Source organism: Gymnoscopelus microlampas, assembly GCF_963454915.1.
Source record: "Gymnoscopelus microlampas genome assembly, chromosome: 17".
In the NCBI taxonomy this organism is placed as follows: Eukaryota; Metazoa; Chordata; class Actinopteri; order Myctophiformes; family Myctophidae; genus Gymnoscopelus; species Gymnoscopelus microlampas.
The window spans coordinates 34956079-35100257 of NC_139954.1; the positions used below are offsets into that span (position 1 = coordinate 34956079).

The 144179-nt window shown below is 40.7% G+C and overlaps 4 protein-coding genes across 6 annotated transcripts; 3 read left to right on the forward strand and 1 right to left on the reverse strand.

Annotated features, from left to right (window-relative positions):
* The first annotated feature begins 4893 nt into the window (after positions 1 to 4893).
* On the forward strand, positions 4894 to 41281 carry scn1laa (sodium channel, voltage-gated, type I-like, alpha). 2 transcript variants are annotated; one of them, XM_084084914.1, is made up of 26 exons: positions 4894 to 5054; positions 15434 to 15755; positions 17010 to 17127; positions 17925 to 18015; positions 18108 to 18236; positions 18651 to 18742; positions 19903 to 20169; positions 20423 to 20486; positions 20987 to 21128; positions 22117 to 22323; positions 23328 to 23594; positions 25450 to 25582; positions 25689 to 25927; positions 26023 to 26196; positions 26289 to 26645; positions 27183 to 27665; positions 31023 to 31167; positions 31459 to 31613; positions 32229 to 32402; positions 32595 to 32717; positions 35576 to 35851; positions 36028 to 36084; positions 37388 to 37522; positions 37858 to 37962; positions 38232 to 38502; positions 38879 to 41281. In XM_084084914.1, the coding sequence occupies exons 2-26, from the start codon at positions 15492 to 15494 to the stop codon at positions 40069 to 40071; spliced, it is 5661 nt and encodes a 1886-aa protein (XP_083941040.1). In that variant the 5' UTR covers positions 4894 to 5054; positions 15434 to 15491; the 3' UTR covers positions 40072 to 41281. The 2 variants fall into 2 exon arrangements, with proteins under 2 accessions (XP_083941040.1, XP_083941039.1); XM_084084913.1 differs by lacking the exon at positions 18651 to 18742 and adding an exon at positions 18925 to 19016.
* Positions 41282 to 49527: 8246 nt separating this feature from the next.
* ttc21b (tetratricopeptide repeat domain 21B) lies at positions 49528 to 74006 on the forward strand. Its single transcript, XM_084085488.1, has 29 exons — positions 49528 to 49734; positions 51285 to 51414; positions 51774 to 51884; positions 53103 to 53269; positions 53413 to 53535; positions 54317 to 54474; positions 55164 to 55248; positions 55650 to 55748; positions 56529 to 56721; positions 56959 to 57056; positions 57806 to 58006; positions 59063 to 59192; positions 60640 to 60797; positions 61205 to 61429; positions 62188 to 62426; positions 63973 to 64045; positions 64742 to 64852; positions 65566 to 65704; positions 66747 to 66853; positions 67975 to 68163; positions 69153 to 69263; positions 69787 to 69868; positions 71306 to 71456; positions 71565 to 71726; positions 71888 to 72083; positions 72791 to 73015; positions 73140 to 73260; positions 73704 to 73771; positions 73922 to 74006. Exons 1-29 carry the CDS (start codon positions 49711 to 49713, stop codon positions 73997 to 73999), a joined length of 3954 nt encoding a protein of 1317 aa, XP_083941614.1. The 5' UTR covers positions 49528 to 49710; the 3' UTR covers positions 74000 to 74006.
* Positions 74007 to 76433: 2427 nt separating this feature from the next.
* On the forward strand, positions 76434 to 95930 carry galnt3 (UDP-N-acetyl-alpha-D-galactosamine:polypeptide N-acetylgalactosaminyltransferase 3 (GalNAc-T3)). Of its 2 annotated transcripts, XR_014602789.1 has the most exons (13): positions 76434 to 76526; positions 79554 to 79728; positions 80478 to 81027; positions 82361 to 82533; positions 83731 to 83880; positions 84727 to 84961; positions 85422 to 85539; positions 85824 to 86024; positions 90361 to 90492; positions 91578 to 91679; positions 93314 to 93466; positions 94057 to 94689; positions 95035 to 95930. XR_014602789.1 is itself a non-coding variant. In XM_084085228.1 (12 exons), exons 3-12 carry the CDS (start codon positions 80495 to 80497, stop codon positions 94168 to 94170), a joined length of 1911 nt encoding a protein of 636 aa, XP_083941354.1. In that variant the 5' UTR covers positions 76434 to 76526; positions 79554 to 79728; positions 80478 to 80494; the 3' UTR covers positions 94171 to 94792. The 2 variants fall into 2 exon arrangements, 1 of the variants encoding a protein (XP_083941354.1); XM_084085228.1 differs by lacking the exon at positions 95035 to 95930 and having other exon boundaries at positions 94057 to 94792.
* Positions 95931 to 99296: 3366 nt separating this feature from the next.
* Positions 99297 to 113007, reverse strand: csrnp3 (cysteine-serine-rich nuclear protein 3). Its single transcript, XM_084084437.1, has 5 exons — positions 112940 to 113007; positions 108198 to 108369; positions 102974 to 103233; positions 101905 to 102201; positions 99297 to 100658 (listed from the first exon to the last, which is right to left on the reverse strand). Exons 2-5 carry the CDS (start codon positions 108361 to 108363, stop codon positions 99492 to 99494), a joined length of 1890 nt encoding a protein of 629 aa, XP_083940563.1. The 5' UTR covers positions 108364 to 108369; positions 112940 to 113007; the 3' UTR covers positions 99297 to 99491.
* Positions 113008 to 144179: the final 31172 nt, after the last annotated feature.

Consider the following 144179-nt stretch of genomic DNA (forward strand, 5'->3'; position numbering starts at 1 on the left):
CCGCCAAATCTTTGTGTGATAGGATTTAGTTTTTTTTTTACATTAACCACTTAAACCCTAGAATTCCTTTTCTGAGGGGAACATTAGCCGAAAATAGCTGATCTACAAGCTCTCAACGCCTCGCGCTGCGAGGCGCTGAGAGCTTGTAGATCAGCTATTTTCGGCAAAGAGGCTATAGGTGTCGAGGGAAAAAAGAGCAGACTTAAGTGAAAAGAAAAACTTTAATCTGAAACACAATTTCATACAATATAGAGTAAGGGGTCCCTGCTTCATCTCTATCTCAGCTTGGGGGTCCTTGGCCTGAAAACGTTGAAGACCCCTGCTCTACACAGTGAGCTGTTGAACTGACTGACTGACTGACTGACTGACTGACTGACTGCATGGGTTTGAAACATAACATTAATCTAAATCCATTGAACTAATGCAGTGTATTTTATTCAACTGTCTTTGTCGCCCTCGTGTGGACAAAATGAATAGAGCAAGTGGAAGTGGTCAATAAGTCCAGTGTTCACTCAGTTATCAACATAATTAAAAAAGAGATGTACTTTTAGTAAGTAAGTAAGTACATTTTTTTATACCGGAATTTTACTTGTAACAGAGTACTTCTACATTGCAGTATAGCTATACTTTTACTTAAGTAAAACATTTGAGTACTTTTGCCACCACTGGACTGCAGGTCAGCACGTATCAACGTCTAAGATGGAGGAGATTGAATCTGAACTGTAAAACGAGCCACGTAAGATATTTCACATTTGACAGAGTTTAATCACCAGCTCTGAGTGCAAAGACAATTCACAACACAGAAAAAAAAGACACTTAAGAGACAGAAAAGACAGATGTTCTCAAACATTTTCATGTCAAGGACCCCCAATAATTAATATGTATTTGTCCGTGTACCCCCTTGCCATCTGAAAATATGTTGTGCCAGGGACCCCCAAGTCTGCACAGGTTGTGTGGGCATCAAGTTGTTAGCTTTTATAGGTCGGCTATGGGGCCCCCGGACCACACTTTGAGAACCATGGTTCCATGTCTTCCATGAGAAGAATGTGGTCAGATGAGAGAAGACCTCACCAGACTGGACACAAGGTCACAGCGAAGCCCTCCACTAGGAATGTAAACTATAGCTAGGACATTGGTTCTCAAAGTGGGGTCTGTGGACCCCCGGGGGTCCTTGAGGGGGTTCCAGGGGGCCCCCTGCATAATGTGTTAACATAGCATCACAATAATTTTAACCTTTTATACTTTGGCTATTCAAAAATAGCAGATCTACAAGCTCATAGCGCTATGAGCTTGTAGATCTGCTATTTTTGAAAAATCGTGAAAATGTGTGCAAACCTTTGAATATATATGTATATATTTAAGCGAACATTTGTAACTCAAATCTTTGCGTCTGGGGCTCCCTGGAACGAAATATTTTGAGATGGGGGTCCGCGGCCAAATACATATCATTTTGGGGTCCTTCACATGGAAAAGTTTGAGCACACTGAGCAAGGACACTGTTTCTCAACCTAGGGTTCTGGAACCACCACTGTAACTCTGAGGGACTTTGAATTGATTCACAGTTTGATTAAAGCAACGAGTGCATGGACATGCTGTGTACATTTACTGTACTAAACTAAAGCTCTAAATGGAACTAGGTTCTATTAAAAAAATTAAATATGTTTTTTTTTAAACTATTACAAGCTATATGCATACATGTCTAGCCTTTTGGCAGGTGCAACATATACTGTATAACACAGTGTATATGTCTTCTTTTTTTTAAAACATTCTGAATACAACAATACAATCTACAATTAAAGGCAAGCATATAGTGATCAGCTGCAGTATTGCAAAGAAAAGAAAAGAGCATTTCAATCAATATATAACCTTTTTGGGTTCCATGTATACCGTTTTCTATATGCCCTGTCTGTCTGTGTACATCTTCATTATGTGCAATAATCAATATGTATTTATTTATAATATCTGTGTACCGGTCAATCTTCTTTCCTATACTCTTGCCTATGGTTATGAAGTGTGTGTGGGTCATGACCGAAAGAATAAGATGGCAGATAGGCCTACAATCGTCCCGAAATGATGTTTCTCAGACGGGCGGCTGGCCTCTAATTACATTTACAATTTTGAGGTATCTTTACTTTACAGGAGGCCCCGGACCACTGATTGAAAACCACTGGGCTATTGTTGTATCGCACTTTTATTGCAGATATGTTCGTGCCCGTGCACTTTGGTTGGTGGGAATGTGGATCCACCACCACAGTGTTAAACTTTTGCCTCCTCGACACTGGCGGGGCCATAATGAAAGAGTACCCTGGCGTCATCCAGACTCCATTCTTATCAGACTTCAAGCAACACACTCGACATTTCAGATTCCACTCCACACACAACATCATGGACAAGTCGCTGCGGTAACCGGAAAACTCGCCCCAAAACACGCTCGCCCCCATCTGTTTGGCGGACCAGCGGTTCTTGTATTTGTTTTTTACTGAGGATATAAGGTTATAAATAAGTTTAGGGGGTTAGGCATAGTTTTACTGAGGTTAAGAAGATTAGGAATAAGGTTAGGTTTTGGAACCGTTTTACTGAGGTTATACGTTCAGGAATAAGGGCATATTTTACTGAGGTTAAGGTTAGGATTAACTAGTTTAGGCATAGTTTAGTACTTTTAGTGAGGTTACGTTTTGAAATAAGGTTAGGTTTAGGCATAGTTTACTGAGGTTACGTTTGGGAATAATGTTAGGTCTAGGCAGGCATAGTTTACTGAGGTTGTAAATGACCACCAACAAAAGGGTTTTCGATATTTACTATACAGTTACAGTTGTTCATCTTCATTGATTGATGGTTGTTTATCTACCTTTATGATGCCATGGGTTGTGTTTTATTGCTACATTTTGATTGTTTTGTGTATGTGTGGTTTACAAAAGGTCCACTAGGTGGCAGAATTTCCCCATTTATTTTCTGTGCTTTCATTCACTACATAGTCACGTTGTGGAAATCTCGCGAGAGTTTCTATAAAACCAAGATGGCGACAGACAGTGCAAAACGAACCTTTGTCAGAATAACATAAATAATACGTTCTAATTCATATTTAACACCACTTGGAAGGCGGATTGAGGTTTGTGAGATGAACATGTCATAGTGTGCCAAGAGTGGATGTTTATTTCCTGTTAGAAAGATCGTTTTTTGTTGCTTTAATAACCACTTTAGTGCCAACCATGATAAATGCAACAGTCTTATGTCTTAAGTTTTAAGTCTTCCTAAGGCATAGGTTTGTTTACAAGGGGTAATTTCATGCCAATTGTTATCATAGATGGCTTATTTGCTCTGTTTAAGAAGTATATATTTTGTTTGCTGTCAAGTTAAGCATATTTCTGGTCAACTGTTTTATTTTATTGCTGACTTAATTGTATTTTGTGACTTGACATCCATATTTTTGTCATGTTTTCTATAGTTTTCACGGTGCTACGGAGAGAATAAAACAGCATCAGTATGAAACTCTACTGTCTCATCATTACCCATACTTACAAGGCCGAGGGGCAGTTACAGAGGTTATGTTTAGGAATACCTGGTGAATACGGCCGGGTTTGCCCCGGGGCGACTGTGTTTTGGGGCGAGCATTTTGGTATTCCTCGCGGCACACTAACAACTTGTATCACAAACTGTTCCAAACATTCCAAGAAAGAAAACATATATGGAGAAATCAGAGATGGCCTTGTAGTGGAACTTGTCATTTTCAGTTTCCGAGACAAATTTTACTGCCCTATTCCCGACATTTGCGCTTGTTGATGACCAGCACAGTAATTGTGTGAGCGCTCAGAGCCTCTCACTCAGTGTTGCCAGATTTTGTGAGAGAAATAAGCAGCCAGCTCTGTGAAAACAAGCCCAAAAGAAGCCACTATAGAGCACTTCATTGGCTATTTGAAAAGAATACAAGACAGGTGGGCACTAGGGACATCTGGGCACCATATTTTTGGGATGACTGGGCACCTGGACGAGTGGGCACCGGGACAACTGGGCACCAAAACCATCTGGGCACTAGGGACATGTGGGCACCTGGACACTTGGGGTGGAGATAGCACAACACAACAACGGGGTCAAAAGTTCAATGTAAGAGTTGACAAAATAGTACTCAAAGGTGTGTATTTGTATGTTGCCAAAATAGAAGTACTGTTAAAAAATAGAATAAATTGGGGAAATGGTAGAATCCCAAAAATGAGTAAGGATACCAAAAATTGTCAAATGATGTTAGGATAGAGAAAACATAGCTAAACAGTACACTATAAAATGATAGAAAAAAATATAGTAGCCTACTGTTAAACAATAGAATAGTACACAGATGGTGGTTTTGGTGCCCAGTTGTCCCTAGTGCCCAGTTGTCGCTAGTGCCCAGATGGTTTTGGTGCCCATCTGTCCTTTACCTTTACCTTTGAACCTCCGTTACCTTTGAAAATCTACAAGCTCACAACGGGTTGCATTCAACGGGTTCAACGCGTTGTGAGCTTGTAGATCTGCTTTCAAAAAGATTTTGAAAATAAAAATGAAATATTTGGAATATATTTGAATGTTAATTTTGTTTTCAGATGGGGGTCAGCAGAACAATACATACATTTGGGCGTCCTTGACATGATGCAAATGTTTGAGAACTGGTTTAAACAATGATAATTAAAAAAAAGCCCAAATAATTACACTTTAAAAACAAGCCCATCTACCAATATTTACAAGCAACTTTGCAGAAAAACAAGCCCACAGTCGCTTATAATAAGCGGACATGGCAACCCAGCCTCTCACTGGATCCCTGCTGTCATTTGGTACCCAGGAACATCCGGAAGCGCAACAGTCGACGTGCTGCACCGACAGACGGATGAGACACAAACCGCAATAGAGCTCAGTTTTTACTTTCTTTTCACTGTGGAAAAATATTCATTCTAAAGGTGGGGAACAACCAAGACTGAACGTGGAATGACATATTTGATTTTTCTTTCTTTTTTTAACACCAAAAAACCTGCCTTGTAATTATTTTTGATTAGCTTCACCTGGCTGCTGGGGATAAAAGCCTGTCGGTGAGTTGAGTCATGTTATATTGCTGTTAATGAAGTTCTGTGTCCCCTGGCAGTTTCTGTTGTTGAGATAAAGTTGTGTGGTATTACTGACCAGCAGTGGTGGAAAGTAACGAAGTACATTTACTTAAGTACTGTACTTAAGTACAATTTTGAGGTATTTGTACTTTACTCCAATTTCCAATACTTTTACTTCTACTCCACTACATCTCAGAGGCAAATATTGTACTTTTACTCCACTACATTTATTTGAAAACTTTAGTTACTAGTTACTTTCAGATATAAATTATGATATAATGAAACATACATTAACCACTTCAGCCCTATTTTATACCTAGGCTATTTGAAAATAGCCGATCTACAAGCTCACTGTGAGCTTGAGAATAAGTTTGACCGAGACAGCCTAGGCTGAGGCTACATGATATAATAATTAACGTTTTCTGATATATTTCGTCTTTCCACCTGTAAACGACCTTGGTTTGGGCCTGGGCTGGAGAGAGCTGTGCCCCAAGCGTTGTTAGAATTAGAAAGTGAAGAAAAACATGTATGTCTTGTCTGTGTTAGTTCTTTGCCCTGACGTCGGTCCCTACCCATGTTATCAAGTCCTCTGGAGCTTTCAAATAACTTCGTGTACTTCCTATAGATACCAGAAGAGCTTTGCAGTGTAGTTCTGTAACCTAGGGGCATGGCAGCCGACGCAATGGTGCGCAGTAGACAGTCCATAACGAACTTCGGAACCACTTAGCCCACTAGACCAGTGGTTTTCAACCTTTTTCATGCCAAAGACCCCTAAATTGATACACATTTGGCCGCGGACCCCCAATTGAAAATATTTTGTGCCAGGGAACCCCAGAAGCAAAGATATCCGTTAATTTACGCTTTAAAAATATATAAATATTGAAAGATATGTACACTTTTTCAAGGTTTTTCAGAGTGCCGCGCTATGAGCTTGTAGATCTGCTATTTTTGAATAGACAAAGCTAAGTGGTTAAAAATGATTGTGACGCTATTAACTCATTTAGCTGGGGACCCCCTGGTACTCCCCCAAGGACCACTGGTGGTCCCCGGACCACCGGTTGAAAACCACTGCTACTAGACAAATAGCCTAGAGTTTAGAGTCTGCTGCTCAATTTCTTGTAAACACATTATTAAACCAACAGCTTCCACTTCCCTGGTAGTAATATGTCTGATTCAAAAATAATCCCATCCCATCCCACGACTTGTGTATTTCGCCAACGCCCTTAATACGAGTCTCGGAAAGATGCAGTCCTTGTAGCGGGCCTGAAAGAGGCTCCGTGCAAGTGGTGGTTGGGGAGCTTTCATCAGTGGATTATTGAGGTGTCCCGGGAGGCGCTCTAATCAGTGGATGGAGGTGCCCCCGGTGGCAGGTGCTCTCATCAGTGGATGCCTCTAGAGAGGAGGTCTTATCATCAGTGGATGGAGCCAGACTGTGCCCCTGTTGGGCGTGAGTGTGTGTTAGACCAGTGGTTTTCAACCTTTCTTTGCGTCAAGGACCCCCAAATTGATACTTATTAGCCTGCGGACCACCCAGTTGAAAAGATATACCAGGGACCCCCATATGAGAAGATTTTTACGGCTCTAGCAGTGATTCTCAACCATTTTCATTTCCAGGACCCCCAGTTTTACATGCATTTGGCTACGGATCCCCATTTAATGGCATTTCTATGTCTGGGACCCCAATTTATATTGTAAAATCTATGTTAATTTAACTCAGAGAGTGTACAAATGGAACCAAATTTTTGTACACTCTCTGAGTTACAGGCACACAAGACCCTTATGATAAGGGTCCATTTGGTTCCTAAATATATATCATTTAGCTGGGCCCCCCCTTGAACTCCCCCAAGGACCACTGGTGGTCCCCGGACCACTGGTTGAGAACCACTGTGTTAAACCACAAGATCCCACACAGACTATGTGACGTCCTGTGTAGCAAGTCAATGGTCAATGGTGGGGTTACAGTTGGGGTTACACCTTTACTACAGTTGCTTGAAAATTGTTCTTATCAATATTAATAATTGGGCTACTTTACTGCGGCTCCCTTGTGTGTGTGTTCTAGCGCGCAAGTTCACTACAGCCAGAATATACTGTCGGCTATAGGTGTATCAAAGCTTTGCTACAGGGAAAGGCCCAGCCCCACTTATCGCCCATGCACTGTAGACTAGTGTAGGCATCATATATCTTCATATTCCCAGATGACAACCCACATTGCCCATTCTCTCAGATAATATTGACAGACTACTCAAATGGCAGATGAATTCTCCCTAGTGTGAGACGTATCCCATTGTTGCATTTTGGTAAACCCAGTGGAGGAAACTTACTGTACCATTGACAAACTATTGATAAACTAAAACATACTACTGTAACTCTCTCTCTCTCTCTCTCTCTCTCTCTCTCTCTCTCTCTCTCTCTGTGTAAAGATCTATGTTTGCCTGTATCCCATAGGCTAATGATCGTGGCTAGCAGACTATGTCTGTTTTGTAGTCTATAGATAGACTTTCCATAGATGTCACAATGTTGACAGTGGATTATGGTGTTGGGGCAATGTGTTGTTGGGAATAGGAAAAAAAGAACAATGATGTATTAACCTCTTAAACTAATTTATTTTCAGATATGTGAAACATTACATTATATCGCTATGATTTTAATGGTGTCTTGGTTTGGGGGAAAATAGATCTTTGTCTTTGACGCAGAATTGTCATTAAAGCTGTACTTTGAATTATACGAAAACAGTTAACAGTTCAAACTGCTCCTAGGTATTTTGAGCGATCTGCACGAAACTTTCTACACATCAACTTTGGACCAATATAAAAATGAATTGGGGGGGAAAAGTTTTTAAGTGAGAAAATTAAGCCATTGAATATTTTGGTTTTGAGCTAAAAAGTTTGAGAACCACTGATCTAGAGTAGTGTTAGTGAAACAGGGGCTTGGTACTGTACATGACAGAAGGCAAGACTTTATGCTCATCAACAGACACAATCAGGGTGGCCATAGCTGATTGCGTGGAGTGGAAGCCTGTGAGTGTCAGGGTCACTGGTTCGATTCCTGTCCCCAGCCATGAGTTGAGGTGTCCATGAGCAGGATTCTTATCCTCTAATTGCTGAATACGAACACCTCAGCTGGGTAAAGCTGAAACCTAGTTTCCCCTGTTGGAATCATAGGGTCTTTAATATTTGTATTATTATAAACAGCAGCCTAACCTCCAATATTGACCTACTGTAGGCTGTGACAACTAAAGAGCAGCTCTACAAAGCTTATTTCATGCCTATGGGCAATACCACACAGTATAACACTGGAGTTGATATTTCCATTATGGGGGATTGAGTTAACATTCATACTGGGTAAATGGGTAAATGGGTCACGACCTTTAATCACTTTTATGTTGAGCAGCAGCCAGCAGGCCAGTTCTAATAATGTTGAATAAATGAACAGAGCAAATGTGTTGATGTTAGAACTATAGCCTGACATGACCAGACTGAAACACAAATATGCGAGAGCGATGATTCGTCTTGGTTCCAGGCTGCTAATGTTCTGGCTCTCTCAGAGAAACAGAGGAAACAATTGTCAATCGTGAGCATTTAGGTTCGCCTGTGCAAGGTCACAAAGTTGACAGGTTCCAGATAAATTGAAGTGGGCCTATTTGAAGCTTCAAAGTGGCAGTTCATATCTCAAGTGTTTTTTAATGAGTGGCGAGTGGATGAATGATACCTGCAGTGTTAGAAGTTGGTCACCAAAGGTTGACCTTTTACATTGGACAGTATGGTCAATGTTTGAAACCTGATTTATAGCAGATCTACTAGCTCACAGATACCACATGTTGTGAACTTGTAGATCTGCTGCTTTGTACAATGGAGCATACAGTATATTTGGCATTATAGTTTTTCTTTATCGGGTGTCTTTCATAGTTTCAGAAAACTTCTTCAAACACTTGTTTTCTGTTGCGCAAAAAAATTATGTCAAAGAATAATCAATAACAATAGTCTTGTATTGGGTACAACAATCCAAGCCAAACCAATGTTTAAGCTAAGCATACTTCACCACACCACTCAGAAACCCACTGAAAGGCACAAAGTAATTCATCCATTATATTGTTTTATGGTTGATCAATAATGGCCATCAATATGATATAACAGCTAAGTTGAGGTACTTGATTCCTGTGAGACAATGCATACCTAATTAGATTGTAGCCTAAACAGCAGATCTTTTCAAAGCAAAATAAGACAGGAGAACTTTCACCCCGCCTTCTAATAACCTACTAGGTCCCTGGTGGACCATTGATTTGAGCACTAGTGAGGAGGTTGGGTTTGGTGACTTATTTGAGCTTTATTTACCCTGATTAGTCTCTGAAGATTTGAATGTCTCATTTTCAAAAGAGACCTGCAGATAATACCATTTCTAACAAAGTATCTTGATAAATCTGCTCTCATGCAGAGATCAACAGAATGTTGTTATACAGTATGTATAAAACATACACCTGCCGGTGTATTATTATTATTATTATCTTCCTATATCATTTTAGGAATGTCAGTCAGTCAGTCAGTCACACACTCTGTCTGTCTCCTCAGTGACAGGAGCAATTGATCTGAGTTTGCACACGGGCATTGACCATTAGCGTATGCACAAAATAACAACGCCGTTTTTCACTTTCCCAAAAGGAGAAAAAAAGAAATCTAATTTTTCTAATTTTAATGATGACTATACTATAGTCAATGAAGCAAACTACAAATCAAATCAAATTCATTGCATGTGTCTATGAAACATCAGTATTAACCACTTAAAGGAGCACTTCACCCATTTTCAACCTTATCTTCATATAATTAGTCCTTACTAAAGCTAAGATGATAATGATAATGATAAGATGGCACAAATTGTGTACTCACACTGGCCCTCATTTATCAAAGTTGCATAGACCAAAAAACGAGCGTACGCCAAGATCACCGCAATTGTCGGGATTTATCAATCTATCGTGACTTTGACTTGAGCGTATGGCCCTCTCAGAACTCATGTCTGGTCGTAGGACGTGTAGGATTTGTCTACACCTGTCTTTTACATTGTAGACTTGCTGCGGTGCAGCATTGTCTAACAATTTGACAAGCATCTGGACACATGTATCGACTCCAAAATGTATATCTAACACACTAATAGATAATCCCTGTGAAAATATAACATTTCATAAAGGCACACATGGACATGCATGCCGATTTTATTTCCAATTGATAATGACAAGAAATTAAAATCAAGCGATGGAAACAATCTAACATAGCCTATTTGCAATGTTACAAGTAGGTGCTTAATCATTCACCCATTTAAACGAGTGCTTTTATCATTCAGATAATATTGCAGATCTGGTTCAGAGTCAGACCTAGGCCATACGAGGGCTTAAGCAAGAGCATTTTTGGGAGTCTTTTTATGGACAGTGAGGTCTCCAAACGTATTTACAGATGCTACGTGCCCTGCAGTGCGCAACCTACATTAAAGGGATATTTCACTTTCAAAAAAACTTTTGGTCATTTTATCGTCTACTCAGGCTTTTGTGAACCCCCCAGACCATTTTTAAGTTGCTTGATTCAGTATTTAGATATTTGATATTCATTTTATCAGACACGCCCCCTTCCTATACAAACCCATTATAACTTCAAACTCCATTTTTAACCTGTTAGATTCATCAAAAACACCCGTTCTTGGTTCTGGATCTCCTTTGATCCCTCCTAATACGTGAGGTGGCCGTGTTTTTTCGATAACTCTTTTCATTTATTTTTAATATTTTTTGGGGAAAATGAAAAACATTAAATACATTCAAAAAATAAAATAAAATAAATGAAAAAAGTAATCGAAAAAACACGGCCCCCTCACGTATTAGGAGGGCAGGGTGAGTCAGCAGAAACAAGGACGGATGTTTTTGATGAATCTAACATGTTAAAAATGGAGTTTGAAGTTATAATGGGTTTGTATAGGAAGGGGGCGTGTCTGATAAAATGATTATCAAATGTCTAAATACTGAATCAAGCAACTTAAAAACGGTCTGGGGGTTCACAAAAGCCTGAGTAGACGATAAAATGACCAAAAGTTTTTTTGAAAGTGAAATATCCCTTTAAGGATAGAAACCCGACGCTCCAAACTTCACGCTATGGATTTGGGCCACGGGATATCGGAGATATAATTCAATTCAACTGAATTAAAGTGTCAAATCACAACAAGTTGTCTCAAGACACTTTACATGTAGAGCAGAGACCTGACAGTCCCACCCTGAGCAAGCAATGTTGCGACAGTGGCAACGAAAAACTCCCGCTTAACTGGAAGAAACGTCAGGCAAACCCAGGCTCTATAGGGTGGGAGGCCATCTGCCTCGACCGTGTTGGGGGGGAAAGAAGAGAGAGAGAGAGAGGAGAGACTGTGTGTGTGTGTGTGTGTGTGTGCGTGTGCGTGTGCGTGTAGCAGAGATATTTGATATAGTTGAGAGATTACTAAAGGCAGAAGATTTATGCTGTACCACTGCAGCCTTTCTCTTACCCACACCTTTACTTTGTTAAACTTATACTGCTACAGCTGCTATGACACCTGCATTTATCTCTGGAGATTAATAAAGGTTTGTCTGATTCTTATCGTACACGATGTGAGACATGTCACACCCAAACCAGTGCTGTTGGCAATTCATTGACCTGTGTGTGTTTGTTGTGATTGATTTCTTGTATCAAAGGGCAAATTGTGGAAGTGTTCTAACAGTGCTGCCTTCACCACAGGCAGAGGCTCTGCAGTGATGTGGCACATTCAGAGAGGCAGGCTCTCTCTGTAGTGCATTCATATTTAATATATCCCATCACTATCCTAATATAGAGCTATCGGTCTCTGTCTCCCTCTGTTCTGTGTCTCAAGTAAAACATTGTTCCAGTCGCTGTGTGTGTGCTCGTAGCTGACCGGATAGTGCATTGGCATTAAGCAGGAACGATGCAAATCAGGAACGATGCATGTTGGTAATGCATGCCCCGCTTGGTTATGCAATACCCATTGTACCTGTCAGAGTATCCGTTGTCCCCGTCTGTCTGTCTGTCTGTGACTGTGTCCCTTTTATGTAGATTTATCGGACATATTGGGAAATCCGCCCTTTTGGGTCGTTGCCGAAACGAACGTTGTGTTTGAAGTCGCTCAGTCCCATATATACGTATGACCATATATGGGCATAGCGGTCGGTGGATCTGGACAACCGGGTCTTCATATATGCCTATATATGGGCATATTGGTTGGATCGGTGGTTCTGGTCCTATCTGACGACTCTACACCGGGCATGGCACTCCCTTGGGTCGGTGGCGGCGATGCACGTGCCTAGCTAGAAGTCGGTGGTCAGACGGTTCCTGAGATAGGTGAACTACAGTCGGACAGAGATTTCGTGCATTTATTGTAGGATAATCACAACGTTCATGGTTCGATTCTATCTGGAGATCTATGTTTCAAGTCCTTCCCCCTCTCTGTGTGTGTGTGTGTGTGTGTGTGTGTGTGTGTGTGTGTGTGTGTATATATATATATATATATATATATTGCCTAAAAAGATCATTTTATTCATTTAAGAATGCTTGGGAAGTTGTTAAGGGATGGAGTCAGGGATGGACATGCTAATAATTCACATCTCAAACCCCATTAGATCTTCATTTCCTATAGCTGGCAGGTAGTATGACAGGTCTTTTAGTCTCATTCTTTATTTAATTTAATCTTCTCTGGCATCAATCCACACCACCTCCCTCCTCTTCTATTTTAAGCAGATGTACTATAATGTCAAGTGTAGGTTTGTTGGCCAGGCCAAAATAGAAAAGTACAGACTGCAGACTCTGCACACTGACTGGATCATGATCATGCTCCCATAGTAAAAGTTATTGAATTATGACCAAGGGGACGTTTCAATCATCTTGGCTCTTTCTCAGACAAAGGAAACTGTACAGACACTAGTGGGCCAGGTCACCTGACAGGTCAACCGAACCTAGTTGGCTCCTAATGAATTGATATCACAAATATATCCATCACATAAAAGATTACACCATAATGCAAACAACCTGATAATGAAATAAACTTAAGTAACCCATGAGAGCTTATTGAAACATCATACTGTGTAATGCATAGTCAAATGCATACATACAGTATACTGCAGGGGTCTTCAACCTTTTCAGGCCAAGGACCCCCTAGCTGAGAGAGAGATGAAGCAAGGACCCCCTCTACATTGTATAAAATTGTGTTTCAGATGCAACTTTTTTTGTTTACTCGGTCTGCTCTTTTTTCCCTCTACACCGATAGCTCTTTGCCAAAAATAGCCGATCTACAAGCTCTCAACGCCTCGCAGCGCGAGGCGTTGTGAGCTTGTAGATCTGCTATTTTTGGTTAAAGTTCTCCTCAGAAAAGGGATGCTAGGGTTCAAGTGGTTAATGTAAAAAAATAAATCATATCACACAGTTGGCGGACCCCCTGTAGTAACTCTGAGGACCCCTTAGGGGTCCCGGACCCCCTGTTGAAGACCCCTGGTATACTGTATATACATCTACTGTACGCACACACAACACAATAGATCTACAAAGCTCTATCGTATCCTCTAGACTAGATGGATATACTGTAATTGTCTATCAGATCACAGACCTTTTAGAGTACCTGAGCTGAACAAAAACAACGAACTAGAAAGGGGCGCAATTCACATTTGTGCCAGCCCCTATGGGCAGCAGTGAAAGTGCTTTTGGAGGTGTGCTTCATAGAGCAGTGGTTCTCAAACCATTTCATGTCAAGGACCCCCAAATTGACACTTATTAGCCCGCGGACGCCCATTTGAAAAGATATGCCAGGGACCCCCATAAGAGAAGATGTTTTTACGGCTCTAGCAGTGATTCTCAACCATTTTAATTTCAAGGACCCCCAGTTTGACATGCATTAGGGCTACGGACCCCCATTTAATGGCACTTATATCTCTTGGACCCCAATTTACATTGTAAAATCGATATTAATTTAACTCTGAGAGTGTACAAATGGAACCAAATGGACCCGTTGGTTCCATTTGTACACTCTCAGAGTTACAGACCCATAAGGGTCCATTTGGTGCCTAATCTATCATTTAGCTGGGGACCCCCTGAAACTCCCTCAAGGACCCCTGGGGGTCCCCGGACCCCACTTTGAGAACCAATGTCATAGAGGTCCATCAACATGCATGACTGCGTTGTTTAGAAGCCCCTCAACTGTGTTGGGCAGTAGCGTAATAATAAAGGCGATGAACAATACCACAGCAATGGAAGGGAATACGTTTGGTCAGGCCAACCAGTTAGAAGACCAATGAGAGATTTTTTTTCAGGAATCCATAGCATGAGGGTTAAGTGATCCATTACTTCTTCCTGCTTCTACCACGATCTGCGCTGAACCAAGAAATCATGTCCAATATCTTGGTGTCTGTCAAATGAGAAATCCACCAAAGAAAATTGCAAGACGACTATTCAGTTGACCATTTATTTTATTCCTCCAGCTGTGCTAACGCGCTTCGGCGTGTCATCAGAGCAAGTTATTATTATTCAAATATTTGTATTGAATTTTTCAAAAAGGTACACACACATACAAACACATAACAGACAAATACAAAACACCACAGACACTAGTACTCAATACACAATGAAACGGATACACATACCATCCAATTACTATTTGACCGAAAATGAAAGGACATTTTAGTACAATACATTGTAATACATTGGCGTAAAAAGCGGTATTAATATCACTCATCAGTGCAAGTTGATGAAGGCTACACACAAAGACCTCGACTTGCTCTGATGAAGGCTACATGCCGATGAAGCTACACGCTGAAACACCTTAGCATAGCTGTAAGAATAAAAAAATGTTCAACTGAGCTACTTGTCTTGCAATTATATTTTGGAGTGCCGCTTTTTCCACCTTGGTGAAGCAGAGGACACACACACACACACACACACACACACACACACACACACACACACACACACACACACACACACACACACACACACCTTTGTGTCTGTCTAGTTCCCTCACACACACACACCTTTGTGTCTGTCTAGTTCCTATGTTAGGATGTAGAGCAGTGGTTCTCAAACTTTTTCATGTCAAGGACCCCCAAATTGACACTTATTAGCCCACGGACCCCCATTTGAAAAGATATGCCAGTGATTCTCAACCATTTTAATTTCAAGGACCCCCAGTTTGACATGCATTAGGGCTACGGAGTACGGACCCCCATTTAATGGCACTTATATCTCTTGGACCCCAATTTATATTGTAAAATCAATGTTAATTTAACTCTGAGAGTGTACAAATGGCTTCCAGCTTCTCAGTCAGCCTCTAACCAGGGCTCCTTGTGTTACTGGTCCCCTCAGCCCTTTTTTTTCTCATGTCAGAGGCTAGCTGTACACTCTGAGGGTGCAGGATGACAAGATGGCCCAGCTGCTTGCACCGCCAGGACCAGAGAGCTTCCACCCCTTTTCCCGCGAGTCCCTCAAGGCCATCGAGAAGCGGATCGCAGAGGAGAACGACAGGAAGCCCAAGGGAGAGAAGAGAAAGCACAGTGACGAGAATGGGCCGAAGCCCAGCAGTGACTTGGAGGCGGGGAAATCGCTGCCCTTCATGTACGGGGACATTCCTTCAGGAATGGTGTCAACGCCCTTGGAGGACCTGGACCCCTTCTACAGTAATCAGAAAGTAGGTGTGCTTGTTATGAACTGAGGCAGCCAGATACAAATCGCAAAGATATATTATGATCTAGTCTCGGTTTCACGCCATTAAAGCTGTATTATAGGATAGCAAAGGCTGTCCTTTGGCTGCCCCTTGTGTATAGCCTGTACTTCTGGTAACACTTTCTATGAAGCACATGTATGTCATGCATTATAAACACTAGTCCATACCCGTGGGGGGATATGCGCACGTGATCTGGCAACCCGGGAGGCAGTTCGTCCCATAGCTCGCGGGGCCATCCCACAGCTGGGCAGCCGTAACCATGGAGACATTCTTTTACACAAAAACGCTAATAAACAGCTGAGATATATAAGTCACTATTTTGTTATTGGGTGCTTCAGATAAAGTGACAAAAACATTAAATCTATGCAAGAATATTTACAGGTGACATTTCTGCCTACACTTCCAGGAATGCCATTACTTTACTTGAAGCAATGACCACTTATAGTGACTTATAATCACACCATACCACATTACAACAGTGGTTATAATGCATTGTACAATTGTTATCATGTATTAGAACTATGAGAATTATAATATACTATGATCCTTGCACAAAATCTAATTATGTGGATCTCAGGATCCACATGGGAACAGCGTGGCTCCAATGTTGATCGCAGACTTCATGTGGCTAACCTGTGATGTCAGTTATTTATGTCTATGACATATGACATATGACTTGGTGTCAACACTTTATATGGGTTGCATAGAAAGTGTTTAATTTATTGTTTTCGTCTTTGCCATAGCTGTGTGGAGTATGTGTTGCATTGTTTAATTCAACTCAAAAGGGTGGGAGGTTCCCACCCTCGAGTGTGAACTAATAGCAAAATAGCCACCATATCAATATGGTCCATGAAGATTGTGTTTTCTGGCCCTGCAGTAATTCAGGTGTTGTCTTTTGTGAGAGCTAAAGCCTTTGTACCCCACTGACAGAGAGACAAGCCCAGTGACAGTAATTTACAAGTGCTTTGTCATGAAACCACAAGCTATGACTCATGATTTACGTATATGCTGAAAGGTGTGACGCATCTTCTGGCCTAACATCTGGATTGGATGTTGCCCTTTCAAAAGAGGAATGTTGCTATTCTTTTCCACTGAGGACAACAATTGGAGCTTTCTACAGTTCACCCTCACTATTTTGTATAGTAATGATGAATCTCTCTCTCTCTCTCTCTCTCTTAATATCTCTCTCTCTGTCTCTCTCTTTTCTCTTTCCTCTAGACTTTTATAGTATTGAACAGAGGAAAGGTCATTTTTCGCTTCAACGCCACTTCCGGCTTCTATCTTCTAAGTCCCTTCAACCCTCTTAGAAGAATAGCAATTAAGATTTTGGTACACTCATATCCTTTCATTAAAGCATAAATCAGATAAGCATTGTTATTTAGAGTGGTTCTCAAAGTTTCACTATCATTATTTCACAAGCTAGAAGTTAGCCCAATGAGCGAATGTATAATAATGAATATAATCAGAATATAGTTTTCTCTCTCTCCACTATTGTCTCCCCACTTACAGTATTGTACAAATCTATGCTCAATCTAATCTAACAATAAATAAAACATCCTAGGGTACGGACACACCAGAGTTTGCCTATGCCAATGTTTTCAATGGGAACGGAACGGAAAGCCGCACAACGGCAACAAAATGCTCCGTTCCCATTGAAAAGCATTGGCAGAATCCGCCGCATAGGCAGAATCAAACTCCGTTGTGACCGTACCCTTATGGTGGTCTCTGGCACAAAATCTTTTCATACAGGATCCACGCCCAAATACATATACGATATCATTTTGGGGGTCCTGATTTAGAAGACAGGCCAAATCTGTGCATCTGGTATCCAATATCTGCATGTTGACACATGTATGTTAACCCAATTTAGACCTGGAACGCATCTGTGTCATTTTTAGATTTATTTGGCTATTTTTTTGTTTTAATCTTGAAAATGTGTGCAAATCTTAAAATATATATATAAAAAAAAAATATATATATATATATATATATTATAAAATGGGTTAAGGATGGTGAGTAGTTTATTTACAAAGCCACCTCAACACATGTGATCAATGGATGTGTTTTATGATTGAGTGGTGGTGTGTCGTCAGTCATGTGTTTGATAATGCTGATCCTTGACAACAGCTTTCACAGCGTTCAGCATATTAATCATGTGCACCATCCTTACCAACTGTGCGATTATGACCTACGCCCAACCGCCAGCCTGGGCAAAGAATGTAGAGTAAGTTTGTCCTTGAAATAAAGCATACATACGTATAATTAGCAAAGCCAGGGAATTCCGCCATGCAAATTAACACATTTTATTTCTGACAGGTACACGTTTACTGCCATCTATACTTTAGAAGCACTTGTCAAAATGTTGTCTCGAGGATTCTGTGTGGGAAAGTTCACTTTTCTGAGAGACCCATGGAACTGGCTGGATTTCTGTGTCATTGTAATGGCGTAAGTATCTACTGTGGTTTTTGTCAATTAACCGCTTAAGAACTATTTTATATGTTGTTGTGCGATGGTGTAGTGGGTCAAAAATAGCTGATCTACAAGTCCACAAAGTGCCGCAATGCTTGTAGATCGTATATTTTCACTATTTTTGAAAAAAGAACTATAATAATAATAAGTTCATTGTAAATGTAGTTGAAGGGAGCTGAAGAGTTATCCCCATTATGGTTTTATTTGTGATTGTATATTCTTTCACCTTAGTTGAGGCGACCTCATTATGAATACAGCTGTAGCAATTTAGATACATCCCCATAGTAACAAGGTCATTAACACAAGTCCTTATTATTATAATGTTGTTTCCTATGTGAATGTGTTTCCTATTATGTGTTTCGTATGAATACAAATCCTGTTTCCCTACAGGTTTGTAACTGAGTTTGTAAACCTAGGCAGTGTTTCAGCTCTTCGCACTTTCAGAGTGCTGAGAGCTTTGAAAACTATTTCAGTTATCCCAGGTAAGCTACCCTAGCATTTGACAGCTATCTGCGTGTGGGATGATCCCCCCTGCAGCCACCCCCACCCCACTCTTCTTGCCCCACCCCCCTCTTCTTGCCCCACCCTCTGCACTTGCTATATTGTTTTGTCATGGCGTCTGTATGTGTGATCCAAAACCCCACCCCCTGCCCCCTTATTACAGATATATCACAGAGTTTGTGGACCTGGGCAATGTCTCAGCCCTCAGAACATTCAGGGTTCTCCGAGCACTTAAAACTATCTCAGTCGTCCCAGGTGAGAGCCAGGTTAAATGGGCTGGGCTAACAGTCCATCATCACATTCCATTCGTCTCTACTTTTAACAGGCTCTGATCGATGTCATCGCTTGCTCGTCGTGTCACAATGTGAAACAGTAAAATCCAGAATGTTAATTTAACTATGAAAGTGCAAAAAATGTACAGGCCATTTGTATACGAAATTAACACTCCAGATTTTGCTGTGTAGCCATTAAAAGCAGGAATATAAAACAGCAAGAATCTTTGCGGTTCCATGCTTTTAGAAGTACTACTTATTTTTTCTTGTGTGCGTGTGTGTGCGCGTGTGCACGTACGCGTGCACATACGCTCGTGCATTTGTGTGTTCGTGTTTCCCCCTTAGAATACCCATTCAGTGTATGGTAGTCTTGGTAGATTTAGATTTTATTTTCACTGTGTATCTATGGCATGTTTGTTGAATGGCCAGCTTTCACTTTTCCTTGCTTTTATTCCTTCCTTGGATGGATGTTTCTGTGTGGCCCCTGCTTCTGTTTTGTTCTGCTAGAGTTCATGCCAAAGCTAAACTGTTGCATGTATACCTTGCATGCGCATACATACTAATTATAAACCATACCAAAACTCAAATTGAGTTGATTTGTTGCATGTATTCATGTATCAGTGAAATCTTAACAAATTAGTTTTCTTGCCATCTTGAATTTAATGATTGGTCGACATTATGTGTTATTTAGGAAGCACTACAAATGTGTGTCTTGTAGTAAGGATAGTGATAACAAAGTTTTACTTCATAGTTCATAGTCTTCATGCTGGAGATTGTACTTTGCATACTTTGTGTTTGATGTTTTTTTCTTTTTGTTTGTTTGTTTTTTATACTATTCTGATCGTAACAAATGGTACCATCTTTGGCAGGCCTGAAGACCATTGTTGGTGCCCTGATCCAGTCAGTGAAGAAGCTATCTGATGTGATGATCCTCACCGTCTTCTGCCTAAGTGTCTTTGCCCTCATAGGGTTGCAATTGTTTATGGGCCATTTAAGACATAAGTGTGTGTTGAACTTTACTGAGGCTATGAATCTCCGCTTCAATGGCTCACCGTTTGCGGAATGGGCGTACACAAATGGGACCTTGGACCAACCAATGCTAGACGATTTATGGACAGAGCACATCAGTAATAACAGTAAGCAAATGATTTTCCTTCAGTTAAAAAGACTCAACATCCAAGGATGTGTGGGTAGCACTCACCAGGATGCCAGAGAAGTAAAGCATGTGTTATCTGTTGTGTAGGGTGGACAGTGAGACAAACTTGATTCCACAGTATCTTTCAGTACATTCATCTTTTTTAGGTACCTCCACCATCTAACATTTGAAGTTGTATTGTGTGGACCCACCATGGCCATTTAGTCAAACACTGACTCTACCTCTGTCCTCAGGGAATTACTACAGCCTGCCGGACAAACGGGACCCGTTGCTTTGTGGAAACGGCACCGCAGCTGGGTATGATTTACTCCAAATCTCAGAATATCCCCATATCAGATTAGACAATAATAACGGATTGAAAAATAACTGTTATCTGTTTATCTGTGCGCTACTTTCAGATTTTTTATTTTATTTGACTTAAAGGATAGCGGCTGTGTTTTTCTTTTTCACCTTTTTTTTTGTTACATTGGTCCCATCTACATAATCCATCATTGTCAATCATGGAAAAAACAAGACTTGATCACAGTTATATAATTGCACTGCATTAAAGTAGACATAGTACGTCCTTGTCAGAATGATATCACTTAGCATACATTTGCTACGTGATAAATTTGATTTCCATTGACATTATTCACACGGCAGCCATTTTGCCCTTATGTAGAGTATAGCATAAGCGCTAAATGGCCAAGTGAATATGGACAATAGTGTGAAGTGACAGGGGGAGCAGATACATCGATGGAACCAAAATATGACAAAACACCGGCGGCACCCTTTGACAGGCTTTCAAACCATTGCAGGCAATGCCCGGAGGGTTTCTTCTGTGTCAAAGCGGGAAAGAACCCAGACTACGGTTACACCAGCTTTGATTCCTTTGGGTGGGCCTTCCTCTCTCTCTTCAGGCTAATGACCCAGGATTACTGGGAAAATCTTTACCAGCAGGTATGCAAGGGAAGCAGAGGGGAGTTAATCAAATAGAATGAAAAGCATTCTGTGACAGATGCAACTACATATTAAGAATGTAATCTCAGTGAAATGATCTAGTCTACCGGTATATATTTAATGCACAGTTTATATCAGGTCATGCCAGTTGAATAGATCATTCAGGCTGACTGGAACCAAGGGTCAGAGATATGTACTTGTCAAGTAGCACCAGCCCCTGGCATCAGATGATATAAGAATGGATGTTATTTGGATAGATCTGGAGGGAAGATTGTTTTGCAATTAGCTAGTTCAGTGGTGTAACTTCATCGCTCATTGACTCAGTCAGAGACATTCACATTCATAGGGCTGGAACCGCTGTTGTGGTCCAGCAATAAATAGTTTGTTGTTAGGGACTGGGGGGGGAGCGTTCTTACATTACAATATTATCATGAAAGAAAATATTGTCCTGTTCAAACTAATTTGTTAACAATGTGCAGGTGTGTTTTTGCTCAAAGAGTCAAAGATGAGTCCTGTTGTGCCTTGGGCAAACACAAGTTGAATGGCCCTTTAAGAGATGAATGGCTCACTTGAATAGGCTCGGCTTAAAATTCTACTCTCAGCAAGTAAAACAAACAATAACCCAACAAAGGTCTCGTGAGAGGTTTTCTATTGCACAAGGGACAATTAGGTATTCATCATCAAGCTGTCCTTGAGGTGAATTTCTCTCTGTGCAGGAAAAAAAACATGCAAAACACTGCACTGCTAAAAGCACTACGCTGCACCTGTCAAAAGGCTAGAAAAGTTGTGCAGATATTTTGTGAACTTTTCATGGTCACGATGCAGTATAAAGTACTGTAGCCAGCCAAACAGTTAATTGCCACAATAACTAAATGTCTAACCTTATAGCCTAGTCCTACGACAAAGTATAAATAAAGCGTTAGACATTTGCAGAATGAAAAAAAAAAAGTAAACAAATAACAAATGAGCAACTGTGTCTTCCCTTCAGACACTGCGAGCGTCTGGAAAGCCCTACATGATCTTCTTTGTGCTGGTAATATTCCTGGGTTCCTTCTACCTGGTCAATCTGATCTTGGCAGTGGTGGCCATGGCCTATGAAGAGCAGAATCAAGCCACCATTGAGGAAGGTCAGCAGAAAGACATGGAGTTCCAGGCCATGATGGAGCAACTAAAGAAGCAGCAAGAAGACGCTCAGGTACAGCATTAGGCCACGGTGCCCCCATAATTCTGACAGTTACAGACTGGTAAGGGTCCATTTGGTTCTCAAACGTTGACATTTCAAAGACCCCTAATTTGGTATGCATTAGGCCACAGACCCCCAGAACTCAGACTGAGTTACAGACTGGTTTGAGATCATTTAGCTGGAGGCCGCCTGAAACCCCCTCAAGGACCCCTGGGGGTCCTTGGACCCCTCTTTGACAACCACTGCACTAAACTACCTTTAAGAGGATTCCCAGTAGTGGCAGGTTCAAAAGATAATTGACCACTTAAGCTCTATTACATTTTTCTACACATTCAAAATGTGATTTTTTTCCCCCCAACAAAAACAGCTGATCTACAAGCTCATGTTGTGAGCTTGTAGTGCATCATGTACAGTCGACGGCGCACTGGTTTGACGCTTCGGCAGGTGCTGGCCACTCCCCTGTCAGCGTGCATGTGTGATAGCCTATTAGCTTTGCAGAAATGTTGTTCCAACAGCAAATTTCACTGCTAAACTAAAGCATACGTTTACTCTTTTTAATGCTTCATATTACCCACAGTCTGCACCTCTTTGGGTGAGCACCATTGACAGATGTCTTAATTGTTCATCCAGGGTGCCCCCCTTTACTCGCCTATACTAATTTGTACAACGTCGCTCTACAGAATTGACTAATCTTACACTGAAAAGGTGTTTTTTGTCAAGTGACGCTTGTCGAAAGGGATTAAGGCACAGTATAAATAGTCTTAAGCTCTTTGCAGAAACTCATACTACTATAAATCGACTTCAAACTTGGCACATGCATCGCAGAGGACCTGTGGGAGTGCGGTGCCCGGCCTTGAGTTGGTTGGATTGACCGTTGTCCAGAACAGCCGATCCGACTGATATTCCCATACCCGATATGGCCCGACCAACTTCTAGTATGTTTAAGCGTGTGTGTGTGTGTGTGTGTGTGTGTGTGTGTGTGTGTGTGTGTGTGTGTGTTTCTCTTTCTCTGCCAGGCAGTGGCAGCTGCAGCCGCTGAAAACGGGGAGGTCACTGATGGAGGCGGCGTCACAGGAAGTTCCTCCGACGGCTCCAAGCTCAGCTCCAAGAGCGCCAAAGAGAGACGCAACAGACGCAAGAAAAGGAAGGGAGAGGAGGGAAAACTGGGCGACGAAAAGTTCCCTAAATCCGAATCGTCCGACAGTATAAAGAAGACCCGCTTTCGATTCTCCGTGGATGCTAACCTGCTCTCGTATGACATGAAATGCTCCTCTGCACATCAGGTTTAGTACGATCTGTTTGATAAAAAGATCTGTTTTTGTTCTTTGTTACTAGTATTGTTCAGTGTTTTGTGTTATGTCAATCCACACATTTTCAGTCAACTATCCATCCAACTCTGTGTAACGTGCTCTCTGCATGAAGCCCGAGTCATACTTTGTCGACGCGTTGTGATGAGCTTGTAGGTCGGCTATTCTCTGCCATTTTCGGTGTGACAGCGTCGTGCAGGAGAGCAAAAGTTAGGCCTAACTGTAGTCTGTTCAGCAGCATACATTGTTTGGCCCTATCTTTTGCTATACTGGGTGGTTAACACAACACCATCATCATGTTGTATCGTGCCACTAACATGATCAGATGACTAGTGCTCAGTGTTGCCAGATTCTGTGAGAGAAACAAGCAACCAGGTCTAGGAAAACCAGCCCAAAAGAAGCGACTATGGGCCACACGAGCACTTTTAACATATACATCAGCTATTTGAAAATAGCAGATCTACAAGCTCACAACGCGTCGCATCGCGACGCGTTGTGAGCTATTTTTGTGAGCTATTTTTGTGAGCTATTTTTGTGAGCTATTTTCTAATCAAATCTTGCGGGGAAATTATAATAAGCAGATCTGGCAACCCTGCTTATGCTGCCAAAGGAACAATGTTTGTCATCATCATCATCATCATCATCATCACCAAGATGCCTTTTTTCATTTTGCTCAGATTGTTCTTCTCTTTTCATTGCTTTGTATCATCACCATCATCACCTTCATCTCTTCATTATGCTTCATCTTAATTATTATCATCATCATCATCATTACCACCATTATCAATATCCTTTTTAGTAGAATCATCAACAATCGTCGCCGCCATGTACTGTAACCACTGCATTTTCCTTGAGTTATTTCTTTACCATCTTCATGGAATACAAACGTTTGCAATATCGCATACAAACAGCATCATCATCATCATCATCATCTACAAAGGGCTGCATCTGTCCTCATCGCCATCGCAGCTTTTTTTCCTTTTTTTATTTGCTTCGCTCACAACGTGTATCAGTGAAAGCCAGTGAAGAATGTCTCTCTCTCTCAGTCCTTCTTGAGCATCCATGGGTCCACGCTGTTCTCGCCCAGACGGAGCAGTCACGCCAACCTTTTCAGTTTCCGCGGCGGCGGCGGCCGCGCTCTCGACACGGGCTCCGAGAACAACTTTGCCGACGACGAGAACAGCACCGTCGGGGACTGCAACAGTCGGAGGGGCTCGCTGCTGCTGCTGCCGCGGGGACGCGACCGCCGCAGCAGCAGCAGCGCGAGCCAAAAGAGCTTCTTGTCACAAGTCCTGCGTCCGCCCAACGGGATGATGATGCACAGCGCCGTGGACTGCAATGGGGTGGTGTCCCTGGTGGGCGGGGCATCGCTCCCCGCGTCCCCTGTGGGACGTCTCCTGCCTGAGGTGACCGTAGACACAGCATCCAGCGACGACGACGTAAGGAAGTGGCATTTTCGGCCGTTGTCCTCAATGTGCTTACAGTGTGATTTGTTTTTATTTTTTATCCCCTCCGCTACCTTCACTATTTTGATATATTTTTTATATGTTTTGCAAATGTACCCATTTTAATGAGTGACATCATTTATTTTACATTTTACCGTTGAACGGATCTGGTTTTCTTTTTAAATTGAACGTACAGCACCCTCTATGCCTTCATCTCTGTGCTGTTGTTTTATGTTTTGTCTCTGTTTTTGGGTGGCGCAGCTTTGCTCTCTGCTACTGACACAAATAACTGAAGCATTGCTTTATTTTCATTCATTCGTCCATGAAGGTGAATGTAATTGTAAAACTTGTAACGTCTGGGTGCATGCCATGTATCTAATCCCTAGGATGACACCGCCGATGCAGAGGACGGAGAAGGCAAATGCAGAACCTGCTCAGAAACTATGGACTTCATGGACAGCCCACAGGCCAGACAGAGAGCTTATAGTGTAGCTAGTGTTATAACGGATACTATGGAGGGTGGGTAACAGGCATATTACCATCCTGACACCAGCAACATGATGACTTTCATCATATTAAAAAACACAACTGATAATACATGAACACTCTCTCCTTTGTGCACCAGAACTTGCAGAATCAAGGCAGAAGTGTCCTCCTTGGTTTGAAAAGTTTGCCCGCACATTTCTAATATGGGAATGTTGTCCGAGATGGACGAGGATAAAGAAGAAGGTTAAAGTGGTTGTGATGGACCCATTTGTTGACCTCGCCATCACCATATGTATTGTCCTAAACACGATGTTCATGGCCATGGAGCATCAACCAATGGAGACCAATTTCTCCATTATGCTCAAAGTGGGGAATTATGTGAGTGGAATTATTATGTTGTTCTTTAAAAATGTGCGTTGCAAACACATGTGAATTTGCCCATTAAAAGCTAGTATTTGTCTTTTTTTATTTAGGTGTTTACCGCCATCTTCACTGCTGAAATGGTCTTCAAGCTCATTGCTTTGGATCCATACTACTATTTCCAACAGGGATGGAATGTTTTCGATGGTATAATCGTCAGCTTGAGCTTGCTGGAGCTTTGCATGTCCAACGTGTCTGGAATGTCCGTCTTGAGGTCATTCCGATTGGTAAGAGCAACCTTCTTGCCGATGCCAATATGTTCAGGTAGATTAGTTTTGAGCTCATACATCAAAACTGATCTTTTTTTCCTCCCACACAGCTGAGAGTATTCAAGCTAGCTAAATCATGGCCGACCCTCAACATGCTGATCAAAATCATTGGGAACTCAGTTGGGGCTTTGGGGAACCTGACTCTAGTGCTGGCCATCATCGTGTTCATCTTCGCTGTGGTGGGCATGCAGTTGTTTGGCAAGAACTACCAAGACTGTGTGTGCAAGATCTCCGCAGACTGCAACCTGCCCCGCTGGCACATGAACGACTTCTTCCACTCGTTCCTCATCGTGTTCCGGGTGCTGTGTGGCGAGTGGATCGAGACCATGTGGGACTGTATGGAGGTGTCCGGGCAGACCATGTGCCTCATCGTCTTCATGATGGTCATGGTCATCGGCAACCTGGTGGTACGTTGTTTCTAAGCATTGCTTTTGTATTCATGGTTGTATGATTGCAACTTTTTTTCTTACTTATTTTGCTTTTTTACCTCCTTGTTTTTGATACATAGCAAAAAAAAATACTTTGAGGACCCTACTGTATTTTGCCTGACCACACATCATTTTAAGACCGATACGGTGGCCATGGGCGCCCAGACTAAATAACAAATGTATTTGGTATTTAGTCAAATGACAAAATGACAATTGCATCGGTTGTAATCTAGCAATGACACTGTGCTGAAATTTGCACCATTTTGTGCTGGGCGTAAGATAAAGCCCTGAAAGAATCTAAGAATAAACCCTTAGGGGTTGCAATGGATTCATGATAGTTCTGCTGTTTTCACTATTTTTGTTATGTTTTTGAAATGTTGAAATGCCTAAGGCAAAACCTTTTCCAAAATAAGGATTGATTACTAATCCATTATTTGATTAAATATCAATTAACTTGATTAGATCGATTAACCACTAGGTGAAGTCATGTGAAGTTACTAAGTCATTATGTGACAGGTGCTGAACTTGTTCCTGGCCTTGCTGCTGAGCTCATTCAGTGCCGACAACCTCGCAGCGACAGGCGACGACGACAGTGAAATGAACAACCTGCAGATCGCCATCGGACGCATCCACGACGGCGTCGCCTTCGTCAAGTCCCTGCTTCGCCGCGGATGCCGCAGCGTCTGTTGCAGGAAGAGAAGGCGCAAGAAGGGCGAGGACAAGACCCTGGATGACCTCCAGCGACCGTTGGGACACAACCACACCACCCTAGATGTCATCAAGGACTTTTCCAAAAACGGCAATGGGGATGTTATAGGAGTGGACAAAAACGGAGACAAGTACATAGTCAAAACCATGAGTGACGATTCCATCATGTCCTTCATCCACAATCCCAGTGTGACGATCACTGTCCCCATCGCTGACGTTGAGTCGGACTTTGAGAATCTTAACACGGACGACATCAGCAGCCTCTCCTCTGATATGGATGGAAGCAAAGTGGTGAGCATGCTTTAACTTCTGAACCACCCTATATTGTTCCTTGTATAACAAATAGGAAGAATAGACAATCTACAAGCTCTACAAGCTCACAAAGCATCAATGCGTTGTGAGCTTGTAGATCTACTATTTTCGGCGTATGTTTGCCAATTTTCATAGAAAGTTTGCCTATTTTGGCCAAATATTTGCCTATTATGACATGCTGAGAATAGGGAAGCCAAGGTTCATTTGGTTAATCTAGAATTCCATGACAAATATGAAAACTAAAAATGCTCAAATGCCAATGTTTTGCCAATTTTATGCCAAATAAAGTGTTGATGAAGTTTTTTATTTATCATAGTTATGAAGTATTGATCTTGTCCATGCATGCCGTAATTAAGGGGTAACTACGCAACAAGAAATGACTTCCATTCAAATCCCGCTTACGAAGCCTATCAGAGCCAGATAAAGGGGAGTCAGTGGAGGATATACTGAGCGTGTGTGTCTGTGTGCGTACGTGGGTGAGTAAGTGCGTCGGTGCGTGCGTACTTTCGTGCGTATGTGTGTGTTAGGTGTGTGTGTGTTGTAATTCAGAGTGATTTCAGTGCCGGCTGTGGTTCTAGGCGGATGCGTCTGTTGTTTTAGATAAGTCGGATGTTAAATCGCAGTGGTCATGTTGAAGCACTTAGCCCACTGTCCATGGCAACAAGAGGATGAGCATGTGACATGCCGTCTCCCCTGGAGACTCCATATACCAAGACCCTTTAACGAGGAGAGGCCACAGACACAGGAAAATACCAGTGTTCAGATTACATTATTTGCCATTTAAGTCTTGAGTGCTTGAGAGCTGCATCCTCCTCTTAAGGGGGCTGTTTGCTTCGTTTCTGAGATAGACCCATTTCAGCTCTCGCTAAGCGTGCTAAGCGGACAGTAAAGCCTGATTTATAATTTGTCGTATGGTGGTGTTGTAAGCTGAAAATAGCCGATCTACAAGCTCACAACACGTGGCATCGCTGTGCATTGTGAGCTTGTAGAACGGCTATGTTTGATACACGACACTGTCGTACGATGGAGTATGAATAAAGCATGTCACTCATGGCTCTGTCTGTCAGGTAGCTGCTGCTTTTCAGAACAGATCATTTGTTCATTGTAATGGTAAAATACGGAGCTGAGTTTCATTGAGTAGCGAATGTACTCTCTCTTTAAATACTTCTGATTATAACCAAAGCGTGATCTGGCAACTTTTTGTATGAATTGTAATGCGTTTAACTCCTTTTGTTACTGCTGCTGCTTCACAGATGCTTTCCAGATTTTCAGTAAGAGGAAACTTGTAAGAACACTTTAATGTACATAACACTAACTACTGACCACAGTCACACGTAAACCATTTTGCTCTTACGTCATACTCTGGGGTGGGTGGGGGGGTAGTTAACCGGTTTCCCACCCCTGCCTTGGCCTGGAGTATGACGATAGAGCAAAATGGCAGCTGTGTAAATATGGTCAATGGTGATTGCCTGTCCAATTTACAACATTCAACCTATTCATTGGATTGCTCAGCTTTCTTTGTGTGACTGTACTTATCTCCTCCTCCTCTTTGACCTATTTGGTTTTGCAGCTGTTGTGATGCTGTGAGCTAGTTTTATTGATTTTAATTTCATTTATATTCATTTTACAAAACCCCAGTTCAAAGTGAATGAGCAGCACCGCTAACTTAATGACCAGGATTTATAATTGCTTTCTTCTATTTATTTATTTAGTTTGTTTTGTTGAGGAGGGAGGAGATTGTGGGCAGTCATTGATCACAAGGAACAATGAGTTTTGCTTTGTGACATCATAATTCATGTACCAACTCGTGGCATTTTCATTTGACAAATATCACTCATTTCCAAATAAAGTTAGCCCCAGTATATTAAGCATTAGGATTCTTAAAATGTTGAATGCTGAATTCAGCTATAGTATATGGGGTTTTACTAAAATAATACTAACTAAATAAGAAGAGCAGTAACTTAAATAACGTGCAATTTCACTCAACTATCAAATCGATGTGTATTGCAATGAACAGTATGGATAGAAGGAAGCTTAAAGTGTAGCAGAAGTCTTCAGGAGGGCACATTGAGTGTTAGTGCTTACACTATATCATAGTAGCATGCTTACATCATTCTCTGTTCTACATTAGCTGGTCCCTGGGCAGCTCAGTATTGCTGCATTCTCCAGGAAGGCATTCAGGCTGCTTTCATCCCAGAGCTATTAGCTGACACACCCTAAGCAAAGTACAAAACAGGAGGTTGAGGGAGAGACCATGTATTATAGCTGCTGTATAATATTGATAGTGTTTACATCACACTGCATTGTAGAGTATACCAAACCTTTCTTCAATCAAGATTCAAATGTGATCTGTATATAATATTTTTTGCTTACGGTCGATGTACTGTAGTCCTAGCCTGATATTCCCGTTTACAGTATGCTAGTAGTATGCTGATGATCCTGTATAGTTGAATATACATAATAATTGTGTGACTTGCAGTAAATTGCTTGAAAAACCACAACGGTTTATTTAAAGCCCTATAGGAAGTACTGTAACTTGATTGACTCACCTTTTATTCAATTAAAGTCTTAAGTTATCTTGCCTGGGAGTGTTGAATTTCCACTCTTGACTTAAGAGGAAGTGATCAGGCGACTAGACCACAGTTCTGTGATGCAGACTCCTTAATGCTCTCTATGACCAGGTGCAGAGCACTGTTTTTCAGATGTCAAACTAAGGTGGATATAGCCTTACTTAAAATCTAATCAAAATGAAACTCATCCACTGTTCAGAAACTGGACGTGTGTTTTCATGTCATTGGTTTATTTGAACTCTGTGAATCCTTTTTGTAATGTATGATTACAGAAGGTGCTAATTATTTGGTTTTAAAAAAAGGTACCAGACATGAAAATACTGGAGCATATCCCATCACGCTTGATTGAACCATTTAGTGACTTCATATCCATGACACATCTACTGCAACAGTGATTAAATTGAAACCAGTTTTCACTCGAAGTTGAATGCTAAATGTCCATCAGCATGAATGACCATTGTTGCACGAAATGAGATGACTCTTGTTGAAAAGATATGGATTCTGCTTACAGTAGATATAAGCAAGTAGTCTTACATTACTTAGTGACCCATGGTAACACATGCCCAGACTCATTTACAGGAGTTCAGTACAGTTATTAGCTGGTATTTGAGGTGCCATATTAAATGCACCAGTGCGGGTCAACGTTTTAATTGTCAGAGTTAAATAAACACTTAGTTCTAACTCATACTAACTCGGCACTGACTGTGCTGGCTTCCCACACGATGGTAATAGTTGGACTAACACTAGTTTTGTGTGGCTCCAACAGCTGATGATGGACGGTGAGGAAGACGATGAAGATCTGATCAGCTCCTCTGAGGGCAGCACAGTGGACATCAGGATGCCAGGGGAAGGAGACGAATCCCCGGACCTTGAACCGGAAATAGAGGAACCTGACGCCTGTTTCACAGATGGTGAATAGCACAATTTGACCATATTTGTATGTATTGTATTTGTATCCTGTCCAGTTTATACTTGTCTCTAATTGGTTCCCTCCCTTTTTCCCTCTATCTCTTCACCGAAAATTGCCAATTTACTAGCTCACACCCCGCTGCAATGCGACACGTTGTGAGCTTGTAGATCTGCTGTTTTCACCAGATCTTTGCTTATTGTGACACGCCCAGAATAGGGACACCAGGGTTCATGTAGTGAACATGGCCTGGCCAGAACCCCATCTCACCCTGTACTCCTTTGTCTCTCCTCAGCCTGTGTGTTTAAGTACCAGTGTTGCCAGGTAAATGTTGAGGTGGGAAGGTGGAAGATGTGGTGGACACTGAGAAAGACCTGCTACAGGATAGTGGAGCACGCGTGGTTTGAGAGCTTCATCATCTTCATGATTCTCCTGAGCAGTGGGGCGCTGGTAAGTCTGAGTGATTCATGGTATTTCATGTTATTTCTGTTTACTCTCATCTCAAGCTGTGCAGCAGCTACTAGAGTAAGCATTAATGACCTGAAAGCCGGATTCATACTTCGTTGCACACCGGAGTTTACAAATATTTTTGATACATTTAAGAAACTAATTTAAATATATATATATATATATATATTTTTTTTTTAAAGATTTTTTGGGGCTTCTCTGCCTTTATTGAATAGTACAGTCGAAAGAGACAGGAAATAGGAGAGAGAGACGGGGAGTGACATCATCTGACATGCAGCAAATTTCTTTTATTTACGTTATTACATGGCAATTTATTGTATGACAAGAATATGTACTCTTAGTTGGTCAAATCTAACAATAATTGGTCTGTATGTTGTTTCCCTGTCTGTCATGTTTAGTGTATTGAGTACTGGTATTTGTGTGTGTGTGTGTGTGTGTGTGTGTGTGTGTGTGTGTGTGTGTGTGTGTGTGTGTGTGTGTGTGTCTGTCAAAAAATCCATACAAATATTTGAATGATAATAATAGGGCCAAGTGAGTTGTATTATTCAGTGTCCTGGCATCGGTGAGACTCCATGCTTTGCTCGTATTCCCATTCAGGCATTTGAAGACGTGTACATAGAGAGGAGAAAGACTATTAAAACCGTGTTGGAGTTTGCAGACAAAGTCTTCACTTACATCTTCATTCTGGAGATGCTGCTGAAGTGGGTGGCTTATGGATTTGCTAAATACTTCACCAACGCCTGGTGCTGGCTGGACTTCCTCATTGTAGACGTAAGTACGCCCCCCCCCCCCCCCCTCCCCCCGAGAAGCGCCAACACATGGGAGCATAGAAATGTTCACTGTGCCATGCCTATTTTTGAAGCAGTTCCATTGACTTATCGTGTGTGTGTGTGTGTGTGTGTGTGTGTGTGTGTGTGTGTGTGTGTGTGTGTGTGTGTGTGTGCGCGTGTGCGTGTGTTCCAGGTGTCACTGGTCAGCTTGGTAGCCAACGCCATTGGCTACCAAGAACTCGGTGCTATCAAGTCACTCAGGACCCTGAGAGCACTGAGGCCCCTGAGAGCCCTGTCACGGTTTGAGGGCATGAGAGTAAGTAAGAGCCCCCCATACACCCGCCCACCCCACCCGCCCGCCCGTCCTGTCACAGCTCACATCGTCACAGTGTTTCATGTCAACGTCTGCCATCCGAACTCTAGTGTTCTGTAGACAGACAAAGAGCAGCAACACAAACAAGCTTTGCTGCGGTGCCATCCTATAAAACAGTATATAATTCAAAGCATGGAATTGAGACATTCCTATCCTTTCCTTTTCCCTCTGCTCCAGCTGTTTTCATGGTTGACTTAACAATTTGTCTTTAAAAGCGATCTTGAACTTTGGTAGAGTCTTGGGTTATAAACCTGAGTGGGCATAATAATATATCATGTCAAAATATTGTCCTGTATGGTGAAACACGTCTTAAAATTACATTTTATCACATAAATGGCCACAAATTCTGCTGATTCTGCCAATATACCTACTAGGCCTGACCTCGATTATTCGAATAGTTGACTAATCAAGTCGAGGGGAGTCTGAGTCGACTGCCAAAAAAACGTTTTTAAATTTTTTATTGCAACCCTCCATTATTCAACTGAGAGATTTGACTAATTTGTTATATTAATTAACTAATAGTTTGCCAAAAATAGGATATGCATCATGATTAATCGGGAGAAACCAAGCAAGTATATGTTAAATCAGACATTAAGCACCCCTACAGCCCAAATGGAATGCTCCTCTATTGCATAACATCTTTTTTGCATGATTCGACTGAGAGATTGGCTGCCAATCTCAGTCGAATCATGCCAAATGGTGTTGCATTAGTCGACTATTAGTCGACTATAGGCAACATTTGTCCAATCAGATTTGACTATAGAAATCCTTAGTCGGGGACAGGCCTAATACCTACATATAAAAACAAGTCCTGGTACATTCTTTTTCTCCAGCTGCTGGCTAATTTTGTTGTGCTGGAGAACTTCTGTCATGGGCAATATCAATGTCTCTTCAAGAGAAGCCGGTTCACCCTGGACAGTGTGTTCTGACAACACGGGGAGCCATCTAAATCTAACGTTCTGACATGCTTATTATCATCTACTTTTTTACTTTTCAGAACATTGATGAATTGTACAGTATACTGTACGTACAATATTTGTGTTCAAAACTTCAAATTTGCCTGGGTAGCTAGCTATTAGCTACACAACCCAAGGGTCTAACAAAAGTTCAACAACGCTTCAGATGTAATAGCTGTTACACGGCAGATTACCAAGCTCACAAGTTGATTGCTTGGTCCCCAAATTACATTGTAACAGAACAACAGTGATGCTGCAAGTTATTCTTTTAAAAACTCTATAATTTTTATATCCAACCTATAAAAACATGCATTAACCCATTAAGACCGGGAACGCATCTGTGTCATTTTAGATTTCTTTGGCTATTCAAAAATAGCAGATATACAAGCTCATAGCGCGGCACCGAGTGCAGCGCTATGAGCTTGTAGATCTGCTATTTTTGTAAAATCGTGAAAATTTGTGCAAATCTTTGAATATATATATTTTTTCAAAGCGTTAGGATTTAGAAAACATTTTTTGAATCGGCCTCAGGTCTTAATGGGTTAATATGGCACAGACTTGCTAGTGTGTCACACAAGCCTGGTCTGAACAAGGGTTGATAACTTATGTAGTTGTTGGGGGGGAGGGTTGTCGGCTGCTGAAATCAATGGAGTTGCTATTGATTGGCTGCGAGAATGTTGTGGTTGTCTAGATTCGCAGCCCCTGCTATGATGATGGTCTCTCCTCACGTGGTATGGCCACTGAATTCCCCCATCCGCATGAATGGCTTTCATTTACATCTCTGCGCCTCTGAAGCTGCACTGTTGGGATGTTGGTTGCTGGGTGCCTTTAACGTTGAACTTTATTCTTTCTCTATATGTGTTTGTTTTGTTTTTCATTTGCAGTAAACAAAATGTCGGGCTTCCTCCTGCTTCTGCAAAGGTTTTTCTGTTTTGTTGTGTTCTACAATGCAATCGTAACCAACCAAAAAACGCGAAAATATATAGGATACAGTACAGCTACACATACTGTATATACAGGCATATATACACATATATGATGCATTGCATATACTTGGATTCGTTTCCACCCTCCTTTCCTCGTTCTTTCCCCAAGCTTTTACCTTGCTGGTGTCGATGACGTGCATGAGCTGTGCTGCTAGTAGTGCTTGTGACGAGCTCATGCTGATGATGTGTATGCTGCTGTGTTGTTAGTTTTGCTTGTGACGAGCTCATGCTGATATACTGTTTGCTGCTGTTAAATGTTAAATGTTTTACTCTTGTGTTTTCCTATTCTCACCATTACCAAAATATATGGCAATTTGTACTATACAGCACTATACAGCACAAAAACTTAGAGTTAAATCTCTAATAGGCCCTATGCACAGCAGCCATATTATAAAGACATTCACAGGTGGTACCAAAAAGGAAGGCTTTGTTCCATTCTGGTCAAACAATGTCAGAGTGCTGATATTGTGCACGCTGACTCACTGGGAACACTCTGCTACACTAGTGGGACTAAAATTTGGGTCCAGGGACCCTCATAGTTCCTTAAGGGGTTTCCAAATGGCCCCTTGCGGGTGTGTAACTCTGAGAGTGTACAAATGTAACCAAATGCATTTGGTTACATTTGTACACACTGTAGGAGTTATGGGGGTCGTGGAAATTGAGAAATCTGGGAACCACTGTGCTACACGAAATGGAACAGAGCCTTCATTAGTATCATTGGTAACACCTGTTAAGGAAGTGAAGCTATGGCTGCTGTGCATAGAGCCTATTTAGCTTTCTCTCCAATTTTAATTACCACTCAGAATTTGTGCAGCGTAGCTCTGCGTTGTGTAAACACGGTTCCTGTGTTACTGTGCAGGTGGTTGTCAATGCCCTGCTGGGAGCCATCCCTTCCATCTTCAACGTACTGCTGGTGTGTCTCATCTTCTGGCTGATCTTCAGCATCATGGGGGTCAACCTGTTTGCGGGGAAGTACTACCACTGTGTCAATAGGACCACAGGAGAGCGTTTCCCCCTTTCGGAGGTAAACAACAAGTCAGACTGCCTCAGACTGGGAAACGAAACGGCTCGCTGGAAGAACTGGAAGATCAACTTTGACAATGTTGGCGCGGGTTACCTTGCACTGCTGGAAGTGGTGAGCATGTCATATATTAAAATGCCGTAAGATTTATAGTATGTATGTCACACCATTCTGTAAACTGATACACAATTTTAGTGTCTGCATACATTCTAAAGTACATTGAAATAATGAAAAGATGTGGAGGAAATTACATAACATTTTTGCAAATTACATTCTTTTCATCTATACAGGCGACATTCAAGGGCTGGATGGATATTATGTATGCTGCTGTGGACTCTAAAAATGTGGTACATATATCTACATATTTAGCAAGCCTGTTTAACTGCAAGCTAGCATGCTAATGGTCTTACTTATTTACTCTGCAATGTTTGGCCCCTATCATCTTACACATACATTTAGGTAAAGCAGCCTTTGGAGCCATGTGGACCATAGGTCAGGAGCCTATCTCCTGTTCCTGTAGCATGAGGTAGTTTGATGTACAAGTACAAGATGTACTGGACATGACACTATAGTATGTCACAGGGTTCTTACCCCCAAAATGTTGATGCCATGCAAGGAGCCATTGGGTACCATTTTTTTTATAGTCTTTGGTATGTCTTGACTTGGCCGGGGATTGAACCTAGAACGTGTTTTCAGCCTTGTTGAAAACAGCCTTATTGATACCATATTATTATGGGATCCCCTAGTAACCAGCTAGCAACCTCCTAAAAACCTAGCAATCCTGAAAAAAATTACCTGCAGTATTAATTGATAACCTCTAGTAACTATTTTAATCTCTGAGTAATGCCCTAACAGCCACCTACTGTAGATACCACCAACTAATGACCTAGCAACCTCCTGTATAGCAACCACCTTGTAATGACCAGTGCTGATTACTATGGGCTGTCCTCTGGTTGTTATTGGCTGTTTCCTTTAATGTAGTACTGTATATCAACTCCACTATTGCAACTAAAAGCCTTTGTACAGTACTTAAAAATTAACTTTAACATCTTGCAAACTTCTCTCTACATTTGTTTCTTTCATGTCAGCCATGTTTTAATCCGTACGATTCATGTCCTACCCTTGATATGAACCCGGATCCCAGTGCGAGCGTCAAACATTTCTACTGTTGATAGATAAGAGAGCCTGTTTGTAAAAGCACAATATTTCCCTTTGACTTTCATGCAATACTTCTTGTCAACCAGTAGTTGTCCTATTCCCACAATAGAAAAGCAGGGAGACCACATCTAACCACTGCAGTTATTAGTTATATTGTGTTAATGTACTCTACCATACATATTGATTTAAAAAAAAATCCCCATAATCTTACAGTATGTACGTAAGAGTTCAGTTCAGTTCAGTTTTTATTTATTTGTAGCAAAAATCACCCCAAGGGGTCTCTGTACATTTCACAACAAATCATGCAACACAACAACAGAAAATAATACACACTGTGTAAGATGTGTCTGCACGTATGATCAAACAATCTGTAAATATACAAACACAATATTCAAACCACAAGCTAAGAAGACGTGGACATAACATTAAAATCCATAAAGCTAGGAGGAACCGTAATGCAGTGTACATAATGTCTCTGTTGTGTCTTGTCAGGATGACCAACCAGATTATGAGATTAATCTCATGATGTACACATACTTTGTGGTATTCATCATCTTTGGAGCCTTCTTCACACTCAACCTTTTTATCGGCGTCATCATAGACAACTTCAATCAGCAGAAGAAAAAGATAAGTGTACCATCAGATTATTTTTTTGCTTACTGTAAATAATGCACCTTTCTATTATATGCACTTCTAGACATTTCTAATAATTTATGTAGAAGAATCCAGAGGAGAATTAACCCTCTATAAACAAATACTTAGTTGACCAAGGTTCGGATCTGTACTTTCTGTACTGAACTCTTTTTTTCTCCTAAATCTCTGCGATCTACAAGCTCACAGTTGTAGATCGTCTACTTTCGGCGAAGGTTTTCCTTCCTGAATAGGGATGCTACGGTTCAAATGGTTAAATCAACTCGACAAAGTTTGCTGTGATTTAACATTGCCTTGTATTCCCTCTTTACTTTGGAGGTCAAGACCTCTTCATGACTGAAGAACAGAAGAAGTATTACAATGCCATGAAAAAGCTGGGCTCCAAGAAACCGTCAAAGCCTATTCCTAGACCAGCAGTACGTCAACGCGTCCATATTGTAACATTCTCAGTGTTAATTCAACTAAGAAAGTTTTGCACTTTTCATTGTGTAGCTCTGTGCTCACCCTCTCAATTCATTGTGTATTTAGCTCTATGCTAAAGTAAGAGGGTATTTGGATCAAATTGCACTCTTGGAATTAAATGAACACTGAGAATTTCAGTGTACTAACATGACACTTTTTAATTTATTCATAAACGTGTTTCCCTTATAGTGATTTTTTTGTTTTATCCTGATGTCCGTTTCAGAACAAGTATCAAGGATATGTTTTCGATTTCACCACAACGCAAGCCTTTGACATTGTAATTATGGTTGCCATATGCCTTAACATGGTCACCATGATGGTGGAAACAGATGATCCAACTCCGGAAAAGGTCAAAGTTCTGTACCGGATCAATTTAATCTTCATCGTCCTCTTCACCGCAGAGTGTGTACTGAAGATGATCTCTCTACGCCAGTACTATTTCACCATGGGTTGGAATATATTTGATTTCATCGTAGTTATTCTGTCAATTATTGGTAAGACGGACTTCTGAATGATAATTTTGATCTGTGGTCATTGGTCAATGATTTTATTTTCCTACTTTTTGATATTCTCAATAGTATGCAAGCTTTTGTCCATCACACCCACCTACACACATTCTAGTGGAATATCTGGCCATGAATTTTGTTCAATGTCAACCATCCTGTTTCTACATATTTTGTTATCCATCCTACCAGGGTTCTGAGCTGCACTGCCCAATGATAATGCTTTATATTAAGTAGGATAAGGCCCCTTTCTTGTTTTAGGTACCAGTTTAAGAATGTTTATTCTGACCCAGGCTTCTTGTTTTGTGATATCAGCTTGTTACTCGTTACATTGTTAATCTTATCTATTTCTATTTCTGTTTTCCAGGTATGTTTCTCTCAGAACTTATTGAGAAATATTTTGTGTCGCCAACTTTGTTCAGAGTAATCCGATTGGCTCGGATTGGCCGTATACTTCGCCTCATTAAAGGTGCCAAAGGAATCCGCACGCTCTTGTTTGCCTTGATGATGTCACTTCCTGCCTTGTTCAACATTGGACTCCTGCTCTTCTTAGTGATGTTTATCTTTGCCATCTTCGGAATGTCGAACTTCGCTTACGTCAAGAGAGAGGCGGGCATCGATGACCTTTTCAATTTTGAGACGTTTTACAACAGCATGATCTGTTTATTCCAGATCACCACCTCAGCAGGGTGGGACGGCCTACTCTCTCCCATTCTCAACAGCAACCCATTGGACTGTGACAGAGAGAAAGAGAATCCAGGTACCTCCGTCAAGGGAGACTGCGGAAACCCTCTGGTGGGGATTATCTACTTTGTCAGCTACATTATCATCTGCTTCCTTGTTGTGATCAACATGTACATTGCAGTCATTCTGGAGAACTTCAGTGTGGCCACTGAGGAGAGCGCAGAGCCACTGAGCGAGGACGATTTTGAGATGTTCTACGAAGTCTGGGAGAGGTTTGACCCTCACGTTACCCAGTTCGTGGAGTTTGTCAACTTGTCTGATTTTGCAGATGCCCTGGCCCCTCCGCTACGCATACCCAAACCCAATAAGGTCCAGCTCATCTCTATGGATCTGCCAATAGTGAGCGGTGAGCGCATTCACTGCCTGGACATTCTGTTTGCATTCACCAAACGCGTCCTGGGAGAGGGCGGGGAAATGGACATGCTGAGGGGGCAGATGGAGGAGCGCTTCATGGCCTCCAACCCCTCAAAGGTGTCCTACGAACCTATCACATCCACCCTCCGCCGCAAACAGGAAGAACTGTCGGCTGTGGTCATACAAAAAGCATTTAGACGATACCTGATGTTGGGCACTGCCTTTAGACCCTCAAACACATTGAAAGAGGGGGTCGGAAGCAGGGACACTCTCTGTGATAAAGAGGACCTCGTCACAGACAAATTAAATGTCATTCCTGCTTCAGATAAAAAGGACTCGACACCCTCCACGGCTTCGCCGCCCTCGTATAACAGTGTGACAACACCAGACAAAAACAAATACGAAAAAGACCGAAGTGAAAAAGAGGTCCTTGGCAAAGATGTTAGGGAGGAAGATATGTAAGGGAGTATAGAAGATGCAACAAAGACGTTTAATTAAAATGACAAATTGTTTACAGCCTTTTTGAAGGTGACTGATACTGTACATCCATTGGACTCCCTTTTTTATGTGGATATCTATGCCAAACTGACAATGCTTACTTGAGACTATACTAGGTTTGTGCCTAAAACAAAAACAATCACTCACATTCAGGCTGCTGCAAACCATTTATTTTGGGTGGTATTACTATAAAGGGTTAGAATGGCTTGTGGCTATTGTTAACAATGGGTACACTTTAAAATAATGTTTTAACTTCTGAAGCTATTTATTGATTGTCTTGAAATGGTTTATTTGTTGTATTATTTTGTTAATTCTTTTTCAGACAAACAGATTTAATTTCAGTGATAATACTTTCTGTTCTGGCTTGTTTTAACTTTTTATATCTTTTTTATTTATAAAGAGAATAACCTTGCTTCAAGGTTGGTCTTAAAAAAATAAAATGGCATTGCTTTAAGGCTAGTCTTGGATTCTCATAGGACTTCCAATAGGCCTACTTGCCGGATCCAAGGGACAATGGAAGCTGCAGTTCATTAGAGATGCAAGCCTGCATGAATGCTCATCCATGATTATGCATGTTAAAACCTACTATCACCATCGCCTCTGCCATGCCTTGTGATGATATGTAGTATCATGTAAGTATACGTTGTTATTATTATATATCTTATGGCCATTTTCTACACATTACACAAACATTTCCTGAGCATACAGTCCAAATACATCACATCATGTACTCTTTTTGAGTAACTCGGAACAATAACACTTTGGCAAATATACTTTGCACTTTAAAACATTTGTTGATTCAACTTTAATCGTTCACAAATGATCTGAACTCAACTTGCTTCACTACCTACAGTATGTAGAACCTCTGTAAAAGCTTTTGTAGCCAAGTATAGTAAAAAAGGCATTACAACACTTACCACTTACAATTTCACTAACCACAGTGCTCTCAGTACGGATCTGCTGTTTTTAACAGCAGAAAAATATAGTAGAAGAAATCCAGTGTCCTTTGCACACTTTAAGAACCTGGTACAGTATGCTTTTGTTAACCACAAAGGTCTTACAAACAACGTGAAATGTGACACAATTATCTATGCTCAGAATCCCCTTGAAAATCTTCTAAATTCTGGTTTAATATCTATATGCACCTTCTCTTTCCTTTTCTGGGTGGCTTTCATCAGTGTACATCTATCATATATATATATGTATATGTATATGTATATGTATATGTATATGTATATGTATATATATGTATGTATGTATATATGTATGGAATTAATATTCAAAAAACGTTCATGGAGTATATAACAAAATATATTCATGTATTGGTTTTACCTGGACATTGACGTGATGTATCTTATAAAAGCTGAAAGATGACTATAGGAACTGTTACATTTAGGAATTATCTTCCTTTTTTTTAAGGAATACCCCAGTGTTTCATTAATGGCATTGTTATATGGCCATGCTCTCTGCACAATATATACAGTTTTTCAACCTGCACTTTTTTATTCAGAAACTTGCCTCTTGATCTAATGATTTGAAGGGAAGAGGGTTTTTCATGGGATGTTTTGCATATTGCTGTACTTTGTAAGCTGTAATCACAGTTTACTACTCATTCCTTATCATACTAAATATCTAAGATAAGTAAAAGAAGGTTCAGACAGTTCTGAACATGATTGTCTCCAGGACTTAGCATGACACATCTTGTGTGACCTTGGCTGTTTCCTGCTTTTGTTTACATTTTTTAAATAGTTGTAGTTGCATTATTTTTGTCTGTTCTATCCATTGTATAAAATACACCATACATTGTGACAACTATGTTGTTCCATATTAAAAATATAGTATATTTTGCATGTAATGAAAATGTTCAATATGTATACTATACAATATACATTAACAGTGAATGTTTTGATTACATAGAATTCAACAGGTCCCATCGCTCATTTATGAATTATGCTGTAGTGGATGACTAAACTGCATGCAAGATATTGCTATAACCCATCTCACTGAAAAGCCCCAAAAATAAAGACTACGTATACCTCAATGAAGTCTGTAAAATATTCATTTCTGTTATTGGAAGATTATACAACATTGTACAGTAAACTGATGTTATTACAATTTGTTTTTGACTGGGCCTGCTCTATACAGTACATGTATATTTAACTGACTGAGTGATGAAGTTATAGCATTGGTTCTGCCTGTTGGCCTAATAACAAAATAGACAATCACACAATTGTCCCTCCTGGCTATGGGATGTGGTTCAGCTTAAAGGGCAAGACCACTTTGGTAGAGGTTTGGGTTGTGTAGTTACCTTGCCAATTGCCATGATGTAACTCCAAAGTTCCAATATAGAACATCAACAAACCCAGTACTGTTTGTTTTTTAAATATAAATGTCAACTTCCTGTTGATTTTACTATTTGAAGATCCGGATCCAGTCCGGGTTTTCTTCCTAATGAAAATGCCTAAATCAACAGGAAGTTGACATTTTTATTAAAAAAACAAACAGTATTGGGTTTGGTGATGCTCTATATTGTCTGAATAAACTTTGTTTTGGTTTGTTTACGTGCTAAAATATTGACTTTTAGAGCGGTTTCACCGTACAATGTAAGTTAATGAGGAGCATATTTTGAATTATCAATTTCTAATCAATGGAGCACTTATTTTTGATTTCTTGTCCAGATTAGAGTTACATCATGGCAAGGTAACTACACAACCCAAACCTCTACCAAAGTGGTCTTGCCCTCTTTAACAGCGGTCTGGCCAATCGCAGATCAATCGTCAATCAAGGATGTAGCCTATCCTCATTTGGACTCACTACAAAATAGTCAATCGCCAAGCAATCATTCTCTAGGCTAAGGGGTCAAAAAACTTGAAAGAACACCATACTGAAAGAATAATGGCTACATTTCACGGCTAGTTTAAATGATTTGATTTATTTAAAATAATTGTGTGTGTGTGCGTGTGCGTGTGTGCGTGTGTGTGGGGAGGATAAACAAATATAACACAGATATAAAACTACTCCACTGTACTCCAGCTATATTAGACCTAGTCTTGTCTTCTAATTGCTTGTACATCTGTTTTATTATTAAATCTGCATTGAAACTCAACTAAAACAATATGGCATATACATGTCAAACATAAGAATAAATAGGTGTTTCTGTCTCTGCCATTTGCAGTGCTGATTATTTTCAACATCACCAGTAACCACAGCCTCAAGCGACTCCCTGCTACTTACTGTTCCCAAGCTCGAACCGAACTTCATTTGTTATCTGAAGTTTAAGGACTTGGATCACGCTTAGGTCTTTAAAGGTTTACTGGTTGACCTGATGGCAGACACCATTGGACAGTGCACTTGCTTCCCTACCTGGCTGGTCATTTGTGCTGCTGAATAGATCACCAGACTGCTTTCAGTCATTCTATTGGATATAAACTCAATATTAATTGTTCCGTGCACCAATAATCTTCCTACAGAATAGAACCCCAGCAGTAGAAATTAAGTGAATGTAAGCCTTTGGATAATACCTTATCATTTTTGCAAGGCAGTAGCAATAGGTCAAAAGAAAAACGTATTTCAATGCTGACATTCTGTAATATTCTCCTTGGTTTGTTGGATACATTTCTTATCTTTGTTACTGTGTACTGATACAGATGTGTAAACATTTATCTTTCATTTGTTTTACAGTTTTTTATCTCTGCTACAAAGCAGGAACTGACATTTTATACCAGCACTACACGATAATATTTCTTGGTTTGTTTACCCAATTAGATGATTTGTGTCATTTAGGCTATTCAGTGTGCAGCAGCAAGCACAAATCTGGTTTGCCATGTCAAGCTTAAATGGATAATTGAGGATGGGCGGTGGAGAGCAGGTGTTCCTGGTGGATGACAGCTGGTCCTATCGCTGAAGTGGCCGAACGCAACCCCATGATAGGCTAGTGTAAATGAAACCACGTCTCCCTCTTTATGATTTGCATGGGTGTGACAGAAACCTGCTCCGTCGGCGTCATAGTTCAGTGATTCTGAAACGTTTGCATGTTAAGGACCCTCAAAATAATATGTATTTGTGTGTAAGTATATGTAAGTATTCACGACGCGTGGTGAGCTCGTAGAACGGCTATTTTCAAATAGCCAGATGTATATAGGCTTAAAGTGGTAATACATTTGATTTTGATGCAATCATTTTACTATGGGGATCCCCTGGAACGCCCTCAAGGACCCCTGGGGGTCCCCGGAGAACCACTTTGAGAACCACTTTTATAGTTCACCATGCAGGAAAGAACTGTCATTTTCCTAACTGTTGGTAGTTAGAGTTTGTAACCATACAGTATGTGGTTACAAGTGTGATGTTTTACTCACCCATGCTCACACCTCATTTTCCAATGACCAATTTGAATATCCAAACATAAATGCAATCTCAATAGAATAACCGGTGAACAACCTTTATCATTCATAATTTTTTGCATATAGGTCATATTTAGTTTTGAGAAAAACATACAGAAGCAAACCTATCCATTGCCAAAGGAGATATGCCTTTTATTTCAACATCATCCCAAACTGTTTGGTAAACTACTGAACAGAGTCATTGCATAAGCATCATGACTCATTTCATAATAATAATTTTCACTTATGAGTCTCACTATGTCTAGTGACCACAGCCAATTAAAGCTATAGCTTTTCCAGTTAGTACCACTTCTGGAAAAGTCTAATTTCTCAGCATCCATTTCACATGCCAAATGTAATGAGCACTCAACTGTAAATGGTTCATCTTTCATTGATCGCTTGCTTTTTCCCCCCTCTCTTTCTCTTTCAGGATATTGCATTCACTCAAGATTGCATGACTTTTTGCAAATTATCTTGCCGTGATATTGTTATTTGTTGGTCAGAACTGGCCAAAGATGATGCTTAATGCTTATGAAGGTCTTTGTGATTTTTTTATTATATTAGAATTCTCTGTGCTGTGTGTCTGTATCCACAAACTGAATGTTTCTTTTATTGTCAAAATGCTATAATCTGGTTTTGGAGTGGGGCTTTGTGGGCGCTGCCGGAAGCTATTATCATCTTAAGTGGCTGGAACATTTTATTAATTATTAATCACAGGCCAAACATTCAACACAGTCCAACATAGCTTTTACCCAGTGTTACTGCTGAAGCTGGAGGGCAGTAAACAAGAGGCGGATGGCAAAGTGCTGATTATTTCTGCCAATCCCTTCCACAACGATGATGTGATTATCAGTCTGCACCACACCCTTCAGTGCTTTATGACTCACATGATGCTTTCCTGACAAGCATGTCACCACAACAAAGACATGAGCTGCCCCTGAACGAGTATTTGCCAAACACTTCTTCAAAAATCTAAAATCAAGAAAGAGCCACAAAACAAAAAGTGAATAAAATAAGTTAAAAAATGTCAAAAAAGTGTAGTGAGAATAGCAGATCTACAAACTCACAAGGTGTAGCATCATGACATCTTGTGAGCTTGTAGATCATTTAGTTATTTTTGCTATTCAATGTATGACGAAGTATAGGAGGGATTATGTGGTTTATGTAAAATATGACTGAGAGGTCATCCCCTCATTTATATAATAGCCTACGTCCAAGCATTGTCTTTTGACAAACCAACAGAGAGCAACAGGTGCGGCTACAGAGCGCTTCTTTTAAAGGCCATTTAAATCAAGAGTGATTCTGCACATTCTCTACTCTGCCTGTTGCCCAGCAACCTGACATCAAGCAACTCTGTTTGAAGGATCAGCTGGCTCCACATGGCCTCAACAGGGGGAGGGGGTGGGACTTTGCTCTGTCCTCCCCTCCCCCGTGTCTGTCTAATGCCTAATTGAGTGTTTCTCAAAGTGGGGTCCTTACGGTTCCAGAGGGTCCCCAGCAAAGTTAATGAATATAGCATCAAAATCAGTTTAACCACTTTAACCCTGTTTTATACTTCCATATTCAAAAATAGCCGATCTACAAGCTTTTTCCCCCATACATATGTTTTATATATATATATATATATATATATATATATATATATATATATATATATATATATATATACTACCTGTTGTACCCGTCTGTCTGTGTCTCTTTCGTGCCCATATATGGAGATGTCTGTTTCTGTCAGTCTTTGTCCCTTTTATGCCCACATATGGAGATCAATGATGTCATCAGTATATTCCCATATATGGGCATGCCCGCTTTTGTGCCCATATATGGAGCTGACTCGTAGTTTGTTTATGGTTATGTTGTCATAGGCCCGCACTCCGATTAGCCATTTTTAATATGGGATATATATATAAAACGTTTCCACATAAATCTCTTCTTTTGGAGTCCCCGGCACAAAATATTTTCAGATATGGGTCCGCGGCCACATTTATATCAAATGGGGGGAATTTGACTTGAAGCCAATGCCCTAATTTATACTGTCTCTTGCCGTATTGTCAGGGAGCAGCACCGTCATACGACCAAGCATAAAGTAGGTATACTGTACCATAAGTGTTTTTGGGGCTGTCAGTGTCAGAGCTTTAACTTTCACCGCTGGCAAGATATGTCGAATATTTTCAGAAAGAAATCTGAGAAAGCTATCCGTAACAGCTCCATAATGTAATTTGCTGTGGAGGGATGGGAAGAAGATCCCATTAGGCAGGTACTGGTGAGTTCCCCTCTCACTTCCCTATTTCCACACTCACGTTGCACACACACACGCACACACGCACGCACGCATGCACGCACGCACGCACGCACGCACGCACGCACGCACGCACGCACGCGCGCACACACACACACACACACACACACACACACACACACACACACACACACACACACACACACACACTAGCTCACTCACTTACTCTTTCACTCACTTTACTTCTGTCTTCTCCCTATCAAACACTCACAGCCACACACAGCCACACACACACACACACACACACACACACACACACACACACACACACACACACACACACACACACACACACACACACACACACACACACACACACACACGCATGCATCCACAACTACTGCCATTCTGAATCAATACTTAGGTTCTGGGATGTCCAGAGTAATGGAAGAAAGAGGATTGTGCCTGAAGCCTAATGTAACATGTGAAATTTTACATTAGTCTTGTTTAATTATGAGATTATTTTAATTGTCTCGATTTGTCTGAAAATGCATGTATTTAAGTGAAAGGACGTCAAAATGTTTTGGGAACACATACAGAAAAAGGAATTATGAGTTCATTAGCAAGTGAGCTGCTTGTATTATTGAGCATGACTCTTTGATCAATATGGGCTGTAGAAACCGCAATGGATGTAGCCATTACAATGCTATAACAGTATATCCCAGGGGACACATATTCCATAGTCAATCCTCTAATAGGTTTTCAAATGCATTCTTCATAAGGGCAGCAGCACATGCAGTATTTATCACTCCACACTAAGTACAACACCTATATCTGCCATGTAGCATCTACTTTATATAATATATAAATTAAACGTTTAATAGTAATTGGCGCGCGCGCACACACACACACACACACACACACACACACACACACACACACACACACACACACACACACACACACACACACACACACATTGAGAAAATTAACAATTTTATTTTGTTCAGTGTTTATAGTGTAGGTCTATGTATGTAAACTATAAAATGTTGTAATAATTAGCATATTCTCTTTTCTTTCCTTTTTTTTTTACCATGCTACCAATCATATGGGTTAAATGCCATGTACTAAACTGTGTGGTACAGCTGCTCAGAGCTCAATACCAACCGGATTTACTGTGCCATTGACGTGTGCTGCTGAGAGTAATGATTATGTGCCACAGTTCTCCCTTGGGACAGTTGATGTCCTGTGTGCCCATGCTGGACAGTGGGGCTGGTCCTGCTACAGTCAAATCCCCAGTGTTCCTTTAACTCTATGTAACCAAATGGACCAGGAATTAAGGTCCATTTGGCTACATTTTGTACACGCTCACATTTGCAAATGGATAAATGAACACTGAGGATTTTATTGTGCGAGTTTAGCCCAGCTCTGCCACTGTACTGGTAGACATCAAAGAGTTGGTATTTCACAATCAATATACTGTACTCTGTTGTGTAATACTGGACCTGGACCAGCAGTTACCACTGGCCGGATGGAAATATGTTTCCATTGCACGTGATGAGAAGAATCTGATAATAAATGAGTAGAGAATGAGTTGTCTCCTGATCCTGGTTTCTGAATGAGCTGAATATTAGACAAAGATTTGATCTGAAATGTCTTCCGTATCCAACTGATGGGTTCATGGTTATTATCTTCTACTGTACATGCATGTGTCTGGTAAACAGATGGCCTTTACCAGCTCCAGAGAGACCACATTAATCCAAGCTCTGAGACTGTGAATGGAGAGAAATACAACCCAGAGAGATAGCGTGTCTCATTTCCATAAATTCAAAGTATCTTAACCTTACTTTTACATGTCATGGTTTTCTTTATAAACTTCAAATGCCACAGACTTCAGTGCTGTAGGCACTTTACATATTCTATATTTCTGAAAAATAGCCTACTTCCATTGATATAGGTACGGCTACAGACCTAATAGCCTACAGTTGTAGAAAAGGTGGTCAAAAGGTTAATTAGACCAATAGACCTTCTTCACAGCAGCCATTTTGACATTAAAGTAGGCTAGGCCCCAGGGCACATACACAGGTGTAACCAATGATACTAATTAAGGGGTCCATTCAGGTCAAACAGTCTGTCTGCTTGTCCATGTTGGCTCACTGGAAAGGCTCAGGCTCTGCTGCACTACTGTAAATGGAATGGAGCCTTAATTAGTATAATTGGTAGGCCTGCCCCTGTGTTTACCATAGTATTTCATGTCATTATGGCTGCCAAAGAAAGGACCATTGGTCACAAGGTTTTCCCCAAGGAAGAATCACTCTAAAACAAAACGGCCATGTCATGTCACTATGCCAGGCTTAGGGACAGGGCCAGTGTTCATAAATGGCCTATCTGGATGCTGGTCTGATCTCACAGAAATGTTGTTATAACCCAAGAATATCACTTAAAGCACATTTGATTTTCCTCATTATAGCTCTCAGATGTGACTTCATTCTTTGCATCTGAACTTATGAAATAGGACAACATCATCACCTACAAAAATAATAACATATGGATAAAAACAGAAAGGAAACAGCAACAGCATTAAAAAGGGAAGGGAAGAATAATAGGAAAAATATATATATAACAAATGGAAGGGTCGAATAATAGAAAAAATATGTATACAAAAGGGAAGGGGAGAATAATAGAAAGAAATGTTTTCCCATTGAGCGACTGGAGTCGTTTTTAAGAGTAAAGCTCCACCTGGCGACAATATGCAAGTACTGCCTCTTCTCATATTTTAAAGATGGCGGCGGAGCTGAAGTCGTTACTAAGTTACAGGGAACGCTAAGATCGAGTAGTGTCTGCAAGATGGCGAATAAACACTGAGGAAAAACCTCGGATTTTCTTACTAGATCAATAACAATAACATCTGATTGTTGCTTATTTTGGTGTCAGAACAGTTAGCTTTGTGTTTGTGTGGTTAAAGAGCTTAACCGCTTTGCAAACATGGAGGAGGAAGAGACAACATTGGTAAGCTCAGTTACATGGATGTTATGATACATACAGCCAAGAGACAACAACACATCACATGTTATAGCGTTATTCTATATATCTGCTGCTTTTATGTGACCAGAAATCTTTAGATTTTTCTTGTCTGCTTGTCTGTGCGTTTTCTAGTGTCGGTAACTTGAATCTACGACTTTGATCCGTTGTTAAACTTACTCCATCTGAGGATTCTATTAGCATCATTATTTGGTCCAAAAGATACAACATAATTCCATGTAGCAGTGGTTCTCAAACTTTTAAGGACCCCCAAATTGACACTTATTAGCCCGCGGACCCCCATTTGAAAATATATACCCAGGACCCCCATAAGAGAAGATTTGTATGGCTCTAGCAGTGATTCTCAACCATTTTAATTTCAAGGACCCCCAGTTTGACATGCATTAGGCTACAGACCCCCATTTAATGGCATTTCTATCTCTGGGACCCCAATTTATATTGTAAAAGCAATGTTAATGTAACTGAGAGTGTACAAATCGAGTTACAGACCCATAAAGGGTGCATTTGGTTCCTATCTATAATCTAGCTTTAGCCCTGGAACTCCCTCAAGGACCCCTGGGGGTCCCCGGACCCCACTTTGAGAACCATACCAATGCTCTATACCAGTGGTTCTCAACCTGTGGGTCAGCACCCCCAGGGGGAGGGGGTCCCCACATGACTTTGGGGGGTCCCCAGATGACAGTGCAGTGACAATTTAAGGACGTTTTTTTAAGACTTTTTTTCCTCTAACAAAAGAGGAAAAAAAGAAGAGAAAAGGACCCTTATTGCATCAAAGGTAATCAACAAACCATACTAACAACTGGTCAAACATTGGCCAAATTGTCAAATAATATAAGAAAGAGGCAATAATTGTGAAATAGCCGATCTACAAGATCACAATCCCTAGCAACAAAGGCGTTGTGACTTGTGAGCTTGTAGATCTGCTATTTTCACAATATTTATCTCTAGAACCGAGTCAAACTAAATGTAATGCCTCAACTCCTACATTCCAAGTGCTTATCAGGGTTGGGGGGGTCCCCAGTTAAAATATGACTGGGGGGTCACGGCCTGAAAATGTTTGAGAACCACTTCTATAGAGCAGTGGTTCTCAAACTTTTTCATGGCAAAGGACCCCGAAATTGATTTTCTTTGGCCAAAGACCCTCGTCTGAAAAGGTTTTGTGCCAGGGATCCCAAAAGATAAGACTTATGTTATTTTTTTTCAAAATCATTCAAACATTTTCAAAATGTTTCCAGATTTTTTTCAAAATAAATAAATACAAATAATAGCAGATCTACACACTCACAATTTGTGAGCTTGAAGATTGGCTATTTCCAATTAAAGTAATACTGATGTTGCTGCTGTATTAAATCATTTTTGCTGGGGACAACACTGTTGAACCCCCTCAAGGACCCCTGGGTGACCCCACTTGAGAACCATTGCTCTCTATAGCAGATGTCAGTTCTCTCTTATTAATAACCATGCATAGTCTGCTCTTGCAAACAAATGATCGATGCTTTGTTTCTTTTTTCTTACAGGGTTTGATTAATTACTATTGCTATGAAAAGTATTACAATCATGTGGTGACTGCAGCAGGTGAGGCTCAAAGGAAATTCAGCAATAATCCGATCTTCACATTTTTCCACGCTTATGGCACCCTTATGCAAGGTAAGAAATGTAATTAACTTAACCACTTGAACCCTCAGCATCCATATTCTGGGTGGGAACATTCGCCTAAAATAGCCGGTCTACAAGCTCTGTGAGCTTGTAGATTGGCTATTTTTTGCCAAAGACATTTGGTTTAGGGGGGGACAGTCCAAGTACAGTAATTAACTCAGGTCCGTTTCACTAAGTATAGAGGGTTTAAATGGTTAAAGTAGTGGTTCTCACACTTTTATTTCAAAGCCCCCCCCCCCCCCCCCCATTCCATTTGTACACTCTCAGAGTTACAGATCTGCAAGGGTCCATGTGTTTTATCTGAAGTGTCTGCCTCTTGGACATTTGACATCATGTTATTTTTCCAATAGATCAAATTAATGACGCTGTCACTGAGCTGGAGATGATAAGAGACAGACAGGACGTGGCACTTTGCACACTGATGGCGCTTGTTTATGCAGAGAAGAAAAAACAGCATCCAGGTAAACCAAGATGATTATTGTATTTATGTCACTATTTAAAGGGATTGTAGGCAACATTAAGCCTAAATTTTAAGAATATTTATATATATATATTTTGCATTTTTCCCCCTCTATCAGCCACTATATAATGATGGTGCGGCCGGTGTTTGACAATAGTTTTCTTTTTTTTTATCTCTGAACTTGCCTACAATCCCTTTAAGCTTTTGTTTTTACGGCATGCCTCTGCAGGAGTCATCTATAAGAGGATCTGTCTTTCTGTGTGTCTGTCTGTGTGAGGGTCTGTCTTTGTGTCTGCTTGTCTGTCTGTCTGTGTCCAGACTCGACGAGGTAATCTCACAAACCACTGGACCGATCATCAATGGCAAATTTCTTGTGCACACTGCCAGTAGGGCACATATGTTTTATACTTAAATATGTAACTTGAACACATGGAAGTCAATGGGGTTCTGATCGGACTGAAACCCTGCCCAAATTCACGTCATGCGTCCTAGACAGTGTTGATTTTGACAGCAAATTTTGATTTAGTTTTAGTCATAGTTTTTTGAATAAAATTCCATTTACTTTTAGTCACATCTTAGTCATCTGAAATGTTTTAGTTTTTGTCTAGTTTCAGTCGACTAAACATAAGATTATAGTTGACTAAATCTACAGTTGATTTAGTCGACTAAAATGTATTTTGGTGGTGCTTTGATGGTGTCATAAAGGCTTATTTTACACTTGGTTGCATGCTGAAAATAGCCGATCTACAAGCTCACAACGCGTCGCGTGTGAGCTTGTAGATCTGCTATTTTCAGAGCGCAACACCCGAGCGCAACAAACATAAAATAACATGTCTTAGTTCTACTGGATCTCTTCTCCACTAGTCCCTCACTAACATTTTAGTCTATATATATATATATATATATATATATATATATATATATATATATATATATATTTGTCAATATATTTAGTCTTCGTTTTAGTCATCATAGCTTAATTTTTATTTAGTTTTCGTCAGTGAAAAAAGGTAGTCGGCCAACATTTTCGTCACAGTTTTAGTTGACGAAATCAACACTATTCCTAGATATGTCATAGACGACTGAAGTCAACAGGCTTAGCCAAATGAAGTCTGAGATCGACATTGGAGCCACGCCACTCCCATGCATGTGGATGATTACGTACTGTAATTTGTGATATATTACTCTTAATTGGTTTCTCCGTGTTGCTACTTGGCAGACCGAGAAGTTATTCAAGAGCTGGACGGTAAGGTAAAAGAGGATCGCAAGAGTGCATCCCCCAAGAGTCTCTACTATGCAGGAATGTTCCTCTGGCTGCTGGGTCGAAATGACAAAGCAAGGGAGTACATAGAAAGAATGATAAAGCTTTCCAATGGCTCTAGAGAGGTGAGTTTTGGATGTCATTGTGTACCCAAGATAAGCTATATTAATATTGAATTAGCATTTATTGATTAAACATTATGGTACCCATTTTGTCATACCACCTGCCACCTCAACATTTTTTTCCACTTTTGTTATCTATTGTTCAGGGGATTATCCTAAAAGCCTGGATAGATCTGACATCTAGTAAGGATGCGTATGCCAAAAAGGCTGGAAAATACTTTGACGAAGGGCTGAAAGAGAAAGCAGATGTCTTCGCCCTAATGGGAAAGGTAAGACGGGTCCCATGAGGCCATCATGAATAGCATTTCTGAACAATGGCTGCTGATTCTCTGATAGGCTACTGAAGCCTGTTGTTAATATTGACCAGCTCTCTAAAGATCTGTCACATCTCAGCTTTCCTACGATTCAAGAGTTGTCACATTTCTGCACTTAATGTGTCTTTCGTGTTGATAGGATATATAATCAGTGGTGGCAAAAGTACTCAAATATTTTACTTAAGTAAAAGTATCAATACTGCAATGTAGAAGTACTCCGTTACAAGTAAAAGTCCCAAATTCAAAATGTACTTAAGTAAAAGTACAAAAGTATTGGCATTAAAATGTACTTAAAGTACAAAAAGTACTAAAATATTTGAAAATAGCAGATCTACAAGCTCACAACGCGTCGCGATGCGACGCGTTGTGAGCTTGTAGATCGGCTATATTCAAATAGCCTAGGTATAAAATAGGTCTAAAGTGGTTAATGTATGTTTCATTATATCATAGTGTATATCTGAAAAGTAACTAGTAACTAAAGTTTTCAAATAATTGTAGTGGAGTAAAAGTCAAAGTATTGGAAATTGGAAATACTCAAGTAAAGTACAAATAACTCAAAACTGTACTTAAGTACAGTACTTAAGTAAATGTACTTAGTTGCTTTCCACCACTGTATATCATTTTGTTTGTTTCACTTTTACTGTAACATTGCAATGCTCATAAAAGCTGTTCATGGACACTAGTACATGACACGTACCGTATATGATATACTATGTATATGATTTGTCCATCCCAGGCACAATACCATGAATATCGGCAGAATTACTCTGGAGCGTTGGAGGTGGTCAACCAAGTCATTGTTAGTTATCCTGGGTTCTTGCCCGCCTTTGTTAAGAAAATGAAGCTGCTACTCAGCCTGCAGGACTGGGAGCAAACTACAGATGCAGCACAGAGGTAATTTACAGACACATGCTATAGCCTGGGCTGACTAGAACTCATTACATTTTTCTCATTGTAAAAGGGGGTGTAAGACCTCTCTCTATTGGCAAGATCAGAAACAAGAATTTGTAATAAGTTGCTGCAGCAATGTAAAGGGGTTTTAAGGAAAAGGCACAGTCAGGCTTTGCAAGTGGCTCAGCATTCAAGTGCAAATGAAAAACTAGCGTGATGCCTCAAACCAGTGCATACTGATGAAGCTATTGTTCCCGCCTGCCTCTCGCCTCTGGACCATGGCCAGTGGCAAGGCAGCATAAAAAGGCCTTTGAGCTGAAGTGCCAAAAGACACACATTTCCCAGCATTCATTCAGGTTGTATGAAACGGTAGTAGGGAGAGTGATCACTCAGGTGCGGCCAAATTCTACAGATCTTTGAGCAAAGTCAAGAGTTATTCCCTGCTGTGCACTATTGTGCTGTGGAATTGGAAGGGATTGCATGCTGTGCAAAATGCACATCCTTTCCTTTCCAGCGTGTGTGCTTTCTTCCATGGATTTAATTAAAAATGTTCAACTGATCATGGAAATTATCATGAAAATGACTCAGCAGTCACCATTGTTCTATTAACCACGATAAAAGGCAAATGCCTCCATCTGGATGTATTGTCGAAGATAGTGTTCCTTTACTGGATTTTATGCTTAATATTTCAGGCTCTTACAGAGGGATGAAAACAACCTGGAGGCTCTGAGGATGCTAGCACTACATTCTTTATGTAGAGACGGTGATATTGCTGAGGTAATAATGTTCACCCTTCATCAAACCCTTATATAACTCGGCACTTGTTCTGGCAAACCAGCAGGAGAGATCAGAATAGAAATCTGTGAAGTAGTAACAAGTTAACCCTTTAAAACCGGGAACGCATCTGTGTCATTTTGTCTTTGGCTATTCAAAAATAGCAGATATACAAGCTCTACAAAATAAAAACAATAAAAAAAAAAAAATCAAGATTTTTTTTCAAAAATAGCAGATCTACAAGCTCTTATGAAATTATATTTTTTTCAAAAAACTGATAGGATTTAGAAAACATTTTTAGAATCGGCCTCAGGTCTTAATGGTTTAAGTTGTTATGTGTTGAGTTCTGAACTGGAGGCTAATTGATGAGAAATAATGTTTATATACCACCTCTCACTTGGCAGGCAGCAAAACAGCTGTCAAACCTCATCAGCAGCCTGGAGATCCTAGAACCTCACAACCCTGACCTACTCTACAGGATGTCCTTGGCTTTCACTCGCACCGTGAGACACGTTTTAATTGTTTTAAGTCACTTCACTTCAAGAAAAAGTCCGAAGCCCACCTAGACCGTTACCACAGGAGTCAACATGCCCATACATGGCCAGGTTGTCAATGTGGGGATAATATGCCACCCGGTGTTTCCTTTAGAGTTCGGCTTTGCATGCTTCTATGGAGCTGAAACCATAGTGTGTGTGTGTGTGTGTGTGTGTGTGTGTGTGTGTGTGTGTGTGTGTGTGTGTGTGTGTGTGTGTGTGTGTGTGTGTGTGTGTGTGTGTGTGTGTGTGTGTGTGTGTGTGGGCGCGCGCCTGCTCTGTTGTCAAATCGTTGTTGACCAAACCCGGAAGCAATGTGTACTTCCGGGGGAGCAACTTTCATTGAAATTAATGTTCTGTGGTGTGGGGGTGCACGTGTCCATCCTCTAGTTTTTATATAGATCGTCTATGATTGTGATTTGTGACAAATCACAAACTGATAAAAGAAAAGAGAGATTGCACATGCACTAGAAAAGCCCAGGTGCAGGGAAAACTGGTCAAAAACAGGTAACATGAAATAATAGTTCCCAGTCAATTTATTTACGTTTCAACCTGCATAGAGTCTTCATCACACATAAGGTGCATGCACACTTTTCTGCAATTACTATTGGTACAGTACTAGATAAAAATGGAATAGGTAGGCCACACCATTGTTAGACTCTTCATGTACGGTATGTCTTGTTTTTTGTACATATTTACATCATTCTAGCACTCATCCATGTTTTGTGTGTTTTAATCATTCCCTAATAGTGTGGTCAGAATGAGAACGTGATTCAACAGACACATAGGATGGTGGAGAGAGCCTTTTCTCAGGCATCAGGGGATTCAGACCTGGCGACAGAACTAGGTTACCAGCTGGTGCTGCAAGGCAAAGTCAAGGAGGCCATGAAGTGGTACAAGACAGCCATGACACTGGATGAGACCAGTGTTTCTGCTTTGACAGGTATGTGAACATGTAAACCCTGAGCCTGAGCTGTCTGCTCGACACTCAGAGCACAGCAGATCTACAAGCTCACAACGCGTCGCGATGCGACGCGTTGTGAGCTTGTAGATTGGCTATTTTCAAATAAAATCTTGCGGGGAAATTATAATAAGCAGATATGGCAACCCTGATAATGACTTGCCCATAATAGGGAAGCCCGGGTTAAAGTGGTTAAAAAACAATCCCTCTGTTGCGTAGGCATCATTCGTTGCCAGTTGACTGAAGGGCACTTAGAAGACGCAGAGCAACAGCTGGAATTCCTCACTGAGATCCAACAATCCATCGGAAAATCTGGGGTAAGGCCTATATTTAAATATTGTTCTTTTTAATTGATTTGGAAGAAAGAAAGAAAATTCCTTCGAGTGACCTCATCAAAGCCGACCCTGCGGTATGCTAAGGGATCATTTGTTCATGGGTTACAGCTCAGGATCATTTACTCCGTCTTAAACTGTCAAACTGTTTGTGAAGCCATCTAAGAGGATGAGCAACAGCTGGTTCTGTAGGTCTTCAGTGTTATGGCTTTAGCTTTCCTTCCTTGGTGAATTGTCACAGTCACTGTGTGTGTTGGTGTCCTATCTCTTGTATCTATCTATCTCTCCTCACCCACCCTTTTTTTTACCAGGTTGCTCGAAGAGTAACCGGGTCTAAAGAAGAGACTAACTAGTCAACACTTTCTCAACGCTTTCTTGACACTTTTTCATCATTGGCTGGTCATTTAGCCAGTGAGGGCTCAATGTCCTCTCAGAATATGGGATCTAAAGACGACCCGCAATACTGTGTTCGGCCACTGTATGGATCTCTATGAACTGTGGCGCTGTTCCTCATTTGGCCTTTCAACGTTGCCATGTTTAGTGAGAGAAATAAGCAACCAGGTCTAGGAAAAGAAGAAACTATAGGCCACGTGAGCACTTTCAACCGTCGGCTATTTGTCATATCTTGTTTCTCCTCTGTCCATCCTCATTACTGTCCTCTACCTCCTTTTACCCCATCAATTTCCTTTCTTTTCCCCGTTTCGCTTTTAACTCGTTCACTCTCACTCTGTTAGGAGCTGTTGTACTTGCGCGCGGTGCTTGCGGTGAAAAGGCGTCGGCCCCAGGAGGACATCGCCAACCTGTTGAACGATGCGGTGGACACCCACTTCTCGGCCCTGCAGGGTCTGCCTCTGGGGGTGGAGTACTTTGAGAAACTCAACGCCGACTTCCTCCTGGAGATCACCAAAGAGTACCTGGCACTGTGCCCGGCTAAGGTCTGATTAAGACATTTTTTGATTTATTGATTGAATACTTTATTTAGAAAGACATGGAAACAGTACATGGAAGTACAATTCACAATACAAGGTCCTCTAAACTGGATCGCTCATAAAAGCACTTGGCTTTATTTAAAATGAGATCCCCGTGCACTCAAATCATGATGACATTTAAGAAGACATACAAATATACACTACTATGCAGAACGTCATACAATCAGCTTACAGGTTACTGGTACGAAAAACAAGAAATATGTACAATAGACAGTTTTAGGAGGAGGGGTGGGGGGGGGGGTGGGGTAGGTTAAGACTTTGACAGGGGCCAGCTGTTGTGACGCATCAATTCTCTATCGATCATGTCTAGGTTCAGGTGCTTTAACAAAGACTGTTTACTTGAAGCATGTCTAAGCTATGATGTGGGATTTTCACCATGTTTTTTTTAACCACTTAAAAACCCTAGCGTCCCTAATTCTTGTGCGAACATTCAGCGAAAATGGCCTTGTTGTGAGTTTGTCTATCTTCGGCAAAGAGATTTGGTGTAGAGGAAAAAAAGGGACCTAGTATTAGACACCTGGTAAAGGGTTTAAGTGGTTAGATGATCATGTTGGCCAGTAAGGTTACATCTCATCAAAGTCCACTGTGCCCCCCCAACCCCCGACATAGCTAAAAAGTACTATGGTGAATGATTACATTTTAACCCATTAAGACAGGGAACGCATCTGTGTCATTTTAGATTTCTTTTGTTATTCAAAAATAGCAGATATACAAGCTCATAGCACGGCACCGAGTGCCGCGCTATGAGCTTGTAGATCTGCTATTTTTGAAAAATCGTGAAAAATATATATTTTTTTTCCCCAAAAAATGTTAGGATTTAGAAAACATTTTAAGAATCGGACTCAGGCCTTAATGGGTTAAAGTAATTACTAGTCTGACAGCATCTATATTCAGTGGGTATTAGTAAGTCGTTGGGGGGGTTCAGAAAGCAATTTAGATCTCTATGCAAAGCAGTTTAGAACCCCCACAGTAATCACTGGCATCGTTTACCGTTCGCTCCAGCCTCCAGCCCAGGGGCAGCCGCCTGCTCCCCTGCTCCAGCGCTGTGCCTCTGTGTTGGATACCGTGGTCAAGATCGTGCCAGGTCTCCTACAAGGGGTGTTTCTGTTGGCCAAAGTCAAGTTTCAGTCTGGTGAGCATTGCATTGAAATGTTAAAGGGGCTACACCATGAATTAAAAAAAAATATATTATTATATAAATATTGCCCCTAATACGTTTTAAACAGGTTGTAAGCCTAAAAAACATCCAGATATTTTTTCTCACAATCTTGACTGTCTGTCATTCCAAGCTTTTTCAGCTGCAATACCAAAACGTCCTATTGGGCAGGGGGGAGCTACTGAGCAATTCTGTCTGGCCATCCTCAATGCAAAATCAGTGCAAGTGACATCACTTGCACAGCCATTCTGAAATGGCCTGTTCAGACACGCCCATTCAGGAAATCCATGAAATGAGCATGAATGACTGAATGTTAAAAAAAAAAGATTTTTTTGGGTACAAGAGACACTGGGGAGCCCAAAAAATACTAAAAACCTAAAAAAAAATGAAATTCATGGTGTAGCCCCTTTAAGAGAAAAGGAGTATGGTTTTGTTTTGTTTTGTAGAGAAGCCACTAGTGTTGATTTTGACAGCAAATTTTGATTCGGTTTTAGCCATAGTCTTTTGAATCAAATTCCATTTTAGTTTTAGTCATATTTTAGTCATCTGATTTTTTTTGTTTTATTCTAGTTTCAGTCGACTAAATATCATAAGATTATAGTCAACTAAATCTACAGTTGATTTAGTCGACTAAAATGTATTTTGGCGGTGCCTTGATGGCGTCGTAATGGCTGATTTTTCACTTGGTTGCATGCTGAAGATAGCCGATCTACAAGCTAACAACGCGACGCGTTGTGAGCTTGTAGATCGGCTATTTTCAGAGCGCAACACCCGAGCGCAACCAAACATAAAATGACTTGTCTTTAAGTTCTACTGGATCTCTTCTCCACTAGTTCCCTCCCTAACATTTTAGTCTTGTTTTTAATTTGTCGACGGAATTGTCAGTATTATATTTAGTATTAGTTTTAGTCATCATAGCTTAGTTTTTATTTAGTTTTCGTCAGCGAAAAAAGGGAGTTGACAGGGAGTTGAAATCAACACCGGAAGCCACTGTGGTGATGACTTTTCTATCCTTGGTGTTCTTGCGTGAAGTAGGGGTGCAACAGTTGATCGAACTAATGGATTTAATCGATGATATAAATGAAAGATTTAAAAAAATTTCAAAAAGAGCGACAATAGCAGATCTACAAGCTGACATCACGTTGTCAGCTTGTAGATAATACATTTTCACTTTTCTTGCACGACGCCATTGTATGAACAAGTATAAAACAGTGCTCAAGTGGTTAATCAGACTTAACAATTTAGTTGATTATAAAAAATATATTCGAATTATTTCACACCGAATCGTTGATATGAAAATAATTTAGAAAATGATTAGACAAATGTGAGATTATTTGATTAATCAAAGAAGTAATCTACAGAATAATTGCTATGAAAATGATCAATGTTTGTAGCCCTATTTGAGCTGTGACGTGTGTTGCAGGTGACATTGATGCTGCTCAGAGCAGTCTCCAGCATTGCCTGAACCAATGTCCTTCTCATGCTGATGCTCACCTCCTCATGGCCCAGATTTACCTGCAACAAGGAAACTTTAAACTGTGCTCCCAGTCTCTTGAACTCTGCCTCAGCCATAACTTTGAGGTAAGATAGAAATCCAAGTGACACTTCATGACAATAGAGCAGTGGTTCCCAAACACGTTGTTGACATTTTGATAATTTGTGAAAGTATGAAATAGACTTAAGTGGTTAAACTTGTTATTTGGCATAAGAAAATAAAAATAGAAGTTTACAGCGTGATAAGAGTGATAACACATTTTGCATGGATATGAATACAGGTGTGTCTTGTGGTTTTGACTTGCCCTTTGGTGTGCCTTGGGCACAAACAGTTTGAAAACCACTGCAATTAGAGTGCAGTATTATCTGCAGTGTCATGCCTTCATGTCAATCCAGGAGGTGGATTGAAAACACAAAACTTGTTTTCCTTTCCCTTTTTCTCAGTATTAATTGGCCTTCAAAATGAATAATATATATGTGTTCTTCCATCGCAGGTTCGAGAACACCCCTTGTACCACCTGATCAAGGCCCAGGCCCAGAAGAAGATGGGCGAGCTGCCGGGGGCCATACAGACCTTGCAGATGGTCATGAGTCTCCCAGGGGTCCGCCGAGCCGGATCCTCATCCAAGTCCAAGAGCAAGAAGGTCGAGCTGAGCCACGCCGACTGTGTGTCTGTCTTTTTGGAGTTAGCCGAGGCCCTCTGGCTCAATGGAGAACAGGTATGAGAGCTGTACCTGATAACACAGGTCTGTGTGGTCAAGTAGTTCTCGCCTAAAAGAAAAGCAGGTATCAGACCATATTTGAGGGGCCCTCGCCACAGAACTAAGCTGTACTCATAATAACTATAATAAATACCAGGGCAGCGTACAGTGGCGTCTTGGAATATTCAGACTGCTACGACATATCAATAGGACAAGGACAAATAATGTCTTCACGTCAAGAAAGACGACTCTGTGTGGAGTTTGCATGTTCTCCCTGTGTCTCTCAGGGTAGTTAATACCCTCACAAAAACATGTAGTAATCCTGGTCGCCATAACGCCTCCCCCATGACAGCTGGGGCGCCTGATGGAGGGGAAGGGAACTGGTTGGAATAACGTGTTCCTTCCACGCGCGACGTCCAACCGGGGAAACTCCCCCCTGTCAGGTGACAAGAAGGTCAGTAGGCTCTCATGCATTGAAGGAGGCATGAGCTCGGCCCTGGCCTCCCTAGGCTGGTGAGGGGAGTGTAGCGCCCAGGATCACTTAGAAAATTGGCACGGGGTAAAAAAATAAGGGTTACAAAATCGCGGGATAAAAAAAAAAAGAAAAAAGAAAGACGACTCCTCACATAGCCTAGTGCAAGACAGAAAGGCCATACCTACAGTAACAGTAAATATAAGAGATTATTCCACAAACAGGCCATGTGTCCACTAGATGTCTTTTTCAAAAAGCGCTGAGAGGCTCATGAGTTGAATTAACACTAAGAATTCTATTCCAGCACGAAGCAGCCAAGGTGATGCAGGACGCCATCAATGAGTTCTCGGGCACCCCCGAGGAACTGCGCGTGACCATTGCCAACGCCGATCTGGCCCTGCTGCGCAGCGACACAGAGCTGGCGCTGACCATGCTCAGAAACATCACTCCAGAGCAGCCCTACTACATCCAAGCCAAGGAGAAAATGGCCGAGATATATCTCAATCACAGGAAAGAGAAACGTCTCTATGCCAGCTGTTACAGGTGAGCGGGAATCTTTAAACTAAACCAAAGAAAGAGAAGTACGCGTAAATAATGAAAGAGAATGGAGAATGTAGTATTTATTTGCATCTGAACACGATTGAGTAAATGTCACACTTCAGGCCCGCCCACTTCAGGTCCCGCGCAGACATAAAAGGAACGTCATTGCAGACCCAAAGTGGACCCTGAGGAGACGTCCTGCACGGACCTGTCATTGTGCCTATAAGCGTTAGCGTACCCTGTGTCACACAAAATATGGTTCGGTTTGCCACTTTGAAAAGGGAAATAAAGTCTGCACACTGCAAAGAAGCTCCTTGCCACTTTGAAAAGAGAAATAAAGTCTGCACACTGTAAAGTAGCTCCTACAGAAGTTCACATTTTGGCATTCACGCCCGTTTCACACCGACCTGTATTTCATGTTGCACCACTAGCATCAACAGGTAACCCCCCACCACCCCAACTTCAAGTTATGTGGTCTCACGTACAATACCACCTCCTCACTTTCCAATGCCATTGTTGTTTCCAAGCAATTTGCGTGCAAAAACAATGGGAAATGTTGTCTATGAAATGTGGTTGGTACACTTTTGAGTATGCTTGAAGTAGTAGGCCAAGGATCATTTGTGTGTACTTGTCTGCTTCCTGTGCAAGCAGCTTTATTTAGTCTTTCCCCCGGCCTAAGGCACAGTGTGTTCCTTGAAAAGCCAGGTGGCAGTCAAATGATACTCACTCACAGCCACTTATCTGTTCTAGTGGTTAACCGTGTCTGATCAGCCCCCACCACCACCAGGTCATGCTCCTCCTACATCACATTCACATCCACTGCCTAGTCTGAAAAGACTGAGAAAGTTCACGCTTTCACAGTAAATTAAGCGAAAATATGAACTGTAGCTGATCACAGTAAACAAATTTGCGAAGATGCCTCCAATGCTGGTAGAAGTGTACTGCTAGTCCTCTTCATACTTATGTTCACAAGCATTCCAACGCAGAGACACTACTTAAAGGACGACTTCACCCATTTTCAACCTAGCTTCATATAATTGGTCCGCACTAATGGTCATGATAAAATGATACCATTTCTTTCTACTCGGCCCGTGTCTCACAGGAGCTTCAGAAACCCGCCTACCAGTGACATCATCATTAGGCAGGTTTTTTTTTTCTTCAAAATGTGAGAACAATGGCTTCTATCATAGCATGCTACCTTTTCCAGGAATAGAAATCCAGCAGTTTCTATTAGCTCGGATTCCCCATCGATGATGTCACTGGTAGGCAGGGATTCTGAACCGTCCCCAGCCCTCCTCATGAGACACAGGAGGGGTTAGACACAAAATGGTACCATATTATTATGAGCATATAAGTGAGGACCAATTATATGAAGATAGGTTGAAAATGGGGTGAAGTCGTCCTTTAAAGTAATCAAGCATCCAGGGGCAGATACGTGTCGTGTATAATGAAATGGTGCGATGCCATAACTTATAACTCATATAGACCCATATTTAGATGGCGGCCGTGTGAATGTGGTCAATGAGGGTGTATCGTTCTATTTCCCCAGAGAAATGGTGGAGAAGATGCCCAGCCCTCATACATATCTCCTGCTTGGCGACGCTTACATGAACATCCAAGAGGTGAGTTAGTGGGAGATTTGGATAAGAGTAGTTCAAGTGCAGTGGTAGTGGAAAAAGTACTCAAATGTTTTACTTAAGTAAAAGTATCAATACTAGTGCAATGTAGAAGTACTCTGTTACAAGTAAAAGACCGGAATTAAAAAATGTACTTGAGTAAAAGTACAAAAGCGTTGGTATCAGAATGTACTTTAAAGTAACAAAAGTAAAAGTACTAAAATGTTTGAAAATAGCAGATCTAAAAGCTCACAACGCGTCGCGATGCGACGCGTTGTGAGCTTGTAGATCGGCTATTTTCAAATAGCCTAGGTATAAAATAGGGCTAAAGTGGCTAATGTATGTTTTATAATGTAATCGTGTATATCTGCAAAGTAACTAGTAACTAAAGTTTTCAAATAATTGCAGTGGAGTAAAAGTAGAATATTTGCCTCTGAGATGTAGTGGAGTAGAAGTAAAAGTATAGACAATTTGGAAATAGTCCAGCAAAGTAAAAGTACCTAAAAAGTGTACAGTACTTGAGTAAATGTACTTAGTTACTTTACACCACTGCTTAAGTGTAATATGTTCTTCAAAATATTTAGAGTAAGATGAAGTCAACAACATTGCTGTGACTTCATCTGCTTACGGAGGGAAAGGGAGATCCGTCAGTGTTGCAAAAAATCACTTTAGAATGAAATGAGATGTTGTTTATCCTTACAGCCGGAGAAGGCCATCGAGATCTATGAGCAAGCTCTCAAGAAGAACCCAAAAGACGGCGCTTTAGCCAGCAAGATCGGGAAAGCCCTTGTGAAGACCCACAACTACGTCAAGGTTTGTGACGCACGCCAACGTAAGAGATAAACATGTTGCGATCCTCCATCGACCGGGGCAGGAATAAAGAGCATGAACCTTTTTATTTCATACCTCTTTAACTGCCAGAGTAATAGTGTAATACTGTTACGCAACAGCCAGCGAAAACAAGCGATTTTATCAACCTTTGAAAAATCATGGAATATTTTCTGTGAATGCTATCCGCACGGTGAACCCCTCATTACACACACAGGGGTCTCGTAGAATGTGGGGGGGGAAATTATCCGATAGCGGGTTGAAAATAGCATGTTTTGACAAAAATATATATTGTATAAAAAAAAGTACACAGGAGCCGAGATAGAGCATTTTTAAGCAATAAGTGAACCAGGGAGTGAATGGAGCAGCACATCTTCGGATGGCGTTATCTCTGGTTCTGTGTGTGAAAAAAAAAAGAATAATAATAATAATTTGACAAATTAATTCGTCCTTGGCAGTTAATGAGATACTATGTATTAAAAATAAAATAATCTGTAATACTGAAATTATTTTCATGGACTTAGAAAAATGTTTTTACTTGGCCCTGCTGCTCTGGTATTTGGCCTTTTCTATGCTCTCAGATAATTTACAGCACCAAAGGCCAAGTGGCTTTGCCCCTAAAAACTATGAAATTCCAGGCCTGTTCCACGACGCGCAGAGCAATGTTGACACAGAGTTGCCGTTGACTTCACACACAGGCCATCAATTACTACGAGGCTGCCCTGCGGACCGAGCAGCAGAACTTCCTGCGCTACGACCTCGCCGAGCTGCTGATGAAGCTGAAGCAGTACGAGCGCTGTGAGAGAGTCCTACACGACGCTCTGGCACACGACCAAGGTACTGTGGTGCTCGTTAGGAGACTTGAACCACTTAAACCCTATACAGTTCATTCATTGACCGGGGTCTTATCGTTGACCCCACTCCTTTTCCCCCTTTACACCAAATCTCTTCGCCAAAACAGCCGATCCACAAGCTCACAAGCTATGAGCTTGTAGATCTTGCTATTTTTCACCCAAAACGATAACCTTTCATGACATGCCCAGAAAAGGGACGCAAAAGGGTTCAAGTGGTTAAATTGTTTACAGTGAGCATTCCTAGACGGAGCTCTCTGGCTTTAGACGTGGCAACAAAGTCACGGAACAACTGAGTCACCGCTAAGGGCTTTTGCACATTTGTGATGATGCAAATCAAAGTATGTATATAAACATCTGGATACAAAGACAATGCAATTTTGACCCCGAGGCTGAACTACTGTGAATTTGTAAAACAAATCAAAACATCTGCTATGGCTTTAGATCTTTTTAAGAAAAAGTAAATGTTCCATACGTGCCACACTACTTTTTGTTATTTTAACGGTGGTCTTAACCCATTAAGACCGGGAACGCATCTGTGTGTCATTTTTTAGATTTTTTTGGCTATTCAAAAATAGCAGATATATATATATATCTGCTATTTTTGAAAAATCGTGAAAATGTGTGGCAAATTCTTGGATTATATATTTTTTAAAGCGAACATTTGTAAAATATTTAGTTCCAGGAACCCCCAGAAGCAAAGATTTGAGTTACAAATGTCCACCAAATAAAAAGAAAAAAATTCAAATATTTGCACAACTTTTCATGATTTTTCAAAAATAGCAGTTATTTATCAACAAAATCTAAAAATGACACACAGATGCGTTCCCGGTCTTAAAGAGTTAATATCGTGCCTTTTTCCTTTACGCTTAGTTTGCGCGCCGGTGTCGCATACAAAATAGCAGATCTACAAGCTCACAATGCGTTGTACAGTACTGTGAGGCAGTATGAGCTTGTAGATCGGCTATTTTTTGCACAACCAAGTATAACTCAGGCTTAATGTTTGCTTTATGTTTTGATCTATGCAGTGAATGAGCTGCCAGCGCTCACAGATGATTGTCGTTATCTGGTCCTGTCAGCAAAAATCCAAAGTAAGGTTGGCAAAAACGAAGAAGCTTTACTTTCCCTCCAAAACGTAAGTACCTCCAGATTACCCGCTTCTCTGACAGGCTCATATAGGGCTCAGAAATGTTCAGATGTGCTCAAATAGTGGCTTAAAGTTTGGCAAGAATCACCAGTTGAATCCAGGGTTGTGTCTTTGCCATTAACAAAGTACATTTAGTTGAATGCTGTACTTGAGTAAAAAAAAATGAGTATCTGTACTGTACTTCTATAGTATCTACTGCTGTACTTTAGTATTTGTATTTTTTTATTATTTACATTTCAAAGACAAATATTGGACTTTTGACTCCACCATATTTCTAGGAAAGGAAAACATCCCTATTTTAAATATAGTGAAAATAGCAGATCTACACGTTCACAACTGACGGGTTGTGAGCTTGTAGATGTACTATTTTCACCATTATTTATATTTTTGTTCATGCATGTACTTTCTAATTTTGAATACTTAAGTATTTCTAAAAGCATGTACTTTTGAATACTTAAGTGTATTTAGTACTCCAGTGCTTTAACCCAAGTACAAATTTGACATTCACTTACAGTTTAGTAATATTTGACCCAGGACTATCTGTACTTTTTTTACTTTGTCTTTATTTTCCAGACAAGAACAAAACATACATTCAGAATGGACATGACAGAAAAAAAGGAAAAAAAGAGACAATACAGTAAAGTACAATACAGTAAAAAAAAAAAGGAAAAAGGGGGGGGTAGACACTTTTTAATACATTTAATAATTTAGTAATTTTTTCCATAAGACATATTTCTTCAATAATATCAAACCAATGCTCCTCTCTAGAAGGGTCTGTTTTCAGCCATTTTATTGTGACAGCTTTTTTAGACGCCAATGTCAAGATTTTGAACAGGTATATGTCCTCATGTCCTATTATGTCCTCTGGTGTCAATCCGAGATATAAAATCCGGGGATCACAGACAAACTCGTAACCCATTACTTCCTCCAAAATCCGGAGAACACCGTCCCAGAATGACTGTATTTTCTTACACGACCAGAATATAATGTAAGGAGTATCTGTACTTTGACTCAAGTACTGTGGTTGGTGGTTGAGCACTTGGTTCCACCACTGGCAATCATCGGCGGTTTGAACCCAGGGTTGTTGTGTCTTTGCCGCTTTTCCACAGGCCCGAGACGTGCAGGCCAAGGTGCTGAAGCGGGTGCAGTTGGAGCAGCCCGACGCCGTCCCTGCGCAGAGGCAACTCGCCGCCGAGATCTGCGCCGAGATCGCTAAACACTACACGAGTCAGAGGGGCTATGAGAGAGCAGTCAAATTCTACAAAGAGGCTCTTGTGTATTGTGAGAGCGATCGCAAGGTCAGCGCTAGCCGAATCAAAAACATCCTGTGTGTCCCGACTGCAGCTGTACTGGACAAGCCCTGGCACCTTTTTAAAAGTCTCATCCCTGTGTTGTGGTTTTAGTCCTGTGTGTGTGTGTGCTTGACGGCACAAACACCATCCAGGCCAGAGTCATGTAGCTTGCTAGTTTCTACGCATGCATATCGTCGCTATCGTCGGGCGGAAACCTTGTATGTCTAAATCCGTTACTTTGCAGGAAATGGAAAAAAATAATGAGCGTTCCAATGGAATCCAATGTATTATTATTCGGTCACACACTTTTGTTTATACTTTTCACTGGTTAAATGTCTAAAACCCCACAGACAAGACGTAACCATTTTTGCTTCCACTTAACCCATTGAGACAAATGTCTTCTAAATCCCAACCGTATTCTGAAAATACGTATGTTGCTATATCAGTGGTGCTCAAAATTCTTCATGTCAAGGACCCCCAAACGTATATGTATTTTGCCGCTGACCCCCATCTCAAAACATGTTGTTCCAGGGACCCCCCAGAAGCAAAGATTTGAGTTAAAAATGTTCGCTTTAAAATAGTATGTATTCAAAGATGTGCACACATTTTCACTATTTTTCAAAAATAGCCCAAAGTGTAAAATAATGCTTTTTAGCTCAAATCAAAAAATGACACAGATGTGTTCCAGGTCTTAATGGGTAATTTTTTTTTTGCATTGCATCATGTCACGTTCGAGCTTATAGATCGGCATTTTTTTTTGCTGCTTTTGCACAACACTGCTGTGTGAGGAAGTCAGGCATTCATTTATGAAAAAAAAAGAATGGATGATAACAATGGAGATAACAAGGTTTCTGCCCCGAAAGCGACGACATTTTTCGAATGAAGAAAACGAGCAACAGTTAAATTTGACCGGAAAAACAACACACTGTTTCTGCGATAGTAAAACGGAAAACAGTGCGTCCTTCAAGCTGAATGAATGCCCTGTTTTTTTCTAGGTGATGCTGGAACTGGCACGATTGTATCTCACCCTGGACGAGGTGGACGCCTGCCAGCAGCAGTGCAGCGTCATTCTGAAGAATGACCAGTTCAATGAAGATGCCACACTGGTTTGTTCTTTGTGTCACTCTCTCTCTCTGCCTCTCTCTCTCTCTCTGTGTACCTCTGTCTGTCTGTCTGTCTGTCTGTCTGTCTGTCTGTCTGTCTGTCTGTCTGTCTGTCTGTCTGTCTAGTCTTGATTGTTGCTCTTTTTAACCCGTTAAGGCCTGAGGTTCCGATTCCCACGAAATGTCTTCTAAATTCTAACAGTTTTGTGGAAAACGTCTGTTGCTATATCAGTGGTGCTCAAACTTTTTCATGTCAAGGACCTCCGAAATTATATGTATTTGGCCGCGGACGCCCATCTCAAAATAATTGAGTTCCCGGGACCCCCAGAGGCAAAGATTTTAGTTAAAAATGTTTGCTTTAAAAACATGTATATTCAAAGATTTGCACAAATCTTCACGATTTTTCAAAAATAGCAGCTCTACAGATCTGCTATTTTTGAATAGCCAAAGAAATTTAAAAAGAAAAATGACAGAGATGCGTTCCCTGTCTTAATGGGTGAAGGACTCGTGTCATCTTTGTCTTCAGATGATGGCTGACCTGATGTTCAGGAAGCAGGACTATGAACAGGCGGTTTTCCATTTCCAGCAGCTCCTGGAGCGCAAACCAGGTGAGACAGGGCCCAGGGTTCTCTCAATCATGACCACATTGTGTGTCGGGGACAGCGTCGCTAGATTCTGTGAGAGAAACAAGCAACCAGGTCTAGGAAAACCAGCCCAAAAGAAGCGACTATGTGACATGAGTACATTCAGTGGTGGAAAAAGTACTCAAATTCTTTACTTAAGTAAAAGTACCAATACTGCAATATAAAAATACTCAGTTACAAGTAAAAGTCCAGAATTAAAAGTTTACTTGAGTAAAAGTACAAAAGTATTGGCATCAAAATGTACTTAAAGTACCAAAAGTAAAAGTACTAAATATTTGAAAATAGCCGATCTACAAGCTCACAACGCGTCGCGATGCGACGCGTTGTGAGCTTGTAGATCTGCTATTTTCAAATAGCCTATGTTTAAAATAGGTTTAAAGTGGTTAATGTATGTTTTATAATGTAATAATTTACATCTGAAAAGTAACTCGTAACTAAAGTTTTCAAGTAAATGTAGTGGAGTAAAAGTACAATATTTGCCTCTGAGATGTAGTGGAGTAGAAGTAAAAGTATTGGATATTGGAAATACTCCAGTAAAGTACAAATACCTCAAAATTGTACTTAAGTACAGTACTTAAGTAAATGTACTTAGTTACTTTCCACCACTGAGTACATTACATTACATTACAGTCATTTAGCAGACGCTTTTATCCAAAGCGACTTACAATAAGTGCATTCAACATAGGTAGGGAACGAAAACTACAAATCACCAGAAGTCTTAAGTGCATTTCCTGCAAAAACAAGCAACCAAGAGTATACCTAGCGCTAAGGTAAAAGTGCTATAGATCAGCTACCTACTTTCTTAAACAGATGAGACAAAATAGCTAAATCAAATGAGCACGAGCTAATACAAAAAGTGTATCGACTAAACAAGATCCAATAAAACAGTACAACAGTAAAACAAGAGTTTGTACAACTAGTTAACAACAAGCAAGCCAGACAAAGAGGAAGGGTAGTGTTTCCTGAAGAGGTGGGTTTTCAGCCTGCGGCGAAAGATGGGCAGTGACTCTGCTGTCCTGACTTCAGTGGGAGGTCCATTCAACCACTGTGGGGCCAGAACAGTAAAAAGTCGTGACTTTAACATGTACATCAGCTACATCAGCTATTTTCAAATAATATCTTGCGGGGAAATTATAATAAGCAGATCTGGCAACCCTGGTCAGGGACCCCCATAAGAGAAGCTGCGAGCTCATAGATTGGCTATGTTTGAATAATTTAGTATAATATAGGGTTAAAGTGATTAAACTGACTGTGATGCTATATTCACTACTTTGGCTGGGGACCCCTTGGAACCCCTTCAAGGACCCCTGGGGGTCCCCGGACCCCACTTTGAGAAACCACTGTGTTAATAATATGCACTGCTGCTGATTCGATCTTCCCTGTTGTAACTTTGTTTTTCAGACAACTACGCAACGCTGTCACGTCTAATCGACCTGCTCAGGAGAGCCGGGAAGCTGGAGGAAGTTTCCAGGTTTCTGGACATGGCGGAAAAACATTGTTCTCGTGCCAAGTTTGATCCCGGGTTTAACTACTGCAGAGGACTTTATCTGTGGTAAAGCCACATTAATCCGAAGCATTAAGTTCTGTTTCCTCAGAAGGTTATTATGGGGGGCTATCTTGTCTGGCAGCCGCTTAATTAAGTTGTATACTCACTGTTTAGGTATACAGGAGAGCCTAACGACGGTCTGCGACACTTCAACAAGGCACGGAAAGACAATGACTGGGGCCAGAATGCAGTGTACAACATGATTGAAATCTGCCTAAACCCTGACAATGACACCGTGGGAGGAGAAGTGTTTGAGAACTTAGACGGTGACATCGGGTGAGTTTCAGCATAATCAGCCAATATCCATTTACAAGTTATTTGCGTGTCTTTAGGCCATTTATATGCAGACCTGTAGACTTGAGCAAAAGACTTAAAGCTCTGTGTTCTAGGTGAAGCTGTGAAGTTGCGTCTAATGGCTCATGTTTGTCTCCGCATAGGAACTCCACGGAGAAGCAGGAGTCGGAGCAGCTAGCTGTCAGGACTGCGGAGAAACTTCTGAAGGAGTTAAAGCCCCAGACGCCCGGCGGGCATGTCCAGCTCCGCATCCTGGAGAACTACTGCTTGCTGGCCACCAAGCAGAAGGCAAACGTGGAAAAAGCCCTCAATGTTTTCACAGAGATCGCAAACAATGAGGTAAGTACACTCCAGATGGTGCACGTGATTTACAGCACATTCTTCCGTGCAAATTGTCACTCTCGAGCTGAAACCTTGTATGTCCGTTAATTTTCAGGAAAGAACCTGTGTTACAATGCATCCAATTTAGTTAGTAGACAATCGTTTCATCATCATCAATCATCATTTCATTGAGACAGATTTAACCATTTTCAACTTGGCGTCTTGCAGAGTTTTCTCGCATTGGAATTTGCAATGAGTTGTGAGCTTGTAGATCAGCTATTTTTTTACACTACATGGTCATACATACATAACATAAAATACATACAGACGTAAAATAGGGCATTAATGTATGAAAAACATAAAATTAAATTTGGAGGTACAAGGTTTCTACCCGACAGCGATGAAATATACCCTCACTAGAAGATTATTATCCCAAACCCTGTTGTTGGTTGAGCTGTCCTGATTGATTTCAAAAGCTACCAACTTTGTATCACGCCAAACATTAGCTACCAACTGGAAAGCTCTTTATATCACAATCACGCCAAACATTGCTATAACGTTAGATAGGTTTTTATTTTGCTTAGAAGGGAAACATTACAATCTCTTATTTAACTTCAAAATATATGACATACTGTGTTGGGGTAATGGGTGGGGCTTGGAGGTGCTGTCATGTGTGTTCTACTACAGGACAGCAGGTCTAACCAGAGTTGTTTGGTTCGCTTCAGAAAGACCACGTGCCAGCGCTACTGGCTATGGCGACCGCATACATGATTCTGAAACAGACTCCTCGAGCCAGGAACCAGCTGAAGCGCATAGCCAAGATGAACTGGAGCATCGTCGACGCGGACGAGTTTGAGAAGAGCTGGCTGCTCCTGGCAGACATTTACATCCATTCAGGGAAATATGACATGGCTGGGGACCTCTTAAAGAGATGCCTCCGTCATAACAAGGTGAATAAATGAAATATGGCAACTTAAGGCTGAATTTCTGTTGGGCAAGTTTAGTGGTCTTCGTTATGCACTAACACAGATTTTTTTAAGGAAGTATTTTCACACATTTGTCACCTTTTCCCAGTCCTGCTGTAAAGCATATGAATATATGGGCTACATAATGGAAAAGGAGCAGGCTTTCAGAGATGCTGCACTCAACTATGAAATGGCGTGGAAATACGGCAATCGGACAAACCCAACCATTGGTATGTCAAAAAACTATAATATAATATATCTGAAATGCTTAGCGTGCCAATTCTATGAAAGTAGACAATGATTATCATTAACTCATTCCCTGCCTAGAACGACTAAAACGACTTCTGTCCATAAGCCATGCCTGCCTAGAACGACTAAAACGACTTTTTAAAAAATAAAAAAAATAAAAAATATTTTTATTTTTTATTTTTTATTTTTTAGATTTTTTTTTTTTTTTTTGACCCAAAGACCAAGGAGATATGATTTTTCGAAGATATAGACTCCCATCCACTTCCTTGTTAACTTAAAACTTAAAAATTCTGTATCTCGGCTCCTGAGTACTTTTTTTTTTTCAATGAAAAATATGGCAGTGTTCAAACGCGCCAGAAATAATTCTGGCAGTGAATGAGTTAATAATGATGCATTTCTAATACACTACATGTATTTATTTCAGGGTACAAACTTGCTTTCAATTACTTGAAGGCAAAAAGGCATGTTGATGCCATAGATGTGTGTCATAAGGTGAGTGAAACAAACGTTCTCAGACGTTTTAATAAAATAAAAAAGGCCTATGCATTATTATTATCATTTTGAGAACCACTGTGATAGAGTGTATTGTCTTGAATGTATATTTTTCTTCATACTGTGTGTATCCTGTGTTTCTCTTTGAAGGTTTTGGATGCTCACCCAAATTATCCAAGGATGAGGAAAGACATATTGGACAAAGCGCGCGGCGCTCTACGATCTTAAACTTGGAGAGGGAGGGAGGGGGGGGGGGGAGATTTTGATTGATTGATTGAATACTTTATTAGTTGGAACAGCATGTGGTACAGTCAGACATTAAGGCTAGAAGGAGTCATCTAATGACAGACAGGTCCTGGGGACTTGTTTGTCTGTGTGTTGTTTCTGTACCAAAATAATAATTTGTATTGACAAATCCAATGAAAATGTTTTTACAATTAAATTAATATACAATTAATTAACATAGTCACCAAAAATATTTGCATTCGGTCGTGGTCTTTTTGAATGCATTTGTAGAATTTTAGATTTGGGGGGTTTCGACGCTTTGGCCAGACATTATGGTTTCAGGGACATGTCCTTCAAAACAGGACTTTTCCCCCCTTTTTTTGTGATTTGTGCAGTTGATATAGACCAGTTTATCTTTATCATAATCAAGACAATTCTTTTGAGATTCTACCTATTTTACATTGTAAGATATTCTAAAAGAGAGGCAAGTGAAATTGTACTGTATAGCAAATGTCAACAATAAGGCAATTCAACAATGTGCTTTACAAAACATTAAGCAAAAGGAAACACATAAAAGGACATGGAAACTGTAATACTGTTAATATATGCCTATACATGTGCACTTATTCACGCATTCTATGGTGGACTTCAAAATACGTTATGTTGACTGATAACTTTATTTTCCCCTGGTAAATACCGGGGTCAGATCATCTCAGATGTGAATTCATTACATCAATAAACAATATTCTTCTCTGGAATAAACCCAAATACTATTATAATATGTTTCCTTCCTCCGTTTATTGATGTAATTAATTCACATCTGACGATAGATATGGACCGGTATTTATAGGGAAAAATAAAGTTATCAGTGACATTGATGTAGAAAAACGTTGTATTTATTTGACCAGTGATGTAGCCTATAGGCCAGGGGTCTTCAATAGGGGGTCCGGGACCCCTAGGGGGTCCTCAGAGTTACTACAGGGGGTCCTCCAAATCTTTGTGTGATGTGATTTTTTTTTTTACCTTAACCACTTGAACCCTAGCATAAAATAGCAGATCTACAAGCTCACAACGCCTCTGTGAGCTTGGAGATCAGCTATTTTTGGGCAAAGAGATGTTTGGTGTAGAGGGGAAAAAAGAGCAGACCAAGTAAACAAAAAAAGGTTAAATCTGAAACACAATTTTTATACAATATAGAGGGGGTCCCTGCTTCATCTCTCTCTCAGCTACGGGGTCCTTGGCCTGAAAACGTTGAAGACCCCTGCTAAAGGCATATAAAACAAAGTAAAAATATATGTTGGTCTTTTATGTTTTGTGCATCAGGCTTCAGCCCGTTTTTGTCAGCCTCATTCATAAAACACGTCACGTTCGACACACTCCGGTTGGCAAATGTGTGAACAACACGTGCATGAGTGGACACGATCAGAATAATCAATATCCCTTAAAGGAGTAGTTCACCCCCAACAAAATGACTTAAGTTATTTTCTATATTTTCAACCCCATGAAGCCTTGAATTCATGGAGAATGGAGATTGTTTTTGTTTTTGTCGCATTCCTGAGCCAATAATTTGATGACTGGCAGAGTGACTCAAGAGTCTCATACTGATGAGTCTCTTTACTGACCAATGACCCGGTCATCAAATTATTGGCTCAGAAATGCGACAAGAACATACAAATCTCCATGAATTCAAGGCTTCATGGGGTGTGTAATTGATAGAAAATAATAAACATTTTTGGGTGAACTACTCCTTTAATGCTCAATTGCCGTTTGAAAACGGTAGTTTATTGGACATTGCTCCTTTGCGCCGGGAAAAGAGGAAAAAAGGATGATTTTCCTGACATCATCTGGTGTAAAGTAATTAAGTACATTTACTCAAGTACTGTACTTAAGTACATTTTTTAGGTATTTTTTTTATTTTATTCAGTATTTCCAATTTTCAATACTTTTACTTCTACTCCACTATAGACAAATATTGTACTTTTTTACTCCACTACGATTATTTTACAGCTTTAGTTACTATACTTTGCAGATTTAAATTATTATCACAAAACATACATTAACCACTTCAGTCGTATATATTTCGGTGTAATGGGACATTCTTCACAATGAGTACTTTTACTTTTGGTACTTTGAGTACGTTTTGATGCCAATACTTTTGTACTTTAACACTACTTTTACATTTTGAATTCCGGATTTTTACTTGTAAGAGAGTATTTACCTACACACTGCAGTAGCCTATTGATACTTTTACTTGAGTAAAAAAAAAAGTGATTACTTTTTCCACCACTGCCTGACATGGAGAATGACTTGTGGAGAGCGCACAGTGAGTCGCTGCACATGGAGTCATTGTGTAAACCCTTCATTAGCGAGAGAGACTTCAAACTGGGCACCCGAGCAGCCTTCAGACTCCACGTCTTTTCTTCAGCCCCTCAAGCACCGATCAGTCCTCATGAATAGGCTACCATTTGGCACCGTGGACCCGGTAACTTGGCCGACCTGAGGATGGGATCACAAACTCCACTGGTCCAATGTGAGTGTCAGCTTTTCTTACTTCAACAATAGGCTAATTAATGAACAATCGCGATGACTTCATTGATTGATTGATTGAATACTTTATTAGCAGTTTGGCAAAATAAAGCACAGGAAAGTACAGTTCAATACAAGACTCTTAGGATTATACCCAAGAAAGCGCTATATGGCTTGTTTCCATTGGGGTCCTGTGTATTCAATTCATCGAAACATCTAATGACAGACAGATATACAATAGCCTACTATGCAAAAACATCATATATTGTTTTTGCAATAGCGCAATATGGGCATTTTGGCATAATTCTTTATTATGGCATTTGTCATTCCTCTGAAATGACGCTCGACTTGATTGAATTAAACTTTTTTTTTGTTAGACCGTTAACTTTTATCCACATTATTTTACATGTTTGCTTTGACTTTTACACACGTCGCCGTCAGACGAGCTATAGGCGACATACAATTATTTGTCTTGTTTGTTTCGAGATTATAGTCTTTTCGCCTGAGTCTGAGAGCCTGATTGCGTGCGTGTGTGTGTGTGTGTGTGTGTGTGTGTGTGTGTGTGTGTGTGTGTGCGCGCGCGCGTGTGTCTGTGTGAGGTAGGCTTCTAGGCTATGGCACTGTTTCCCAAACAGTGGGTCGCGGACACATTTTTATGGGTCACGAGTAAATGTCAAAACATTAAAAAAAAAAATCGAATCAAAATATGTGATTTTTTTTTTAAATGCCATGAATAAATAAATACAAATTACAAAATTCCATAAATTAGAGAACAAATATTCGTGCTGCATTGTGAGCTTCTATTTGCTATTTTCACTAATTTGGGTATCGAGCGAACATCTAATTTCTCTATTGGGTCTTGAGCTAAAAAGTTTGGGAACCACTGGGCTATAGGGTGCGTTCCTCTGCTATTTGTAACCCAGCAACATGTCCCAGTGAATGGCTGGGTGCACAAATCCTATTATTTAAAAGAATCGACACTCTTATTGGATCAGACGTATCCCGCAGAGAGGAGAACACCGTTTCTAATATCAAGGCTGCCTCAGACAACACGACTCCACATCATTTTAGTTCAATTATCAAACTTGGAAATGGACTTTATATGGGCTTTCCGTGGTCTCCCGTCTTTAACAATATTCTGCACAGCAGTAGCTTATACCTACCTTTGGGACAATGAACACAAAGGAAATAGTCATTTAACTACCAAGACTGGCTTTGTGGATATTGTCTTATGTGTTCATAATAGGCTACTACTGACTCTAGCCTTGGATCAAGACTATCATAGATGTATTTGATCGAGTCTGACTTTTACTTTCGTATGATAGTCTTGGCTAGCAACCCCCCACTGCGTCCTGCACTTTCACCAGTAAAGCCCGTACTTATCCGTACATGTATATAACAATATATATAAGTTGCTTACCCGGTTTCCACAAATGTTAACTCGCGATTCGGAGTCTTTTTTACAATGTATTAGTCTGGAATTTTCAATAAAGAAGTGTTTTAATCCCGTCTGTGTCGGATTCTGTCGGAAGTTCGCTGTGTTCCTTAATGGTGGTAGTGACAGGGCGCATCCGGTGAGAGCCGGAATCACACTCGATGTAAACAGGAAGTAAACGAGGGGGAACAAATGGCGTTCGGCCACCGACGGGATTAAAACACTTCTTCATTGAAAAAGTCGGACTAATACATTGCAAAAAGACTCCGAAGCGTGAGTTAACATTTGGGGCAACCGTGTAAGCACCTTATATGTGTTTTTGTGTACATGAACGGAGAAGTACGGGCTTTACCGGTGAAAGTGCAGGACGCACTGGGGGAAGCAGACCAAGACTATCGTAGATACGAAAGTAAAAGTCAGACTATAAAATACATAATATATGATAGTCTTGATCCAAGGCTAACTTGATCAAGACTATCGCAACTTCGAGATCAGTTGCGGGTCTGTAACTCTGATTGTAACAAAAAAAAAGCCATGGGTTTCCGAGGCTAGTAACTCTGAGACTGAGAGTATGGATCCAGTTGGTTACATGTGCACGGCTCTCTTAGAGTTATGGGGGTCCACGAAATAACATTTAAAAAGTTTCAGAGGACCACTGTTCCATAATAATGCGTAAATAACGCATCTATAATGCCTTATCTTGACAATCCAGAGACCCTTTGTACGCACGCGCGCCAGAGGGTCTCCTCGCCCCTCCCTCTGAGGTACCTGAGAGAGAGAGGAGCGCACCTCCACCGGTGTTGCCATGTCGGCTTTTTATAAGTGACTTGGGGCTTCTTTTTCTGTAAAGGTTGTTTGTAAATATTGTGGGTTGTGTTTTTTTTGTTGCTTGTTTCCAAAGTGCTTGCTTATTTAGGCTTGCTTCCACATTTTGTAATTATTATTTAAACCAGTGGTTCTCAAATATTTTCATGGAGGGAGCCACAGGGGAGCATTTGTGTTGATAGAATGTTTCTAAAAGAATTCCAAATATTCCACATTCCACAGGAGTTTTTTGAAAATAGCAGATCGACAAGCTTGTGATCTTGTAGATCGGGTGTTTTCAAATAGCCAATGCATAGGTTTAACCACTTAAACCCCAGCATTGGTATTGTGGGGAAAGCTTTCGGTGAAAATAGCAGATTGACAAGCTTTGTCGATCTGCTATTTTCACCCAAAGTTTTCCCCACGATAATAAAAGCGAAAGCTTAAGCTTAAGCGAAAGTGAAAGCTTTCCCCACGATAATAAAAGCGAAAGCTTAAGCTTAAGCGAAAGTGAAAGCTTTCCCCACAATGACACAAAACAGAAAATACACAAGTTTCCTAGGGCGTTGTGGGCATCACTTCCTGTCAATTTGATTGGATTTGATTCGATCAAATCGACAGGAAGTGATGCCCACAACACCCTAGGAAACTTGTGGATATGGACTTTTAAGTGGTTAAAGTGCTCATGTGGCCTAGCCTATTAGTCGCTTCTTTTGGGCTTGTTTTCTTAGACCTGGTTTGCTTGTTTCTCTCACAAAATATGGCAACACTGACCTCCACCTGGATCCACAGAGACGGAAGTCTGTCTGCACAGATTGAGCAGCAACGCGACACGGGACGCCCTGGAATTCAAGATAAAGAAAGAGTCACTTTTAATAAGTTGCCAAAAATAAAAGCGGCCCAGGATGTTATTCTTTGGACTTTTAAACAACCCCTACGTTTCCTGCGTCATTATGAAGTCTAAATGGTATGTGGTCCTCCTCCTTTTGTCACTCTTTAGAATAGAATGGAAGTTTGTTGAATGGATAGAACTGTGAAACCACCATGAAACAAAAAAGTGATTCATGATGAATGTACAAATCAATTCAGTGTTTTCATGACAATCTTTATCTTGAACGTGTAAAGAAGTGGTTCTCAAACTTTTTCATGTCAAGGGCCCCCAAATTGACACTTATTAGCCCACGGACCCCCATTTCAAAAGATATTCCAGGGACCCCCATAACTTAAGAGAAGATGTTTTACGGCTCTAGCAGTGATTCTCAACCATTTTAATTTCAAGGACCCCCGGTTTGACATGCATTAGGCTACGGACCCCCCATTTAATGGCATTTATACCTCTGGGACCCCAATTCACATTGTAAAACCAATGTTAATTTAACTCTGAGAGTGTACAAATGGAACCAAATGGACCCGTTACACTCTCAGAGTTACAGACCCATAAGGGTCCATTTGGTTCCTATAAATCATTTAGCTGGGGACCCCCTGGTATCCCCTCAAGTACCCCTGGGGGTCCCCGGACCCCACTTTGAGAACCAATGGTGTAAAGTACACTCTGTTGTAAGGTTTTTAGTGTTGTGTGTGACACAGTATTCTCAGTGGCATCTCTGTCTCTCTCGCTGCATTTGCTTTTTTAGTTAGTATTTGCTTTGTGTTTTGTCTCATAACCTATTTTTCTGATCATAAGACCTGATCATTTCCATGTCCATTTTATTGCAGGTGAAATCAAAGTCTCGATGAAACAACCTCCACTCCTCGCGAGAAGAATGACTACTCTCCGCAGGGTCTTCCGAAGGCGTTTGCACCCGCTCAAGCTGGCGGTGGTGGCCGTCGTCTTTGTCACTTTCCTGTTCTTCATACAACGCGAGGTGGGGAGCCAGAGCCCGCAGGAGGAGCCGTGGCTGAAGGAGATGGCCGTCAAGCGGGACGCCGTGGTGGGCCTGGTGATGGGAGCGGTCAACAACCTGAGGGACGCCATGCCCAAGATGCAGATCAGAGCCCCCGTTCGCCAGCAGGACGACACGGCGGACGGCGGCCTGTCCTGCGTGCCGGGCCACTACAGCGCCGCCGAGCTCAGGCCGGCCCTGCAGCGTCCGCCTCAGAGCCCCCGCGACCCCGGGGCCGCCGGGAAGCCCTTCCACGCGGACTCCCTGAGTCCCGCCGAGCAGAAGGAGAAGGAGAGGGGAGAGGAGAAGCACTGCTTCAACCTGTACGCCAGCGACCGCATCTCCCTGAGCAGAGACCTGGGTCCCGACACCAGACCGCCAGAGTATGTCATCTTGATTTAAGACAGTGGTTTTCTCAACCTTTTTCGCGTCAAGGACCCCCAAATTGACACATATTAGCCCACGGACCCCCATTTGAAAAGATATGCCAGGGACCCCCGATAAGAGAAAGATTTTTACGGCTCTAGCAGTGATTCTCAACCATTTTAATTTCAAGGACCCCCCAGTTTAACATGCATTAGGGCTACAGACCGCCATTTAATGGCATTTCTATCTCTGGGACCCCAATTTATATCATAAAATCAATGTTAATTTAACTCTGAGAGTGTACAAATGGAACCAAATGGACCCTAACGGGTCCATTTGGTTCCATTTGTACACTCTCAGAGTTACAGACCCATAAGGGTCCATTTGGTTCCTATCCACCATTTAGCTGGGGACCCCCTGGAACTCCCTCAAGGACCACTGGTGGTCCCCTGGTTGAGAACCACCGATTTAAAACAATAACAATAACTTTGCGCCACAAAATACCTGAGTGTGTTAATAACATTCAGGGTTTTGCTGGGTGCCTTCACAATAGCCAAACAGTTGTGCCATACCTTCCTAGACGTAACTTGAGAGTGCCACTTATTCAACGTGAATAAGATAGAACAGGAGACTCATGCCAATCCTGTGTACGTGGTTTGCCAAATGTTGTCACCTTTCAATTACCATGTGATTCTTTTGAAAATATTCTTTGATTTAGAGGTGCACAGGAGTCACAGATTTGCTCCATCTAGTGGAGTTAAATATAGCTTCAACGAGTCCATAGGGTGAATCGGTTTCCTTTTTTTTATTTGAGCTTAAAAAACTGTCTTACTGGCTCAAAAATGCAACCACAGCTACGTATGGAAAAACCACAGAAGGAAAAGGAGATATGATATAGATTGTTTCCAACAGAAATGCCTGTCTAACCAAAACAAGTCTATAATATTTTGCTATTGGTTACTGGGGGGAAAATTTCACTCAAAAAACCACAGGGAGCTTTTTTTCTCTCTCTCTCACTGAAACATTGTTTCAGTGTGTCTGCCCAGTTGATGTGGCCAGTTCAAGAAGAAGTACAGTTATGTTTGGCTAATTAACCCAGTCTGTCCGTGTTCCGACTATTTTAATAGGGTAATTTACAAAGTCTCTCCCACCCTTAATATGGCTGGGCATTTCAAAGGCTTGCCACACATGCCGTGTCACAGCCCGAAATGGACACCCCACACGGGAGAGGGGACCTCTGATGTAATAACTCCGCAGGCCTATTGTGCTGCTCGGGGAGGAAACTATAAAGGACACTGGATCTCTGTGCTCACTCTCTTGTGTCCCCCCTTCCTTCTTCTCCCTCCGCAGATGTATTGAGCAAACGTTCAAGCGATGCCCCCCTCTGCCAACCACCAGTGTGATAATTGTGTTTCACAACGAGGCGTGGAGCACCCTCCTACGGACGGTCTACAGCGTCCTGCACACCTCCCCTGCCGTGCTCCTCAAGGAGATCATCCTGGTGGACGACGCCAGCGTGGACGGTAATGCTCTTTGCTGCTGCAGGGCCCAAACCCAGGAGGAGGACCACCCTGCTCCTCTCTCTCTCTCTCTCTCTCCGCTGGATTTAATTTCAGACAGCCGGTTTGGGGCGGCCAGGCTGGCCCCTGTTTTTTTGGAGTGCCATGAAATGTGTGCCGAACGGAGCTCCAGCTCTGTGTGGCTCGTGAAGAGGGGTTACAGCAGGAAACAAGAGAGGGGCTGCCTAGTGAATACTTTCCTGAGAGGAGCTAGCCGCGGTCATGCTAAAGAAATGAGTCAGAATTGGAAGTTGGCTCCTGGAAATGGGTCACAGGTCACGAGTGGGGGGCGGGGGGGGAGGAGAGGAGAGAAGAGAGGTTTCAGGGGAATGAAGTCGGTCGGTCTGACACTCCACTGTGTGTGTTTGTGGTATAGCAGGGTGCTATTAGAGCTCTCTGTGGAGCAAACCGACTCCCCTGGCTGTGTAGTTGTCCAGGAGCCCGGTCAGATGGGACTTGGCAGCCTGCCCAATGCTGAGGATACAAGCCAGACGGCTCCGTTCTCTCTGGTAGCTCTGTGCAATTGTTATAGCGTCCACGCTGAGGGCTATGAATGAATCACATTGACACGATGCTGTAGTCATGACGAAAAAATCAGTCCGTGGTTTTGATCAAAATGTTCTCCTTTTTTATTTATTTGTTATTGTCTCCTGTTGCTGTAATTCAGTCAAATGGTTATAGGCTTAATCAGCATACCGCTTGTACCACATTGTGGCCATTGGTGACTGAGTGTCCATAATTAACCCATTAAGACCTGTACAAATGTCTTCTAAATCCCAAACAGTATTCTGAAAAAACGTAGGCCTATGTTTCTATATCAGTGGTGCTCAAACATTTTCATGTCAAGGACCCCCAAAAATTATATGTATTTGTCCGCCGACCCCTATCTCAAAATATGTCGTTCCAGGGACCCCCAGAAGCAAAGAATAGAGTCAAAAATGTTCGCTTTAAACAATATATATTAAAAGATTTGCACCCATTTCCACGATTTTTCAAAAATAGCAGATCTACAAGCTCGTAGCGCTACAAGCATGTATATCTGCTATTTTTGAATAGCCCAAAGTGTAAAGTAATGCTTTTTAGCTCAAATGAAAAAGTGACACAGATGCGTTCCAGGTCTTAACCCTGTGTTTATTAACCCTGGATTTCCTATGCTTCCAGATGTGCTGAAGGACGAACTGGACGACTATCTGAAGCGTCTGGACATCGTTCGGGTGGTCCGCCAGCGAGAGAGGAAGGGACTCATCACCGCTCGCCTGCTGGGCGCTTCCGCGGCCACCGGTGACACGCTCACCTTTCTGGATGCCCACTGTTAGTCGACACACCGGTGATGTCAAACCACCTGGTTATTCACATAATCCTGAATACACAGAGACACAGCCCTCCTCGGACACACCCATCCACATGCACCCACTCACTCACTAATCCCTACAACCACCACAATGTATGCCTTGTGTTGCAATGCACCTGGCATGGCCAGGCTCAGTTAAAATGTCTTGCAGTGTATTTTAATTTAAGGATGTCAACAGGTATTTAGGCCTGATTTATACTTGGCAGATCTTGGCTGAAATGGCAGATCTACAGGCTCACTAACCCTGTCGCAGTGTGACGCGTTGTGAGCTTGTAGATCGGCCATTTTCAGCGTCCAATACACCGCAGCTAAGTATAACTCGGGCGTAAGTCTCTTTAAGACCGGGAACGCATCTCTGTGTCATTTTTAGATTTCGTTGGGCTATTCAAAAATAGCAGATATACAACGAGCTCATGCGCTATGAGCTTGTAGATCTGCTATTTTTGAAAAATCATGAAAAGTTGTGCAAATATTTTAATTGTTTTCTTTGCTTCTGGGGGTTCCTGGAACTAAATATTTTACAAATGTTCGCTTTAAAAAATATATATAATCCAATATTTCGGCACAAATTTTCACGATTTAAAAAAAAATAGCAGATCTACAAGCTCACAGCGCGGCACTCGGTGCCGCGCTATGAGCTTGTATATCTGCTATTTTTGAATAGCCCAAAGACATCTTAAAAATGACACGCAGATGCGTTCCCGGTCTTAATAATGGGTTATTATTATCGTACCCCGTGTTCTAAAATGATAAGTGGATATTATTATCAAGGCTCGTGTTGTGATACATATGTACTGCTTTGGCAGGCGAATGCTTTAATGGCTGGTTGGAGCCGCTTCTCGCCCGGATAGCAGAGAACCGCACGGTCGTAGTGAGTCCCGACATCACCACCATCGACCTCAACACCTTTGAGTTCATGAAGCCGTCGCCCTATGGCCAGAACCACAACCGGGGCAACTTTGACTGGAGCCTGTCCTTTGGCTGGGAGAGTCTGCCCGACCAAGAGAAACGAAGAAGAGAAGACGAAACGTATCCCATAAAGTGAGAAAACACAAATCAGTACAGCGTGTGCTGATCTACAAATAGAATAGCCGATCTACAAGCTCACAACGCGTCGCGACGCGTTGTGAGCTTGTAGATCGGCTATTTTCAAATAGCCTAGGTATGAAATAAGACTAAAGTGGTTCATGTATGTTTTATAATGTAATGATTTATATCTGCAAAGTAACTAGTAACTAAAGTTTTCAAATACTTGTAGTGGAGTAAAAGTACAATATTTGCCTCTGAGATGTAGTGGAGTAGAAGTAAAAGTATTGGAAATTGGAAACACTCAAGTAAAGTACAAATACCTCAAAATTGTACTTAAGTACCGTACTTGAGTACATGTACTTAGTTACTTTCCATATGTTTGAAGACCATTGTAAACTTTGCTCTACAATGTGATCCAAATATCCCTGTTGAATGTAAATTCTACTATTTCTTTTTCTTTCTTTTTCTACAGGACACCAACATTTGCCGGTGGCCTCTTCTCAATTTCAAAAGAATATTTCTATCATGTCGGAAGCTATGACGAAGAAATGGAAATCTGGGGTGGAGAAAACATTGAAATGTCATTCAGAGTAAGAAATCACAGTTTCATTTTTTTCCCCTCATTGGATTTTCTGTCTTTGCAATATCCAAAAAGGTGTTTGTTCCAGGGACACCCAGAAGTAAAGAATAGAGTTACAAATGTTCGCTTTAAACACTATATATTAAAAGATTTGCACCCATTTTCACTATTTTTGAATAGCCAAAGTGTAAAATAATGCTTTTGTTTTTAGCTCAAATGAAAAAGTGACACAGATGCGTTCCCAGGTGTGTGTGCCTGTGATTACAGATAGTGTTTCATTGCCTTTGGCTACAGGTGTGGCAGTGCGGAGGTCAGCTGGAGATCATACCCTGCTCCATCGTGGGCCACGTGTTCAGGAACAAGAGTCCTCACACCTTCCCCAAGGGCACGCAGGTCATCGCACGCAACCTGGTGCGCCTGGCCGAGGTCTGGATGGACGACTTCAAGGAGATCTTCTACAGACGCAACCAGCAAGCCACACAGATGGCTAAAGATGTACGTACTGTTACTGTTCTGCTCCAGACGCTAGTGTGCTTCAGACATTCATTCAGTGTGTTAGTCATCACTATGCTCTCTACACAAATAATTGATTCCTGTCTTAACCCATTTAGACCGGGAAAGAATCGGTGTCATTTTTTAGATTTCTTTGGCCATTCAAAAATAGCAGATCTACAAGCTTATAGATGTGCTATTTTTGAAAAGAAATGTTGAAAGTTTGTGCAAATCTTTTGAATATATATTTTTTTAAAGTGAACATTTGTAACTCAAATCTTTGCTTCTGGGGGATTCTACAAATCTTCTAAATCCTAACAGTTTTCTTTTTGAAAAAACGTATGTTGCTTTAATATCAGTGGTTCTCAAACTTTTTTCATGTCAAGGACCCCCAAAATGATATGTATTTGTCCCCCCCCCATCTCAAAATATTTTGTTTCAGGGACCCCCAGAAGCAAATATAGTTACAAATGTGTACTGTATATGTATTCAAAGATTTTCACACATTTTCACGAATTTTCCAAAATGGCAGATCTGCTATTTTTGAATAGCCAAAGAAATCTTAAAATGGCACACAGATGCGTTCCCGGTCTTAAAGGGTTAAGCGGCAGGGGTTTCCTCTGGAATGTTTTAATTCAATACCGTCACTCGTGGCAATATGATTTTCTTTTCTTTTCTTTCTCTTGTTATCGCCTCACGGGGCAAGTTGGGGCAACACCAATGCTTGAGCTGTTGGTTTTGTACAGTCAGGAGGACTAAGTCTGAACATGTGTCACATGTATGTAAGCAGGCATTCTGTATATGGAGAAACCTGGAATTAACACATGCGTGTTGTAGTAGAGAACCGCAGTGTTTTGCTGTTTGTGATTCTCAGTGCATGAAATCCCTGGATATGAGAAGTATTCTTTGACAGAGAGAGAGATAGATTATTGACTTAGAAACCCTCCGCCTGAGGCTGTTAGAGGTTCAAAGCCTGTTAGGAGACAGAGAGCGGAGGCCCCCAGGGGAAGTCTACTCGGGTAAATGACACAGACTTTGCAGCGTTTCCCAATACAGGCCCTCATCGTTGTGCCATAAACAGGTCTCCTGGGGCTATACCTCAGAGAGTGTGCTTGGCCAGCGGGCCTCTCCCCGCTGCCTTCAAACAGACACACTGTCTTTAACAGCCTCGAGGAATCTGCCATAATAGTTTTCAGTGTGTGTGTGTGTGTGTGTGGTGTTTATCCACGTCATTATAGTAAAGTACTCTCATTATTCCAGAGCTGGTGGTGCCCCAAGTCCTTTCAAATGTTCTACACATAGGACTATGAAAGGAACACTGATTGAATACTGGTGATTTGTGTTGAAAAAAGTTGTCATTTAGGGGCATTGGACCACAGAAACTGCAGTTTGAAAACCGGAGTAATCATATGAGCCGTCCCCTCAGCGAATAGTCATTCAGTTTGGTCTTAGTTAAGCTAGACTTTGTTTGTTGAAGAAGACATTTTTTTCTTTCTTGAAAAACGATGAGCACATCTTTTTGTAAACTCTAAATATAACCAGTGTTGCCAGATTCTGTGAGAGAAACAAGCAACCAGGTCTAGGAAAACCAGCCCAAAAGAAGCAGCTATGGGCCATATGAGCACTTTTAACATATACATCAGCTATTTGAAAATAGCAGATCTTCAAGTTGTGAGCTTGTAGATTGGCTATTTTCAAATAAAATCTTGCGGGGAAATTACAATAAGCAGATCTGGCAACCCTGAATATAACCCTTTACCTCAAGACAATCGGCCAATAGCCGTTGTGAAATCAACATTAGAACGTTCAGTTCTTAACCTCATATACCTGTAAAGGCTGGTGTGCGCTGTACTGTATGTGGCAAACACAATTTTACAGATGATTAAATCAACTGCGGGTTTACTTTTTTTCCAAATATTTTTAATTGATTTTTTTGTGACATACATGACATCTACTTTCACACACATTCATACACATACACCCCCTTGCACTTGCTATTCAAAAAAAGAAAAAAGAAAAAAATGATCACATTGTTTACACTTTCTTAAATAAAGTAGATAGATTAATACAACATAATTTTCAGTTTCCTTCTCTCAATAATATCCATAACGTTCATATATGTTTCCCACAGTTGGTCAAATTCATTTTGCTTTCCCCTAGTTATGTATGTTAATTTTTCCAGTCCAATACAACTCATGAGTTCCTTATGCCATATCCTTAGTGTTGGTGTCTCCATATTTTTCCAATATAACGCTACAGCTCGCCTGGCTTGGAGGAGTCCAAAATCTAATATTTTGGTCTGATTTGGACTTTGTACAAAGTTCTTAGGGTAGATTCCCAATATGCAAAGTTTCGGACTTGCAGGAACTATACATTTAAATACATTTGACAGACATTTTATGATTTCTTTCCAAAATATCTGCATCTTGGGACACTCCCACATACAATGAAATAACGTTCCTTTCTCAGTTAAACATTTAGTACAGACATCTGGAATATTAGCGGACATATGATGGAGTTTGACAGGAGTTATATACGTTCTCATTAACCATTTATATTGGAGTAATTTAAATCTTGTATTTATTGTCTGCTTTTGTGCTTTTAAACATGCCTGTTTCCACTCATTGTCATCAATGTCTTCTTGAATATCGAATTTCCAAGCATTTCATTTATCTATTGTCGACTCAGTAGTACTGTATTCAACTAGTAGATTGTAATATATAGAGATGTGTCTTTTCCCCTCTGAATTTAATGTTTTCTCCAATGTTGATAGGGGTGGTATATACATGATTTGTTCACATTTTGATGACATAAAGCTTTTTAACTGTAGATATTTAAAAAAATGTTTATTAGGGATCTGATATCTCCGACATAAATGTTCAAATGAGAGCATACTGCGGGTTTACTAACTAGACATATTCCTGTACCTACCGTGTTTAGTCGAGGGTAGCCCAAGTTAAATGAGGAAAGTAAGAAACTGCAACTTCAGAGTATTCTTGATTTCGTACTGTATGCTATTTATTCGTGCTTGCCCTTATACCATATGAGTTGACAATGCTTTCGTGTGTGTGTGCAATTTGATTCAATCAGATGAGGGTTTAGTAGAATAGTGCCATTTCAACTGTTGTTAATGTGGTCAAGCCATCGTCATCAACCACCTCTGAACAGCGTGTGTAGAAAGTGGTACAGGAAGTGGTCCTTTGAGCAGAGGTGGACGAAGTACTCGACCCCCGTACATGAGTAAGAGTACAGATACTCCTGGTCAAATTTACTCCACTACAAGTAAAAGTAGCTCAGTCAAAATGTTAAAAAAAGTAATTGCTTTTAAATATACTTAAGTATTCAAAAGTACATGCTTTGATAAATACTTAAAGTGCAAGTAAAAGTAGAAGTACATTTCTTAATTTTTATGTCAATGAATTGCTGTAATGTTTTCACAATTTATAGGACCTTGTAACTCTTGTTAGAGAGTACTGTAACTCTCTGTAACCACCTGCACTGCATGCACTGATGTGCTTGCTTGTAGAACCACTACGTTATACAAAGCTTAAAAAACCTATAAAAACATAGAAAATACTGAGGAACCAGAACTAAATAATTTTACGCCTATACACCTATACAAGATGTAACAAAGAGGAGAGCGGAGGGGGAAGCCAGAAACACGGCTAGTGTGAGAGCAGAAGTGTGGCTAATTGCATTTTAGGGAAGAAGACAAAAAACAGCCAACCTAAAGGACAAACCGCACCAATGCAACTAGTCGCAACTCCTTGCAACAAAACCATTTTAAGGTCAACCAAACAATGCAACTCCTTGCAACTGACATTGGAGATAAAGTAGTTGCATGTTGCAAGGAGTTGCAAGTAGTTGCATGGCGAAACATTGGTGTGGAGTGGGCTTAAAAGTACCATTTCTAGCCATCCTAGAAATGTACTTGAGTAAAAGTAAAATATTTGTCTTGGAAATGTACTCAGGTAAGAGTAATAAGTATTAAAAAAATCTAATACTCAAGTAAAGTACAGATCCTCAGAATCTGTACTTAAGTACAGTACTCAAGTACATTTACTCCGTTACTGTCCACCCCACTGCCTTTGAGTCTGAGTGTACTCTGGTAGCCTGATTTATACTTGGTTGCACTTCATGTCTCACACGGAAAATAGCCGATCTACAAGCTTGGCTGTGACACGCTGTGAGCTCGTAGAACTGCTACTTTCGGTGCGAGACACCGGCGCGCAACCAAGTATAAATCGGGCTTTATACAGAGCCTGGCCAGTGTTTAGTAGAAAATGATTGAAGTTCCCCTTGCTGTAATGGCTGTGCCTGGAATTGTTTTCCCACACAGAGAACCTTTGGAGACGTCTCCAAACGCATCGAGCTGCGCGAACGACTGCAGTGCAAGAGCTTCTCCTGGTATTTAAACAACGTCTATCCAGAGGCCTTCATTCCTGATCTCAACCCACTCCACTTTGGCTCGGTAAGAACCACATATACCGCACCACTGCCTCCTCCGTCCTTTTCTTTCACAACCTCACAACTGTCTGGCCACTGTGGGTTTAGCCCATTCAGACCTGGAACGCATCTGTGTCACTTTTTCATTTGAGCTAAAAAAGCATTATTTTACACTTTGGGCTATTCAAAAATAGCAGATATACAAGCTCGTAGCGCGGCACCGAGTGCCGCGCTACGAGCTTGTAGATCTGCTATTTTTGAGAAATCGTGAAAATGTGTGCAAATCTCGGAATATATATCGTTTTAAAGCGAACATTTGTAACTCAAATCTTTGCTTCTGGGGGGTCCCTGGAACAACATATTTTGAGATGGGGGGTCGGCGGCCAAATACATATAATTTTTGGGGGTCCTTGACATGAAAAAGCTTGAGAAACACTGATATTGAAACGTACGTTTTTCAGAAAACTGTTGGGATTTGGAAGACATTTGTAGAATCGGAACCTAAGGTCTTAATGGTTTAACCACAGCGTGGAGGGCCTCCAGAATGAGCTGTTCCAGTTGGCCACGGCCAGTGGTGGAAAGTAACCTAGTATATTTACCCAAGTGCTGTACTTAAGAATTCTTTTTTAGGTACTTGTACTTTACTTTACTTCAGTATGTCCATTTTATTCAATACTTTATACTTTTACTCCACTACATCTCAGAGGCAAGTATTGTACTTTTTACTCCACTACAATTATTTGAAAACTGTAGAGTTAATATTTTGATTATTATTACAAAACATAGTTACAGTACATTAACCAATTAATTCCTATGTTTCATCTATTCAAAAATAGCAGATCTACAAGCTCAGAGAAAATGTTTACTTTTGGTACTTAATATATTTAAGTACCAAAGCAATTAATATATTTTTATGCCAATACTTTTGTACTTTTACTCAAGTAACTTTTTGAATACAGGACCTTGTACACAGAGTATTTCTACCTTGTGGTATTGAGTACTTCTTCCACCGACTGGACAGAGCTAAAAGCATGCGAGCAGCAAGATGTGGTAGATGTTTGAACAGCTTGCGTTACTGAATGACTGTGTTTTGTCATCCGCCCCACACAGGTGAAAAACGTCGGTAAAGACTCATGTCTGGACACCGGGGAAAACAACGAGGGCGGGAAACAACTGATCATGTACCCCTGTCACGGTCTAGGAGGAAATCAGGTAGGATGGGGGTTCATTATTTTATCTTATCCGATTGCTTGAGTTTTTTCGTAAATTTCTGAAATCCATTGAAAGTGAAAGTTGTTAAAGGACAACTTTAGTTTTTTACAACCAAGGTTTATGTTTTAGATTGTAATTAAAGTAAATAAAATATGCGTGTTAAATTTTCTATAGTTTTAGCAATTTTCGCAATCTTTTTTACAGTGGGCGGGGGCATTCTGTCCGGTGGCTAAATATGTATTTTTTTTACACAATAACCTGGTGTTTTCTTTATTATTATGTACAGTAGCTCTTCTAACCCCCAATAACTCACATCTGGCCATCAAAGACCACAGGACCTCTTTTATTGTGTAAAAAAGGCATATTTAGCCACCGGACAGAATGCCCCCGCCCACTGTAAAAAATATCGCAAAAATTGCCAAAACTATAGAAAGCAGTAAATGAAAAAAAAATAACACTCATCTTTTATTTACTTTAATTATAAGCTAAAATATAAACCTTGGTTGTAAAAAACTAAAGTTGTCCTTTAAAGGGATATTTCACTTTCAAATAAAATAAACATAAAATATACATATAAAAAATTAATGGAAAAGTAATGGAAAAATCACGGCCCCCTCCTGCATTAGAATGTCCTTCTAATGCGTGAGGGGGCTGTTTTCCATTACTTTTTTTCATTTATTTTTTATATACATTTTTATTTTATTTGAAAGTGCAATATCTCTTTAAGTCTGTCTGTGGGTTTATCCAGCCAATGAAAAGTATTAACAAGACCTTGTGACTAAATAAACTACATTGTGTCCATTGGAACACTGGTTCATTTTTCCCCCATATCCTGAAAAGTAAGGTTTCTACCCGACAGTGACAAAAAGAAGTAATACTGTTGTTTCAATCAGAGTAGGTTGATGGTCAGTGGCGTGCACAGACATTTTGAGGGGCAGGTGCTCAAGTAAATTATACTTTTTTTAGTTTTGCTTGGTCTGCTCTTTTTTCCCTCTACACCTACACTGCCCTGCCAAGGTAAAGAGCAGTAACTACGAAAAAAACAACAATGAAAAATGGGTTTAAAAGTGATTCAACTGGTCAGCCAAATGAGATATCGGCATATAAGTGATATTACACTAATTTTGCATCTGTTCTTGAGGTAATTGTTTATCCCCCAAAATCACAAAGGCTAATTTGACCTTTGGGATACAAAAATAAGTCGGCGTGTCCCAAAACGTAGTTACTGCTCTTTACCTTGGCAGGGCAGTACAGTATACCTCTTTGCCAAAAATAGCCGATCTACAAGCCCACAACGCCTCGCAGCGCGAGGCGTTGTGAGCTTGTAGATCTGCTATTTTTGGCTAAAGTTCTCCTCAGAAAAGGGATGCTAGGTTTCGAGTGGTTATGGTAAAAAGAAAAATCATATCACATAAAGATTTGGCGGACCCCCTGTAGTAACTCTGAGGACCCCCTAGGGGTCCCGGACCCCCTGTTGAAGACCCCTGCTGTAAACTGGAGAAAAAAAAACGTTTTTTTTTCTTTTTTTCAAAAGGGCACTTCTGGTCAAGAGGGTAAAGGGCAGGTGCTCTAGCACCACCTAGAGTCTATCTGTGCACGTCCCTGTTGATGGTTTTCTAATTGTTGTTTTTCAGTATTTTGAGTTCTCCACACATCATGAGATCAGACACAACATTCAGAAGGAGCTGTGCCTACACGGGGCGGAGGGGGTCGTGAAACTGGAGGACTGCCAGTATAAGGGCAAGAACACGTTTGTCGGAGCCCCGCAAAAGTGGGAGTTGAAGGAGGTGAGTATTGTCTAGTACTACCAGTGGTGGGAAAAAAAGTACTCGCATGTTTTACTTAAGTAAAAGCATCAATACCGCAATGTAGAAGTACTCTGTTACAATTTAAAGTCCGGAATTCAAAATGCACTTGAGTAAAAGTACAAAAGTATTGGTATTAAAATGTACTTAAAGTACCAAAAGTAGAAAGTACTCATTATGCACAATGTCGACATTTCACAAGTTTTCAAATGTATAAAATTATTTTGAAAATAGCTACAAGCTCACAATGCAGACGCATTGTGAGCTTGTAGATCGGCTATTTTCAAATTGCCGAAATGTATAGGGCTGAAGTGGGTAATGTATGTTTTGTAATAATAATCAATCTACAAAGTAACTAGTAACTAAAGTGTTCAAATAATTGTAGTGGAGTAAAAGTATAATATTTGTCTCTGAGATGTAGTGGAGTGGAAATTGGAAATACTCAAGCAAAGTACAAATACGTCAAAATTATACTTAAGTACAGTACTATGTAAATGTACTGCCGTTCTTTTCGTCCGCTCCTTTTTGATTTTTGAATGTCGGTACAACTTTTGACATTATGACCATTACAGACCCAGTTATTCTACATGCCAGGATGGAACATGTGTTTAACTTCCCGATTCGAGCACCCATCACTGACCGCCTGCAATCCATCGGACAGATTCCAGCTCTGGTTCTTTCACTGATCAACCAAATGGACCTCCTTTACCCAATGAACACACACACTGTATGCGTGTGCATACTAGGACCATGGCTATAAAGCCGTTAACATACTTTTATTTTTTTTTAGATTCATGACTGCATCGAGTTTTTTTATTTATTTTTTTTATAATAGAAGAACTGAACTGCTGCTGGAAAGTTTGGACTTTTTGAAGATGTTTGCGTGCTAACCGCCGGAAGGAAGCATTCAATCTTCTTCAGACTTGTGACTGTGTATGTTTTGCTTTTTCAAGCTTCCTTATACCAAGCAAAGCCACGACTTTCTGCTGATGAGGCTGTGAATTGAAATTCATGGCACAAATGAAGAGGCCTCTCCTTTTGTCTTTGGGGGTGGGGGAAAAAAAAGTTCCCCAATTTTGTTCTAATCAACCATTATTTGAATATTCTTCTTATTTTTATCTTAAGTTTTATCTTCAACGACAACTCTGAATAATTTATGAAAAGAACTATATATATAAATCTATCGCACCATATACTGTAGTACAGTGGTTTTCAACCAGTGGTCCGGGGACCACCAGTGGTCCTTGAGGGGGTTCCAGGGGGTCCCCAGCCAAATTAATAATTAGGAACCAAATTTACCCTTGTATGTCTGTGACTCTGAGAGTGTACAAATGGAACTAAATGGACCCTAACGGGTCCATTTGGTTCCATTTGTACACTCTCAGAGTTAAATGAACACTGATGATGATACTACTGCGTCGATTGGGACCACCAAGGAATCAAAATGGTTGAGTCCCTGGCATATCTTTCCAAATTGGGGTCCCTGGGCTAACGTGTATCAATTTGGGGGTCCTTGACGCAAAGAAGGTTGAAAACCACTGCTGTAGTAGATCATGCAAATTGCGACAAAAAGAAATGTTTTACGTGGGTGCAATTTTAGACATTCCGAAGTCCACAAATAATGCACCAAAGACACTGACCAGGAAGGCTTGAATCATGTATGTTGAATTGTGTAGCACTACTTTTTTTTAATGTAAAGCCAAACTGGACACTACTTCCTCATTGTTGAGAAATATCCAGTGGCAAACATTCATGTAATAATCATGATTACCACTAGGGGGGGAGGTCTTCCTCTTATGTTTGCAGGGTTTGAGGCTGCAGAATAATAACCCACAACCCTTATTTACAGTCACAGAGTGCCTTTCCAACAGAGTTTGGAGTTGGATTCACTTTAACCCATTAAGGCCTGAGTCCGATTCTTAAAATGTTTTCTAAATCCTAACAGTTTTTTGAAAAAAAAATATAAAAAATATTTTTTCACGATTTTTCAAAAATAGCAGATCTACAAGCTCATAGCGCGGCACTCGGTGCCGCGCTATGAGTTTGTATATCTGCTATTTTTGAATAGCCAAAGAAATCTAAAGTGACACAGATGCGTTCCAGGTCTTAATGGGAAACCATTCTAGGAATGGGTTTACTTCCAAAGCCAAGAATGGGACAGCGTTTTTCATACAAATATTGTTAGATTCATACTGTACATAAAGAGAGAAAGCGTAAAGGATATATTTTTAGTGTGCTAGGTATAGTTGCAGTTCCCATTTTAGAATTGACCCCTAAGATGCTGCAGGTACTGTATAATATAATACTATGCAGTGGAACAAAATGCCTTTATTTTATTTGTTTGTGTTCATGATTGAATTGGAGTTGTAGTGCAAACCCTGTAGTGAACGTACAAATACAAATGTATTTGGCCACCATTTTATGTTCGAATTAAATAATGTATTTGAAAATCTTGAGTGACCTTTAATTGCTCTAGTCTAACCTCAAAGTATTCATGGGATTGGGGTTGCCATGTTTTCAGTTAAATGATAGTTGCCAAATTCGTAAAAAAAAAACATGCTTAATCACTGAATGCTTCAGTGATTAAGCAGGTTTTCTATTCATGTAGAATTAATAACTTGGATTATAGGTTATGAATATGGACTGAATAGGACTGGGCGATATGACTTCAATATCACGATTATTTCAAACTTCCCTCGATTCTGATTAATGAATGATTTAAAAAAAAAATAAGAATATTCAAGCTGTGATCTTGTAGATCGGCTATTTTCACTATTCTTTACTCGCCACCATTGTACAACTTAGTATAATACAGGGCTTAAGTGGTCAGACTAAACTAGTTAGTTGATTTAAAAAGAATATTAGAATGTCGATTCATTGATGTATAAGAAAATATATTATATTAAAAAATTATTGGTTCAATTATCGGTTTTGATATATTTTCGGTTAATTGCCCAGCCCTATAGGAGAGTTTTAATTAACATTGGGCAGGTTTTATGGCAATCAGAGAAAGGGCTCTAGTATGCGTTTCCCTGAATGAATCACAATCAATTTATTTTGCTCTATATTATACAATATCTGACTATCTTATAGTTGATTAAATTGCATCCATTGCTGCTTAAAGCCACATTGTCTCATTTCTCACTGTTATCAGTAGAGGGCACTTTGCACACAAAAAAATCCCCAAGCTGTTGAATAACCTAAACAAGGTTATTCAACAAATTATCAGAGACTGCCTGGGTGATGGGTAATTACATTTACATAGTAATTAGTTTTACTGCGTTGGTGATAGATTAAAAAAAAAGGACACATGATTTCAATTCAGTTTATTTCAAAATCATGTTCAAAAGGAAACAACCCAACATAACGTGAACTTGTCTTTATCTACAGTTATAAACCAAACACATTGAAACATTTATACCATTCTGTGCAAAACCTATGCTGTTTCACAGCATACGAAATATAATTGAAATAAGGAAATCAGGCACATGAAGCTGTACAACTCACAACCAGCATGAAACATAGGACAGTTTTAAGACAGATAAGCAATTTACTCAATACAGACCGTTTCAGTAAACCACAATAAATACACGTTTCAATATATCATTCATAATAAATACTGGGAAAAAATCAAACACAGAAATACTTGAACTGGATGCAATGTCACTGTATTTACCCTTCTCATATGCTTTGGCACACTGGTTCTGTATTCTAGGCTATGTTGATGGCACTGATTGCCTGAAAACAGTCTGTACACGTTGTTTGACCACTACGGTGACATGAGAGGAGCGAGCTTACTGGGCATTCACTAGGGCTGCAATTATCCATTACTTTTTCGATTAATCGAGTAATCGACTAACGCTTTTTTTTATATATATATGTTTTTCTTAAATATATCAACAAATCGACGTGAATTGATTAGTTCGATTAACCGTTGCATCCTCAGCATTAAGACGGAACTGACAAACACTCCAGTACTGACTGACCATTGTGATTACAGTGGATGGGCAGGATAATTGCAGGCTTGGAATAGGGGCAGAATGGCAGATATTGTTATTCATGCAGGAGCATACAGCTCAAGCTAGAGAACTTCAGCAAGGTATATCAGTTGTGAATATATGCGCTGAGTTATTGCAGTCCCTAAATTGCAATTTTGATATCTGAGGCATTGATTATATCACAAGCATTCACTTTCCTCTTTATATCGCTCATTTCATAAAGAGGTGTTAAACGGTTATTTACAGATTTTTGGTAGATCATATCTGTCTATTTTCAATGGCTCATTGGACGTGGACATACAGTTATCAATTCCTGATATGAATTGCATTTCGATTTGATTGTCAACCTCGAATGTTTTTCCTCCTTTACATATTATTAGCAAGAACCCTTTTTTGGTTTCTTTGCTTTCCAAAATTGGTGATACTACAATAACAAGTATAGAGTAGTACAATGTACCACGTAGTCTTTAGGATCTGTTTGCATTTGCTTTGAGGATTCTTCTAAGAGAAAAACCATTGAATGGCCTTCAGGTTATTGCACTTAACACTTCAGTAACACCAACCAACATCATTACTGGATCTGAATAAATACAAATCTCAATTAATAAACGCTGAAGTTTGAATAATATTGTGTGGAATGTGTATGTTGTATTTTTGTCCTGTCCTGTCCTACACAGCACTCAAATAACTGCCATCACCTTTGACTTCATTTATCAAACACTGAAAGACATTATGTTAGGTTATTCAAATTATATCTACAGTACATAATACTGTACTTCAATATAGACAGGGTGTTGCATGGTGAAGCCCCATATGTAGTTACTACTAAGAATCATACTGTCCTGTTATTCCCATAGTAGATGCTGTCAGGGTTCGATTTCCAAAACATTGTAATCATAATACAAATTTTAACAAATATGCACAAAATATGTATGCCAGGGTTTATGCGGTTAACATTATTTATTTTGTATTAAATGGTTCAATTGTGATATTATCAAACATAAATACCCCCCCATTTCAGCCAGCAAACCGAACCCTGGATGGTACAGTATAACCTCAAGTAGGCTATATGATATGCATTTGGAGATATGTCAAAGTGCTACTTTAGTATATCCCTGTATACACCATCAATGAATACTTCTCAAGAATAAATACTTTGTTTGTGGTGACACTTCCAAACCACATTATTCTAAGAGTAAACATTAAAAAAGAGGGACATATATGTGAGGGGCCACATTATTTCACCGTTCAAGTATGTATAAAGTAAAAACAAATGCATGTCATTGGACCCCTCCCCTACACAAAAGTGCAACAGGTTGTGAATTATTTTTGAATAGATGTGTGAAACCGATGTATGCCCTTGACATTGTATTCCAAAGATACAAATAGCAAGTGCTTCTCAGATCATAGAAAAGCATGGGTAAGTGACAAAGTGGAGAAAAGTGTGCACTGCGTGTGTTGATTAGTTTGTTTTATAAACCAATGGTCAGTTTGTCATGAATGCCACTGAGATCCCCAAAAACAGCATGCTTATCATTATCAAAACATTTACAGTATAGTATAAGTATACACGTAGTTCAGAACCAATAAATAAACTGTGACAATAAACCTTTTTTTGCACATTTTGACACATACAGTAGACATAGAAAAGTTCCATCTACAGTACAATATCTGCTTAAAACTAGAACTTTACATCTGAAATTACAAGATACATTGCACAGCGTAATATCTTTTATGTTACCACCTTGTGGCTTAAAATACTGTAGTGGAGAAACCTCGAGAGAAAGAGAGAGAGAGAGAGAGAGTGGGTGAATCCTCAGACATTTCCACCATGAACTTGAGGCTTAATAGTTATTGATGAAAATGTACTGTGGTTCTGTAAATTGCTTTGAAATGTAAGGTCAGGTACTGTAAAAGGCCATGAATATGTTCCCTTAAAATACCACTTGGTCAGGATTTTTCTCAGGTAAAGACACAGAATGAAAGAACACTTAAAAGAGCGAGGCCCCTTAAATGGCCGTGACCTCGGGGCAATGGTCTGATAATGGAAGGGTCTTAGTGCTGTCTGCTAATGAAGGTACTTCAGAGAGCCCATTAACACTGGACTCTTCCTGTGGCTGCTCTGCCACTAAACAGGGGCTATTGCGGTCGTAAGAGGAACCCTGGGAGTTATTGTTAAGGTAGTTCTGAAAGTCTATCTGATGATTCTGGTTCGGCACGACGGGCTGCTCCGAAAACGTTGCTTTGGAGAGGGCTTTCTTCTCTTGCTCGGGCGTGCAGCAGGCTACTGGGGTTGTCGACGTGCCGTTGCTCAGAGCGAAATGGGGACTCGCTCTGTATTGTTCATCGGCTTGTTTTGGGTAGTCTGTGTACTGCTCGGCAGCCACGCTGAACGGTCCTTGGGGCACGTCGTTGCCGTTGGTAGCGCTTACCGTGTCCTGGAATGCTAAGGCGTCTCCGTAGGGTTCACTGGGCTGGCCGGTCGGCCCATTGGCCGAGACGACGCCGGAGCCGTCCAGCTGGTAGTACTCAGCCGGAGAAGAGTTGATTAAATAAGCGCTTCCATTCATGTGGCTCTCGTGTGTCACGACGGGGGGGGCATCGGGGGGGTAACACAGCACCGCAGACAGAGGGACCACCTCGGTGTGGGACACGGGCGGAGTCGGCACTCCGTCCCCAAAGTCCTTCTCTTCGTCGGCCTCGTCCTCCTCGTCGGAGTCGCTGTTCCCTAAGCTCTGGGTGCTCGAGTCGGACTCCCCGCTCCACACGCTGCTGCTGTCCTCGTCGTCGTCTTCATCGTCCTCGTTCTCCTCCTCATCGTCGTCGTCGTCTTCTTCATCCTCATCGTCGTCTTCGTCGTCTAGCGGCCCCTCCATCTCGTCCGTGGTCTGCAGGTGCATGAGGGTGGTCTGCGGCACGGTGGTCTCCGACAGGGAGTATTCTAAGCCGTGCTGGGATTGGACGAGGGGGTTGCCGTTGCCCAGGCTGTTGTTGGTCTCGCTATGGTAACCGTTGGCAGGGGAGGCCTGCTGCTGCTCGCGACTCTTCTCCAGCTCCAGTTTCATGATGGTATGCAGGAAATGGGTCCGTACGCGGATGGGGTTGAACTCTACCCTTCCTGCCGAGTTGCTGCAGCCCTCCTTTGTACAGCCACAGGGAAATGACATGCGGTCCACCTAAAAGAGAACAAAATACCTGTTGGTTAATCTGCAACACATTCTTCTTTTTTTTTTCTTCTTTTTAGATTTCTTTGGCTATTTTTGAAAACTCATGAAAAGTTGAGCAAATATATATATTTCTTTTGGCGGACATTTGTAACTCAAATCTTTGCTTCTGGGGGTTCCTGGAACTAAATATTTTACAAATGTTCGCTTTAAAAAACATAATCCAAGATTTTGACAAAAATTTTCGCGATTTTTCAAAAATAGCAAAAATGCGCTATGAGCTTGTATATCTGCTATTTTTGAATATCCAAAGAAATCTAAAAATGACACACAGATGCGTTCCCGGTCTTAATGAGTTAAAGAAATTGTTATTTGGTCAAAGTCTCTCAAAAAAACCTATTGGGCGCCGTTGGACACCCAGTGCTACAAAACATAAAGTTATAAACCTTTCTCAAACTCCTTTAAACAATTTAATTGAAATTTATAAATAAAGTTTGGTTGAATAGATTGCATAAGAAAGAGGCTGCAGCATGTATGGGGTTAAATCATACCTGTTCCGTGTAAAGCATCCGTTTCTCTCACTTTAATAATAGGGCTGCATTATATGGACATAAATTCATGTTGATATTTATGCCAGAAATCTTGTAGTCAAAACGATATACGATATGACCATGAGTTGAAAAAGTTATATTTTAAGTGCAGCAACAGTGAAAACAAAGAATTCTTCAAAAATATCACTCTTATTTTGAATTACTACTGAGTTCACACTTTTTTTATTTGACTCTTTTTCACACTTTTTGAGTTATTTGATATTCTAAAAGGGCAACAGTGAAAACTAAGCATTCTTCAAAAAGTAGCATATTGCAGTCAACTTTGCTCTTATTTTTGCATGAGCTATATGAGACAAGAGGGCATGCTCGTCTCATGCACAAGTCCACCAGCGCCTTGTCAGAGCTGAACTGTCTTTACCGTTTTCTGCGCAGCACGCAGAGAAACAGGGGTGATTTTCCTTTGACGCTGGCTCAAACAAAGGGATGTTTGTTATTGGCTGGCTTTAGCTGTAGCCTACAGCAGGAGTAAATTGATATTGTCCATATTGTTGCCTTTTGGGATATTAATATTCCGCGTGTCCCCATCTAGACAGCGACACGATGACGATATATATCGTCCAGCCCTAATTAACAATACTTTCCGAGGCTTTGAAAGGGAAGAGCAGAGCAGAACATCAAAGGCAGATATGACTGAGGTGGGGATTTACCTGGCACTTGATTCCCGCTACGCTGCAAGCACAGGTCTCTGGGTCGCAGAAGACTCGACAGTCACAGCCACAGTCCTCCCTGGACATCCGGATGGCCCTCAGCTCGTGTTTCTCCTCCACGTCGATCTTCTTCACTCCCGAGGTGCGCAGCAGCGCTCGCCGTTTCTTCGTGGTGAGGGGCTGCAGGAAGAAATACTCGTCCACCTCGGTGTTGTCCAGGTCAATGTCGTCGTCGGAAATGTCCTCCGCTGTGAGTGCGTTGGCCTCCTCGGACTCCACTGTACCGTTCTTAGTCAGCTGGGAAAACAAGGAGAGATCACATTCAGGCTAGTTTGAAAAGTAAACCTATTCTTTGGCGACAAAGTGTCATGCGACGTGTCTCTCGACGGGTATAACGCATTTTCAACTAAAACAGTTGAGAATACATTATTTTACATTATTTCTGTGGAGCAGTGTTGATTTCGTCGACTAAAACTATGACGAAAAATGTTCGTCGACTACCTTTTTTCACTGACGAAAACTAAATAAAAACTAAGCTACGATGAATAAAACTATGACTAAATATATTGACAATTTCATCAACAAATACAAACTAGACTAAAATGACCAGTGGAGAAAGATAATTTTGTTTGGTTGCGCTCGGGTGTTGCGCTCTGTAGATTTAGTCGACTATAATCTTATGATATTTAGTCGACTAAAACTAGACAAAAACTAAAACATTTCAGATGACTAAAATATGACTAAAACTAAATGGAATTGTATTCAAAAGACTATGACTACAACTAAATGAAAATTTGCTGTCAAAATCAACACTGCTGTGGAGAGTCGCCACGCGACACTTTGTCACAGACGCATAGCAAGCAGACCGTGGAGCCCAGTGGAACAACATTCTTAACAAATCCATTCAAAATGCTTTCTTTCTTGATACTGATTTCTATTTAATAGCAACCTTGGTGGAACTATGAATGCCTCCCTTCGGGCTATTCAATTAAGCGCAGCACGATGGTGACAGTGAAGTGATATTTGCAAACCAATGGTTGTGACCTCGATTGTGGAAAGCAGACTATACCTTGAGTTTAATGGAGTTGAGTTTCTCTTCCTTCAGGTGGTCTCTCAGCATGTCCCTGTGGAGTCTCTCTTGTTCCAGGGCGAACTCGCCCAGGGAGTACTGTCTGACCCAGCTGTGTCTGTTGGACATGCCGAGCGTGCTGCCGCCCTGGCTGGGCACGCTGGTGAAGCCCTGCCGCCGGCTGAAGTAGTACACCGTCACGTTCTCAAAGTGCACCCTCCTGGTCCGCAGGCGTTTCTCCCTCTTCAATATAGAGTCGGCTTCATGGGGAAAATGGACACGGGAGTTGTTAGGAAAAAAATATAATCTTAAAAGGGAAATAAATATGCATAGTCAGACAATCAGAGATCTCCGCCTGCCTGGGGAAATCTAAATTCAATGTATGGTTCAGTAATGCTGTTATTGGAAAAAAATCTATATCGAATTGTTTCTGCCCAGTTTTATCCCATTCATTGAATTTAGGTGTGACATATTATTCTTAGAGACACACAGGGTATGGGGGGAGATTGGACATCCAAATGTTGTTTTTTCAAGCTCCCAAGCCACAAAAAAGGAGCCAAATCCACATAAAAATAACTTTTGTTTGCACCTCCAACACTGACCTTGGTACATTGTAATGTAGCTGCAGCTAATTAATTTAATAATAACTGCCACTGTGCAGGTATTTCAAATTCTACATAAGGCTATGGTGATGGTCACACAGGAGAGTGGCAAATGCCTGCCAAGGCGAAATATGCGTCCAATTCACCAAAGTGAATTTAGACATTTACATGATAGCAACAAACTCACAGCATTGGCCTAGGGTTTAGTTTCCCTTTAAAAATTGGTAGAAGGCTGCATCAGTCAAAGTTAAATTACAATGTATGCTCCTGGTTGAATACAGTGTGCGAAGAAGCTCAACTTTGTTGATACAAAGCCTATGAGCTGCAGGATAGTGACGTGACAATTCTTTTTATACGGCCTGAATTTAAATAATTAAATGTTTAAATGTTTACAATATTCTTTAGTTGTACAATGCCTTTGTACCTCCAAGTGAAGCTTATCAAAAAGGAATGTTTAATTTGTTGAATAAAAGGGATTGATATTTGCTGGAACAGTAACGCCTGAAACATGAGTCTAGTTGTTGCTCGTCAGCCTTTTAGCACGCCTCAGGATATCCTTAACTCAACCCAGCTTGGTAGGGAAGGATTTCATCATGTATCTTTGCTGCCACTTGGCATGCAAGCCCTCCTCGGAGTGGCTTTTTAAGGACAGTTCTTCAAGAGGGAGGGGCAAGGAGGCGGGCAACGGTGGAGCATAAATAATCCCCTGCCTGGCCCAGAGATGTGGAGTCCTGGTTCACAGACGCAGTGCTCTCAGCATTCACCCCGTATCAGACAGACAGGACAAATAGAAACCATCTGCTTCCAACAGCTCCCCACCCCATGCAAGAGGGACAGTTAATTTAACGCCGAGAGTGAACAAATGGAACCAAATGGACCTTTTTTTTCTCCATTTGTACACACACTCAGCATTACAATTGTGTATTTGTACGTTTGTACACAGAGTTACATTAAATCACTCAGGAATTTTACAGTGAACAGAGTTTGTTATACAGAACAAGCTTTGTTATACAGAACAGCTTTCTGGCTGCAGGTACCAAACAGTAATGCATTGCTGAATTATATTATATATATTTTTTCATTCACTCAGCTTCTTTTAAGGAAAATGTACTACATTTACTTATCATATCTGCAGTAATCTTAAAATATATATATATGTACACTGTATATATATCCCATTGGTATTTCCCTCTCAAAAACATACCTGACAGACAGGTTCTCTTTAAAAAAAAACAAGTGGATTTCTTTCCCCTTCTTCCTCTAATGCCAAACAAAGCATGGTTGTTTAAGATCTCAGTGCCAACACACAGTCAATCTCTACATTTGACTCCTCTCTGTGGAGCTCAAGTTTAATAGCCAATCTACAAGCTTCCATTGTGACACGTTGTGAGCTTGTAGATGTGCTATTTTCAAAACATCTTCGAAATCGTTCGTTTTTCCAGCTATAATGACATGCCCAAAGATTGTGATGGCAGGGTTAAAGTGGTTAAGCTGACCTCCAGCCCCCAGCTACTAGCAGCTGCAGCTGACACAGAGGCCACACTCAGCTCCCTTAGGGACACAACACCCTGCTTATGTCCCCAAGCCCCCTGCCTCTCTGCAGAGAGGAGCCCAGTCACCCTGCTGCCTGACACTTAGAGAAACAAAAGACACAACATCATCTACACACCTAAATATGTTGAGGGCAGATTGAATTTAAAAGTAATTAATGATCTGGAATTATTAACAACAACAACATTTTTTTGCAACATTTTCTTCCCAAAGCTTTAATCTAACTTCACATAGCTACTACAAAGCTACTACAGTCCACACCACAACTGTAAGATAGACAATGGTGAACGAAATACGTAGTTATGATTATAGTTATTGTCACGGTCCGCTCCTCGGGCCGTGCACTTTGGCTTTATTATTTAGACCTTCATTGCCCTTATATGGTCGTGGACACTTTAGGCCTGTTCTTTAGGCCTGTTTAGATCTTCGTTCTATTTGTTTATTTGTATTGTTGTTACTCTGTTGCCCTTTTGCCTTGGTGTTCTGTACCCTTATTTTGTAGTATGTTCTGTGCCTTCCTGTCTGCCCCTGTAATGCTGTAACTGCCTTTGTCCAACCAGTCTTGTGATTGTCTGTGGTTCCACCTGTGTCCCTTTAGTCCCCCCGCCTATCCTAGTGTTGATTGTCTATTGAGTTCACCTGTTAGTCCCTGTCTATTTAAGTCCTATATTTGTTTCAGTTTAGTTGCCTGTTGGTTTCGTTGTTTGTAGTCGTGTGAGTTTATGCCAGTCCTTGTCTCCTCTCTTATTGTTGCCTCGTATTAAGTTCCCCTAGCTTTCCTAGTATAGTTTTCCTTTACTCCTGTATTGTCTCTTTCGTGTTCTAACTGATTACCCGGTTACTAGACTGAAAGAACGAGCCCAATCGATGGTCTTGAAGGGCGGAGCCAAACCCAGGCGCTGCGCTGGATTCCAGCGCCTGGGTTTGGAGCACTCTGATTGGTTAGGAGATAACAAGGTCCTAAGACCAGCGTTCCTGCAAGGTTCTCCCAGGCTTTTTTTTTTTTTAAACAAAAAAAAAGGCATGGGTTTCCGAGGCTACCCGGTTACTGACTTTGCCTGTACCTAGACGTTGACTGCTGCCTACTCCTTTTGTGACGGTGTTAATAAACACTTTAATTTGAGCTGCATTGCCTCTGCCTCTCACCTCGCACTTGGGTCCTACACCTCTCTGCCTCGCACAGTGACAGTTATTGTGCTTGGTGTGACTGTGAATGGACCTTAATACGTAGTTGTGATTATAGTTATACCATTTTACTGTATGTCTCTAATTATTATGCTTTACTTATGTTTTAAACCAGCTTAAACAAAAACGGCTTAATTAAACTGTCATCTTTAGGAAACAATAAATTGAATCATGTGGCTCTCGTTATCCGCATGTGAATGGCGTGGCTCCAATGTGATTATAAAACACATGGCAGACAGACAGACGGACAGACGGACAGACAGACAGACTTATAGATGGCTAGCCTCCTATACAAACGCTGCACGGTCGGCATTACACAAGTGGAGCTGAGAACCAGTGTTTTGCAGACTTCATTCTTTTTCTAGCCTCCCATAGAGCCTGTAAACTGTAAAATAACTTTTTTTTATAGGACAATCTATAACAGGTTGCTATCATATTAGGCCCAGTATACAGTATAGATGCCTGAATGAGCAGCAGGGTGCAGATATACACCGTATACGTAGCTGACTGAGGTCTTTCTTAGCCCATTCGATCCGGTGGGAACGCATCTCATGTCATTTTAGATTTCTTTGGTTATTCAAAAATAGCAGATGTACAAGCTCGTAGCGCGGCACCGAGTGCCGCGCTACGAGCTTGTAGATCTGCTATTTTTGAAAAATCGTGAAAATGTGTGCAAATCTTTGAATATATATATATATCTTTTAAAAGCGAACGTTTGTAAAATGTTTTTGTTCCAGGAACCTCCAGATGCAAAGATTTGAGTAACAAATGTTCGCTTAAAAATAAAATAAATATTTGCACAACATTCTTCCAAAAGCTCACAAGCTTGTATATCTGCTATTTTCGAATAGCCAAGGTATGAAATAACGGTCATGGCTCAAATCTAAAATGACAACAGACGCGTTTCCCCGGGTCGAACGGGTTAGAGCATAGTTCTATGGTACATCATGACCCAGTGGCGTGTTGCACACACACAGCGAGAGACTGCATCAGCTCATTGATCTGGCTGAGCCCTGTCTGCTGACGCGCTTCCTAATGAGAGAGTCTGCCTGTGCATTCTTCCTCTTTATTACAGCACTGGCTTCTCTCTGCACCAGCTCTCCTCTCCTCTCCTCTCCTCTCCTCTGCACTCTGTACCCGCACAGCAGCATTGAAATAATAATCACCATCTAAGAACGGGTCGATTTTCTTTCCCTCACTTATTTACCTGATTTTTGATTATTGTGAACTACGCTGCCCTACAAGTCTATAGTGCAGTAACACAATTTTTTTGGAGACATTTACTTATTTATTTGTCTAAAATGGTCAATTCAGCCTTCATGATTTTGGGGGATAAACAATTACCTCATGAACAGATACTACAATTAGTGCAATATCACATATACCAATAAACCTGTCTGGCTGGCCAGCTGAAACACGTTTTGTGCAAGCACTGCAGCGTTGAAATAATATAAATAAATACGCATAAAAATGTTTTACCTGTGAGCTACGGATTAGGTTGATTTGTTCACGTATGTGTCCACTGTTCCACTCTCAGAGTTAAACTAGCACTCAGGATTTGATGGCGCATATTGCACATACTGTATTGTGCCTGCCTTGCAAGACAATAATTGTTTAAGCCTGGCTTTCTCTGAGATGACAATTGGCTGTTAAAACCTTTTGGTTTTAACTGTGTTATGCTAGCTGTGTGTCTCTGTGTGTGTGTGTGTGTGTGTGTGTGTGTGTGTGTGTGTGTGTGTGTGTGTGTGTGTGTGTGTGTGTGTGTGTGTGTGTGTGTGTGTGTGTGTGTGTGTGTGTGTGTGTGTACACACGCACGCGTGTGTGCATGCATAATGTGTGTTTGTGCGTCTGTGTGTGTGTTTTGTCGGGGAGGCAGACACACTCACGCATGAAGGGGCCCGAGGCGGAGGGGTTGACACTGTCACTGCTGTCCCCACTCTCGCTGCAGGAGACCTCATCGTCAGACTCCCGCAAGGAGGAGCACGGGGAGGAGGAGGCTTCCACCTCCTCGAACTTCCTCTTCAGTATTCCGCTCATCATCGCCCTCCGCATCTGCACCTGGAACAGACAGACGGCAGAAGGGCCACACATTATCTAATAGGCAACTTTAGGACCCCTCCACAATCCTTAACACGTTAAGACCGGGGACGCATCTGTGTCACCTTTTTGATTTGAGCTAAAAAAGCATTATTTTACACTTTGGGCTGTTCAAAAATAGCAGATATACAAGCTCGTAGCGCGGCACCGAGTGCCGCGCTACGAGCTTGTAGATCTGCTATTTTTGAGAAACCGTGAAAATCTTTGAATCTTTCGAACATTTGTAACTCAAATCTTTGCTTCTGGGGGTCCCTGGAACAAAATATTTTGAGATGGGGGATCCTTGGCAAAATACATTTACATTTTGGGGTTCTTGACATGAAAAAGTTTGAGCACCACTGATATAGAAACATTTTTTTTCAGAAAACTGTTGGGATTTAGAAGACATTTTGCAGAATCGGAACCTCAGGCTTCAATGGGTTAACACACTCAATTAGCTATGAGAGTGAGACCCAGACCCCAACACACCTCCCACAGCCCATCAACCTTCATACACACATGTATGCATGCACACTTGCAGACACACGCGCGCACACGCACACGCACACACACACTCCCATGCCGCCATCCCAGATCCCAGGCGTCCCCTGGGCGATTGATCACCTTGGCACAAAGGAGCCTGAGATGGAAGGAGAAAAGCTGCTAATTGCGTACTACGTCTGCCTCACAGGAAGTTCATTCTCCTTGTCTTTGATTGAGTGACTGCAGAGAAAAAGGAGACTCTGACAACTTGACAACTGTCTCGCTCTGCTCTGCTACCGGGCCACGGTGTGGCCTTCATGAAGACAAAAGGTAAATGACAGCCGAACCGTTTGGCAAAAACACTTAAGAATCTGTTAATTGCAAATGGCAGAATGCCTGAAATTGAAAAATGAAAGTATATGATAAATGCCCAGAGCAGCTTGATATCAGCCTGTAGCAAATAAACAGAGGAATTATTTGACACACTTAATTGCTGTTTCACCTAGAAAAAACACAATGCATGAAAAAAAAACGGATTGAACATATCCATAGGCTTCAAAATTAATTAACTAGCATCTTAGGGGAAATTTAAAAAAAAGCCCATGTGTAGCTTATTCAAGGCATTGCAAAGAATTCAAACATGCATTTGTGTGCATGTGCGTGCATGTGCGTGTGTGTGTGGGGGGGGGGGGGGGGGTGTACTTATACAGTATATAATGTACGTGTAGGCCTACATACTGTATGTTATCATATTGAAATGCGTGAAATATATGTGACAACCGCTTGAAATGGTGCAACAAAATGATCAGTGAATAAAATCACACCATTCAGTGCCAGAAGGAGAATAGAAGAAGCAGCTGTGGAGAAAAATGTATGCGAGGCATCCTCCACAGTAGGTCTTTAAGAAGCTATTGTTAACATGAGAGGGTTAGTTACTATCAGAGGGGGGTCTATATTATGAGAGGCTATACTTTAGCTTGGCTATTACACAGGTTATATATCTTTTACAGATATGGTCAATAATCAAGTCGAGCGTTATAAAACAGTGGTTCTCAACCAGTGGTCCTTGGGGGGGGTACCAGGGGGTCCCCAGCGAAATGAGTTAGCATAGCGTCAAAATAATTATAACCACTGAGCTTTGGCTATTCAAAAATAGCAGATATACAAGCTCATGGCGCGGCATGAGCTTGTAGATCTGCTATTTTTGAAAAATCTTGAAAACGTGTGCATAGCTTTGAATATATCATTATTTTTTAAAGCGAACATTTTTTACTCAAACTTTGCTTCTGGGGGTCCCCTGGCACAAAACATTTTCAGATGGGGGTCCGCGGCCAAATGTATATCAATTTAGGGGTCCCTGGCATGAAAAAGGTTGAAAACCACTGTTATAAAACAGACCTAATAGATACAAACAATCAGAGGGTTGTTACCAATTGATCCCTGTGAGAGAGGCTGCTGTAATAATATCATTCAGTGCTATAATATTATATGTCTGTATATTAGGTGCACGCAAAATATTATGAACACTTGTGGTTCTGCACTTTGTTGGTCGTGGTGCAGAAGAAAGTGTTACAGATCACTTCAAAGTCAATCGAGAGCGGTCATTAAGTCCTCCTGACTGATGGTGCAATTACACGTATAAACAAGAACAAGCTCATCAGTCAGCTCCACTAATACTAATCACCATTATACTGGAACTGACTTGAATGAGTGGTGAATTGTAACTGTCAAACAATGTATTACTTTGATTGCTGCATCTCCCCCCCACTGAATAATATCCTGCAATTATTCCTTGCAGTCCGCAAATAGTTTGTAATATGGCAGCAATTATTTTGATGTTAACGCATTAAGACCGGGAACGCATCTGTGTCATTTTAGAATTCTTTAGTTATTCAAAAATAGCAGATCTACAAGCTCATAGCGCGGCACCGAGTGCCGCGCTATGAGCTTGTAGATCTGCTATTTTTGAAAAATCGAGAAAAAATATTTTTACATTTTTTTTTTCAAAAAAACTGTTAGGATTTAGAAAACATTTTAAGAATCGGACTCGGGCCTTAACGGGTTAATCACCCCCCCAGTGTTAGGCGTCAATGAACACATGCAGTGCAAACGTTTTGCTGAAATGTGTTTAGTTAACGTTTATTACGTCCATTACTTAGTGTTCTTTTTTTGTGTGACAGCAGCAGTTGGAACCTCACGTCACATTCTGAAATAAACCCATAACCATAACACTGCCACTGGAGCAGAGCAAGGAGTGTGCTAGGAGCCTGGCAGCCCCCCGCACACGCACACACACGCACACGCACGCGAAAAGCCGAAATCAGGAAAGACTGCGTACAGTTTCAACCAGTCCCAGTCTGTCTGTCTATCTGCCAGAGCAGCTTGTGGGCGCGTTCCATTCAGAGGGAGCCATGCTGTTTCATCTAGAGCGGGGCTCTGCTATCAACTCATTACAGATGCAAATGCTTGCCTGAGAGACCGAGGCGGCGGTGTGGAGCTCAAGGGAGGACTGGTGCTGCCTGCCAGCCAGAGGGTCATTGTTCCCAGGAGGCTGTGCTTGTTCAGTGCTGTGACATGGCACTGTGACTGCTTTGGAGAAGCTCCCAGTGTCATCCTCCTCCAGTGACAGTTAAGCTCTTACCTAGAACTGAGGAATGTGTGGGAGACAGCGGAGGAGGAGGAGAGAGGTCTCCGTCAGGACAAACCCATTGTGATGGCTTTCCCTTCCAAAAGGAATACGTAACCTCTTCTGACCTTAAGCTCTCCATCCGTCTGGCTGGGCAACGTTCTCGTTCCGCCAATGCCAATACGTGGGCTGACTGACAGGGAACAGACGATGTGCCAAATATAGATTATGAATAATGATGATGACGAGGCAGAGCAACATTGAACATTTCACTGATATGTTACATATATTCATGAAATATACAGAACATTTAATTGAAACCCCAAATGTTCTCCAAAACAGTTATTGCTCAAATCTTTCTTTTCTTTTTCTTTCCCATAAGCTACTTAATTTCCGAGCATGGATGCCAAATTTCCACATGGAAATTACCTGTCCAATTGTAGTCTATTTCCCTGCAAGGATCCTAATTGAATAACATTGTTGCAAACCCATGGATATACTTAGACCTCAGCAGTTGCTGCACTAGGCTTCGATATCCAAAAGCGGTTTCCATGGCGATTCTAAAGCATCTCAACTAGTGATTTCCCATCTGACAGTGAATCCTACTGTAGTGTTCCATAATTGTTTATAAAGACCCTACATACTATCACCAACATTAAGCCAGTATACAGATGATGAACAAATGATATCTTTCCACAGTATCTTTGTGTACATTAATGGCATACTGTACAACACATTCACTTAAGTTGTAAGCTTTTTGTGTAGCTCCTATCTGAAGAATTTCAATAAAACGCAGAACTAATTTGAAAAGTTAACATCTACCCTGACACTGAATGGGCATGACATCATGTGCAACGGCACTGTGGGTAATGTAGGCCGAGTCTCTATCCTCAGGGCTTAATGGGAACCAGAGATCAGAGATTGTTCCTCCTCTCCCACCATACAGCTCGTTCTTTGTCTTCTTCAACGTTGCCTTACCACTAATCATGGCTGGGCAGCAGCACACACACACACACCACGGTGCGAGAGAGAGAGAAAAATCCTGGGCAAAAATAATGCAGCAAAAGCCTGCTTAGGAAAGCCCCTCCCTGCGTTGGCTTCACTGAGCACACACACACACATGCACTGGGGAAACCAACTCCAGTCCTTAATCAACAGCGTTCACACACAGCAGCACTCCAGTACACTTGCGTTTCAAAATCCTCCTTTTTTCCTCCTCATTCATTCACTTGGCTCCCCCCCACAATCACAATGAACCCGCTGACATAACACAAGCTTCATGCTGCTGCAGACCTGTAATAGACAACAACCACAACAACAAAAAAATACTGATGGAAGTGATGCCAACGAGGCCATGGCATCTACACAGCGAGTCATGACACATCATGACACCTTACAATGAATCCATTACGCCGCTCTGTGTGTCAGCCCAGTACAACTGACCTGTGTGTGTGTGTGTGTGTGTCCACTGGCAGAGACCGGCGACTCCTTTCACCTCTCCTCCTCACAAACAGCCCCGGCAAATAAGGCTCAAATGTCACTACTTCATAAAAAAATGAAATAAAAGATGAAACATGATGAATAAATTGCTTTAGTCCACTGACTTGCTGCGAGCCTGCGACCCCTGTGCATCAGGGGGGCTTACAATGAAAACGGGTGCAGGAGGAGTGTGGGAGAGACTTTAAAAATGTTCCTGCTGCTCAGACTCCACTGCCGGTACCATATGATTTATTGTTGCATGGCGATGGAGCCTCTCTCTCTCTCTCTCTCTCTCTCTCTCTCTCTCTCTCTCTCTCTCTCTCTCTCTCTCTCTCTCTCTCTCTCTCTCTCTCTGTCTCTCTCTCTCTGGCCACACAAAGGCTCATTAGCTGTAGCCAGCTGAAAGGCAGGAGCCTGACTGGAGCGGGAGTGGAGTGGAGCAGAGGCAGCCTGTGAGATCACATGGGTGGGATGTCTGAGAGAGAGAGAGAGAGAGAGAGAGAGAGAGAGAGAGAGAGAGAGAGAGAGAGAGAGAGAGAGAGAGAGAGAGAGAGAGAGAGAGAGAGAGAGAGAGAGAGAGAGAGAGAGAGAGAGAGAGAGAGAGAGAGAGAGAGAGAGTGAGAGTTCAGGCGTGCCTCTGCTCCTGCTGTCTGCAGATATTTTTACCAGCATGAGCAAGGGAGGGGGGAGGCAGGAGGAGGGAGAGGTGTATGTGTGTGTGTGCTTGTGTGTGTGTGGGGGTGTGTGTGTGTGTGTGTGTTGTTTGTATTACTATACTTAAGAGGACCAAGTATAGTAGAATTTGAAGAAATATACATTGTGAGGACCGTTTTCCTGGTTTCCTCACAAGACAAATGGTTGTTTTATAGTTAAAAAAAAACATTTTTTTAGAGATAAGTTTACAATGAGAAAAACATTGAGGTCAGGATTAGACATTTAGGTGTCTTAGAGGTTAGCTTTAGGGATTGGAATTAGAGTTCAACATGATTTATACTTCGTTGCGCGCCAGTGTCATGCACCGAAAAATAGCTGATCTATAAGCTCTGCGACGCGTTGTGAGCTTGTAGATCTGCTGTTTTTCGGCCTTAGGCTTACGGTTAAAAATGGCAATTATTATTTCTAAATGGCATTCATAACATGGCTGTCCTAAAGTGTTGATGTCCTCACAAGTATAGTAATACAAACCTGTGTGTGTGTGTGTGTGGGGGGGGGGGGGGGGGGGGGGGGGCGAGGGGGGGTCAGAAAGGGAAAGAGAGGGAGCATGTGAACAGTGGAGAAATAGATAGAGGGCGTATATGAGGGATGGGGGAAGGGGGGTGTATGAGAGAGAGAGAGAGAGAGAGAGATGCAGAGAGAGGAATGGATTCAGGAGGGAATAGTAAGGGGGGAGGGGGAGGAGGATGAGAAAGAGGTGGGGGGACTCGGGGAGAGAGAGAGAGAGAGAGAGAGAGAGAGAATGAGGAAGTAGAAAGGGTAGAGAGGGGCAAGGGGAAGGAGAGAGAGAGAGAGAGAGATCTGATGCCAAGCACAACACAATAAGCCAGGAATATTAATAGGCAGAGGGCATGAAACTGCAGGAGAAACAGTGAGATGACTTATATACCGTCTGGGAAGCGGAAACTCCAGGAACTGTCAGACGCCAGCGAGAGAATATTATACATTGTTTGTATTCGAGAAATGTGGGCAAAATTGGCACTGATTCATCATTGCCAGCTGCAGTGTGGCTTTGCAGAGAAATAAGGGGGGGGGATTACCCAGAACATATTGCATTATGTCTGTCAACGGGGCATGCAAATAAATACTGATATAGTTTTTATCAGCACATGTATACGTACTGTATATATACATCATCTCAGTGGAAGCCAGTGTTAATCGGTCATATAGATATCACGGTAACATTTGTCAGCTAGTGGTCCCCAACACTTCCTGTGCCAGGAAGGTCTGCTAAGAGTTAGCGAGGCCACAGCCCCGTGGACTCAAAGAGCTATGATATCATTGTCGCGCTCAAATGGACAATAAATCAACATAAAAGATCCTGAACTTCCTTGTATAGGTCAGCGTAAAACCTAGAGGCTTTTCCACCGCCAGCAGCCCAGCACTCAGTAGTACATAAGTAAGTATTGCAGAGCCATGAGGCCCATAGGTCAGGAGCCCACACAGCTCCTGTTACTGTAGAGCGAGGTGGCTTGATGCACAAGTTCAACCCCCGGCCATGATGTACAAGCACACCCCCTGTACTGGACATGACGGGAGGCATGTTGCAGGGACGCTAGTATGTCGCTAGTATGTAGCGCGGCACTCGGAGCTTGTATATCTGCTATTTTTGAATAGCCAAAGTGTAAAATAATTATTTTTAGCTCAAATAAAAAAATGACACAGGTCTTAATGGGTTAAGAATATAAAAGTATACAAATCAAAACAACATGCAAAATCTTAATACAATACAATATGCCTTAGGATTGGTTCAAGGCTTTTATTACCAAATGCACTTGCAATAGCCTACTGCTGTGGCAGTAGTTCTTGGAGCCTCCTCAACAGTGTGGCAACAATAAAACATAATAAAATAAAATGCAATAAAAGGGTCAAACTACAGAAGATAAACGATTGCTGATATAAAACCAAAATACTGAAGATCTAGAGAATGCACAAGTGAATGCTTTGTACACAGCCAGGGCTGTAAATATAAGTTAGAGCAGTGTAGAATATACACGGCGTAAATACATAAATATACATTTTATAGCTGCTTTCGAGCAAAAAACTGCAAAAGAATATCCACAACGTCAATGCTGTCAGCTTCCCACACATGCTGAGAGAGTGTCCTGTCGCCAATAGTTGAAAAATAACTAACAAAACAAGTAAGGAGAGAGCTTGCTCGAGTTTCCTCAATAACATTTTGACTTAAATGATTGCATTGTTAACGTTAGTCCCTGTCAGCGAATTTTTAGAAACCTAAAATTGGGCAATGTATTGTATGTGTATGTAATGTTGTCTCTGTAATTTTTTGGTATTTGCTGAAAGATATTCAGTTTTTGGATTGGATTGACTTTACTGATACAAATACATACACATAAGCCTACAGCAAACATGTCATTGTACCACAATAAAGCTCGAGAGCTTATATTGTGTGTGTAAACTGAGTGCCATGACGTGTTGTGTGTTAGTCAGTAACAATTACATTGACTAAATACATTTATGACTACACCATGTTGGTGTAGTCAAAACACTTAATACAGGATACTGTATGTATTTCTGTATTATTATTTTTTAAGTGTTTTGTGTTTATGTACCTTATTTTGAAGTAACGGTTTTGTGTTTCCTGCCATGTAGTTGCTGCCTAACTTGTCTCTCCTGCCTGTGATTAATGTTTATTTGTGTCACCTGTGTCATGTTTGCCCCAGCCAATGCTTGTGTTTATTTTCTTCAGTTCACCTGTGTCTAGTTAGTTAGTTTCCAAGTGTATTTACACCTGTCTGAATGTTTGTTGGGTTGTCTGTTTTCTGTAACCTGGGCTTGTTGACTGTTCCTGTTGCTTGTTCTGCTAATCTATGTGTGTGAGTACTAGACAAATAAACTGAGTCTTCCATGTCAAGTTTTTGCCTTTTCTTCCCTTGCGTTTGGGTGCTACTTTGAAAAACCCTGACACATGTAGCTTAATTACTAATAAATGAAGCCCACAGCAAAAATTAAATTACCAGAAATTGATGTTCATCTTACATAGTGTATTTCAAATAGTAGTATAATTTCAAATTATAATTTGGTACTGGCTGTGAAGGTTATTGACTCTTATAATTTGACTGTGCAACTCAAACTCTTGAGTAATGTTGGTGAGATTTGTCAATGATGTCAATGCCTTACATCTGGGGCCCATATAGCCTTGGATCACAAGACAGTCATCTCTCATGTCTTGGATGATCTTCAAAATAGTGTTTGCACTTTCTCCCTTTTTGGTCCGTACATCTACATAAACGTTCAGATTGCAAATATAAAGTGCTTACCATGGCCACGGATGTTACAATTATGTACGGACCCTCAGAAGTACCTGTATAGTCCGTATTGTTCAATAAAAAGCATTTTAATACATTTTCTCCATACGCTTTCAACTACGCAACCCTATCAGTTGGGAGGTGTATTGCACTCTGATACATTTCTGATGAATTTTTTATTTTGTAATATCAAATTTAGTTTTTTAAATGTTTACATAATCATGTTTCACCTCTGCTTTCTGGACTGGTTGGTAGACATCAGAGCTCTGGTAGAGCAACTACACAAGCTTCAACAAATGGTGACTGTATTGTTCCCATGTGAAGGACTCATTTGGACAGTCTGCCTCAGTAAAGGGGGGGAAAACTTTGGAACTCTTTGTCCACGGATCTAAAACTAGAGACAGATGGTAATGTGTTTAGCAGAGGACTCAAACTATGGTTGAAATCAAATCAACTGTGCTCTCATGCATAGTTTCTGACCGGGTATTGGATTGATTATGTCTACTTTTGTCTCACAAGTTAATGTGTTGGGTCTGATTTTGATGATGTTAATTATTAATATTATTTTTGATTGGGTTTTAGATTAGTGTTATTCTATTTTAGAAACGCCTCCTGTGGACAGGTGTTGAAAATTAGCACTCGTGCTATATACACTTTAAGCAATGCATCTGGTTTGTCCAATGTGATTGTGATGTCCATGTCAAATAAATAAACATAACATAACATACATAATAGTCATACTGCAGCCTGTTAATGGTTACATATGACGATACTGTCATTGTGTTCAATAGAACATTTTTGCCTTCTGTACTGTGTACCCAGCGCATCATCATAATGATAACACGTTTTCTTTCTTTTTTCTTTTTTCAGCTGGAAAAACAAAGCATCATGGAGAATGAGGAAGTTGGTGCAACTTGTCTACAACGTTTAAACAAGTGCTGCTTGTGCAACAAAAGAGAAATAAAAGGCAAGATCAATGGGGAACGTAGAGATACATGCTTCACAGAGAGCTGGAGGTGAGAGAAACAAACACAAACACACACTAAACCTTGCTTTAAAGATGCTCTATGTGAAGGTCTGAAAATGAGACGCACTGAAGGTTTCATTGAATGTGTCCATGGAATGTGACCATGACATGTGACGACATAGTCAGTGAAGAATGTTTTAATAGCTACAGTACGATAGTGTATGTACTGTAGGAGCTAATGTTCCAGGGTACAACTAGCCAATGTTCTTTGTATTATGTTTTGAATATTGTATTATGGTCAGCCCCCACCCCGATACCACACTTCAAACCTGCATTATTTATATTATATATAGATATAGACCATTTCAAAATGCAGGTCACCCATTAACACATTTAGCAGTTAAAAGGACTTGCGGAGCAGACCCCCCAGAACCCACCTACTGAGGACTTGACTCTCACTTTGCCCTAATGTCCTTAATCTAGAAAAGCTCCTGAATAGGAAAAAAAAAGTCCAATCAGCTAGCTACAAAGTCTCATTTAACACTGAGGTTCCGATTCTACAAAATGTCTTCTAAATGCCTAACAGTTTTTTGAACAAAAAACCCTATGTTGCTGTCAGTGGTTCTCAAACTTTTTCATGTCAAGGACCCCCCAAAATGATATGTATTTGGCCGCGGACCCCCACCTCAAAATATTTTGTTCCAGGGACCCCCCCAGAAGCAAAGTTACAAATGTTCGCTTTAAAAAATATATATATTCAAAGATTTGCACACATTTTACAAGCTCGTAGCAGGGCACTCGGTGCCGCGCTATGAGCTTGTAGATCTGCTGTTTTTGAATAGCCAATTAAGTGTCAAATAATGCTTTTTTTTTTAGCTCAAATCTAGAAATGACACAGATGCGTTCCAGGCCTTAATGGGTAAACAGTATACGTTTAGACTTCACCCATACTCTGCCAGGCTAAGTGGCAGGCGATGAAACACTTAGTAGCAGTTTTTTGTTGATTGTGTCTAATAGAATACATGATTTAAATTCCCTCTCAGTCCAACGGGCAGCCTCATGACAGAGTCATCTTTGACAGTTCTATGTACAGTAGGGCACAAGGGGGGACGTATTCGCTGATGCATCATTAAAAACTGAATTACTACATAATTCCTCCCAGGTAATGTATATTATTCTGTTCTCCTGCAGTGTCCTCACGGCACCTTTCCTTGAGAGCATATTAGAGAGAGAACCTACAATCCTGTCTTCTCATAATTGTTTACACCACATATCTATGACATACAAATAACATCACAGCCACAAGCCACAGTCAAAGTCTCATTAACATGAGCTTTTCATGTCATTGTCAAAGTTTATAATAGATTTGAACTACAGCAGTGGTTTTCAATCTTTTTCATGCCAAGGACCCCTAAATTGATATACATTTGGCCGCGGACCTCCATCTGAAAATGTTTTGTGCCAGGGACCCCCAGAAGAGAAGATTTGAGTCAAAAATGTTCGCTTTAAAAAAATATATATATTCAAAGATACTACAGCTCTGTTAGAGCACACACATATTATTATATTACTATTCATTATTACGGTACAGTAGGCTTATCACAAGAAAAAAATAATCTTTACCATTTTGTCCATATGTATTCATGTTAACTCAGTTCAAGTTAAAGCTTTATTATTCTAATAGCAATCATTGCTATAGAGTGTTTGTCCAGTAACAGGGTTCTCTCTGTCTCTCCAGCCCTTTAATAAACAAAAAATACTTTTCCAGGTCGGTTGCCAATTTCAGCCAATCAGGAGAGAGTACCCATTTATCAGTTCCAATTTTGTCTGCTCAATTCTTTGTGTCATCACTTCCAATTGCACTTGTCTATCCTGTATCATATATGAGTTCTCTCTCCTGATTGGATAAAATAGGTATTCCGACCCGAACATTTATTTTCTGTTTACTAAAGACAACGAGCTGAACAAACACTCTATAGCAATGATTGCTATCAGAATATAGAACTATTTAACACTTTAACACACGCACGCACGCACGCACACGCACACACACACAAAATTTGCAAAAAAAAACTCAAAACGTGATTGGCTATTTTTTGCTTGTTTCGAGTTTGAGTCCTGAAAAATAACAGTTGTGGACATATTATGAGGTTTCCACGGTTCCACCCGACAATATGCAATTTATGTTCAGGAAATGCAAAAGCCAAGAGGTTGTTTATATTGATAATGATCTGTACACTGCTGAGCTCTCCAGATTAGAGTTAATCAACTACAGTTGAAGCAGAGGGACCAGACAACCTGCATGGATAATGTCACTGCTGCACAGTGGTGGAAAAAGTACTCAAATGTTTTACCTGAGTAAAAGTACCAATACTGCAATATAGAAATACTCTGTTACAAGTACAAGTCCAGAATTAAATATTTACTTGAGTAAAAGTACAAAAGTATTGGCATCAAAATATACTTAAAGTACCAAAAGTACAAGTTCAAAAATATTTGAAAATAGCAGATCTGCAGGCTCCTGTGAGCTTGTAGATCGGCTATTTTCAAATAGCCTAGGTATAAAATAGAGCTAAAGTGGTTAATGTATGTTATATAATATAATAATTTACATCTGAAAAGTAACTAGTAACTAAAGTTTTCAAATAATTGTAGTGGAGTAAAAGTACAATATTTGCCTCTGAGATGTAGTGGAGTAGAAGTAAAAGTATTGGAAATTGGAAATACTCACGTATAGTACAAATACCTCAAAATGTTACTTAAGTACAGTACTTTAGTAAATTTACTTTCCACCACTGATGTTGAGTCTAAGAAGCTAACTAACTACCACTATTTGAATTCATATAACTTCAATAAGCCATGCTAGTGGCACTACTAGCCTAGGGTAGGTTGCAAGGTTTGTTAATAATCATGGACAAAAGCACTATATGGTCGAACCAATCAAACCCAATCGGCTACAGTTCTTTGTTGATATAGCTACCCTTTTCAACAGATTTTAAAATTCTGTAGTGTGCTATGAATAAAACAGGTTGCCCCAATACTCTGTTGCACGATGGTAGTGGTAGTACATCATGCATACTATGAGAATATCATTTCTGTTTGTTGGACCTCATTTTTTTACCTTTGATATAACCTGCTGTACTGGAAGATCTGCACTCTTTTTACGCTTCTCCTATGAGTATCGCACATGGAGCTCTATTACATAAAAATGCAAAACACAAGCAGGAGAGATGGCATTCATTACACAGAGGAACGCCATCGCACCGGTGATGGTGACCTGCGTTTATTTGTTCTGACTTTTCAAGTGGATTTCTTATTTCAATGAAGCAAATTATAGATGGCAGTCGTGGAAGTAAACATACAAAAGGTTTTTGAATTAATCAAACTTAATTTGTGTGGCCAGGCTGTGATGCTGTATTGAGGTCATATGCAAATGATCAAATGATCTCTCCAATTCCCACTGAGAGAAAAACTGAAATATGGTTTTATGATAACATCGCCAAAACTCGTTTTCCTATTTTTCAACACAAACGTGGAGCAAATGGTACACAGCTGCGTTCATATTTTCTAGTCTGAGTGGAGATACTGTAACATTTTCAGCATATATTAAGAGTACGCAGCTTGTGTGCATTTGCCCCCTACACTTGTATCCCTTTTAAAGAGCCACTGTAATTAGGTTGTCATGACTTGAACTCTGACATATGGCCGACCTAATAAAAAAAACAAGGATCTGCCACAGTAACCATTCCCTAGACCCCTCGATCCCAGCTGTGAAATGGGTGGACTAGAAAAGAAGTGGGCAGGTGGGGGGTTGGATCGAGAAAAAAGCAGAGAGGGGCTAAATCAGGACAGATTTGCGGAAACCACACTAGCTTGAATTCTCTGAAGACAATATGGGCCGTGTGTCTGCTGCTTCTGCCAAAATGCCTATGCCACTCAATATGTCTGGACTCGTCACAAAATACAACAGTCACACAGCACTCATTTAAACAGCCCAGATGGCTTGGAGATTGGAGATGGATCTTTGTTGTTATTGTTGCCGTTTGCTTTTTGAAGCGGGAGAAATCGTTTGGTTAGCCAATACAACCCAGACTGTCTGTCTGTCTGTCTGAAGCGAATGGGGGGCGGGGGGGGGGGGGGGCGCAGCATTCCAGTTGTAACTGAGTGATGAGATCTCACAGCGAAAGGCAAAAACCCCTGAAACCACGACGGAAGATTCTGGGGGCCGTCGTTGCAAAAAGCCAGTCTGAGGTTTAGCTGCTCAACCTCATCCATCACCCGTGTCACACACTCGGGCCATAAACGCCACAACCTTGAGAGTGAACAAGGGAGGGAAGAGAGTAAAGGTACAGAGCAAAGAGGAGGAGTGGGGGGGGGAGAGAGAGAAGGGAGGAGGGGGCGCTAGGTCTCAGCTGGGCTCCCTTGAGGAGAGGGCTGCAGCCTGGATGATTATACAGGCTACATATGATGTCAATGGAGGATCCCTGTGCCACTGAGAGAGAACACAAACACTGCTCATGTATTCATTGACACTGTTTTGTAGAGCCGGGGATGAGACAGAACCCCCCTAAATTATACATGAAAAGGCCACGGAGGAATATGTGTTTTATGAGAGGTCAGGGATCGTGTTTTCTTTAGTATGCTTTCTCCCTGTGTTTTCTATATATGCACCGTTGTCGCCGTAATGTTTGGAATTAGCACAACGACGCATGTGACGATTTGCATATTCTTCGTCCCTGGGGAAGGCGTGGTCACACATGCCACACCCTCGGCCACAAACGCAAATCGATGTGCAGGATGATTCAAATCAAACAGTTATTGATTACTTCTGCATCCTAATAGAAAGCAATGAGGAGAACAAAATGTGGTAACATGAGTACAGTTAACCAGAAGGCCTTACTAATATGTTTGACAATGTGGCATTGACCACAATGAGATCAAGATGCAATTAACTGTGAACGCAGTACGTTCCACACACAAAATTAACCCGTTAAGACCCGAGGCCGATTCTACAACATGTCTTCTAAATCCAGTACAGTATTCTGAAAAAAGTTAACGTATGTTTCTATGTCAATGGTGCTCAAACATTTTCGTGTCAAGGACCAAAATTATATGTATTTGGCCGCCGACCCCCATCTCAAAATATTTTGTTCCAGGGACCCCCAGATGCAAAGATTCGAGTTAAAAATGTTTGCTTTAAAACAATATATATTCAAAGATTTGCACACATTTTCGTGCTATGAGCTTGTAAATCTTTTGAATAGCCAAAGTGTAAAATAATGCTTTTTAGCTCAAATCAAACAATGACACAGATGCGTTCGAGGTCTTAATGGGTTAAATAATGTATTTATTTATGCAATACCTGCATGTTAATCTTAATATTCTTACTCATAAATGAATGCATTTTCTGGGGGGTGCAGAATGTAATGACTAATTTAGTCATGCAACCCTTTTGGCCAGTGTTGCTGGACAAAAATGACATGCATTGGCTCTTCCACTCCCTTCCAGTAAAGTATTGTATGAAATAACTAGAAGACGGTCAATTTATATAGAGATCGTCAAATAAATGTGGTTGTTTTAATTATTTCGAATCAACTTCGGGGAAGAATTACACATGCGCGAGGAGGGAAAAAACATTCCACAATTAAACACAAAGGAATCCATTTAAGGAAATGTAGCGACATCTACAGATTTATGCAAATGAGCGCTTCACATGCGCTCTGTACATTTGTTAACTTGCTCTTGCCTGAGGCTGCAGACAGATCTGCTTCCACACACACATGAAAGGGAGGGAGGGAGGGAGGGAGGGAGGGAATGGGGGGGTGGTGGGGGGTGGGGGGGGGTGAGTAAAGGGAGGGAAGGAGGAGGAGGAGGGGGGTCCAGCCCACTGCTCAGCACTCAGCACACGGAGGAGGCTGCAGCCTGGTGATGCCTACTGCAGCCTTCCCCTCCTGCAGCTTTAGAGTATATAGCCCTAGCACTGGCAACCATTGATCTCTCTCTCTTCCTCTCTCTCCTCACAGAACAATAGAGGAAACACACATCTACCCTATTAACCACATGGGTGCAGATCCGCAGAGGGTAATTAGAGAGAGAGAGAGGGCCATTTAAATACAGTGTTCAGGGCACTATGTATTTCCTGGACTGGTTGTCATTGTTTTATATTGCATCTGAGGGTGGATATATATATACCCTAATTACTAATATTATTATGAATGGGCACAGCCGTGGCATGAATTGCATTTTAATCCTTTATGACCTGGAACGCATCTGTGTGACTTTTTGATTGGAGCTAAAAAGCATTATTTTACACTTTGGCTATTCAAAAATAGCTGATTTTCAAGCTCCAAGCCAGCTCATAGCGCAGCACTGATTAATTATTAAAGCAAACATTTTTAACTCAAATCTTTGCTTCTGGGGGTCCCTGGAACAACATATTTTCAGATGGGGGTCGGCGGCCAAATACATATCATTTTGGGGGTCCTTGACATGAAACATTTTGAGCACCACTGATATAGAAACATGCATTTTTCAGAAAACTGTTGGGATTTAGAAGACGTTTTATAGAATCGGCTTCAGGTCTTAAAGGGTTATGGTATACTTGTACTGGAATATATGCTTACAATACTTCTAATGACATTTTATGCAGTGCCGCTTGATACATTCACTCATTTGAATTGAGTCTCATTCACATACACTATCTCATTCAGCTTCTCTATTAAGAAAAGAAAACAGAGGGAAAGCTGTGATCAAAACACACTGAAGCAGATAAAGTAAGCACAGAACTCAGCAGCAGCCCCACATTTCCAACTATTGTTTTGATTCGCTGTAATTCGAGTCACACACACTGGAGGCATAATCAGGTACTTTCACCCTCGTGTCAATCACAATGCTCACCTGAATAATTCATGGCTCTCTTATTTTATTTATGACTGAATTTTCCCATGCCACCTGAAAGTTCGTAGAAGCCCCGTTTGCTGGCAGAAACAGAGCTGCCAAAGCATCTCAGTCTGAGACGGGGGTCTGCTTTCATCTCACACACAGGCTGGGGGAAGCGGTGGGATGTGGGGTTCACATTCTGCAGACAAGACTTATCATTTATATATAGCCAGTATCTGTTGAGGATCTAGACACATTTCATATGCGAAACATTAGCACCATTATCTGAGAACATTCACCAAGTAGGCCAGACCTGGATACGTTTGTAAGGAGAATTACACTAATGTTAAAACAACAAAGCGACACGCGATACTTTGTCAGAAAAAAATGATGGAGGGGGATCAGTGAGTGATTCAGTTTGCACTCTAAAACTAATTTATATTACGTGGTGCGACTCGCTCGTCGAAATGAACTGATTTAGTTATTTTCTGCAACTGACATTGCTACCATCACACTGCCATTACTACCATTACAGTACTACCATTGTAAAACTATGCTAATGTAATGGCACTTTGGCTATTCAAAAATAGCAGATATACAAGCTCATAGCGCGGCACCGAGTGCCGCGCTATGAGCTTGTAGATCTGCTATTTTTGAAAAATCGAGAAAATGTGTGCAAATCTTTGAATATATATTTTTTAAAGCAAACATTTGTAACTCAAATCTTTGCTTCTGGGGGGTCCCTGGAACAACATATTTTGAGATGGGGGTCTGTGGCCAAATACATATAATGTTGCTGTCCTTGACATGAAAAAGTTTGAGAACCATTGACATAGAAACATACGTTTTTTCAAAACAGACATTTGTAGAATCGGAACCTCAGGCCTTAATGGTTTAAAGGTGTATGGTTCTTTTTTTTAAAGGTTAGGGTTAGAAATTATGGAAAACTGCTTTGACCCATTGTCTGGTCTTTCCCTAATCGTGGTCAAGAATATTTAGCTGAGAATAAAATGATAGTGAGATTCTGCTATTTGGATACAATTATTATTGAAGGTTATACATAAGCTTATACATAAGAAATGGGTAGTTTTGAATGCCCAGATCTTGTACAGTAGGTCGTCAAGTTTTACTATAAGCATGTACATAAACTTTGAAGCACCAATTAAATTAAACAGTCGTGTTTGGATGTTACATAATAGCACAAATCGGTAAATTTCAAAGACAAAATATTGCATGTACAGATTATTTATATTGACCATTTACTTTGGATTTTATTACGTGTAGATTAAGGGTTTGGGAATTAAAGCCACATTGTGATCCTTGAGTAACAGTATTGTGACATAAAATGTAAATAGCTTGGGAAATATTGATTATTATTTCATAAAACAATCTAACTGTGTCTCTGTGGCTTTTTGTGCTCATTGTATAGCCTAGTCTGTGAGACTACAATATCACGATTCACAGGCTGCCTGTCACTTAATCACTCTCTCTGGCCAAATAAAACCCTTCTACGAACCCATTAACCCAGACTCAGGCAAACAGAACCCTTTGGAAGTGCTGTTACTGCTAATGCGTAGTACTGTATACCTTGTGAAAATACCTGTTTCAGGTTTACTGTACATTAAATTAGGACGGCAACTATTGAATTATTCTACCAATAACCTTTGTGAATAATCAAATTTCATTTGCATTTCATACTTAGCCGCACAATGGTGTCGTGCACAAATAGTGAAAGTAGCAGATCTACAAGCTCACAACGCATGAGCTTGTAGATAGGCTATTTTCACTATTGATATTTATTTGTCACCTCACCTATAATGTAATGGCCAAAATATTGATAGATTTGTTTAAAAAAATTTTTTCACTGTTGCATCCCTACATTAAATGTCAAGTTAATAATTGTATTGGACTATTATAGAGGTGCAAAATGTATGTAATCAGGGTGTGTGTGTGTGTGTGTGTGTGGGGGGGGGGGGGGGGGGGGGGTGCACTGGTGTTTGGTATGTGGGAAACCTTGTCTTGGCTTGAGTGATTTGATCCAAAGGTCCCAGTAGTGATTACTGTAGAATGTTCCCAACATTAAAACTGGTTACCATAGCGATAGCACTCATGGCAAGCAATCCAGGGCCATTATGGGAATCGCTGGTTGAGAAAAATACTGTATTTTCTGACTGAAAAAGTGATGCTACACCATATACTAATATAGATTCTGTCCCCTCATTAGCCACATGAAATATACATGTTCTTGAATTATTTTCTATCATATGTAAGGAATGAGTGAATGAATTAATGAATAAAAATAAAAATCTAATTAAAATACATACACATACTGTGTGTGTGTGTGTGTGTGTGTGTGTGTGTGTGTGTGTGTGTGTGTGTGTGTGTGTGTGTGTGTGTGCGCGTGCGTGCGTGCGTGCGTGCGTGCGTGCGTGCGTGCGTGCGTGCGTGCGTGCGTGGGTGGGTGGGTGGGTGTGTGTGTATATAATAAGATATAGGTTAAAAAGACTATATATTTTAAATGGTATTTTGGCGGGTCAAACTAAGATATATGAAGAAGAAAAAAAACTGCATTTTTTTTTCTTAGCAGTTAATTAGCTGGAGCCACACAGAACATTCCAAGTAGATGTCATGGCAACATCTCCTGAGAGTCTGATCCTACACCATGAAAGCCCAGAGCTCAGCCGGCAATGAGCCGCCACACAAACCCAGTCACATCTAAAGCATCTAAATTGGGACCATGATTCCGACTGAGACGGACAAAGTTGCTCTGTAATCGCAAAGGCGGATATTAGTTCACACTACCCTGCAATATTTAATTGATGTTATAATTCTAATTCAGTGTTTGCAAAGGGAAAATATGATTTAGAACACGTAGAATGGGAACTGCGGGAAGCTAAAAGGGCCCGCTGCTGTTTTCTCTCGTGTCTGTGCTTTATAGTGCTCCTGAGGCAAAGCATTATATAAAGCAGAAACATTCCAGCTGATCAAAGAAATACATGAACCGACAATGTAAAGCATGGTCCATTTACTTATCTCTACAAAGAACTGTTCAATGTTGACCTTTAGAGTGAATCTGACTGGACCTCCAGGTCAAGTTTAAAGCCGTGAATCCTTGTCATTTCCCACATAAAAGGAAAGTGAATTGATTTGGCTCTGAGTGTGAACCTCTGTGTGCTAGACTAGTCACCCGCGCCGGAGTCATGCCGTGAGACTCTAACCTGTGCTGTTAAGCCAATGCCACCTCTCGTGTGAATCTTTAATGGACCACATTCATTGTTACAGAGCCTCAGCCATCTGTCCCTACAGTATGTATACCAAAGCACGGCAGATTCATTCATTCAAATAAACCCGCTTTTAATGATCCTGTTTTGCACCCAGTAAATAATTCACTTAATGTCTTGATGTCCTTTACACTCTAAGCCACGTGTACTAATTAAATCCTATTCCTATGAGGACGGAGCGCTGATAAATTGGATAGGCAAACGGATGGATTGACGAAGACAAAATACACCGCTACAATAAGAGAGGTAAATCCCGCCCCCGCCCGCCACCCTCCCCTTCCCCCTTCACCTTTCAGATCTCAATCACAAAGATGGAATGGGGCTGTGTGTGAGTGTGTGTGCGCACACACACGTGTGTGCAGTTCATGTGTGCATGCTTGTGCAACAGCACAAGAACGGTCTTCCTTCCCTTATGTGACAAAAGAGACTCTGGTTTGAGGAACAACAAAAGAATCCAATGCTGGATAATGAGACATGCTGCCATATTCAAATATACACAGTCAAATCCAGAGTGTTCATTTAACTCTGAGAGGGTGAAAAATTAACCCTATTACACAAGATAAAATATTTTTGTCTAATATCTCCACTTTAACCCATTAAGACCGGGAAAGCAACCACTATTTTATACGTTGGCTATTCAAAAATAGCAGATATACAAGCTCATAGCGCGGCACCGAGTGCCGCGCTACGAGCTTGTAGATCTGCTATTTTTGAAAAATCGTGAAAATGTGTGCAAATCTTTGAGTATATATTGTTTAAAGCGAATGTTTTTAACTCTATTCTTTGCTTCTTGGGGGTCCCTGGAACAAAACATTTTGAGAGGGGGTCGGTGGCCAAATACATATAATTTTGGGGGTCCTTGACATGAAAAAGTTTTGAGAACCACTGATATAGAAACATACGTTTTTTTTTTTCAGAATACTATTGGGATGTAGAAGACATTTGTAGAATCGGCTTCAGGTCTTAATGGGTTAACTCTGAGAGGGTAAAAAATGAACCCTATTACACAAAATAAAAATATTTGTGTGTAATATTTCCACTTTAATGGCACAGCATGGCTTCCCCACTCTAGCCAAAAAGACTGACATCAAATTGCATGACCTTTGCCGTGTAACAATTGTATGATTGATAAGAAAGTAAAAACTGTGATTTATCTATTAAATTTACAACTCAGATAGATTCCACATGAACTACATTTTGCTGTGTATCTGCACAATGTTCAAACATTACTGCATGGGGCGGCAGGGTGACTATTTCTTTATTTATAAACTGTCAATTTGATCATTTCAACAACAGAGTTCATTGGGATTAGACTAAATTGATGGTTTAGGTCGTCAGACACAATTAAGACTGATTTCAAGGCACAGCATTGACAGTGCTTAAAATTATATCCTTTTTTTGTGAAAATCAAATTAGATTGATAGTGGAGTGGAGAAAAGTGAGTTTTATTTACATTTACTGTACTGTATATCTTACATTATATTTTAACATGACATAAATGATATAGGTTGCCATAAAAATTGTGTACTCTGTCAAGCACAGAATACTGAGTGTTCTAGCATTGGTTGCTGTCTTTTTCTTATCACTGAGATATGAGAGGTATCTATTATGTAGTATAATCCAGTATGACTAGAGCATTGCCGAAGTCTGTTTGTATTGACTGAACAATGTTGTCTGCATCCAGATCAAATCACATCTTGTTATCAGAGGGTCTTTTGTGGCAGCGCCACAAACAGTTCTGTAAGCTTTTAAACTCCGTCTGTCTCCCAGTCACACATTGAATATATCAGTGCTTTACAAAGACAGACAGTGTCATACCATGGTGTTTAACCCATTAAGACCTGAAGCCGATTCTATAAATGTCTTCTAAATCCTAAAGGTCCTTATACACCGGGGTGAATTCTTCATGCGAATAATACATTTTTTTCCGCCTGTTTTTTAAAACCTTCACAGTTTTCTGAAAAACGTATGTTTCTATATCAGTGGTTCTTCAAACTTCTTCATGTCAAGGACCCCCAAAATGATATGTATTTGGCGACCCCCATCTCAAAATATTTTGTCCCAGGGACCCCCCAGAAGCAAATATTTGAGTTAAAAATGTCCTTAAAATAATATATATATTCATAGATGTGCACACATTTACATGATTTTTCAAAAATAGCAGATCTACAAGCTCATAGCGCGGCACTCGGTGCCGCGCTATGAGCTTGTAGATCTGCTATTTTTGAATAGCCAAAGTGTAAAATAATGCTTTTTAGCTCAAATCAAAAAATGACACAGATGCGTTCCAGGTCGTAGATGCAACACGTCGTGAGCTTGTAGATCTGCTATGTTCGGAGTGCGACACCTTCGTAGTACGACGGACCATAAATTTGATACAAGGCAGTGTCTTACCTGAAGTTAAAGATGTTACGCTGCACCAAACTCTCTCTATTCTGTAACAAAAGAGAAATATATTTATTGTTATTTTTGCAGCCAATGACACAGTAAGTTCCAAAATTAAATGAAACAAAAATGGCAAAATCATTGTCAATGTATATATATATATATATACCCTTAACAAAGGCTACCAATAATTAGGACTGTGCAATATTGACACTGTGACATGAGACTAGATCTCATCTCGGATAAGGATATTGTAATACGCCTATAATGACATGTCCTTTAAAGGCTGCATTACAGTAAAGTGATGTAATTTTCTCAACTTGCCTGACTGTTCTAGCATTTGCCTTTACCTAGCCCACTTAGTTATCACAGCATACATGATTATTTATCATTATTAATCTCATCGGGTAAATATTGTGTGAACGCACCAATAGTCATCGTCACAATTATCGTCACAATATCGATATATGGTGATATTTTGTCCAAAAACATTGTGATATTTTATTTTGTCCATTATCACCAAGCCCTGCCGGTTATAACATGCACCGCTCTCAAGGTAATCAACACTTGTACTGTTATAATAACAAAAGAAAAAGGCAAACTTCATCAGGGGACATGTCTTTTATCAGTGCAGTTCACAACGCATGGATTATTGACAGAGCATTTCCTCTGTCTCTCTCTATCTCTGTAAAAGCTGTATCCAGCCCCAGGGGAGTCAGCCAGCCAGCAGCCAGCCAGGCAGGCAGGCAGCAGGAGAGCATGCACTATCCTAGGCCTGGCACAATTATTACATAATTGTCCAATCGCAATTATTGGAGATAGTCACAATTATTTTTGCATAATCGTCATAATTGTTTCCATGTTGAAAAATGTTCATTTTCAAATGAAATAACTGATATAGCTGCTCTACAAGCTCAAGTTTGTGACGCGTTGTAAGCTTGTAGATCAGCTATTTTTAAAATTATTAAGTCAGTAATTTCTTTGTATATTTTAAGTTATTTGTCATATCTCCCCTGTGCAATGTTTTATCATGAAGCCTTAAAAGGCAAACAAAAAAAATAAGTTTTTATTCTGCTCCAATGTTCAATTCCAACAAAAACACAATTAAATCGTTAATCGCAATTATTTGAGCGACGATAAATCGTCATCTTAACTCTTTAAGACCGGGAACGCATCTGTGTGTCATTTTTAGATTTCGTTGGGCTATTCAAAAATAGCAGATATACAAGCTCAGAGTGCCGCGCTATGAGCTTGTAGATCTGCTATTTTTAGAAAAATCATGAAAAGTTGCTCAAAATAACTAAAATCTTTGCTTCTGGGGGTTCCTGGAACTAAATATTTTACCAATGTTTGCTTTGAAAAAAATATATAATAATTTTGCCACGAATTTTCACGTTTTTTCAAAAATAGCAGATCTACAAGCTCATAGCGCGACACTCGGTGCCGCGCTATGAGCTTGTAGATCTGCTATTTTTGAATAGCCAAAGAAATCTAAAAATGACACACAGATGCGTTCCTGGTCTTAATGGGTGATAGCCCTAGAATCCAGCCCCAGGGGAGTCAGCAGCCAGTCAGCAGCCAGCCATCAGCCAGGCAGCAGGAGTAGGAGAGCATGCACTGTCCCTGACACAGTGACACAGCTGCCTGGTCTCCAGGAGGGATCTGCATGAAGCAGCCACTATACTCTCCTCACAGTGTTGTTTCAGGCTTTATAGCCAGTTGGCTTCTATACGGAGTAGTAGATCTAACATAAGACATAACGCACATGTGCATCTTCAGTTGAAATACACAAAGGCATACCGAGGAGGACTCACTCTCACTCTCTCTCTCTCTCTCTCTCTCTCTCTCTCTCTCTCTCTCTCTCTCTCTCTCTCTCTCGCACTCTCCCTCTCTCTCTCTCTCTCTCTCTCTCTCTCTCTCTCTCTCTCTCTCTCTCTCTCTCTCTCTCTCTCTCTCTCTCTCTCTCTCACTCTCTCTCTCCTCCCTCTCTCTCCTCCCTCTCTCTCTCTCACTCCCTCTCTCTCTCATTCTCTCTCTCTCTCTCTCTCTCTCTCTCTCTCTCTCTCCCTCTCTCTCTCTCCCTCTCTCTCTTTCTGTCTCTCTCTCTCTCTCTGTCTCTCCTCTACACTCTGGCTTTTTCTGATAGCGCCGCGCGCGCGCACACACACACACACACACACACACACACACACACACACACACACACACACACACACACACACACACACACACACACACACACACACACACACACACACAATCGTGTAGAATTCCCAAGAGGCATTTGTGAGAGAAGTGCTTGATCAACAAAATGAAATCCATTCACAACAATATGTATGGAAGGGAAAAAAAAAGATCTGCATCAATGCCCAATTATATGAACACTTTGTAGGAGATATCAGCACTGAGTGACAGTTGAGGGCTAATAGCCTACTATACAGTAAGAGTGAGTTAGAGAAAAGGACAAGTCAGTGTCAAGTATAAGATGTGAATGCAAGAAAAAATATTACAACACCCCACAAATACTACGCAATAGCGTTCGTCTGTGACCACTTGTTTTGCACTATGTTCCCCCAATTAAACAATGTCTATCTAATGAAATGGTAGGCTAATATATTCGCCACTTACCGTTCATTTCGTGTATCATCAGTAGCCTATAACCAACAATGCCCGTTCAAATCAAGACACATCGCTCTCAATAATAGACTCTCAAATCTCTCTCCAGACCATTAAACACTTTTCATGTACGGAAAATCTCCCAATATGTCTGAATAACGCATCATTAGAACATGGGCGCTGAATGATGATCGGTCCGCATCAATTAGGATTTGACTAGATAAATGACTACCCGGCACAATTGTCGCATCTATAACAGTCCCAGTGCCGCTACACAGAGACGCTCCTTCCGGCTGCTGAGGGAACAATGGTGCAGCATCTCTCTCTGCTGTGACAGATTCAGCCACAACGTGACCGACTCTGTCCAATTACCAACCAGCTGCACAGCACTGCCTACTGTAGGATCATCAGATACATGCAGTGGTGGAAGAAGTAGGCTACTCAAATGTTTTACTTAACAAAAACTAAAAACTTTTACTTAAGTACAATATATGAGTAGCCTACTTCTTCTATACCATACAGTACGTGGTTCTCAAACTTTTTCGTGCCAAGGTCAAGGACCTCCACGTTGATATATATTTGGCCACGGATCCCCATCTGAAAGGATATGCCAGGGACCCCCATAAGAGAGGATTTTTTTTTACAGCTCTAGCATGTGATTCTCAACCATTTTAATTTCAAGGACCCCCAGTTTGACATGCATTAGGCTACGGACCCCCCTTTAATGACATTTTTTATCTCTGGGACCCCAATTTATATTGTTAAATCAATGTTAATTTAACTCAGAGTGTACAAATGGAACCAAATGGACATTAGGGTCCATTTGGTTCCATTTGTACACTCTCAGAGTTACAGACCTGTAGGGGTCCATTTGTTTTTTTTAACTATCTTTTATTTATCCTTTTTTTTAATCTATCCTTTCATTTAGCTGGGGACCCCCTGGAACTCCCTCTTGTAGATTGGCTATTTTCAAATAGCCTATGCATGAAATAGGGCTAAAGTGGTTAATGTATGTTTTGTAATATAATAATCTATATCTGCAAAGTAACTAGTAACTAAAGTTTTCAAATAATTGTAGTGGAGTAAAAGTACAATATTTGCCTCTCAGATGTAGTGGAGTAGAAGTAAAAGTATTGAAAATTGTAAACACCCCAGTAAACTAAAAGTACCTAAAAATTGTAGTTAAGTAGTACTTGAGTAAATGTGCTTAGTTACTTTCCACCACTGCTGTAGGATTAGATACATGCAACTCTCACGGAATCATCATCATACAGTAAGCGAGTGTGACACTGAACCGGATCTTTTGGAAAACCTTCACTTATTTATCCGTTTACAAAATTCTCCGTTTTAGCAGCCAAAAACGCTGTTTGCGTGTGGCTGAAAGGCCCAAACGCACACCAAAATGTGCGTTCAGAAAAAGATCCATATACGTGTAGCCTAGGCCTTAAAGTCTATTCGGTGTTCAGAATGTTCAGGTTTTTTTTACATGCAATGATGGGGTCCTTTCCACGTGCAGTAATTTTGACCTTATTGTCCAATATCATGTATGAACAACTAACAAAACAAAGCCTCAAATGAACTAGATTATTTGTTTTAATCGAGTCCCAGCAGTGTGTGTGTGTGTGTGTGTGTGTGTGTGTGTGTGTGTGTGTGTGTGTGTGTGTGTGTGTGTGTGTGTGTGTGTGTGTGTGTGTGTGTGTGTGTGTGTGTGTGTGTGTGTGTGTGTGTGTGTGTGTGTGTGTGTGTGTGTGTGTGTGGGGGCTTCATAGGAAGTGTTACCTCCATGTACCCAATACCATGGTATGTGACTAACATTTATACATCAATATTGTGTCCTAACAGAGTTGGCATTACCAAAGAACTTCCGGATGGGAGCGGTTGGCAGCAGATTCCTGTGTGCTTGACCATGATCTTGGTAATTTAAAGATATGAGTAAGTAAGATATAAGTAAGATATGATCTTGGTAATTTATGGTGTGTCCCAAGGTGGAGTCATCATGAAGTGCACTACTGCATGAGGTGTCAGCTGTGCTGCAGACCTCCAGTTTTCTTCTACTGTCCATCAAATACTTATTGAAAATCAAACATTTTTAGATCATCACACTCTGTCATTAGGGATGTGACATTTTTGGGAGGGGTAGGGAATGTTTCTCTCTTCTGTGTTTAATCCAAATCTACAAGTCATTCAATAAACTTCTATTCATCATCAATAAAAACACATTCGAACTCTTTATTTTTGACTACCTCTGCCAAACTTTGGCAGGTAATCCTTGTCTGTCTGGTTCCGCATGGACGCGCATGTGTGTGACTGTGTTCACTTACTGTACATGTGACAGGGTTGAAAAAGGGGTATTGCTAATTATTTTTCTGTATTTTATTTGTTTGTGCATTCATCATATTTAAAGTCTTAAAGCATGTGTGTGATGATTTCATTATATTATTTTTCGTTTCTGTATGTGCAATAATTGGTTGTTGGTCCCTGGGTCACATTCCACTGCCCTGAGTACTTGAACACTGACAGCTGTGGCAATGACCGAACCCGAAAGGCGACCAGTGAGAGCAGAGCTGGGCGGAGCTTCCCCGCTATAAATGAGAGCGCGGCCTCATTCAAAGCAGAGACACAGAAGAGAGAACACACACAGAGGAGGTGTGTGTGAGAGCCAGGTGAAGACAAACCACTGGAGCTAAAATGTGTATTGAGCCAGGTGAAGGTGAAACCACCGGAGCTCGAGGTGCAGAGCAAGCAGAGAGGAAGGTTGTGAATACAGAGAGGTGAAGGCACAACAGAGAGAAGGAGCTGTTGGAACCGAGAGAGTGTCGGAGGGGACGGAGGACGGGCGAGCCAGACGAGTGAGAGCACCACCAGAAGGAGTGGAGAAGGAATTGGAGCGAACAGCGGCGGGGTAGTGGCGATAGCGTTGCACCCGCAACTCCATCAGTAGGCAGGGTAATTCCTGCCTCCGGAGTAAGTACCTGACCACGCAACGCTAACTTTTATAACCACTACCCCAGAGCCATTGCAATGTATTACCCATGAATAGATGAACTGGTTCCAGTTTCTGTCATTTCAGGCGATGACGTGAAGAGCGCATGACAAAGATTCCTGGCCTAAGCTACAAACCCTCACATTGGACACTTGAACTTTTGATGCCTTTTGATGAGTATTTAGCACTTTATTAGCATTGTCACTTTACTTCTGAAGTAATTTGGAACACATGATTTGCTAGTATTTGCACTCTGCTAATATGCACCACTGTCATAGGATTTTAGTAGTATTTGATTGTATGTTAGTTAGTTTATTTGACGTCATAGGAGGATAGGGATTTTTAGTAGTATATTTGATTTATGGTTTTCTATGTGTATTTTATGGCGAAGAAGCCGATGTCAAGGGACCAATAAATGTACTTACCTTTTATACAAACTGTTTCCGTGTCAGATTCTCTCAAGCAAGGTTTTACTGTGTTGTTCTCAGAAACATTACCTGGTATTAGCTCGAACCTGTGTGTAGCCTTAGAAGGAAGTGTTGATATATTTAGGGGACCCTCCCCTCAAACAAAGGTGGCGTAGTCGACAAATGTAATTGCTCAATTTGGGTTTCACAATAATTTTGCACCTTGCACTTTAAACAGTGTAACCTTTTTATTGTTGTGAACCCAATGCAAGTAATTAAACTCCCTGTGCCATATTTGAGCATAACTGGGCAAGTTAAATGTGACAGTTGGCCAGCTTCACATACACAGCTGTCACAAACTGCTATAACACCGTATATCAAACTTTACACATTTTGTTTATTATTAGAAGAGTAGCTACTTTAATTATTGACTTTCATTATTGGTTATTAGGCTACAGGAAATATGATATGAGAGGTGAAACAAACTTCAAAAATCAATTCCATTTCAAAATGAAATTTATTAGGTTAAACTTTGTAAAACAAATGTATAACTAACGGGTGGGAAAAAATGTAAATTTCTACACAACTTCTTTTGAATATAGGCCTACTTTCAGCAATCAAGCTCAAATTACTGTCTACACCAGGGGTCTTTAACGTTTTTAGGCCAAGGCTTTTTTTTGGAGATATTTAACTTTTTTTTTTTTACTTGCTCTTTTTTTCCCCTCAATTCTTCAGTTGGTAAAATGAAACATGTCCAGGTAATTATTTGATATAGGGCATACTGTAGCAGTGGCGGTCATTTTCTGGTTCTATCGTTCCAGCCACATTCATTTTTCCCATAGACATGAGAGAGAGAGAGAGAGAGAGAGATATCCTTGCGGGATTTGAGCTCAGGAGCTTCAGTATGCAAGGCCTGAATCTTAACCACTGCTCCACCACGGTACATACTTTCTATGGTCTCTTACACGCTCTTCAGTGAAAGATCAGATAAAGGTGCAAGATTCAGGTATTGGTTGGAAACTGTCCTGGTTGGATTTGAACCGGTAACCTTCTGATTACAAGTCCTGTATCTAAACCACTGCACCACAGAGGTTCTGACTTGTTCTGTTAACTTAGCCTGCTAAGTTTGTACCCTTTTCCCTTTAAATATCCAGTTTTCGTCACTCGTCACTTTTCGTCACTACCGAAACGAAAAAAAAAATCACAAAAAAATTACTACCAATCAGCTTTAAATTGCCTGAAACGTGCTCCTAACAGGTTTTTGGGGGAACAATTTTTTTTCTGTTTTCGTCACTCGTCACTTTTCGTCACTACCGAAACGGGAAAAAAAAATCACAAAAAAATCACTACCAATCAGCTTTAAATTGCCTGAAACGTGCTCCTAACAGGTTTTTGGGGGAACATTTTTTTTTCTGTTTTCGTCACTCGTCACTTTTCGTCACTACCGAAACGGGAAAAAAAATCACAAAAAAATCACTACCAATCAGCTTTAAATTGCCTGAAACGTGCTCCTAACAGGTTTTTGGGGGAACAATTTTTTTTCTGTTTTCGTCACTCGTCACTAGTCGTCACTACCGAAACGAAAAAAAAAATTCACAAAAAAATCACTACCAATCAGCTTTAAATTGCCTGAAACGTGCTCCTAACAGGTTTTTGGGGGAACATTTTTTTTTCTGTTTTCGTCACTCGTCACTTTTCGTCACTACCGAAACGGGAAAAAAAATCACAAAAAAATCACTACCAATCAGCTTTAAATTGCCTGAAACGTGCTCCTAACAGGTTTTTGGGGGAACAATTTTTTTTCTGTTTTCGTCACTCGTCACTAGTCGTCACTACCGAAACGGAAAAAAAAAATCACAAAAAAATCACTACCAATCAGCTTTAAATTGCCTGAAACGTGCTCCTAACAGGTTTTTGGGGGAACAATTTTTTTTCTGTTTTCGTCACTCATCACTTTTCGTCACTACCGAAACGGAAAAAAGAATTCACAAAAAAATCACTACCAATCAGCTTTAAATTGCCTGAAACGTGCTCCTAACAGGTTTTTGGGGGAACAATTTTTTTTCTGTTTTCGTCACTCGTCACTTTTCGTCACTACCGAAACGGGAAAAAAATTCACAAAAAAATCACTACCAATCAGCTTTAAATTGCCTGAAACGTGCTCCTAACAGGTTTTTGGGGGAACAATTTTTTTTCTGTTTTCGTCACTCGTCACTTTTCGTCACTACCGAAACGGAAAAAAAAAATCACAAAAAAATCACTACCAATCAGCTTTAAATTGCCTGAAACGTGCTCCTAACAGGTTTTTGGGGGAACAATTTTTTTTCTGTTTTCGTCACTCGTCACTTTTCGTCACTACCGAAACGGGAAAAAAAATTCACAAAAAAATCACTACCAATCAGCTTTAAATTGCCTGAAACGTGCTCCTAACAGGTTTTTGGGGGAACATTTTTTTTTCTGTTTTCGTCACTCGTCACTTTTCGTCACTACCGAAACGGGAAAAAAAAATCACAAAAAAATCACTACCAATCAGCTTTAAATTGCCTGAAACGTGCTCCTAACAGGTTTTTGGGGGAACATTTTTTTTTTCTGTTTTCGTCACTCGTCACTTTTCGTCACTACCGAAACGGGAAAAAAAAATCACAAAAAAATCACTACCAATCAGCTTTAAATTGCCTGAAACGTGCTCCTAACAGGTTTTTGGGGGAACAATTTTTTTTCTGTTTTCGTCACTCGTCACTAGTCGTCACTACCGAAACGGAAAAAAGAATTCACAAAAAAATCACTACCAATCAGCTTTAAATTGCCTGAAACGTGCTCCTAACAGGTTTTTGGGGGAACAATTTTTTTTCTGTTTTCGTCACTCGTCACTTTTCGTCACTACCGAAACGGGGAAAAAAAATCACAAAAAAATCACTACCAATCAGCTTTAAATTGCCTGAAACGTGCTCCTAACAGGTTTTTGGGGGAACAATTTTTTTTCTGTTTTCGTCACTCGTCACTTTTCGCCACTACCGAAACGGGAAAAAAATTCACAAAAAAATCACTACCAATCAGCTTTAAATTGCCTGAAACGTGCTCCTAACAGGTTTTTGGGGGAACAATTTTTTTTTCTGTTTTCGTCACTCGTCACTTTTCGTCACTACCGAAACAAAAAAAAAAATCACAAAAAAAATACTACCAATCAGCTTTAAATTGCCTGAAACGTGCTCCTAACAGGTTTTTGGGGGAACAATTTTTTTTCTGTTTTCGTCACTCGTCACTTTTCGTCACTACCGAAACGAAAAAAAAAATCACAAAAAAATTTCTACCAATCAGCTTTAAATTGCCTGAAACGTGCTCCTAACAGGTTTTTGGGGGAACAATTTTTTTTCTGTTTTCGTCACTCGTCACTTTTCGTCACTACCGAAACGGGAAAAAAAATTCACAAAAAAATCACTACCAATCAGCTTTAAATTGCCTGAAACGTGCTCCTAACAGGTTTTTGGGGGAACATTTTTTTTTCTGTTTTCGTCACTCGTCACTTTTCGTCACTACCGAAACGGGAAAAAAAATCACAAAAAAATCACTACCAATCAGCTTTAAATTGCCTGAAACGTGCTCCTAACAGGTTTTTGGGGGAACAATTTTTTTTCTGTTTTCGTCACTCGTCACTAGTCGTCACTACCGAAACGAAAAAAAAAATTCACAAAAAAATCACTACCAATCAGCTTTAAATTGCCTGAAACGTGCTCCTAACAGGTTTTTGGGGGAACATTTTTTTTTCTGTTTTCGTCACTCGTCACTTTTCGTCACTACCGAAACGGGAAAAAAAATCACAAAAAAATCACTACCAATCAGCTTTAAATTGCCTGAAACGTGCTCCTAACAGGTTTTTGGGGGAACAATTTTTTTTCTGTTTTCGTCACTCGTCACTAGTCGTCACTACCGAAACGGAAAAAAAAAATCACAAAAAAATCACTACCAATCAGCTTTAAATTGCCTGAAACGTGCTCCTAACAGGTTTTTGGGGGAACAATTTTTTTTCTGTTTTCGTCACTCATCACTTTTCGTCACTACCGAAACGGAAAAAAGAATTCACAAAAAAATCACTACCAATCAGCTTTAAATTGCCTGAAACGTGCTCCTAACAGGTTTTTGGGGGAACAATTTTTTTTCTGTTTTCGTCACTCGTCACTTTTCGTCACTACCGAAACGGGAAAAAAATTCACAAAAAAATCACTACCAATCAGCTTTAAATTGCCTGAAACGTGCTCCTAACAGGTTTTTGGGGGAACAATTTTTTTTCTGTTTTCGTCACTCGTCACTTTTCGTCACTACCGAAACGGAAAAAAAAAATCACAAAAAAATCACTACCAATCAGCTTTAAATTGCCTGAAACGTGCTCCTAACAGGTTTTTGGGGGAACAATTTTTTTTCTGTTTTCGTCACTCGTCACTTTTCGTCACTACCGAAACGGGAAAAAAAATTCACAAAAAAATCACTACCAATCAGCTTTAAATTGCCTGAAACGTGCTCCTAACAGGTTTTTGGGGGAACATTTTTTTTTCTGTTTTCGTCACTCGTCACTTTTCGTCACTACCGAAACGGGAAAAAAATTCACAAAAAAATCACTACCAATCAGCTTTAAATTGCCTGAAACGTGCTCCTAACAGGTTTTTGGGGGAACATTTTTTTTTTCTGTTTTCGTCACTCGTCACTTTTCGTCACTACCGAAACGGGAAAAAAAAATCACAAAAAAATCACTACCAATCAGCTTTAAATTGCCTGAAACGTGCTCCTAACAGGTTTTTGGGGGAACAATTTTTTTTCTGTTTTCGTCACTCGTCACTAGTCGTCACTACCGAAACGGAAAAAAGAATTCACAAAAAAATCACTACCAATCAGCTTTAAATTGCCTGAAACGTGCTCCTAACAGGTTTTTGGGGGAACAATTTTTTTTCTGTTTTCGTCACTCGTCACTTTTCGTCACTACCGAAACGGAAAAAAAATTCACAAAAAGATCACTACCAATCAGCTTTAAATTGCCTGAAACGTGCTCTTAACAGGTTTTTGGGGGAACAATTTTTTTTCTGTTTTCGTCACTCGTCACTTTTCGTCACTACCGAAATGGGAAAAAAAAATCACAAAAAAATCACTACCAATCAGCTTTAAATTGCCTGAAACGTGCTCCTAACAGGTTTTTGGGGGAACATTTTTTTTTCTGTTTTCGTCACTCGTCACTTTTCGTCACTACCGAAACGGGAAAAAAATTCACAAAAAAATCACTACCAATCAGCTTTAAATTGCCTGAAACGTGCTCCTAACAGGTTTTTGGGGGAACATTTTTTTTTCTGTTTTCGTCACTCGTCACTAGTCGTCACTACCGAAACGGAAAAAGAAATTCACAAAAAAATCACTACCAATCAGCTTTAAATTGCCTGAAACGTGCTCCTAACAGGTTTTTGGGGGAACATTTTTTTTTCTGTTTTCGTCACTCGTCACTTTTCGTCACTACCGAAACGGAAAAAAGAATTCACAAAAAAATCACTACCAATCAGCTTTAAATTGCCTGAAACGTGCTCCTAACAGGTTTTTAGGGGAACAATTCTTTTTCTGTTTCCGTCACTCGTCACTTTTCGTCACTACCGAAACGGAAAAAAAAATTCACAAAAAAATCACTACCAATCAGCTTTAAATTGCCTGAAACGTGCTCCTAACAGGTTTTTGGGGGAACATTTTTTTTTCTGTTTTCGTCACTCGTCACTTTTCGTCACTACCGAAACGGGAAAAAAAAATCACAAAAAAATCACTACCAATCAGCTTTAAATTGCCTGAAACGTGCTCCTAACAGGTTTTTGGGGGAACAATTTTTTTTCTGTTTTCGTCACTCGTCACTTTTCGTCACTACCGAAACGGGAAAAAAAAATCACAAAAAAATCACTACCAATCAGCTTTAAATTGCCTGAAACGTGCTCCTAACAGGTTTTTGGGGGAACAATTTTTTTTCTGTTTTCGTCACTCGTCACTTTTCGCCACTACCGAAACGGGAAAAAAATTCACAAAAAAATCACTACCAATCAGCTTTAAATTGCCTGAAACGTGCTCCTAACAGGTTTTTGGGGGAACAATTTTTTTTCTGTTTTCGTCACTCGTCACTAGTCGTCACTACCGAAACGGAAAAAAGAATTCACAAAAAAATCACTACCAATCAGCTTTAAATTGCCTGAAACGTGCTCCTAACAGGTTTTTGGGGGAACATTTTTTTTTCTGTTTTCGTCACTCGTCACTTTTCGTCACTACCGAAACGGAAAAAAAATTCACAAAAAGATCACTACCAATCAGCTTTAAATTGCCTGAAACGTGCTCCTAACAGGTTTTTGGGGGAACAATTTTTTTTCTGTTTTCGTCACTCGTCACTTTTCGTCACTACCGAAACGGGAAAAAAATTCACAAAAAAATCACTACCAATCAGCTTTAAATTGCCTGAAACGTGCTCCTAACAGGTTTTTGGGGGAACAATTTTTTTTTCTGTTTTCGTCACTCGTCACTTTTCGTCACTACCGAAACGGAAAAAAAAATTCACAAAAAAATCACTACCAATCAGCTTTAAATTGCCCGTCCGTTTCGGTAGTGACACAATGGTGACACTACCGAAACGGCTTTTTTTTTTTGGTCCCTAACATTCATCGAGCTCTGGACTTAGTCATTCTCGATGAATGTTAGGGACCAAAAAAAAGTCACTACCAATAAACTTTAAATTGCCTGAAACGTACTCCTAACAGGTTTTTGGGGGAATTTTTTTTTTTCCGTTTCGGTAGTGTCACTACCGAAACGGAAAAAAATATACCAAGTCCAGAGCTCGATGAATGTTAGGGACCAAAAAAAAAGTCACTACCAATCAACTTTAAATTGCCTGAAACGTACTCCTAACAGGTTTTTGGGGGATTTTTTTTTTTTTTTTGTTTCGGTAGTGTCACTACCGAAACGGAAAAAAATGTACTAAGTCCAGAGCTCGATGAATGTTAGGGACCAAAAAAAAAGTCACTACCAATCAACTTTAAATTGCCTGAAACGTACTCTTAACAGGTTTTTGGGGGAAAATTTTATTTTTTCGTTTAGGTAGTGTCACTACCGAAACGGAAAAAAATTGACTAAGTCCAGAGCTCGATGAATGTTAGGGACCAAAAAAAAAGTCACTACCAATCAACTTTAAATTGCCTGAAACTTACTCCTAACAGGTTTTTGGGGGATTTTTTTTCTTTTCGTTTCGGTAGTGTCAGTACCGAAACGGAAAAAAATTGACTAAGTCCAGAGCTCGATGAATGTTAGGGACTAAAAAAAGTCACTACGAAGTACTACCAATCAACTCTAAATTGCCTGAAACGTACTCCTAACAGGTTTTTGGGGGGAAATTCTTTTTTTTTTTCGTTTCGGTAGTGTCACTACCGAAACGGAAAAAAAATTACTAAGTCCAGAGCTCGATGAATGTTAGGGACCAAAAAACAAGTCACTACCAATCAACTTTAAATCTCCTGAAACGTACTCCTAACAGGTTTTTGGGGGATTTTATAAGTCCAGAGCTCGATGAATGTTAGGGACTAAAAAAAGTCACTACAAAGTACTACCAATCAACTCTAAATTGCCTGAAACGTACTCCTAACAGGTTTTTGGGGGGAAATTCTTTTTTTTTTTCGTTTCGGTAGTGTCACTACCGAAACGGA

Excerpts from the sequence above, each read along its gene's own strand:
- galnt3 (XM_084085228.1), top strand. The coding sequence starts at position 80,495 with ATGAAACAACCTCCACTCCTCGCGAGAAGAATGACTACTCTCCGCAGG. Across the intron at positions 84,962-85,421 it reads GACGAAACGTATCCCATAAA|GACACCAACATTTGCCGGTG; the intron begins GTGAGAAAACAC and ends CTTTTTCTACAG. Across the intron at positions 90,493-91,577 it reads ACCCACTCCACTTTGGCTCG|GTGAAAAACGTCGGTAAAGA; the intron begins GTAAGAACCACA and ends CGCCCCACACAG.
- ttc21b (XM_084085488.1), top strand. The coding sequence starts at position 49,711 with ATGGAGGAGGAAGAGACAACATTG. Across the intron at positions 73,016-73,139 it reads GATGCCTCCGTCATAACAAG|TCCTGCTGTAAAGCATATGA; the intron begins GTGAATAAATGA and ends ACCTTTTCCCAG. Across the intron at positions 73,261-73,703 it reads TCGGACAAACCCAACCATTG|GGTACAAACTTGCTTTCAAT; the intron begins GTATGTCAAAAA and ends TATTTATTTCAG.
- csrnp3 (XM_084084437.1), bottom strand. The coding sequence starts at position 108,363 with ATGCGGAGGGCGATGATGAGCGGAATACTGAAGAGGAAGTTCGAGGAG. Across the intron at positions 103,234-108,197 it reads CGCCTCGGGCCCCTTCATGC|CCGACTCTATATTGAAGAGG; the intron begins GTGAGTGTGTCT and ends TTCCCCATGAAG. Across the intron at positions 100,659-101,904 it reads TAGCGGGAATCAAGTGCCAG|GTGGACCGCATGTCATTTCC; the intron begins GTAAATCCCCAC and ends GTTCTCTTTTAG.
- scn1laa (XM_084084914.1), top strand. The coding sequence starts at position 15,492 with ATGGCCCAGCTGCTTGCACCGCCAGGACCAGAGAGCTTCCACCCCTTT. Across the intron at positions 31,168-31,458 it reads TGACGCCTGTTTCACAGATG|CCTGTGTGTTTAAGTACCAG; the intron begins GTGAATAGCACA and ends GTCTCTCCTCAG. Across the intron at positions 32,718-35,575 it reads CACGGTTTGAGGGCATGAGA|GTGGTTGTCAATGCCCTGCT; the intron begins GTAAGTAAGAGC and ends GTTACTGTGCAG.